Genomic DNA, 121,896 nt, shown 5'->3' with positions numbered 1-121,896 from the left:
TGTCTTTACATTTAAAGAACTCTAAGAGGATATCAAGGCTATTTTTTTTGTGTAGGAAATAATATTGACCTAAGTGAAGCTCTTAAGTAAAGTTTCTTGTAACTGTTGTAACAAACACCATAATTAACAGTTATATTAACGTTCAGAGATTTTTATGCTTATACAGAATAAGAACTGTACAACATCTGCAGGGTAAATTAATTAGCTACTGGAGAAAACGGACAGCTATCACAGTACACGTCATTGCTAAAGAAGTGCTGAAGCAACTTACTGAACAATGATTTGTATAAAATGTAATTATTGTAAGGCTTTGCAGGCTGCTTCACACATTTGTCTCGATGCAGATTCCCTTTCATCCTCCTTTCTTCCCTCTGCTCACACAACATCAGTTTTCACCTTAAACACTATAGCACTAGGATGGCTGACAGCCACCACAGCCTAACCTAAGAGCTAAAAACGCCCACAAACAAGCAACAAAATAAAACAGAGCAGGGACTAGCTTGTTTTTATCAGCTGAACAAATTGAAAAAAAACAGAACAGGCAGAGCACTGACACGGCAGCATGCTGGAGTGTGAGCATCACTGCGGCTGTCATGCATCTTCCTAAATCTGGGAATTTATTTTTTTTCACCCCGATCCCTTGCACCGGTTTGTAAAAGCGCCGGGCTGCCGTAGGCTTTTCCTGACAGCTCCTTCCCCGCCCTCTCCGGGCAGCACCATTGGACTGATAAGATGCAGCAAGGCATACGCAAAAAATAAAGCGGAAAAAAAGGAAAGAAACCCGTGTATTTTCTACCGGGAGCGGGGGAGCAGCCGTAGCCCTTTAAGCCACGCACCCCGCCGGCAGGCCCCAGCCGCAGCTGCCCGCTATTTATACGCGGGCGGCGGCGGGCACTGGGCGTCTTACGCGGGGCGGTCCCAGCGGCGGGGCCCGGGCCCGGAGCCGAGGCTGCCATGGCCATGTTTCTCTCCTCCACGCCGGCGAGCGGGAGCCGCTCCCACAGCAATGTCGCTGCCGCCTCGCCGCTGACCCCGACGCGGCTGAGCCGGTTGCAGGAGAAGGAGGAGCTGCAGCATCTCAACGACCGCCTGGCCGCCTACATTGTGCGGGTGCAGGAACTGGAGGATGAGAAGTCGGCGCTGCAGCAGCTGCTGGCCGAGCAGGAGAGGAGCAGCGAGCAGGAGGTGGGCAGCCTGCGGCTCCGCTACGAGGAGGAGCTGGCTGATGCCCGCCGGGTGCTGGACGACATTGCTATGGAGCGGGCCACGCTGCAGGTGGAGCTGGGCAGGATGAGAGAGGAGTACCGGCAGCTGCACAGCAGGTCGGTGCCCCGGCCCTCCCGCCGCACCTGCCTGGCCCCGGGCAGGCCGCCCTGCTGGGAACCGCCCTGCGGCCGCCTCCTCTGTGGGGCTCCGACAGGGGAAGGGGATGTTGCTTGCCAGCGGCTGTGTGTTGGGGAGGGAGTACTCAGTGCTGTAGGGTGTCTGGGTCACGGCAGTGGTGACACCCCAAAGGCATGGCCCTGTGAGGTTGGGGTGTCTTGGGTTAGGAGAAATCCTAAGGTGTGCTGTAGGACGCTACTGAGGGCCTCCTGCTGTAGTGCTGCTGGGCTGCTCCAGTGCCTCTCTGTGATGGGCACGGGGCTCCCCCAGAACTTGGGGTGTTGGGTGGCCTTATGGGCATAGCATTGCATGAATGCATAGCTGACTGGGTTTGGCAGCATACCTGTGTTTAGAAACACTCAAGAAGCTGCTGTGCTGGAAAGCATCTAGAAAGTTGTGGGGGTAGGGGAACGAATCTCTGTATGAAGTCAGCTCACATCTTTTCTGGGCTTTTTAGCTCAGATGCTGCTGAGAGGTGAATGCACAGAAAAAGTAGTCCTGTAAGCAGTATAGCTTACCTGGTCTAGGCTGCTATGCACAGAAATTATCCTAGTGGTTTTTAGGTCTTTATTTATATTGCTACTGGGATGAACTGCCTGCTGTTTCAGGCTTGACTTTCTTGCAAGCCATGTACCCTGAGCCTGGAATCATCATCTTGTCTAGTCTCACCAAGCCTGGGACAAAGGAGTGGCCCAATGTAAGTGCAATCAAATCCTCTTGAAGGAGGGAAGAAGGTGGGTAGTAAATGGGAGTGAACAAGTGTTCAATCCCAACAAGCTGCCTTTATGGATATATACAGAGCACTAGTATTGCTGGTTACTCTAATGCCCCATTGTACTGCTAAATCAATTACAAACTTGCAATAATTTGGGTGTCCATGGGCCTTCTAACTCTTGTTATAAACTTGTATTATAGCAACTTTCGGCACCAGATTTTTCTTTTAACACTTGTATGGAGCAAATACTGGCCCCTCATAGGCTCAGTAGGGCTTAAGTAGCTGTTCTGCTTGGGAATAAAATGTGTTTTTACTCTAAGCTTCTGTTTTCAGCTGCTTAGAAGTTCTTGGGCTTGTCTCATTCATGCTGGGTTTTGGCTCATAGATCTGTTTCATAAATCTAACCAACCCCTTGAGTGGACAGTGAGGAGAGGGGTAATGCCAGTTCTAAAACTTTGCTGCTGCTCTCTGTGTTTGTATAACTCTGTGGCTTTGTTTATAAAGCTTTAGGCTTGGCAGGTATGCAGTCCTCTGGACTGATTTTTTTTTTTTTTTTTTTTCTTTAAAGTAACTAAGTCTTAGAAGTGGTTAACATTACAGCCCATGGGAAACAATACATAGTACATACTCCTTTATGAAAGGACTAGACTGAAATCCTAATATTAATGAGTGGTTTGTATCTGGGCTGCCTAACTGCAAATGTCTCGGATGACTTGGAACAAACTGCTTTGAGGGTATCGTGCCCTTTATATATACACCCTTTAAATAACCTGGAACTCGTATACGATGGAATGTCACCAGATAATTTCCCAACAGCATTAACCATTGGCTCTTATTAATCACTGGTAAAGAGACTTAAAGCTTCAGCAACAATGAAGTGTCCTTACATTTCAGCTTTTTTGTTACTACTTAAACAGTGGTAGTTGGAAGTAGGCCAAAGACGTTTGGGGAGGAGGAGTTGTGGATAAGCATATCAGTTGGTTCAATTCAGAGCCTGTGGAAGGTCAAAACAACTACAGTAGCACAGCAGGGAAAGATAAGACCAGTTTCTTTCTGCACCTGTGAGTATAGATGTGCATTTTGCTACTGAACCTGACACATGCAGTGTAGCAAGGTGAGGCTGTAAGAATGAATTCTGCAAGTGCTGTTAATGTTCTCTAGTCTTGACAAACTGGAGTATGTTTTAAACACACCTGAACTCTTTTGGTGAAATTATTTAAATTCTCCAGGTCAAGCATATGTGACACCCTAATATACAAGGAATGTGACTCGCAGTGCCTCAAAGTTATTGCTTGCAGTTGATAGTCAATAAGCTATGCTTAGTTCTGGAATGGTTGGCTATAGAGTACTGTAACTGTCACTGCTTGCTGCATAATAATGTAAAGTGGTGTTCTGAACTCCAAACTGGGTTTAAAAAGATAGTAAATGCTCTTGTCAAAGCCAGACTTGTTAAATTACTGTTCTTAAAGATGAAATGACTCACTTCAGGATTCTCTGAGAATAATACTTGTCAGGAAAGAATACAGGAAACCTGAACCTGCCTGTCAGAGGTCTGCATCAGGGAAGTGGACCATTAAAACACAGATACTAATGGAATTTCAGTGTGGCACACACTTTGATTGCAGAATGAAATTTATATTCTTGTAGGATGAAACAGTCAATATTATCATTAAGTAGTGTTATTGATGTACTTGCTAATATAATAACTAGTACTCACAGTAAGTGGTAGCAGAGATCCCAAAAGGAAGGTGGCTAATTAATACCTAGAAAAGAGAGAAACCTGTAAATACTAAAAAAAAACCACAACACTAGCTTGTTTTTCATTGTTGCCCCAGTAGAGTTATTTTTTTTTTTCCCAGAGTTTGAGTAAAGAATAAATAACTTCTGCTAGCAAAATATTTGGTTTTGCTTCATGGCCATGAAGTAGGAGGACACAACAAATGTCTCTGAATAGCAGGGCTAGAAAAGGCCTTGAGCAAGACCTTGATGTAGCCACATGCCCCAGGCCTGTGTTGGAACCAATAGTACCTGCATACCTTCCAGCAGATGTTTGCCTAACTGTTTTTTAAATTCCAGATTATGGAGATTCCAGAATACTCCCCCCCAGGCAATATGCTTCAGTGTTGAACTACTGTGAGTTTCCTTTCCCTCACATCTAACCCAAATATTCCTCCCTGCAATATAAACCTGCTACTTCCTGCCTTTTCCACAACAGGCATGGGAAACAGATTCCCTTCCTTCATGCAGCAGTCTTTCGTGTATGTAAAGACTGTTATGTCTCCTGTCACTTTTCTCTTCTCTAGACTAAACAACTCTTACTTTTTTCCAATCTTTCCTTGCAGTAGAAGCTTTCTAGAGCCGATCACTCCTGCAGGATGGCTTTGGACTCTCTCCAATTTGTCTGCTCAGTTATCAACTGAAAAACTCATTATATATGAATTATCACAACTTGGCAAAACCCGTTCTGCCAAGTGGCTAAAATAAATTGAACTATTTCCTCTTTGCAATCTCAAATCTGAGTTTTGAGCAGGAAGTCAGACTCCAGATAGTGGTCAGGATTTTAGAAGTTAGAGCAGTCTGGAAAATTATCACTCCTTTCTCTGACAGCAATTTGCTGTGGGCCCAGCACTTCTCTACTGTGGTGCCAAGTAAAACCTGCAACTTAAAAAAACTGGCAACTTAAACAGCCATGTTGGCCAGTCAGTTGGTACCTGAGGGCTCTGTAGCTGGGTATCTGCGTGAGGATGTAGCCCTCTTCTGAGGTGAAGAAAGCTTTGCCTTCAGAACTCCACCATGGTGTGAAGGAGGGAAGAGCGTGTGACCCTTCCTGAGGGAGAAAAGTCCCTTGCGAGGGTGCTGTGAGGGAAGGGTGGTTGCTGTGGGAGCTCAGTGCCCTGTGGCAGGGGCTGTAGGAGGCAAAGCCCCAGCTGGGGATGTGGGGCTGGCAAGGCCTGCCCGCCAGGGCTAGGCTGGTGGCCTCCTGGGGACAGAACTCCTCCTGTGCTGTGGGCAGGAGTGTCCCGGGAGGGGACGAGGAGGAGGAGGAGGCACGACACCCCTGGCAGCCGGAGCTGCGTTCTGCCTGTCCGCAGAGGAGCGGGCGCTTTGCCCCGGTGTGTGACCGGCCCCGGCCCCCCCGCCTCAGGAAAACGCGCCTCGAGCCGCTCGCAGCCAGCCTGGCCGCCTGGGGGCGCTGCGGGGCCGCCCCGGGGCTTCCGTGGCTGCTCCCGCGCGGCGCGGTGAGGGGTGCGCGCGCCCCGGGCCCACGGCAGCGCGCGCTCCGTGGCCAGCAGCCGCCTTGCCGGGAGGCTGGTGGCGGCCTTTGCTGCTGAAAGGAGGCGTCCGTGTGAGCAGCTGGTTCGGTGGTGGCAGGTCACTGCGGTCTGGTGAAGTGGCTTTGGGTGTGACTAGTCTCTCTCCCGGTGGAGATAGTGGCCTGTGCCATCCCTGCCCTCTCCGGTGGGTGATGCCGTGGACGATAGCTGGCTTCTGCGTAGGGTTCACACAAAACCAGCTGGAAACTGGGTCAGAAATCTTTCTGGTTAAACAAATGGCACTTGTCTGGGGGGCCTGTCTGGTGAGTTTTACAGCCTACCCTGTGCTCCAGCCGCAGGTGTTAACTAACCTCTCTTCTGTTTCAGTTGTGTCACAGACCCCTGTGAAGGTAAACACATTAAAAACAAACTTTCTCCCTCACCAGCTGCAACTTACGTGTATAAAACTTTCACTTGTAGGAATTCGAAAAAAGAAGCTGAGTTAAACCTGGTACAGGCCCGTGTGAGAGAACTTGATGCTCAGCTGAACGTGAAGGAAGCTGACTTAGCAACAGCTTTGACTGAGAGGCAAAGTTTGGAGAAAGACCTACACGAATCAAGGGATGAAGTAACGACTGTAAGACTTGTTCCTGGAATTTCAACTTTGCTTTTGTTCCTGAAGCTCTTGCTTGTTTTTCTCCAACTAGTTATTGAGACTTAAAAGCAAGGAAAGACTGTTATCTATGGCAATGACCAGTGGACAAAAAGATTTTTGCAGTCTTGCTGGAAGCAAATGCTACTGATAGTTGGTCTGTTAAAGCTTTCACCTGTTGTAGGTACCTTTAATTCTATTCTATGACCACAGTATGTAATGCTTCTTGTTCTAAGGACAAAGTAAGTTGAAATGTTTTGTACTGCTGTAGCCACTGTAGCATTCTCTAACTTGTCAGCAAAGGGAGCATTTGATGGACCCTGCTTCACTATGCTTAAATCTAGGCAGAATAAGTCAGTTCTGACTACTTCTTAGTAGCACAAGAGCCTACAAAAAATAAACTCTGCTTGAGTTGCTACTCTATCAATGCATTTCAAAGACCACAGCTTTTGTATCTTCATGCTTTAATGTGATCATTGAATAAGCTAATTTCAAATCTTTAGGATGAAAACTTTAAAAAAGAAAACAACCAAACAAAACAAAACAAACAAAAAAACAAACCAAAACAAAACAAACTCGTATCATTAAAGCAGCACACACCAACACTGGAAGTGTATAATAGTTTGTCAATATAGTTAAGCTATATTTGGAAGATTTCACTTGTTAAGCATCAAACAAATGATATTGGAAGTTAAAAGTTTGGAATACTTAGTGTTGTAAAGGGGAGGAATGTATATAGATGGTACAATTGATTTATCAAAAGTCTACTTTGAGGAGTCAGACTTAGCTGGTGGGATTAAGGGCTGCTCTGTATTTGCCTTGTGGGAAATGTGGCCTACATAACAATTAAATAGGGTTCTTTCTGTTGCTAATATGCTGGATCCCACTGAAATAACTTAAACAGAGTAACCAACTTCACTTAAGCAGTGTGTTTTGCCGTGGGAATGAAGTTGAATGAATTGTAATAAGTTGACTGTCTTAGTTTGGAAAAGTGACCTCTTAATTTTGATTACTCTGTCTATTCTAGATGGAGCTGTCACTGGGAGATACCAAAAAGCACCTCCAGAGTGAAATGTTGAGGAGAGTGGACCTGGAAAATAATGTGAAAACTTTGCAGGAAGAAATGACATTCCAGAAGCGTCTTCATGAAGAGGTATGTTTTAGCTTATTAACAAGTATTTTTTTAGGTGTCCATGATCCATGGATGCACTTAAAAGCAATGTTAAGATATGCTTATCCTTAAAAAGGTAACTATCTGAGTCAACCTATGACAGTCCACCAGCCAATAAAATCCACCTAACTAGGAAGACTTCAAGAAAGTAACCAACCTTGTGTTAACTGGCATAGTACCAATAGGTATCTGGAATATGAGAGACCTTTCTCAGGCTGCACTTCTGAAGGTAACTACAATCCCAACATACTACTTTGTGTAACTGGAAGTGCATATATTACAGTTAAAGTTAAATGATTCCAGATGTTTCCTAGAAGCCTAAAATAATGAAAGAAGTTAAGTCTCCTTTAATATGCAACTTATGATCCCTACTTCCTTAACACTTATCAAAGGTGTCTGGCAACCTTTGTGTGAGAAGTTGGTACCTAGAACTAAAAACATGCAAATGTAAACCAGCTTCCTTCTGACTGGAAGGAATCTCAAAGTGTGTGGTTTAAGTACAGAGAATTCCAATTTGTCTAACCAACTACTATTACTTTTTAAATTAAACAAGTAAAGTAACAGTGCTTAAAGAAACTGAAGTGTGTATGCATGTGTTTAAGTAAAAAAAAGCAGAGAAATCAACCTAGTTCAATGAATTAGTCTTAAAATGAAATACAAACTACCGTATTTATTAGTTTAAGCAATGTGGGCAGTGAGAAAGCAAAACAACCCAGCACAGCTAGGAAGGTGGAAGTACCTTACCTAATGGATGAATATCTATGATCTGAATAAAGATGAATTACCATGCACTCAGTGATAAATCTGCTTCAATATTGAATGACTTGCTAAGCTGGTACAGTAAGTCCAATCTCAAACTGTATTGGCTTGCTTATTGTCTGAGAAATTTTTTCTCCTAGGAGCTCAAGGAGGCAAAACGAGTCCATGAGAGCAGGATAACAGAAATGGAGTCTGGCCATCAGAGAGAATTTGAGAGTAAGCTCACAGATGTTCTGCGGGGGCTCAGAGCACAACATGAAGAACAAATTCAAGGATACAAAGAGGAGCTGGAGCGAACGTTCAGTGCAAAAGTGAGTCTGTAAAAAGATGCCCATAAAACAAAGCTTAAGTTCTTTGCACCTTGATATGATTAAAGTCACACTTGCATAAATGGCTGACCAATGGAGCCCTTGCATTCAGTGCAGAGCTTCTTGGCATAAGTTGTTACGGAATTTCAAAGCGGTGTAAAATTTTACAATGGAACTTCTACAAGCACTTGGTCCCAAACAAAACTGGTTCAAGCATAAATGCTGTCCCTTTGGGGAGCAATTAGGAATGGCTAATGTAATAAAGCTGATCATAAGTCAGACTTCTGACAAATCTGAGAGCTTGTCTGACAAATTCAGGTCTAAGGTGTGCTATGTTTGTATTAAGCAATTTCGGTATTATTGAATAAAACTTGATCTACTGATTGTAGTTTTACTAAAATGCATGAAATAAGGTATTCTTAAAATTCTAGAAGTGCACTTTTAAATGTATGAGTGCAAATGTCCCTTTCCAGTTGCTAGTACTGGATAAGGGGGAGAAGGGTGGCTATGGAAGTAGCTTGACAGTTTGTCTTCCAGTAACTGGCCTGTTGCCTCTTTCCCAGCATTAGTCAGATATGCAGGCAAAAGTAATACTTTAGGTTATACTCTTGGTAGGTAAGATTCCAGGGGTTTTTGGGTTGGTTGCAGTGTACTGTATTGGTATCTTAAGCCTTCTTTAATATTCAGTGCAAAATCACTTGATCTGCTACTTTTCTCAATTAGTATGTGTGTTCATTTCTTCCTGGTTCTTCTGGCTTTCTCTATGCTCCAACTTAGTGCCAACTTGGTGAATTCCTTTGGATGCTTCTGTCCAGGTTTCCACTGGAAATTCTGTGAGTGCCTCTTGCAGTAGCACAGCTCTACTTTATCCTTTCTTGGAACATCTCAAGATTGAATTGCTCTAGAAATAGCTCAGTGCTGCTTACAGTGATGCAGGAACTGCTTAGTAATAAACCTCTGTGGAAGAGGAATAGTTTGATAAGCACACCTAATATCCTATAGCCACATGCTTTGACAAGCAGCTTCTAAACGTATTCACTCTTGTTCTTCTGGATAATCTATTTACTTCATATCTATACAAAATCTTTGTGCATCTGTAACTGAAATATCCTAGTCCAGCAACTTTCACTACCTGATTACTGCTGACTTTTTTTGACATGGATGTCAAACATGTGTAAACCTCTGCGAAAAGCAATGAAAAACTTTCTGACCTGGACTTTATTGGTATCTGCACACTAAAGTAAAACATAACTATTTCCAGATGTAACAGCTGGAAATCACTTGGGTTTCCTTCCTTATTTAAAATACGTGGTCATAAGCAACTTATTACTAACAGTGACTTATCCGTAGATGGAGAATGCCAAGCTATCCGCAGTAAAAAGTAGCGAATGCGCCAAAGTTGCTCGGGAAGAGCTGATGGAAGCAACGCTGAGAGTCGATACTCTGACATCTCAAGTTAATCATTATCAAAGCCAGGTACTGTCTTTATTTGTGCATCCTTAGAATTATTTTAATTTAGATACACAATTCAAAATATTGGCCTCTCCTCTCTAATCTTCAGTTATGGTTGAATTGATTTTTCCCTCCCCTTAATTTTAGAATGCTGCTTTGGAGAACAGAGTGAGGGAGCTACAGGAGATGCTGGATTATGATCGTGATGTCCATCGAAGGCGTATGGCTGAAAAAGAGAGCGAAATTGTACAAGCCCAGCAGCGGGCACGAGAACAGTTGGAAGAATATGAGCATCTCTTAGATGTGAAACTGGCTCTAGATCTGGAAATAAGTGCCTACAGAAAGATGCTGGAGGGAGAGGAACAGAGGTAGGCTATGACAAGATCCTCATATGAGGACTTGCTTCATCCAAGATCTCTATACTAATTAACTGTATATTCTTCAGAATGTGGAGGCAAAAAAATAAACATTAAGTATATGATTAGTGCCATAATCTAGTTCTTGAAGCATAATCTTCTGTAGATGGTACTTGTATCCCACATCTACCACATGGTGTAGTAAGATGAAGTAACTTGATAAACCTGACTGATCAAGTTCAAAGGTCCATTAGACATCCCTCTCTAGAATCAAACTTTCTCAAAGCTTTGTGCTACATCCTATAGAGATATATCAAAGACAGTGCTCAAGTTTCATGAATGAAACTGGGAAACTGTACCAACTTCCAACTATCCAGACACTGGTGAGAACAACATGAACTCAATACATGCTAAGAAGGGTCAAAAATTTAAACTACTTCCACCAAAGACTGTGTCTGTAGAGACTTTAAAGGAATACTTATGGCAGTTGAATCTTTTCTTATCGACAGAAGCTTGCTCTGAACTCTCGGGCTGGGGCTGTATTCCAAACTTAACAAGCTTCTTAGCTACCCTTGCCAGTAAAAATAAAATCTTATATTCAAGACTTCATGGAAAGTTTGGATATAAGAAGCTGTTAGGCTTGGCTATAGTGGGAGGATAGGAGTGAGAAGTAAGCACATCAGATAGTCAAGTGAATTTATCCGACTCCCTTCTAGGCTGAAGCTGATACCCAGTCCAGCTTCACACAGCACTGCAACTCAATCAACAAGTCAAGGCCGACGGTTCCTGCAGGGGAAGAGAAGGAAAATGAAAGAAGCCAAAAAGAGAGGTCATGGTGCTGGATTTAAGATTGTTCAGCATGCTTCATGTTCTGGAAATGTATCTATTGAAGAAATTGATGCAGATGGGAAATTTGTCAGGCTTAAAAACAACTCTGATGAGGTACTTCTACTCATTCAAGTCTGCATGGCCTGCATTGCAAAGTATGACTGCTTGTGAACAGAGTTGTAGCTTAGTGAGAGATGACAATAGGGAAGGATGAAGAGATGAGGGAAGAGTACTGCCAAAGTAAATACAAAGTGGGGACTTCTAAGCTAACTAGGCTGCTGTCAAGAGAAGACTAGAGACTGAGTTGTGTGGGTTTTTTGTTTTGGTTTGGTTTTTTTTGTACTGCAGGTGTTTTGTTCACAGGGCTGTCTGGGAGGTGCTTTTTCGGGGAGGTACACTGGGTTCTATGATGCAGAAATCTAACACCTTCAGTTGTTTCTCATCAGATTCAGCCTAGCACTATCAGAAGTACTACTTATCCTCAAACTAAATAAGGTGCTTAGTAAATTGGATAATGACAGCTTCTTATTACTTATAAATGCTTAAAACAGCTAAAAGGGTGAATAGAGCTGACAGTATATAATCTGTGGAGTGTTTATCTGACCAATTAGATAATTCTTTGACTAGTTTAGTCTGCAAACCCAGAATTATTAGAATTATTCCTCAGACCTTCAAAACTTGTGGCTGGTAGCTCAGCCACTTCAGCCTGAGATGCCTTAAACCTTCACAGGCCACTGTGTATGTGTTTATATATACAGTGGAGTTGGCAGACGGGCATGACCAACTTCATTTATCAGAATCTACCTGGTGAAAGAGCATCATGAACCGCCTTCAACAGAAGGCAAGAACATGTGTATCTAAACTTGTGGGACTAAGATTAATCCTAAGAAAGTACTGGGAGAAATCATAGGGAGGCTTTAATAGAAACCTGAAGGCTTCCTCAAAATTGATCAGATTCTTGTACACTACAGGAGTGGGACTAAAACTGCCCCTTGAGTCTGGAAAGAACCTTGCACTTGTATGATATGGTGTTGGTCTGTAATGCTGAGAGAAATTTCTTGTCCCACAGGATCAAACACTACATGGATGTGTGTTAAGAAGGCATATTGGAAGTGTGTCAGATGTAACATACAAATTTCCTTCACAGTTCACTCTTCAGGCGGGCCAAGTAGTTACAGTAGGTAGCGGTTTTGTTAAACTTACTCGGAGCTCTGTTCTTGTTATGCTTGATGGCAATAGAGATTCATGGAATAAGGAAAACTAAATTGATACTGCAAGTGCCTAAAGAACAAAAATACTTATTTTATGTGGAGAGGGAGATGGGAAAAATCCTTGCAACAACTCTATCTGAAATGCCAATTAAATTTTCTTAAAGATAGATCTTGGACTGAACTTGGATCATCTCAGATTGGGATGTGCTGTTATGAACAGAATCAATATATTCAAGTTCATTCTTAGGGTTCCCCATACTCCTGTAATGTGGTACAAGTTGTGCAAAGACTTTCACCATTGCTGAAACCTTTAGTCCACTACAGCTCAGCAATACTGAGTTCATGGTTTATGGTACTAAGCTAAATATTAGTTCTAAACGATACTCTAAGTACACTAAGATAGTGATCAAAGAGCCTAATTCTACACTCTGCACTCCAAACGCTGTATGAGCTTGCTCAAGAGAACTGTGAGTGACCCCAGGCTAGAGGCTATCTTGTATACACAAATTGCTGCTGTATGTCTGTAACTATGGCTTGGCTCTGTGACTCAAATGGTATGCATGTCCAAACAAGGCTACCTCTACATCAGGTAGAGAAGCTGTTAACAGCCTTTTTTGCACTAACTGTTTTACAGTCTTCAGTTAAAAAAATATTACCACCATTCTTGGTAGTCCTGAAAAGAACTAACCTGTCAGGGATCACAGTAGTTTAGTTTCTGTTACTGGACATCTTTGGTATTGGGAGTACTTCAGAGTTGTATATGTTAGACTGAATCCTAATCTAACTACAAACAAGATTCTTCAGAAGCTCACTCTAAATCTTTTGCAGATCTGGGGTGCAGCTGCTGGTGTAAGCCCAGGTCCTAGTGATCTGGTCTGGAAGTCTCTGAAGTCTTGGGGAGCTGGGGATAATATTGATGTTACACTCTTCACAGAAGATGGTGAAGTAAGTGAGACAGTAAATATTTTCTACTGTCCTGATACAGAACTTGTTTGATGTGCTTAGTTCTTGAGGGTTCTTGGTGGCAATTCAACTGTATTCTAGGAACTTGCAGAGAGGAAAATAATGCTTATACCCAGAGGAGAAGAAAGCGATGATTATGAAGAAGTAACTGGAAGTGAAATGGAATCTTCATCTCAGGTAAGCTGCCTGAAGTTTAAATACATGCTATTGACAGAATCATGCAGTGGCCATTTATTTTCATTATTGTATGAAAATACTTGCCCAAGTACTATCCATATCCTACAACTCTTGTCATTTTTCTTGATGTCAGACCAAAAGAAGAAGAAAAAAGAAATGTTGTTTGGTTTCATGATAGTGGTTCCTGTCAGCATCCTTAAGCAGGTGAGATGGTGAGAATCATGCTTGTCATCTCATAGAAAACTTGCTTCATTAATAGTCCTGCAGTCTCTTATGTAGGATGTAGCTTGCATGGCTTTGCATCAGAAGTGGAATAGATGTTTTGCTTACTCTGGTTGAATATGATCAAATAGTAGCATTAATTGTTTGGTCTCTTATTACTGACACACTGAAAAATACTAGCTTTAATGTCTGTCCCATCTGAACATCTGACTATGAATAAACTATAAACTTAAAAGCTGTTATTCCAAGAACAGAATGCAAACAGTAACTAGAAATATCTTATTTCTGTGGGATAAAGTGACTTATCAGACACTCCAAACAGTGTCCCTGACTTGCTTTTAAGATAACTTAAATTCACACTGAAGAAACATAACATTTCCATTCAGAAGTATTAAAAGGCTGAAATCAGAGTTCTTAGTGTTATTGATTGCCTAAGTCCCTCTTAAATTCCAGCATGTTTGAGGCATTTCTGTTCCAGCTCGTTTCCAGGAACTGCTTTTTCTTATGCGAGGCTGAGATACTTATTTTACTGCGCAGAATAAGTATCTCAGCCTTGCTTCAGTCATAAATACTCCCTTCAGTACTTTACAAGTAGAACTTCAGCACAGATGCAGGTCATGCTAATGGAATTAACGTAGTCAAATAGAATAAGAATGTTTTGCCTTCAATATACTTATAACCCTTTGGCTACAACTTGCATGTGGTAATGCCCTGTGAAACCCTCCCTAGCCTCTCCAAATGGCTTCTGACTGACCATAGTACATGTCTGAACTTCTGCATATTGGATGCTCCTAGTGTACTTTGATATGCTAGTAGTCTGGTATCTTTAATTGCCAAAGTAGCCTAAAACAGAACAAATATGAGGTCTTTATATTGGTCATAACTGAACAATTGTGGACTCTACTTGACTCTCGAGTTGGTGCTATTTCAAGGCAAGAAACAAACCAAGTCCCCTTTGCTAGTACAGACATCGAGGCCTGAAGTGCAAGGGGATGCCTAGCTAAAAATTCATTCTCTGCCTCCTGCTGACACGGCATGTTGAGCTACCACAGCTATTGCTAAAACTGATCCTACACAGTTACAAGGAGGACTTGCATCTTACTGCACCAGGTCTTAAACCCACCACCATTTCCTAGGTATTTTCATAATATGCGTGTCTGAAAACTTGAATTAAAAGTACCTTAATACTGTCTTTCTGAAGAAAATGTACCGAAGAACAGGCAGCTGCTGCTTGGTTCTTTCCTTGTCCTTCTTTCAAACAGAAAAGCTGGGTAAATATCTATTGCTATAATGCCATCTGGCTTAAAGGATGTTTATCAGAGTCTCCTGACTTACATGCACATTCTTGTAATATTTTCAGTCTCTCACTGAAGGAGAGTGAGACCCTGTTAAATAGGCTATTGAGAAAGGTTCTATAGTGCTGTTCTGGCCTTTGGGCTATTAATGCACAGCATACACCAAAATGGTTCAAGTAACACTAGTGGAAGCTTTAGGTTTATAAAGACTTAATGATACAAGCTTCTCTTCATGTTTGGATTAGGGCCTCTCCTCAAGGTTTTTTTTTAAAGGCTCTTTATTTGAATTTACTAATAATATGGCTTGTTTGGCAATCAATGATGGAAAGCAGAAGTAATTTTTTTCCTTACACCTCTAATCTGTTTTACCAGCACCTTTCCAATACAGTTGTGTGCCACTGATGATAAGAATCAATTCTAATACTCCCACTCCAATGTTAATGATATTCCTGTCTGCTGGATTCCTATCAGACTTTTGTCATTAGTATTTTATGCTTCTGCTACATTGGTAGTACTGAAATAATGACAGCTTAGTAAAAAACAGTTAGCTTTTTGCATGCAGTAAAATGATGCAAGGAAAGCATGCTGTGCTTTAAAGGCAGGCAGGTTTCCATGTTTTTTTGCTTCTGCTTTTACCATCTGAACTAGGGTAGCGTAAATCTGCATGCCAGTTGTGATGCTTCAGAACTGAGGTACTGATACTTGCTTGATAGCCTCTCATGAAGGAACGCATAGGCTCATGTATTGCATGGACTCAAATTCCTAAAAGCTTGTTTTCTTTTTCCACCACCCCCAAACCATCTAGGTATAGTTAAGGTACTGCCTCTCTTGAAAACCTGCTTTGCTTTATTGATAAGTAACTAAAACTACAAAACACTAAAAATCCCACACACCTAGATGAGGATTAAGTAGATAACCAGCAACTAATACTGTTTGTACATATGCTTATTAGCCTAATGTCTTGATGTTTTATTTCTGCAGCAAACGGAGAATTCTAGCTGTTCTGTCATGTAATGTGGACAAAGAGATGATCATCTGAAAACACTTCTTTGTCCCAGGTGACAGACTACATGTGTTTGGGTATCTTCTGCAATATCTGAAACTTGGACTTCACATCTCCCATCTGACCTTTTTGTAAGAAACATTGTCTGTAACATGATAAATTTCCTACCTTCTGATACTGGACCCTGTTCTTGGATTCACTGATATAAAGAGCAGTAGAGTACAAGCTCCATGTGAAGTTAGTTTTACTTTTAACACAAGGATCTCGTTTCCATGACCTGCTGAAACAGAGGAGGGTACACAGTTTACAAAGCTTTTAAATGTATGTCCTAGAAGGATGCTAAATACTTGACAATGAGCATGAGGCTGCCTCAGCTTCCTTAATATTCTGATATGGTGTTTCTCCAAAGGTAATTTGTTTCAAGCCTGAGTGGGAAACTACATGGATCACATCCCACCCTAGCTTGTACCTTGAGCAAGCCTGAACTTGCTGAAGTAAAATACTATCCTTAAGAGTGCTGAGTGTCTGAAATGTATGAAACGAGTCTAGATTGTTTGTTAGAAAACTTCCTAGAGTGAAACACTTTAAAATTAAAATCAAGCTGTAAAAATATTCTTCTGTTATTAAATGTACTGTTTCTGTATTCTAGCACCTCAAAATCCACCAGTTTCAGTATTGTATATTCCTAGATACACTGTATCACAGCTGTGTCAAATTTAACTGGACAAATGTACCCTGTAAATGTGAAAAAGCATCTCATTCCCACAGACAAGGTACTGTAACTAGCAATAATTAGCACTCTGTTTGAATGGTCCTAACAAGCCAGCTTTCTAAGGGGCTAGAAAAAAAATATGCCAGAACAAAAATCAAAACTGTAGTAAAAGGTGCATCAAAAATATCTGATCTTAGAATCCTTATGTATTGAATCTCGGTGCAGTCTGTAGTACTGCTTTGTGTATGTCTAATAGGGCAGTTGGGGGAATACTATCTATTGGCCAGTATGTAATTTACTATAACTTTACTAGCTCTGAAGTCCAGGTAAAGCCTGACCTATAACCCTCAGAAACCAGGCAGTCAGCCTCTTGGGCCACTGCATTCCCATTATTCTTAGCCTCTTTTTACTAAAATGTTTACCTGCTGGCTCTGTGGTAAAGAAAAGGGCCTTGATGAACCACATAAAGTACACTTCTTTTTGAGAGCCTGAGGTGAGGGCAGCAGCTGAGATTGCAGATTTCTCCAAATGCTGGAGTAGTTTTTTTGACTGCCTCTTGTCTCAGTTCTGAATTTAAGACCTGTTCTCTGTTAGGATGCAGTTGTTAAGGTGAGGCTTTCCTTACTAGCTTAAACTCTCAAGTTCTTTAAAACTTCTAGTTTTGAGACATCAAGACTAGATCCTTCTAGGAGATCTGAATTCTTGTTGTACCTTATGGCCCACATAGAAACATCTGTTTCTGTAACTTTGCTATATTTATCTTGATTTCTTAAATTTTTCTAACTAATAAAGATATTTTTCATCTATATAAAAGCAGTCTTGGAGTTAATATTTGCAGGTTAAATAATAAAGTTTTGCTTGTTCATTGATCTTGAGTGGCTCAAAAGACTTCAATAAAACGGGTGAGTTTAGGGAAGAGTTGCTGCAGACTGAAGAAACCTTCAGAAATACACTGTGCTGCCCTGTTTATCACTCAGTTCTTCAGATAAAGCTGAACTGCTCTGACCTTGATTTAAAGAGGAATCTTCAGTATTTCACATGAAACCTTTTCCTAGCACAAGAGAAGGACAGTACTGTCCAACCATGCAAGTTTTGAAGTAGGCTATAAGTCTTGATAGGAAATAGTGGTGGTACAGGATGGTGTTTCACAACACCATCAATGGTTGAAGAAACAAGACCTACTTTTATTTACTTAACTACACAACTGACTAGATGGTTTATGAAACTTTTTCTTAGCATACAGTCTTAAAAAGGCACATATTAAAGAACCGATGCTCTGATGTGCAATGGATGCTATTGTGCACATTGTCTTCCTGAAAAAAGTTGGTTTGCTATGACCTTTCTCTATACTTTATCCTAATCAATAACAGTATAGTGCTCTCTTGACTTGCTTCCAGCTTACTATTTTTGCATAGCTGCTTCTGTTAGAGGAGACATCTGTTGGAGCTGACAAGGAGTTCTATAGTAAATGGCAAGCTGCCTACTGCAAACTGTATTGAGAATTCAAACCTTTATATATATATATATAATGTGTGTGTGTATATGTGGGTGCAGATATAATTCTTTCCTCTAGGGAATTCTGGTGAAGTAGAAGAGAGATTTCAATGCCTCTTTTCTTGCCTGCTACAGAAAGGTATGACTGGTGAGACCTCTCTGAGAAAGTGGGGAAAAAGCAAAACCAGTTGTGAATCCTAAATACTCAAACCTTTGAAAGTTGTCCCATACACTTTTGCATTCAGAACATTATAGCTACTTCATTCAAAAACTTTCCCTATTGCTGCTCTAATAACTACATTAATTAGGAAAGGGGCTGATGAATTTTCTTCTTTACCTGAGCAAGCCCAAATTCTGAGATGATGTACCCTAAGCAGCAGGCTCTAGCCAAAGCTGCAATGAGTAATCCTCTCCTTCTCTTGTGACCATTGTGGAAGTGAAGGCCAGAGATGAGAGCAACCAGAAAGCTGTGGTTTTGATAGTCAGTTAGGGGCTACTTATGCTTCTTAGATGGAAAAGTTACTACACCTGTGATACACATGAAATCTGTTCCTCTCTAGGGACTGCTGTTTCTACTACACTACTGAACCACATAGAGCTTGAAACTGAAGCTGGATTCAAGCCAATTTGCCCATAGAGTTCAGCTTCCTTCTCATTGCTCTCTGTGTTGTGCAGAGAGCAACTGGCAAAAGACTGCATGTTCCACTGGGGCTGCTGAATTTTTTGGTCATTACTACATCTGCATTTACTAAGCAAAGCAGAAGGATAACAGAAAACCAAATTAATTCTATATCTTCATTTTGATAGTACTTAAGATGCCTGAGTCTCAGTAGTCACCAGTGATACTCACCTATTTATCTCAATGGAGTTCTATACGAGCCCTGTAGAACTAAGATCAGTTTGTACTTGGTACAAAGGAATTTTTCTCGTATCCTCCTGCTAGAAGAAAATTTTAACAGACATTATAAATGCTACATAATGAGTAGGGAGAAAGATTATTAAAATTCCAGTTGCTGAGGTGTCATAAAACTAATACTTTGGCTTTATTAATGCATTTTTAATGCAGCATTGTTTTCTTCACTGAAAGCTGATATATTTAGCAAAACTGACCTCCAGCTCAAAAACAAATGCCAGAACTATAGGAATAGAAGCAGCAACCACTGTTCTTATCCCACAGAAATATTTATTGTTTGGTCAGTAAATCGTAGGAATTTTCAATGCTGAGAACTTGTACTTAGTACAACAACATAATATTGACAACAACCACTTTGCCTTTTGTCAACATACAGTGTGAAACATGGATTAACTTGCTCACAATAAATTACAGTGTGATAGATGAAAAGAGCTGAATGACATCAGTAACTTAGGAACTGGTTACGTTTAGCTTCACCTATAGTATTTTTAAAAATGGTTTTCAATAGTAAAATCATTGCAGCCAAAGATAAAAAAAAACATGTACAATAATAGCAAGGAAATGCATTTTTGGAGCAACAGTGAGCTACCAGTAAACACTTCATACAGTGATCTTCAAGGCACAAAGCAAAAAAACTGGGTATGGGTTTTTTTTGCAGGTTGATGGAGTCAGGGAAGGTAAAATTTTCTGAATATAAAATAAATACATTTTAAAAAGACGCATACAAAAGTCAGTTAGTCAGTCAAATAGCAAGGCTTTCACAGAATGCCACACTGACAACATTTGTGAATCCATTTCAGTCATGAAATCATGTTCACAGCTTGAATGACACAATCACTGCGGCAAGGGAACCATCACTTCAACATAATTAATGGGGAAGAAGCCAGACTCTCCATTTAACATCCCCTCATACCAATTCTCATCAATCTGATTGGTCAAAGTTATGATGTCCCCTTCCTTAAACCCAAGCTCGCCTTCATTTTCTGGCTCAAAGTCATAGAGCGCTTGGCAGCAAGGCTGATCCATGTGCATTGAAGAACCTGCCCCCAGTGACAGAAAAAAAGAACACATATTAATAGAGCTTCACAGCATCCCACCAGCCACTAAGCATGAAACAACGGGTCAAAAACGTAGCCCTGCTGTCATAAATTCGCCCCCAACAGTTTTTCCATTGCTTTCACCTATTAACATCCGGTCCTTCTATATATAAAAAAGAACACTAGTGATAATTGGTTTAAAGCATAATTCTGTTTCTCCCTTAAATTCAGATGCTACTCTATTTTCATTCCTAGTTGCCTTCCCTTCCAGAAGCATGTTTATCTCAAACTGATAGTTTGAGTCATCACAGTTGTCAAAATCAGTGTGGTCTCTTGGGAGTGGTGGCTGGAGGTACTGTAAGAGTAGGAGTTGAGGAAGTGGAAGAGTTAACAGGAGAAGTGACAAGTAATCATTTAAACAAACCGCACTGCGGCACACCGCTACCATGTGAGTACCTACCAGAGGACAGGGGCTCAGAGGCAGTCCTACAAACACACTGTTACAGCCTGCAGGCAGCCACCTGGGTTTTCATGCTATGTGTGCATTAGCAGGAGCAAGGCTTCCACCCTCACCTCCCTTGAGCAGTGACAAGTCACTTCTGGGTTACTGCTCCCCAAGTTCGTGTGTTCAAATCCTTTGTTGTACACATCCCTCATCTGAACTAAAGTGAAGGTTATGCTAGAAACAATGGTGCCTGGCAAACTATTTTATAGATGAAAACAGTTTTCCGATACAGTATCTGTCTGTTCATGTGACTTATGCTGTTTGCCCTGCTATAAAGATCTTCATTCCAAATTATTCTTTTAAAATATTAATGGTATCATGTGCAAATATAGTAGTAAGTACATATATTTACAGGAAAACAAGTAAATATAAATTAAAGTATAAAACAGAATCACCATTAGCAAAAGAGGTTACCCTTGTAAATGCAGTAACCTTTTTTAAAGATATTCTCATGAAGGGGTGTTAACTGGCTTGGATTTGTGGTATGGAAATGTATGTAATATATTCATGCGTTCATATTTATGAATAATTCTAATAAAATGTAATCTAATGTTCAAATTGTAAAGCTTAGCTCTGTGGCCAAGGACTAGTCACAGGTTCAACTGAAGTTCAGCCATAACAGATTTTTAAAAACTTATACAGCATATCCAAGTAAAAGTCTGGTAATTTGAAATATATTTATAAAGGAAGAACAAGAGAAAAAATTTCATGCTGCTGCTGCCATGTAAACAGTAGTAAAGCACATTATAGCATGACAAAGAACTCTAGAACACTCTAGTACTTACATTAAAGCAGTTAAATACTAAGTTATTCAGGTTGCCTTATTTGCAACATTGCAACAATTCTCAAGTATTCTAGTCTTGACTCTCTCTCCCAGCTGTCACACATGCTCATCATGCCATCACCTTGAAGAATAATTTTTGTCTGGGTAAATCTGCACACAATCGGTAATGCAATACAGATATAATAGCTAAGATGTTAAAAATGCATGCAAAAATGCACTTTAATCTGCTAATCATGATAATGTGTAGGAAACTATTGAAAAGTAACTGTTCAGGCATTTACTAGTAATAGGAACCAGGAGAAGTCTTCTGGTGATCAGTAAATCAGAACAGGTGAAAGCATCTTTTTAACTGACAATACAATCAGGTGTAATATATGGTGTTGAAACTGGGAAGTAGGAATTACTTCTGTATTTTGTGGGTATGTTTTATTGCTTTATAACACTAGAAGAGAACTTTTATTTATAACAACGGAAGAGAGCTGTCACCACATAGATCCCCCTCAGCAAATTGCTGTAACAATGCTGTGACAACGCCGGACTAGTCCCTCTGCCTGTGGAAGGCATGGGGTAGGGACAAAGTTTTACAAAAACAAACTACATTACGGCTAGTCTAATACAACACCACAGGTGAAAGCCGGGTTCTGGACATATTTTTGCTGAAACAGTCCAAGAAGAAAAAAGAAGACGAGCCACAGTTTCCCAACAAAAACAGACTGACTGTGTTCAAAAATAGCTGAGTTATTTTCAGTCTTTGCCAAGGTAGAACTGGTACCAGCTCAGTGGAACTGTCAACAGCAGAAGGCAGTGCTCTGACTAATTGACAAAGTTCCTTGCTTTCACCAGCTGCTCCAATGGGGCTAATTTATTATTGCAAGCCCGTTAATTTCTGACAGTAAGGTACCTGATATCAGATGGATCACATTTGGTTCATTTTAAGCTCCAAAGAACTGAAAAGAAATGTCTGGCAGCCTGGAAAGATTTTAAAATAATGGTCACAGCCAGTACAACCAGTTTCACTCCAGGCTGTAGGATCAGTCAAAGTCTTCATTAGAGTCAGGCAGCTGCTGCTACTGTGTAATCCAATGAGACAAAGCTTCCCTGACAGAGGTAATGGGGGCAGCACTGCCTGACAGTCTGCAACACACACTGTTTAACATCACAGAATTGGTGACATGATTCCAGCCTTGTCCTGTCTGTTAAATGCTTGCACATCCTTTCCTGCTGCAGAGATTTAAGCTAATGAAACTGCACTCTTTTTTTCTGCAAACAGGGTTTATGTTATTTTACACCACCATGCATGCCTCCTTAATTTCTCCAGTTGTGGAGCTAAACTGCCACACTTCACTGTCACATTCAAAGATGACTTGTCATTAATCTCCAGACCACTCAAACCTGGACAGCACAAATGGAAAACACCACCACAAAAACAAGTTAAGCAAGAAGCTGGCTATGATTTCTGGAGTGTTACAGGATGAAACCAGAATGCCATTCAATGCTGGTGTGGTTTTTTGGTTGGTTGTTTTTTTCCCCAAAGGGAGTTACTGCCTGTACCTGCATCTACTCTGTCTTCTGTCCACATTGTATGCATATGGTAGCAAAATTATACTTCAATAATCACAAACTGGAAACTTGCTAAGATAATTAATCCAAGTCTCCCTCACAGCTGAAGTGAGTAAACATTTAGACGCTTATGTTAAATTCCAACACATGGCAACCAGACCCATTTATTTCATATCATAGTCAAATCCAACAAACAAAAAGAATGAAAGGTGTGACATAACACAGCATGTAAAGAGAGTTCTAAAATGAGCCAGATGATGCTCATAGCCTCAGCTGATTAATGAGGTTAATAATGAATTAGAAAAAACCCACAGATTTGTTATCGGTGTTTAATCAAAGCAGCTAAATAATTCACAACATTAAAATGATGTTTCTGTGAATCTAGCCCTGCAAATGTGTGCCAGTCATCAGTAGTAAATAATCCCCGTGTGTTAGGGACCATACAAAGGAAAATCCTATTTCTGCTCCAAGAAGCTGATACTTAACTAGAAAAGTTATGGTGAAACACAGGAAAAGCCATTTCAATACTCAGAACTGGGTTGTGGTAGTTGTGCTGAATGTATCACAGCTTACTTTGAACAGCCCTGTTGATTTCCATGAGTTTGCTGAATACTAAGATACTACTTACCTTGAGTGACAGTATCAGAGAAATTAAAGGTCTATATTTTGTTAGGGTCAATGTGTAAACAGGGGAAACTAAACATGAAAGTGCTTGCTTGTGTAGGATGAAGAGGTCAGTTTTCTAAATGAAAAAATAGAATGATCATGATGCTACCCCTCCTATCACATGGAGACCTTAAAACATTTAGCAGTTTTGCTTAGACCAGCTGGTTCACGTTTCTAAATGACAGACCATAAATCTAATCTGTTTCATGATTTTGATTTTAAACAGGAACAGAAAGGTTTCCCCATTTACAAGCAGGGTATATTGACCACACTGCAGCTCCACAGAAATCCATATGGATAACTTTCAAATAGGGAACAGGAAGAGAAAGAAGAGAATCTACTGATTTCACTGCTGATTGTACCTGCTGGGGAGGGCAAGCACAGCATCCACAGCTTCTTCAGAAGGAAAAAACCATGATAGATGGTCTTTCTGATATTATTAGCAACACTAAGCATAGCAACAATTATTAAACATATCTCATTTCTCCTTTTCATCTCTTTCATGGTTGTTTTATTTCTTTTCCATTCTGACAGCACTGAGTGAGCCAAGCAGTAAGTAAAAACCCATCATGTAGTGATATGCAAGCAGTCGATGCAATAGTCCATGAATGCAATCAATGAATGGAAACGGCTCACTCCTTCCTTATCTTAGTGATCAGTGGTCATTTATTTTTCAGTTCATTCACTGAATTTTAGCTCATTAAACCTGGCATTCTTCATTAACTAAGTGCCTGGAAGGAACCTGGAGAAGTCATCTAGTCTGTCTTTCTCCCAAAGGCAGGACTGATTACCCTTAAAGGACATTTTGGATCAATTGCTTCATGGCAATGATAAACTAGTGTAACACGTGTGCCGTTTTATCTTTGGTTTGACACACTAGTTTATATACAAATGCTGACTCTGAATCTCCTTTCTCCACTGCACATGCAAAGCAGAAAAAATAAAACCGACATAACTTGACAAGTAATTGATAGGGGCCTAGAAGTTTTATGCTGAATTTTTAATAAAGGTTGCTATGTTTTTGCTACTTTCACCCAGATGTGCTGTGAAAATAACTAGAAAGTTATGGATTGCTGCAAACATCCCCAGTGCTTTGAATGAAATGTGTCCTTGCATCACACGTCTTAGGAACCAGCAGTCTGAATCGAGAGGAGTGTGCAAAGAGGGGGCTGTCTCCCTCAATCCCGCATTTGACAGCAACACAAAACTGCTCTTAGCATGCGGGCAGCATGGGGAGCTTCACTAAGACACCCTCAAGTAGCTTGAAGCACAAAAGAAGCAAATTGAGGAATAAGATCTTGCTGGGTGGATTTATGCTGCCAAGCTGCTGCAAATCCCCTTCAGTATGGACTGTATAATAGCTTCATGTTGTAGCAGAGTGCAAGAAAATTAAAGAGACATTAGAAGGAGCATGAAGTTACAGCTCCAAGCCTTATTCTTTCACATTTAGTTTTCTCATTTCTCTCCCAACAACCTTTAAAAAGGAACAAGACTGGAGGGAAGAGGAAATTGTGCAGTGAGGAAAAAAAATAAAAAGAAACAAGCTTCAGAAAAAGATCCTAGATACCATGCCAAGTAGAGAAGGGAACCTTCGGCTCACTGCTTCCCCTCTATTTTCCTTACAAATAATATTTATGGAAAAAATTGGGGGTTTTTCATTCTATTTTCTTTGCATATTTTTGTCTTTTGTGTGGTTTTTTTTTTTTTTTAATTGGTCTTCTCTCAACACGCACTGTAGCCAGGGCAAAATAATTTTATTCATGAGATGAGGAAAAGCTATTTCAATGAGTAGTGTAACCTTACTAATTATTGTCCTTCACACAACTTTCAAGGGCTTTCAACAGTTGATTTTTTTTTTGAGGAATCAAGGCCTAATCAAAGGAAGGGATCCTACTCCCACACCAATAGGTACATAAGTACTTCAGTTCATAAACGCACACACTTTGGTGCATACTTTAGGGGACAGTAAAGTACAACATGTTAATAAAATCAGTAAGGGTGGAAGTCATCTCTCTGAATTTTACATGGCTAATAGTTAAGGTCCTGCACTGATCATTTAGGGTCTCAGACTGTGGAGAGAAATTAGCATCTGGAGATACTCCAGACAGTGATCTAACACACCCACCTTAGGCATCTGTCTTTGCAAGAAATGAACTGTTTTCTGCAAGTGCCTCTCCCGCTCTCTCCTCCCACCCTCAGTGGCAATACAGAGAACCTAAAAGACCAAGCAGAACGCCACACCTAAATTTCAGATGGGTGAGAGACTGTTGAGAGCAATCCTGCTTCACAATTTTGTTTCCAAATCCAGGAAACAAAATGGAGTCAGATGCATGGATACTGATGCCTCATGGATCCATTGTTCTTGTGGTACAAGCAACAATCTGGCAAAACATCTATCGAGGTGTTAACTCTGTGGCCACAGACTTACCTGATGATTTTATGGAAGAGCTATAGGCAATCCCATTGTGCTGCTGATTATCACCAGTTTCCAAAGTTGTAGTTATCACAGGCTTTGGCTTAAATTCACGTTTAGGCCGACTAGATGCTACATTTATTCTGGAACACAGAGAAGAATGGAAAGAGATTTACTTGAAGGAACAAATTACTTATGGATCTTCCACTCAGGTTTAGTGCTTTGGTGTTTGAAAGGTGGGGAAAAAAAAAAACCTTCTGCTGGTTTTACTTTTGTTTTGGGGGGCGGGTTTATTCACAAAAACCTGCTCAACTCTCATGCAGTATTTGATTTTCAGCAAGTCCCTATTTTATTTAATGCTTTAGTCCTGCTGACAGAGGCATAAAGCTTAACAGCCTGAGTTTCAGAAGTGCTGAGCATCCACAGCTGCCACCGAGTTCAGCAGAAGGTCCAGGAATGAGCTCTCTGGAAAGCTCAACTGCAAATGACATATGCAGAAACCCAGCCAGGACAGAGGCCCAGGGACTGTATCTCACACATTGCCTTTTTATTAGAGAAAATGGGAAACAACCATTTGGTCAGCACAACTGTCTCAATACCTCTTCTTGTATGTGCATCTGGCCCAGCTGAGACCTCCTTGTCTCACTGTCCCTTCCAGCTGGGATGGTGCAGGGTGTCTACAGACACAGCTACCCCTATGCTAATACAGCCACCACGTCTACCCTGATCTCAGGAAAGCCCCAAACAGTTATCTCAACTCCGTGACTGTAATGTCAGTCTGTGCTACGGTGACACTCAAGTCACTTAGGTCTCCTCTTCTCTGCTGGTTCTCTGAGTGACATAGAACAAATTAATTCTATTAGGATGACACAAAGTATCTGGGCCTTTCCTAAGCGCTTACACCACAGCTGTGCTCCTAGCCAGCTGGCTATTTCTTTAAATTGCTGCAGAATTTTGTTATACCCCTTAATCTGAAGGAAAATAGGCCAACTTCTCAGCAAAGCCTCTAAAACACAACTCAAAGTATGCAAGTTTAAATAAACCTCCAAAGAAATAGATGCTGTCCTGATTAACCTCCACAGATGTGAGTGGGAGATTCTGCACACATGCAAAGTTTTCTGGGCAGATCCTGCATTACATTAAAGGCTCACAGCACAGCAAGAAGTTGCCAGGTGGCAATGGTTTAAAGTACTGAAGTCCAGTAAGGCACAGTGCACATCAAATGTGCATCTGTGAGATGGTGCTACAAGATCTGTTGCTTCAGTAACTTTTCACATTCGTGAATGTCAGCTGCAAGAGGTTCAAAATTTTGATGGGTTCAGCCTTACCGGTTTTGCAGCTTGCTCTGCAGATCCTCCAAAATTTCTGTGGATTGTTTATGGTAATCTAGTGCTGCTTCTACAAACACAGCCAACTGGCTAACTTGTTCTACCTGAAATATAGAAATGAAAATAATTGTGAGAAGCCTGCAGTACATTCAGCTGAAGGATAAACAAACAGATCATTCAAAACAAACCTGGTATCTCAAAAGACCATGACACCTTGTGGAGGCAATTGAAAAGGAGCATATGTGATTCTATCAAAGAAATTGCCAGTTGGAAACTGAACAAAACTGAGGTGTAATTTCTAGTTCACTAACTCAGGGCTGGGTCCTTGAGTCATTTCCTTTCACAATGTGCAAATCCCTTCTGCTTTCAACTTCCAAGCCAGCTGTCTGTCAACACCCAAGCCTGAAACAGTTAAAAGGACATGACCCCTTAGCAGGTGAAAGTGGGGCTCTTCTGATCAGCAATGTTGGAAGAAATTACACTGTGACAGCTCTTATGACTCAGACCCATTAGTGTTTATTATCAATGTTTACAAACTGCAGTTCTGAAATGATCTGGACTTACCTCACTAGATGGCAGCATTTATAAACCAATAAATGAAACATGATTTATCTACTTCAATTTAAAAAGTACCAGCCAATCACTCAAAAATATGAATGCTGAGGAAAGGGAGAATGTGAAGGAGAAAGAAAAATCAAAATATATTTATTCCTGAGGTAACAAATAATCTCATTCCCCTAACACAAACTGAAAAATTCAAGCTGTACTGGGGATGGAGCAGTAACAGACATTTATGTGTTCTCTTCCTTTAAGACAGCATTAAGAGGATAGACCCCAAGAAGTCTGAGATGTTCCCATTCCATCATGATGTTTTCAGGCACTGGATCACAAGAAGGTATCCGAGTAAACTTTCTGCTAACGTTTTATGGACCCATGGCAATTTTGTGTTAAACTTTGTCTGCTTTTACTCAGTTGAAAAGATTATCAGAAATTCTGCCGGGACTCCAAGAAAGCCAAACATTGTCACAGAGCATACAGAAATGAAATGTACAGAACCAAATCAACAGCTGGTACAAATTCCATCACAGTCAAAAGAGAGTAATGTAAACCAGCTGAGGACAACACACAAACTGCCTGGGGTTTGGATGGGGTGGTCAGAGAAAAATCGACACATGAGGATTGTCCAAACAAGATGACTAAGAACCAGGAGGTATATAGAATTGTGGATCAGGAGAAGAGAAAGAGACTGGGAAAGAGCCAAAGAAACTTGAGGGACTAAAAGCCACTTAGCAAGAGGATCCTGGGACTGGCTGAGTGGGAAAGGCAGGAAGATGGATCTGATAAGAAGTGCATGCAACAGTGTCTATGTGGGAGGTCTGGAACTAGCTGTGCAAAAACCTGAGATGTGGATCAGGACTGAGTCTGGGAAAGGCACCTGGCAAGATGGTTGGGAACCAGAGCTGAGCGAACAGAGATTGCAGGGCAAGGAGATCAAGAAAGAGAGACATCTGGGGAACTGGAACAGATGGGAAGGAAGCGATTGCAGTTAAGATCTCTGCAAACCCAGCAAGACAGTCTGGGGTTAGACAAAAAGGCTGTAATGAGAAGTTTGAGGAGGACAGACAGACTGGGTCAGCATGGAAAATGGAAGAGAAGGAGCACAGAGTTTTCTTTAAATAGAAAGAATGGAAAGTGCATATGGAAAAAACTTCAAAAGGACATCCAGTTCACCCCCTCCCAAAGGCAGAATTAGTTAAACTAGAAAGTATAACTCATCAGTTCTCTAGTAGCTAAACTACACCATTTTTATCCATGCACTGTTTTATCCTCAGTTTGGCGCTTTGACTAATGATAAACACCGTCTGAAACATTTCTCAGCAGCTTATGGAAGGCAGAATTATAAACACATACACCACAACCAGGCAATTGGTAGAGCCTCCCGTGGAACAGTGTGCTGAAATTGTTGATAGAGGATGTTACATTTTTTGCTGCCCTCATTTAACTTGCACTGGTAAAACAGCAAGAGGCTTACTGGCTTATACACTGCTCTAACAAATGTGTCCCACTTATAAACAGTTTAGGAGCTACAGGCTAGTTTATAACTGGCCACTACATGGGTGTGCATAGAGGGAGAAGTTGCTGCAGTTAAATATTCCCGCTTAACAGCTCCTCCTTGTTGCAGTTTCCTCACAGAAGACAGCACACTTCCTACCTTCTAAGTTTGTTTTCTGTGATGCTGCATCTACAGGATATGAGAAAGCTTTGGAATAGGCCCAAATAGGTCCAGTTCTCTTTCCCTACAATTTCATGATTACATGGGAGAAAGCACATCCCGCTATTCCTCTGTGTGTGGACAGAATAGAGGATTATCCTGAATGGCCACAGCTGCTCCTTATTTAGACATAATTTCATGATAGACTTGGGACTCTGAGCCAAAGTCCAGGTACCTGAGCCCAAGCCACAAACTTACTCTACAGAGTCATTTTCAGAGCCAAATAGTTATAATAATGATTTTCAGAGGTAAAATCATTCAGAGACTTCAAATCAGCAGCAAAGTTTTGACTATAAGTGGGCTACAATTCAGAAAGCACAGAGTACATACCCTTGCTCACAGTTTCAGCAGCAGGTCTGTGACTATGCTCATCTCCCAACCTTCTCCCTCCCACTGATCAAACTGCATTCTACTCTCAGATAGTTCATTTCTCATAGATTATAAAACTACTTAAGACTTCTGTGACAATCTTGTCTGAGCCACTGTATCTCCAGAAGAAATTCCTGAATTATTGAGTTCTCCCCTTTACTGCTGTGCATTATGTTCCTCTCTGATGGGAGATGAAAAGAGGAAAGAGGCACACTTTCTGCTTTCAGACCTTACCTCCTATGAAGGATGGGACAGGCTTTATCCAATCCCACACACATTGCCCTCCTGGATGTACTGCAGCAAACAAAAATGCAGGACAGACTTACATCATTTTCTAAGAAATTGAACATGCTTCTTTCAGCCAGTTCCTTTGACTCTTCAAATTTTTCTACTGCTTGTTTAACTTCTTCATCTGGTATCTTTCCAAGACGCTTCTTTTTATAATCATAATCCAAACGGCGTCCTTCTAGTTTCTTCAAATGATGCTAAATAAGACAGAACATGTATGAGAAGGTCCAAACGGGACATGCCCAAACAAAGACATTGTGATTTAAGGAAATTTCAGTTATGGATGCAAATATATGCAGAATCGAAGAAATACAAGGCTCAGAGAATATCCAGTCCATCCCTTTGATCTAAGGCAGCATCAGGTAATTCTAGTCCTGTATATATGAATGAAATTTTAAACTGTACGGACTTTAAATAAACAGCCATTTGTCAACGCTTGGGGAACTGGCTGCCTTGATTGCTAAACTTAGGCATCCAACTAACAGACCTCACTCAATGTGCAACACCTCAAATTGTCTAAACGAGAAGCAGGATCCAATCTAAATATGTGTGTGTCCCCATATTCTACATTTAATTCAATTTTACCTCTTGAATTATTTCCAATATGACAGCTAAAAGTTACAGGGTTATTTTCCCCTCTCATTCTATGAGCAGTGCTCCAACAAATCTTGTATTGTTGCTTTCTTTGTTAGGTGTCAACTTGACACTTCTGTCTGATGTAACTACACAAGCTTTTCTGTTGCCAAAAATCATGGGACTGACAGACTCACAGAATGGACTCAAAGTGACAGTACAAAATGCTCATTAAAGCTAACGTCAAACAATTTCTTTTCATCAGTTCAGAAGAACTACAACTGAAAACAGTTATGTACCATAGGAGACAGCTACAGACATCAAGCCATTATTACTATCTTTTTGCTATGCTTTCCACATCCATTTATGTGTAAACAAATAAAATAACTTTAATTTCTGCATTTCATCAGGGTTTTAACTTGCTTATTACCCAAGCCTATTGGAATCAACAGACTCAGACAAAGACTGCCTGGCTTTCTTTGAATTGTCACATTGTAAACAAAAGCACTGAAAAACTCAACTCTAAAGGTTAAAAATGTGTTCCTCAGCTTCATATATTTTTCCTGTAGTGGCATATGGCACTTCAACATTTTATGGCACTTTTCAGATCATTCTGTGATTGCCCTGAACAGACTTTTTCAACAGTCATATTCATCCTCCATTATAAACAGCTTTAGGCTGACAGAGACAGCAAGACAGGATAATCAGTCACAGTAAATCACAGCCCACTCACATGTTCATAAGAATTAATAAAAATGTCGGTTAAAATAAAATAGCAAAAAAATAAAGAATATAATTTTCTTCACTATCCTTCTTGTACTGAATGTCCAAGCAATATAGCAAATTGAGTAAGTTAGACAAGTGAGAAATAGCCAGGCATTGATTTTAAGCAGATTTCATCACTGTTTTTCTAGAGACACAAACTTAAATGCAGTGAAATTTATTTACCTTATTGCTTTCAAGAAAAATGTCTCAGGGAACTAGAGTTTGATTGACTCTGATTATTGATAAGTGAAGCTTTACCCTGGAAAACTTACCCCAATCTCTTTTAAATCTTTGTCCTGCAGTAATTGTAGAGGATCAATAAAATTTTGTTTGACATTAATATCAAGCGAGTCCTTCACCTCTGCCATTTGCTTCATGCTCTCACCAGCATCCAGTAGTGCAAGGCCTATGGTAAAGAATAGGCTACTTATATCTCGATATATGTAAAACCAGAAAAACTGTTTTATGTAACAGCTATTTCAAATAGGTATCTTTCTATCCGCTGCAGGCCCTTGAAGAATAAAAAAAACAAACGCAAGCTATGCACTTGTTTGTCCCCTACAGAAAACTATAACTAGAAAATTTTTGTTCCGAAGTCCACTTTTTTTTTCCCCGAAGGGCATCAGGGAAAAAAATACTATTTTCCCTACTGTATTTGCATAGGTTACAAACCTCCTCCACTTTGAGAACTGCAAACCAAGCTGATTAATTTGTACAACTTTAGTGATATTATTAAATACACAAAAAAAGTGTGTAACTTTTGAATCACAAAATCACGTTTTACAGCTTCCTCACATACAGCGTGCTTTTTTCCTAAACTTCCTTTTCGTCAAAATTGTTGCTGCATCTTTAAAACCACCTATTTAACATAGCTGTATACTTTATTAAGCATGTAAGTATCAGTAGGCATAACAGTGTTTGAAATATTCTTTCCCCTTTTGTAATTTTATTTAGTATCCCCTTTGCTTTTGCAAAAACATAAATACATCCAGCTCACAGATGAGTTGTGACACTTCGCTCTTCGTCAGGAGAATAAATGAGTTCTTGGCTATCGATCAGCAGCGTCTTTCCCTACGCAGCACCTACTTGGACTCGAGTGCAAGGTCCCTACACCTCCATAGCTGTTACTATTTCAAGCCAACCACTGTGTGTAAAATTGAAGAAATTAACAACAGTACATAACAAAGCCAGACAGTTCTGTATTGGCTTCTGCATGCAGTCCCAGCCCATACCACTGTCTCCTAGCCCTACTCACCTCTCTTTCCCCAAACCAGGATTCTCCTTTTCTCATGTATTTCTCCCTGGTTCTCTCAATCTCAGCCCTATCAAAAAGCACCCACTGAGTAGCTCTGTGACAGTGCTTCAAATTCATTCCAGCCAAGCCCACACACTATGCGTGCTCAGCAAGCAAGGCCTCTATCAAGATTTTGACTGTGAAGTACCAGCGTACCTTGACAGAAAATAGGTAAGATTTGATTTACCAAAGAATTGTAGCATGGCCAAGCTAGAGTTCATTTTCATGAAAACAAGAAAATGCATATTTAAGATGCACTGCTCCAAAGCACAGAAATACCAGATCATTATTACAAAAAAAAAAAAAAAAAATCACTCAAAGTTACTCTTTATTATTTTCTATGAGAAATTTTTCCCTTAGTTTACTTCTCAAGTATAGGGTAACCATTTTTATTTAAAGGTTAAAAGAAATATAGTGCATCTAAGAATTATTACATAAATTATTTGTTTGGCAACTTAGAAACTAAAATTGTTATGGTAATAATATGAATCATTAGACAGCATCAGTAATAGTGTTATCAAATCCACTTGCATCAGAGGTCAACAAATATGCAGAAGCACTGTATTTTGTTAATCATATCAATCACTCCCTGATCACTGTACTTAACTTTCCCTCTTACCTGCAGTAGCTATTACATAGGTTATGTCACTGAGTAATATTCTGCAAAGAACTTTGTGTTGAAATATTCACAGAGGAGATACACAAACTCACCAAACATAGAATCATCGCCAAGCTCTCTGCCATACCGTATCATGCAGTCTCCTAGGAGTCCCTCTGTCTGGGGATAGCCTGTGGTTTTAACTTGTCCTCTGATCTTTGACATAGTGTTCAGCATTCCCAGCTTGGCTCTGTATGCTAAGAAGGACATAAAAAAGAACACAAGTTATTACAACACTTTTAAAACTAATATATTTAAAGCAATAAATCATTTAACAAGCAATGTCACGAAGCAAGTCACTAAGCTGGTCTGTAGATTCATAAGGTTTTTGTTGTCAGTACCTCATAGTCAAAAGCTGAAATAAGATTCCATTCAACAATATGGGCCATATGAAACTCGCTTTTATTCCCAACTGAATGAGCATCATTACTGCAGGCAGATATACAGCGGGAGTGCTTGTCATCTTCTGTGGATATTCACATTCCTTTGAATAATCCTGCTTGTGAACTCCGTGATTAGAAGTATTGCAGAAAGCAAATGCAGAACAGATACAAGCACAGCCAAAGCCAGCTTCATGCTCTCTCTCTCTCTCCCCCGCTCTTGCTTGTGAGAACTCTGCAGAAATTCTCCCTCTGCTTTTTTTTTCGTTCCAGTAATCAAGACAGTAGAAATTTATTCTGCAGAATGTCCTGGTACATACAAATGAATTCATTGTTACCATGCACATATCATGACAAAAACATGGTTTTATTCTTGGAGAGCTTTTCCAATCTACTCCTTACTATATTCACTCAACAGCTTCTTCAACACAGTAGCAGCCACGGGCAGGGCATTCCTGAGGAATGTGGACCATGGTAACTAGCTTCATCTTAAACGTGCCCGCTGGGCCTTGGGTAATGGACTGAATCCTACCATCCTTATGTAGTCGTAACCCATTGAACTTCTTCAGGGAGGTGTATCTCCTAAGGCACCCACAAGACACAGCTATCTCTGAAGTCACTGGTGTAGCTGACTAAATAGGAGTTCAGTCAGACAGTTCTCAGAAAATGAAGGTTCTTCCAACAGCTGATTTGGAGAGTGAATCAAGGTCATAACAGATAAACTGTGTGACTGACTACAAATGTGAACATGTCTCCTTTCTAGTTTCTTAAAAGAACATTTGAAAAACCTCTATTAACTGATGATCCAGAATCCACTGAGACCTAGCAGTGTGCAGAAAATGCAAAACATCATTCAAATACCAGGTAAGCAAGTAACAGCCCTCTCTTCCCCATGGCTACATAACCACCAGCACCTCTGATGGCAGCAGCCTATGAGTTAAATTCAATGCCTTTTTATATCTCTCCCCAAAAAAAACCGTTGGCATTCTCTTCACTTTAGGCTTCCATATCCCACTCCAGGAAATCCAGCACAAATATGGACACACGTGCTGTACCACGGGCCAAGCTGTCGAAGACATGTCATGCATGCACAACCTACACATGCCCAGTAAACCAGATGCACTGTGTGCTGCACATTGAATGCATCCCAGATCACACTTACCGCATATAAACTTTACAGTTGTTCATTGCACACACAGGTAAAGTTCTCTAGGACACGCAGAAGCCTCACAATGATGACCTAATTAGCTTTTATTTACCTAGGATGAATTTCCAACTAAGAAGACAATGTTCAGCAAAATCCAACACCTATTCTTCGTTTCCTACCTGGATTTGGCTGAAGATACTCTGTGGATTTGGACAGAAGCTCCGCTACAGCTTTATTAGTAACATCAATTTTCTGAAAAAGAAAAGTAACACAGTTGGCAAAAAGCAAATCAATTACTAGAAAGTTTATAATTTTATTAGACATAATATACTATTCTAGCTGATTATGAAATTTTATTTAAAATAAAGCAAATATTGTAGCTTGAAATAAATAGCCATGTCATAGTTATGATAGGATTTTACCAAAAACATATTAATTGGCAGGTAGTACTGGGAAGGAGAGAAGGTTTATATCAAAACGTGGGCTTATCTTTCCAGCCCATCAGTCTTCACTACTGCTTACACATTTGAGACTACAATTTTCCTGCCAGCCCAACAGTTGTTACTAAGACTGCTTTTCTCCACAGGTGAAAAAGACTGAACATATCCCTCACAATCCTGGGGTCAAGGCCATTTAAAGCAGTAGTTTGCACTGTCTTCCCATTTAATAGTTTCTAGAATGCTATAAAAATCACATTTCTGTTTTGTTTCCCTTTCCTCCCTTCAGGCCTGCACATTATTTTTCTCCTTATAATGCAGGGAAAGGAAATAATTATTCTGTAGCCAAAGAAACTGAAACCTAGAAACCTGTTTAGATCATAAATTCAAAAGTGCATGTTGGAAAAAAGACAATTCACGCAATTCTCTTTTCCTCAATCTCCAACAATAAAAGCTGTGACCTAGGTCTACTATGAACATTAATAAAATACACAGAAAGACAAGGGCAATAAAAAAAGCACATAAAAGCTGAAAAAGCAGAAATTAGCAGTAACATTGTTTAATTTGCAACACAACTAATAAGTGGACAGCAAACATCTCAATCTCCACAACAATTCATGTAAATGTCTGAACATGGATTTAAACTAAGAAATATAATTCCGTATCAAGAGAAAATTTGACCCTAGTAGTTAGACTTTTATTGTGAGTAACATCAGATGGGAAGGCTTTGTGATATTTACAAAGACTCACTAAACACTGAAGACTCCTCTCTCTAATCTCGCACACAGACAGGAGAAAGGCCCCTCCTGATGCTCTGCACCATTCTTGGAGGAGTTTCTCTTCACTGTCGAGAGGTGTCGGTGGAACTTGCTTCCTCTGGTCAGACAGCCTTTGTGGATGTCCCTTCTCTCTTGGCTGAGCTGAAAAGGCTCAAGGATAAATTTGCACTTACACTTATATATTTCTGTTTGGAAGCACGTGGTTGGGTTTCCCCCTCAACTAAATCTACAATACCATTCTATCGCTTGAAATGTGAAACATTTTTGATTCTGCAATAGCTTAATATTGAGAAACATGTTACTTTCCTTACCCTTTCCATCTCTTGAAATTCTTCATCTAACTTTGTTCCTTCTGCTCCACTTATTTTTTCACTGAACAACTGTAAAAAGATAAATTTAACAAAAAAAAAGCGTGATTATTTAATTACAGAATAAATATCTCCGAGAGTCACAGGAATTCACTCCAGATTAGAAAATACGCAGCAGTCATTCGAGGCAACTGTGCAAGAGAAGAGTAACCTTAGTCTTGGAAGTGAAGCACTCATTTCAAGAGAGACAAAGATACCTGATACGAATTTACAACAGGCAAAGAAAAAATGATTTCTCATGTTTAAACAGTTTGTACCCTAAAGGCACGACCTACAGTGCAGACTTCAGGCATAGGGACCAGAGTCTGACTGCAGGTAAATCCAGAGGAACCCTTTCAGGGATGTCTCTCCAGCTCTGTACTTCTCAGCACCTTCTGGTCCTGTATGCCATTAGGTTCAGGGATACAACTCCCACTCCTGCTGCTGGGAGTTGTGTGCAGTTCTGCGGAAGGAACAGACTCGTGAAAAGTGCTGCACTGTGATCCACCTTTGTGACTGAGCATCTTTATGATACTGAAAACAAAAATGCCACGCACTCTTCAAAAACACAAAGCACCAGTTTTAAAAGAGGATTTCAGTAAACCTTCTGAAGATGGCTGAGACGTTATCCAACTTTTGCGTTAAAACTCCAGGCTGTCACACCTGAGTTTGGTCCTCACTAAGTCATGGCTGGAATAAGCACTTGAGCAGAACACAGCTATCTGCTTCTTGTAGTGCGTGGTACCTACACTGCAACAGCATGAAAAGAAACCCAGATCCTTACCCAGTGTGAAATAGCCTTTGAAAGCAGCATTCCACTACGAGAGAAGTGGTTTAATGCATATTCAACAAGTATTAAACACAAATTCCTAGGATAATTCATGCAGAAACACTACGTATTTCTCTGTTTCAATTGACTTTTATCACTGAATCTGTAACAGGGTAATGTAAAAATCCAGGCCTAGCTCACTGACTGCTGGTGTGCCCCCAACCTGCCCCCAATAAAGCATTTTGTTCGTCCTCAGCACCTTCTAAAAGGGAATTCATCTCACTGAATTAAAAGGGCCTTGGAGACTTGCATAATCTGAAAATGGGTCACGGCTCTTTGCAGTGCAATGGTTCCCTCTGCTTGGTCAGAGCCTGGACTGCACAGGTGTGGAGGGAGCGCGCTGCCTTGCCAAAAACCAGCGATGAGCTGATGAAGCAGAGCTGGGAGCTCAGTGGCAGCTGACCTTGCATCAATATCACTGCTACCACACAGCCAAAAGAACGGACCTGCTTAAGGGAAAATGTGAGTTCAAAGAGAGCTGTACTGCTAATTATTTCTATTGGCTTTACAGTACGACTCGCAATCTTTATGCTTAATATGCCAAGCAGCCCACAAACTTGTCAAGATTATTTCTCTTCCAGAGCAGTGACAGAACAAGCACAAAAGCAGATAAAACAGAGATGGAGAAGCCCAAGTACTAGTGAGTTCCTGTGGGTCATCATCTTGCTGCTGTACGACATCACAGCAGAGAAGCAACCTGAGGCCATGCATGGAGGGGGACACTGCCCAGGTCTCTGCAGGTACGTCTGAGGAGTCCTTGAGCACAGATGGAGAAAGGTGCTTTTAAAGGACATGAAAAGCAGCCCATTAGAAATCGTGCAGCTTCTTTACACTGGCAGTTTCTGTCTCCTTTCTGTGCAATGTGAATTCCTAAAATAATCAATGCCATTTTCCACAGCCTCACACATGTTTTGTTTCTCCAGCAGGCATTGAACAGATCTGTGGTTTCCTGAAACCTCTCATGATGATCCCTTTTCAAACACTGAGTGCAGTGGGGGAATTATCCTTCTCAGGCTGAAGTTGCAAAATCCACATTCAGTGGCAACCCATAGCCGTCTCATTACAAATAATCCATTTACATGTGGCAAAGGATAAATGTAACATGACTGCTCAACTGTGAAAGCATAATTAATAATAAAATACTGCACCAAATGACTAAAATAACGAAATGTCCCACACTTGGAGAGAACAGATCTGAATGCTGTAACAAGAAGCACAACTGTATGAGTAGAGAGTTCACACACTAACACTAATACTAGAGAGAAAAAAAACTCCAGTGGCTCATTGGAAGGCTCAGAAAGATAGTCTGAAAAATGCAATTTCTCATCAGATGCACTGGAAGTTGATATGTTTTCAGTAAATGCCTTAGGGCATATACTATTTATCCACTGGCACCCCTTAGCTCTCCCTTACTGATGGCTGTACATGGCCACACACAACTCCCTCAAATAATAGTCTGGAACAGTCTTACTGTGGTGGTGTTGTTTTTGCCAGGATTGCAGCTGCTGTCCAGGCGTTTGCACTTGGCTGGTGAGGCTGCACTCCCAGTGCCGACAGACATACAGCCCGCTTGCCCTCTCTGCACATCTGCTCAAATGCTGCCACCCATAGTTAGTTCTGGTTTCTCTTCTGAAATGTTGCAAAATTCTTCACTCTGTTCTGAATGGGTAAAATTTGATGCCACTCACAGAGGGAGAAACTATTTGCAGTAACACTGGGTCACTCCTTGCAATTGGATCACTGGACTTGCTAAGGCAGCAGGGAGGAAAAGGAAAGCATCTAAGTTAGATCCAGAAGGTCACAGAACAAGCGAGACTTCTATGCACCAGCTTTCAGACAGCAAGATAGAGAGTTTCTGCATCTACAATTTGCAGAGAATAATGCAGTAATTTAATTAACAACCTGGATGATGGGATAGAGTACACTCCCAGAGAGTTTGGAAGAGACCAGCTTGGGAGGACCAGTTGATAGACCAGATGGTGGGGCTGCTCCTCATGAGGGCCTTGACAGGCTGGAAAAAACAGGCTGACAGGAATTTCATGAAGCTCAAACACAAATGCAAAGTCCTGCACCTGCAATGGAATATCCCCATGCAACAGTACAGGCTGGAGGCCAGCTGGCCATGAAACAGCTCTGCAGAATAACACCTGTGGTACTGCTGGAAAACAAGTTGAATGTAAGTCAGAAGTGTGTCCTTGAAGTGAAGAAAGCCAACCTCACACTGGGCTTTATCAGCAACATCATAGAGAGCAGGTCCAGGGAAGTGATAATTTCCCTCTATTTAGCACTTGTGAGACCACATCTGCAGTATTGTGTCCAGTTCTGGCTCCCCAGTACAAGCCACTGACATCCTGGGTGAGTCTGGTGGAGGGCCACTGATATGAGCAGGTGACTGGAGCACAGAGAGCTGAGTTTGTTCAGCCTTTAGAAGAGGTTAAGTGGGTATCTACCTAGTGGGAGCACAAGAAAAGACGGAGCCTGAATCTTGTGAAAGGACAAGACACAATGGTCACAAGTCGTAAAACAAGAAATTTAGACCTGTTCAAAAGGAAAGAAAAAAGAAGAAAAAGAACACCAAGAGGGTGGTCAAACACTGGGACAGGTTGTCCAGAGAAGTTGTGGAGCTCCCATACCTGAACACAATCAAGCCTTGCCTGGACAAGGCCCTGAGCAACCTGCTCTAACAGGACTTATTCAAGTGGGAGGCTGGAGCAGATGGTCTCTGGAGGGCCCTTCTGACCTACCTGACTCCCAGTTCTAACTCTGTATTTGCAGTGACATGTGAATGCAACTGCAAAGAGCCAGCCACCAGATCTGCAGACACAGTTTCACACAGACACTGCAAACAGCCTAACATACACCTAAATCTAGGAGCAAAAGCACCTGACCAGAAGAAAAAGTTTGTTCACACACCTTCCTGTTTCTGTGCAAACATTAATGACACCGAAATTCCTAGCCCAAGGAGACACTTTTTCAATGGTATTTACTCTGAGCTCTAATTTCCTTTGAAAAGGAGACTACCTCGGTGCTCAGAGAGATACAGTAACGAATGATTCCTTAAAGTCTATAAGCTGTCTGCGCTCCTGACAGTAAAAACTGGCATAAAGTCCTAATAGTTATCATTAAATTTTACACCACTACAGCTTATTTCATATTGGTATAACTGGGACAGGCTTTACTATTCCCACATTAGGAACACAAAAGCTTTTGTTCTGATCATACTGAATTTTGGAGTTGTAAAACTAGCATCACCACTCTCCCAGTTAAAAGTCACAGGATACCCAATTAATTATTGAAAATGGATGCACAAAGGAGACAGCTGCTGAGTTTTAGTTCTCTGACTATTTGCTGAGCATCATTTACATGCATTATATCAAGCTGCAAAATGGTTTGATCTTAAATAGAAGCATACCCAACTGTGGGGCTGTGTAATTATGTGGCAATATCTATCAGTTTTTATGAGTCAGCTAATCAAAGGCGAAACTGCTACCATCACATAAGGCATGTACTCCAAGGGAGCCTGGAATTACTTGTACAGGAAGAATCCTTCATCTCCAAATTTGGAATCTGGGTGCCATGGATTCAGCACCTTTTCACTAGACAGGGACAGAGCCAGAATTTGAGGCTCTGGAAAAAAAAACAGTTCCCACCATGGGGGCCACCACTACCTTACTATTACACTGCCAGGGCGGAAGATAAAGCCATTCATTACTCATACTTCTGGTGGAGCTAATTAGGTTTCCTCTAGATCAAAACTGACATGCAGAGAATAGCTGTGAAATGAGAAAGATTTCTTTCTCTCAGGTGTCTGTGCAACTCCCTCCATCACACTTGAAATACTAGAGTTAGCAGGGGAAAAAAAAATAACCCCTGAATATGAACATGAAAACACTTTCAAATCAGCCATTGTATTATCACCTCTCATTTGTAGTTATATACGATAGCAAACTACCTTTTATTGTAAAACTTGCATGCTCTATATAATAGAAGACAAGAAGACCTTTTTGCCTGAAGAAATACTGCAGTTTGTGCACAAATGTTCCTTGCTTGTGAATTCTTCCTAGATCCTACTGTTCTTTTTAATATTGAAAAATTAAATATGATGTTGTATTATAGACAATCTAAAAATCTCTGGTGGGCTTAAGTGGAGTCTTCTGGGAAGACAAGTCTAGAAAAAAACAAAGAGGTTTTGAAAGAAACCCCACCAGACATTGTGATTTCTATTTAATTTGTGTATATCCAGCTACTGTTCAAAATGCAAATTGCAATTTTGTTATACAGTCTTAACAGACTAAATATTTATCTGCTAAGGAATTTATATTCCAAGATATTCTCTGTGAAAACATTTCTTCCATAAACCTAATATTGAGATCTTTGTTCTCATGCTAGTTCTTTGTTACTCTAATTTCTTTGAGATAATGTAATTTTCTTTTGATTTGTTCTGTTGTAATGAAGCATGAACACAGCACACGAACTGCTTACAGTTTAAACTAAAATCTATGGCTCACCAAAACTCTAAACTAAAAAACCCTCAAGCTTTCATGTAATTTTTCAGTACTTTTAAGTATGTTAAGATTTATCCTTCTTATTGCACAAGAATAGTACATTTCTCCATTCTCATAGGGTTATAAAAACGAGCTTCATAAAAATGCTGTCTTTTACTAATGTTTTGTACATCATATCCACTAAATTACAATACTTTTTCATATTTCACTAAGGAGGGTTACTGAACATGAGAAACTGCCAAAAATATCCCAGATCAACAGAGAGCTGATAAAACTCTCAAAACAATTACCCTATTTTTTTATATATCCACTGGGCATTTTATAATACAAGTCAATAGGATACTTGCCAGCCAATACTTGCACACATGCTCTGACCTTCTGTTTCACTTATTTTGCCTTTCTTTTGCAACAGTCATTAACTGGGATTGAACCATCACAGTTTTCTGTTGTTATTCAGCTACTTTTCAAACAAGTGGAGCTGAAGTAGTCTTTAACTGGCCAGCAAAACTCTCATGTACAAAACTGCCTGAGAAATCATCAAATACTATTTAATGATTGAATGAAAAGTATCATATTCTATTAAAGACATAAGAGCTTTTAATGACTCTTCACCAAGTAACAGCATTTATTTTGTTCTGAAGGAATATCTACTGAAATTATCTGTTGAAACTTTAATGGGATCGAAAATTCCTACATTTGTCATAAATATGCACACTGTCAAACCCATGAGGCAAACCCTAGATTTTAAGAAAAATCTTTTAACAAAAAAGCCAAAGCTATGAAAATACTTTATATTTATTTCCCCTTCTCTGAAAAGAAAGTAAGCTATCCACTGGGAAAACTAACAGATTCATCCCAAAGTTAACACATAGAAGGCCAGGAAATAATATAACTATATGACTACATTTCCCACAGAAACATATAACTGGGCCAAACTGCACAAATATATTAAGATATATCTTTAAATACAGTACTTAGTACAAAATACTATATTCCAGTAGGGTTAACGCATCATAGTTATGCTTTTCTTACTAAATCCTTAAAACTTCCAGTCATTGCCCTGCAGCCATGTAACTGTTTCATTTGGTGTTACATTATTATGCGCAGAGGATTTAATGCAATGTGACAACACAAATAGCTTTCTGAAAAATCTTATTAAAGCCTATCATATACAATGGGAAGAATAAGGTGGCCGGCAAGATGTTTTCTGGCTAAAGTAGAATTTCCTTGCAGTGTTCAACCTCCTGAGGGGGGACACAGATTTCCAAAATGCTCCAGCAGATTAGAGAACCAAGATGCCAGCCTGTCTTCTAGATAAAAAGTAGTTTAACTTCAAATATCTGTAATTCCCTGTTTTGTGCTTTTAAGTTCTACCACAATGCTATGTATATTATCTGTTTTTCCTCTTTCCCAATTGCTATATTTCATACAGATTGTTAATTCCCACACTCAAAAAGAAGGTCACTACTAGTTCATATAGCGTAGACTACCAAGGACTTGAACCTACAACACAGCTTACTTGATGTCTTGCATCTTAGCACATCTTTAATAACACAAAGGAGTACACACTGGCAGAGTCATCTGCAAAACGTTTGCCACTGTGATAGAAAACTATTCTTTAAAAAAATAAAATATTCTGCTTTATTGACTAGGTGAGCATCCAAAATGAACGGGCAACTTATAGACACCCCCGTGACTGACTTCTAGAGATCTACTGAAGGTCTGAGTACTCAGAAGAAAAAGAAGTGCCCCACACTGAGAAACTAAACTAAGATACACATTTTCAAACACAGATCTAAACGAAAGACAAAAGAAACATAGCACTTGGCCCCTGGAACAGCTGCAAGGGATGCAAAAACCAGCCAGGTATGAGAATGGCAGCCTCTTCAGGTCTCTCCTCCTGCACCAGGAATGTCCCAAGACATGGCTGTGCAGAGACAAGGATGTCAGAGCCAGTGAAAGTGGAAAATCATCTGCAAATGAAAATAGATAATATGTACCTAAAAAGAGATTTTTCTCAGGCTCCTTAAAAAAATACAATGAGGGGAAAAGTCAAATTATAAAAGCGTACCAGTACTTCAGGCTGTGCTTTTAATTATATTGACACAGCTCATAGTATCCTAATGCTTTGGAGAAAATCCAAACCTCTTATTTTAGAGGTTAAGCACTAAACGATGGCAAGAACTCTTAGGTTGCCTCAGTATGTTGTGTTTTCAAAGAAAACAAAAATATTCTTGTTCTGATGTACTTGAAAGAAAAAAAAGATTTATTCTGCCCCCCAAAATAAATAAGGGACCTACTACAAAGTGCATGTGTTTCAGCCTTGCAAATACGGAACATTCTGGCTTCCCTCCAGCAAATCATTTAAGTTTATACTTCAGAAGGTGCTTAAGTGCTTTGCTGGATCAAGACTGGAATGCCCAGCACATTGCAGCATCAAGCTCAAAGGGTCATCACCTTTACATGGAATATTTTATAACTTTTTCTTCTACTAAACTTTCAGCTAGCAGTAGCACAGATTTCTCCAAAGCACTTGGGGAAAACAGTAAAAAAGATTTCTGACAGCAACAGAGAGAACTGGGGTTTTCTGAAAAAATTAATCAAGCAGCTGAATTGGGTCCTACTGCTATTTAATCAAAATTTCGGAGTGCAAGAAGCTGCGCCCTAAAAATCAAATTCCTGTTAGTGCTCTCATGGCTACATGAGTTGTATAAAATATCTCTGAATTCAACAACACTTGTACATGGGTATTTAAGAAAGCAAAGCTTTCTCTTTTGCTAACAGTTTATGCATAATTATAAAATGTAATATAATATTTTGGAATTTATGTGAGACTAACACTGATTAAAAATTATAATCATATTGCGGATACAAAAATTAAACCAGCATTCTGACGGTACCTATGGCAGAGTACATTTTTATATAAATACAGGGAGACAAAGAAGTGTTTCGTACAATTGGATGATTCTCTTGTAATTCATTACCCATCACAAACAGCTGAACCAGAACTCCAGACCACCACATCCACAGCCACAGGAATTCACATCCTAGTGTTTCACCAAAGATCTCTATTCCCAGGCAGAATTAAAGTAGAAATATAAAGTATGACCTGTAGGATGTGCCTGTACTTCAAAGACAGCTCATGACTATGCTCACACTATCTTGAGTAAAGAAAGGGCACACCCTACATCTAAACTTCCTTTAGGGATTTCTGATGGACCCAATAGCAAATCTTATCCCAGCAGCCAACAAAATCAAAATAGAGTTGTATTTTTAAAAAATATGAAGGATTTTAAATATATGTAGAAATGTGTTGCATTTGAGGACATGCTAAGATAAATATAATTAAAATATTTCTTAAATATTTTCTAATTTTAAAAATTTCATACAACCTGTAAACATGAAAAAGAAAAAATGAGCCCCATTTCATTTTCAGAGCACAATTTGGGTAGGAAATTCCATTTGCATAACAAAAAAAAACCAAAAACAAACAACCACCCAGGCCATCTAAGGGACACCGGGAAGCTCAAGGGCCTGTTTTCCAAGAAGTAAAACATACTTTTTCTACCAAAACATCTCTGAATCACACGAAGTTAAAGAAATGCATGAAGGTACTGCCAGAGTGTTTATATTCATGAAGAACATTTCTATCTCACTAATATTTATGAACCCTTTATTTCATTACTTGTAACTTCTCAGACAAACAAGAGCAACAACATAACAGTAGATTATTTTTAGGAAGACAGATGAACTGCATTATAAATACTGTGCCAGATAAAGAGGAATAGAAGAGAAATGCGTTTGCAATGTGACTTGCCTGGGAAGTAGGGATCTGAGGGTGTCCCCATATGTGTACTTGACGTTCTGTGAGCTGCTGGTGTAACATTAACTCAGCTTCAAGCATGCATGTCACTGTTAATGGGTCACATGCAAATCTACATAAAGCATTATTATTAAGCCTACCTTCTAACATGGAGCAAATATTTCACAGCTGAGCATGACCCAAAGTGTAGAGAAGTCCAACCAGGCAATCAGCTGAGACCAATACAGTCAACTCTACAGCTGCCAGTATCAACAACAATGGACCCAGTCCATCAAAACTCCCCATATGCTCAAGAAGAAAAAAAAAATACCCACTCACATCATGGAACGTAAGGTCTGCAGCTACCACGCTGAATCAATGAAGAGCCACAGCTTTTGAGCTGCAACAGCACAGTTCTGGCAAAGGTTCAGAAGTGGCAGCTTAGTTTTATTTAGAAAGGAAGCTCAAATAGTGCAAGCCATGTATTCTGGGATCAAGTAAGCCCTTACAAGCACTGGTACATACAGGAACACTTGAGCAATGACAGAACTCCCTGCTGATGTAGGGCTTTCAGCAGGCAATCTAGACACACCTCACAGAGACAATCCAACATGTCTGTCTTTCAGCAAAAAGTCTTACTGACTGATCAACCGGAGGTTCTGCTTTCAAAGTAATGGTATTAGAGACTCCTAACTATGCAGACAAGAATTTCCACTGATTTCATTCTTTTATGTACAGTTCTTCTGTACCACTTAGTGTGATCTCTCCTAGCTTAAATCAATTTGTATGGATAAGGACTGCTGAAGACATCTGGGTACATGTCAAAACGTATTTAATCAATCTACCAGCCTTTGCTTGGGAAACCACATCGAAGAAAAAGGAAAAGGTACAGAACTCAAGAACATGATATAAACAAGATTACTGGTTGATGAGTGCTGCCTTTTCTTCAGGAAGGACTTACACAATCAAAAAAACATGGAAGGGAAAAAAATGTTAAGAGTGTGATTAGTTGAACAACCTATATGATTTTGTGTAGTCTGAACAAAAGAGTCTGCCACTTGGGAGTATAATCACAACAGAAATTTTTCAAGAGAGAAGGGCACACCATTTTGACAAAGCTAATGAGTGCTTTACATAAAGATCTGCCATACAATGTGCATGATGTGGGTGTTTGACCATTTCTGTAAGTTCCTAGCATCCCTGCAATTCTTTCTGCTGACGTAACTGTGGGATGCATGAAATATTTTTTAATTCCTGTTATTTCAAGAAAAAAAAAGAAAAAAGAAAGACACAAGTAAACCAAAGGTCTTGACAGACCTGTAAGATTCTGTGTATGTGCTTTAGAAACTCACCATCTTGATGAGTAACACCTTGTGCTCTAAGAAAAGATCTACAACTGACAAGGTAGATGATGTGTCTGGCATTAAACAATTAAGTCATCTGTAAAAACAGGACAACGTGCCAGTCATGGTCCTGCAGTTTATGGAAGTCAACAATAACATCTAGTGAAATATTATTTATGACTCAAATTGTTATTTGCTACATCTGTGAAAAAATAATTTTAAAATCTCCTTTCTTTAACAGCAATACTCTGAACTTACCCCATATGATTCCTATGCTCTAATATATTTCTCATATGTAATTTTTTGCCACAATTTAGGGTTTGGTTATGGTTTTTATTAATTTAGTAATGGAAACATCAGACATTACATTACAGCTCTGATATGCCTTAAAGTTGTTCTGCAGAAAAATGGGCTCAAGAAGTCTGTGCCACAAAGCGAGTTCTAAGCAGGGTCAGGAATGCTGGGCACTTGCTGTTACTTGGTCAACACTCATAATCCTGTACCCAGCTGATCCAGTCAGTACACAAAATCCAGCCAAAGTATGCGTAAATACAGACTGCGTAATCTAGACTTATAAAGAAGTCTGCACATTGAGAAGAGTGCTGTCTGTTCCTCTACGAAAGCAGCTCTTTCAAAGTTCTTAACATATTTCAGAATATTTTATCTTCACTATGTCATGGACAGTTTGACTTTGTAACACTCCAAAGGCCTTGAGTCTCTCATTAAAAGAAAGCCGATGCTACTCGTGCTGCTGACACTGCTTGTTCACAGGTCTGGATTCCAGACTTTCTGCTCTCAGCGAGAGCTACTTACTAGCCACTGCTGTAGCTTTTGATGCTACAGGAAAAATGAGGAACAAATTCGTACGGATGATTGAACCACGCATTCAAGCTCCTAATATGCTAGTAATTTAGGGGGGCGAACTGGAAGCCTGAGTACTTGACTGAATTTGGATTAAACTGACTTGTCCTTGGCCACACAGTAAACAAGTGGTAACTCTGAAATTAGAATGCCAGAGTCCCAGATCTCTACTTTTTGCCCTGAAGAATGCTGTCTTACATAAAATATTCTAGATGTATTTCTGAACAGGCAAAGCAAGTGAAAGTTATGTTTACAGGATACAAATTGTGAATTGTCAATTACTGCACGATCATTAAACTTTTTGCCAGAGTGCAAAATTAAAAAATGAGAGTACAATCTGTACAAGAAAGATATTTTTATTGCAGACAGTCTGTTAGAAAAGTGAAAAGTGTTTACACCTGTTTTCCACGTTCAAACTGGTATGACTAGATGCTTCGAATTTTCAAATTTTGAGTGATAACACTTTTAAAATCTGCAAAATGTTGGTTTCCTGCTGATCTATGCAATCATGGATTATTCTAGTTCCTAAATAACTGCAACCTTACAAAAGAGAAGAAAATACATACAAAAATCTGCATTTGGTCCAAATATGCAACCATCTGGTCAGCAGAAAGTTAAACAGTTTGCTCAAGAGATACTTCTGACCCCAATTAGGAATTGAATAAACTCCGTGCTCTCCAGTTGAACACCTTTGTCTCAAAACCAACCTTCAGAAGACATTATATCAAAGCTACCTGAAATTGTACACAAAGCAAGGAACATGTGATCACTCATTTTACACTAACCTAAGTTTAACTGACTCTGCAATTCACAGGATTCACTTCTTTTTTTTTGTAAATAATAGATTCTGGACTAACTGAATAAATTCTGCTAAAACTAAATCTAAAGAAAAAAAAAAAAAGAGAGTACTACAACATCCAGTTGCAGTCCTGATTCAGCAGAAGTAGCTTTCCACAGGATTATTATTAGTGAAGTTAAGAGCCTCCATAAGGATCATAAATCACATCACATACAGTTAATACTGAGGCAACATCAAAGTACCTCAGTAACCAAAATGTTAAATACTGATTATGCAAGTAAATAGAAAGACTTGCTTTCTTGTATTGATTGGGAGATTAATGGACAATTAGCATAAACATAAGGGCAATATTTTACAAAATGTTCCCTATTTGACTCACTTTTACTCCTTTTTTTCAGTCACTTTTAGCTTTTTTTCTTCTTTAAATATAAATCTGTCAGAGCTCAGCAGCAAAACCATGCTAAGCTCAATTTGCAAAATTGATGTCTTTGCAATAAATATGACACATAACAACATCATGCCATTAAACCTGCTGATATGTGTCAAAGGATACCCTTTTCCACGTAAGTCAGAAGGTACAAGGATTAACAAGTTTCTCCTTTGCCTCAACAAATACAAGCAAGTGAAGGAAAACAAGAATAAAACAAAAAATAAGAAAGGAAGATACAAGAAAAAAAGTATTTGTGAAATCACTCAATGGTTCTGCAGACCGGGATGGAATGCTATTTCCTATTAAATTGAATATACTTTTGCTTCAAAAGAATAGTTAATCAATAGCTTTTATATGCATACACATGCACATACACACACACACACACATATCCCCTCAAGAAAACTTGGATGCTTTTGAAAACCCCACCAAGTGCTTATCTAAATCTCTAGGCATGTAAATACTTCTTAAGAGTCTAGCCCAAGAGACTCATCAGAGACACACAGGACTCAACACTGCCAAAACATGAGCTCTGTTTAATTTCAGATTCTAGTCATAAACAGCTGACAGCAGCTAAACTAGCTACTACTACATTATTATTACTTAATGTCTTCTTCTCAAGAAATATTTTGTCCTTGTGTTTCTTCTAGCAGAGCATAGCAAAGGCTGCTCATGCGTATTCATAAATAATGGCTGGATAGGTAGTGGCTATTTTCTTAAACAATCTATGCATCTGCAATGTATCAGTATGCCTTAGAGTATACATACTGTTTAGGATGTCTACAATCTACATCTACAATTACCACATAGGAAACACTTCAGAAATTACCAATATTTAAACTATTGCTTGACTACAGTTACCTGTGCATGTCTGGACCCAACACGTATTTGCAAACTACCATGTGGCCTAAACCATTTCAAATCAGCAAATACTTTTCCACAAAAATAAGCAGTGTGTTTAAAAATTACACAAAAAGTTGAATACTCTAGAAAGAAGGCAGACTTGCACAACAAAGCTCAGGTCAATGGCTCCTGGCTTGGAAGCACTCTGCCAGTGCAAATGAACAGACACACTTTTGCAAAGAAACACTGTATTATTATCTGTAAAGCAATGGCAATTCTACCTACCCAAAAGGCACATGTAACAATGTTAAATTATAAACATAAGTCCCATTTCCCAAAGCATTCTTTTTCTGCAATGGATTCAGTAACATCTTCCAGTATCCCCTACCCCCTCCTTTTGTTACCTCTCAAATCCCAGTCCTTTGCGCTAGTAAAACTAGCTTAAGTCGACACTTCTCTCACCTGTATCACTAGTGCCAGAGTCTGCAAAAATAAAGTTTTAAAGGAAACCACGGTAGAAATTATTACTTTTGCAAGGGTAGCACATTTAATGCTTCATAATCATTTGAAATACTATTTAAAACATTAGCACTTTAAATTTATGTATTTCATTTGTGAATCTGTGAGAATTTAGCTCTACTTTCAGTAGAGGTTTGCTGCAAATTCTCCTCTCAGCCTGAAGATCCCAGTTTCAGAGCCTTTGGCGAGAGGTGACCCGTAGCTGTACCAATCATCCTCTGACAGCCAACACAGTTCTGATACTGGAAAAGAGGCACAGGAATGAAACACGTCCCTGGCAAGAAGGGACGTAGCAATTCAGGGTATTCCCTAGGCAGCCACTACCAGCTGGGTTCCCAGAACCCTAGTGACAATTAAAAGCTTGCTGAAGCTCTCAGTGCAAGGCTGAAGTATAAACACTGCTTGCCTTCCTGGGAAACAGCAGCAAAACTGATGCTCCTCCATACCCATCAAGGTTAAATCAATGCCACAAGTTCAAATATCAGGGACAAAGTCTGGTCTTTGTTAGAGTATCATCGTCTTCATGAAATCGAGAAAAATAAGAATTTGGCTCAGTGCTCAAAAACTGAAACAAGAAGCAGGGAAGGGGAGAGCAAGAAAATCACTTTACCACTGACAACTATTGTATTACACAGAGCTCTGTGCCAGGGGCGGTCAGCTCTATTAAGGCACTAAACTCCTGCGTCAGGTTTTCCTGGCAGTCCTGTTTGCATGCTTACCTCCCACTACAGTACAGAAGTGCAGAGCTGTCACTTTCTCCCATCTCTTGAGTATTTCTACTAAGCTTTGTAGATTTCTCTCTCACAGAAACATTAAGCGAGCCATACATCTCGAGAGTCAATTCAGTTTAGTCTCTTTTCACTACCACTGCTTCCATTTAGTTTGTTTTTCTCTCCTTATGACTCTCTTTGCCTTATGTTTATTTCCATTTCCCTTATTTCCTTCCAACACACACTTCTCTCCATCTATGCTGTATGCAAGACCCTGCTCAAAGCCTGTGCAAATCACAGACACACAAAAAGGAAAAAAAAAAAAAAAAAAAAAGAAAAAAAGAGCAGCAGCATTTGAGCTGGCAGACTCCAGCAGCTGCCAGCAAGTAGTTCAGAGCTCCGCAGAGGGAGTGAAAAGAGGGGCAATTTCTTCCATTTTCTTCCAAACTTCCCTGTTAATTTTCTTCCAAACTCCCTGTTAATTTTCTTCCGTGAACAGCTCTTCAAATAGGTAGTTTCATGAAACAGATTCCAGGATATTGCGGCTTTAGATTTAAATCCAGCTAGAGTCCAATTTCCATTGATGCTAAAGCACCCCTCACATGCAAAATATTGACACTGCTGAACCACGGAAACTTCAAAAGAAAAAAGGTTTTTCTACTAAAGTGAGTGGGACAGGGATGGAATAAAGAGGCAATGGTGTAAAGTATAAATGCTGGCTCTGATCACAGCAAGGCATTTGGTCTTATTACCACACATTTATCACCTCCATCTTATCTTGTGCAAAAATAAAATTATCACCATAGCTTAGGCCAAACTATGCATCATGGCACTCAAGCAATACACCCTGCTACAACACTTGAGGCTTCAGATGTCACACAAAAGCAATTCTCCAGTGTGCAAGTCTGGATGTGAGGTAAAGTACTTCATTGCAACTTCAGACCAAGACTCAAAACCAAGCCTAGAGAAACAAAGCTGGTTTTCCCCCTGGTAGACAAATGAGGAAAGCCTACTCACTGCCTCTGCATGGGGCTTACGTTTTTGCATGGTTTATATTTTCCTTTAACCTTCCAAAACCAACTAGAGATTAAAGCCAGTGCAGCCAAGTATGTTTTTATTTTTTTCTAACTGGTTCCATTTTGGTTTGGGATGCACATGCATTCACAGTGAACTGAAAATAAACCAGGTATTGCTCAGCTACAGGAGTCTATAAGCAAAACAAGTCAATTACTATTTCTAAACAACTTTTGAAGTTCCTTTTTCTGTATCTTCCTCCTACACAGTGCATTGTCACTGTAAATCCAGCAACACCATTTCCTATGGCTGCACACAGGCCACAGCCAGTAACACTAACAAAGGTGATACAGGAAGTGCAGGAAGGTAAGTGCCTTGCTTGTTGTTAGGATGCTGTTGCTACTAGATTGTTTCTAATATTTCCTAATTGTATCTTGTTTGGGACAGTAGGTTGCCCGTTGTTCATTTCTTCCTTAGAGATATGTTCAAGTTTAGTCAGACAGATGCGTTTGTAACTTCTGAAATGTTACACATTCTACAGCAGCATCTTTCCCATAGAAAATACCGCTCTTAGTATAATTTCCTTGACACACTGTAACTAGAGATGAACCGAACTAACTCTTCAGAACGTACTATTACAGATCACATGGGTATCAGTTTGCATCTGCACACGCATACTCACGGGAATGAAAGAGAATTCCTGGATAGGCTATTCATTTACTAGCTGGTGACAACAGTAATTTAACTACTCCCTCAACTAGCCTGAAGGGGAGTGGTTGATTCCATTTAGAAGAAAAGTAATAACTATGGGAAGTGTAATTATTTAAATGATTCTATATGGGGTTTTTTCCATATGTTTTTTTCCATTCCCTACGGATTAGGGAATGATCTCCTAAAGAGATTTAAAATGCAATAGGGAATAGATAAGAAAAGAAGTCTTTTCTTCTTCAGTGTGTTTATTTTCTGCATTTGATAGTACCTTCAAGTAGTCCAATCGTTTTCCCACTAGTATGATGCAAATGTTCCATTGCTAACCTGAATATAAACAGAGAGGTTTTGGTTTGTTTTCTTTTTTAAATTACAATGAATTTACATAAATCAGCAAAGGAACCCACGGAACCTATAATATAGACTTTTTTTTTAATAGCTTTTTTTATTTCTGTATACTGACAAAAACTAAACTCATTTAGAGCATACTTCATTGCATTTAAGTCTATTTTTTAATGTGAATTCACCCTGTTTGAGTTAGTCAACTCAAGTTCAAACAGCAGAGAAGATAAAGTAACTTTGCTTTTATCTCTAAGCTCTCTCCCACCTTGGAATTTGATATAGATTGATATAGCATTGTCAATCTGAAATAAAGGCACCCATTGATGTAATGCCACGTGCATTAGGTTAGCTCTAGAGATTCATTTGATAGTTTGTAAATTGTATATTTACCAAAGTCACTAGTTTCATAACTTATGATTTACACTCACACAGTGAGAGCCTGTTCTGCTTTGCATTGAGGAATAGAGCTTCTTCATCATTTACAGACAAATCGATTGCTCACTAAAGGAAAGCCTATTGACAGGACTATCGCCAAGTTTCTCATCTAGATACTTCTATGAATGAGGGCCTCATGGAGTTGTTCCAGATGCACTTGTGTCCCCTCTGGCCTTGTCATCAGTATATATTGGTCCTATGAAACAATTCATAATTAAATCACTTAAAGATTAAATTTACCAGAAAAAGGTCTAATCATCATGTTAGTTCCAATGTTAAGCCCAGCTCAGAGGACCAAAGAACTGTCCAGCTATGGTTCCAGTTTGCTGCATAAGTGTCAAGAAAAAAAATTTCCCACAGCTATGAGCAGTGGCTTGATAAATTGTTCAGAGTATTTATACTTAGGCAGGAAATGAAATATTTTAGAGTGACCCGTTGCTTTGTGCATCTACAGATGATGAGAATTCATCCAGCCTTCCATCCTAAATATTGTCTCTCACAAGCCAACCCCCACCCCTTTTTTTTTTTTTCCCCTGCTAGTCTCCGTTTTCCATCCCCAGCAAGAGCTGCGTATATTTTTGTTCTTTTCAGTACTCTGCTCAGGAGTCATCTTTATTGGTACACGCTGATGTTTTTTTATCAAAGTACAAGACTGGTTTATACTGTTAATTTATACAGTCTCTAACTCAAGGTTGAAAGAATGAGGAGTCCTAGGACATAAATACTGTAGTGAACATCCCAGAGAAGATCATACTTCATGTATTTGCTGTTATTTTGAGAAACAGATAATAATGAAAGGAGAGGGTGGAAAACAGCTAGAAAGAGATAGAGCTACCTTTGCTTTCAAGGAGAGTCGCAAAAAAGCTTTGCTTGAAAAGCTACTTCCTATCAGCTTTGCTTTGTATCACAAAGACGTGCACTGTTTATGACTCTGTTTCATTAAATTTGACCTTCTGCCTTTAAATTGCAAAAGCACTTTCCCACAGATGCATGGACACTTGAACTTAAGAACACAACACATAAACGTCACCAGTTATATTAACTGTGAACAGCTACTTGCCAAACGGCTTATAAAGTACTGCAATGCCAGGTTCAGAAAATTCAATACACCATGAGTTTTAAATCATCTGCAAGAGTAAAGGTCTCAGATCAGAAGTCTGTCACTTAGACAAAATGTCATCAGCACGTATTAAATCCTTAAATTTTTAAATGGGACTTAAGTCTCCTCCTGCCTTCAGATCTGTCAGCAGCAAAACACTTTTTGATTTAAGCTGCAGGTCAGACCCTGCAGCTCTATGAGGTACGATTACTAGACAAATACACAGGCTAGAAGCATACAGAATGTTTAATGTTATTCTAGCACGAAATGTTTAAACGAACGTATTCTACCACTTCTAAACCTAAAAGGCTAAGTCCTTTCTCTTATAATGCATACAGTACTCATTTAAGATAATTTTCTCTACTAAGCTTCTTTGACAGAAAATACTAAGCAATCAGTAACCACATGCAGATAATTTTGGCAAGACCCTCAACTGTAGTTGTAAAAGCGCCGTCTTTTATTTCTTTCCCATAACATAGCAGCTTTCTCAGCTTCCTAATTACATGCATTCTTTATTCTTTTTAAGCACTAGCACAGAGCTTAAACACTGGCTGCTGAATAACGTGAAAATAAATGTGTGTTGCACATTTAAAAGAAAAAAGAGCAGCTGTCACAAAGCAGAAGCTTCATTCCAACAACAGAGAGCTAAGCACAACATCTCAATTGCAGAGAGGCCTGGCGTTTGCTATTCCAAGCCATTCTGACCAAAGGAGTTGAACTCCAATAAAGAACAATTCAAACACAATTCTTCCCCCCTGCCTCCCCACAGTCTCTCACAAATGAGCTGGACCACCCAATGATTAATGGAGCTTGTTATTAACTTACCCAGATAATACACTGTAGTAATACCATTATCCTGAAGATGGACTTTTACCTTTTGATCCTATAGGCTCTTAAACCAGCTGAACTTGGGCATAACCACGGCTTCTACTGCTACAATTCTGAGACCCATTCGTCATCTGAAGTCTTTCCTTTGGACATGGGGATCCACCATCTCAAATGCTTTAAACTTGAAATCCGTATCAGACTTGACATCCTTCCCAGGTACCTAGATAGGCTTTCTCAGTGCACCTCACCAACACTGCAGTTTTCACTTTAACTGTTTGACCACGCCAGTGGGATGAAAAAGCAAGCAACACAGGCTTCACATAGGAATTTCTAAACCACAGTGCTTTTATTCTTGATGCCCTTGGCAGCTACTGAACTTTGGAGGCAGCAAAAACACTGAGAAGTACATTCCAGAAACTGAGTCCATCCCATTGCAAACTCATAGTTTTTCAAGATTTCTACATGCCTCCTACTCCTCCTTGCCAATAAATCCAACTTACTTGTGGCAAAATCCAGGTCCCTTCCAGAAAGCAAAATCCTATTCCTAAATAGCGCCTTCATCTCCATGCCATTGTATAAATCACAGAGCTCCAGTAACCATCATTCATGCTTTCTCCAAACTTGTTCCAGATCTCTGCACAGAAAGGTTTCAGACTACCCTTTGATGACTTCTAGCTATGGTCCTTCCAAGTAGCACTAAATGACCTTTCCTACTCATTGCGTCTGTTCTGACAGAACATGAGCAATCGTTCTGGCCAAGCCCAAATAAATACAGCTCTGAGGCCAGTATTTCTACATATTACAAAATAGCCATTCCAGTTTGACAACCATACCTCATCTTCAATCACATCTAAAAGTGAAGTGAAAGAGGACAGTAAGATATTGAACCCACAGAAAACAGAGGCAAATGATACAAATCAAACAGATTATTAGCACGAGATGGCGTACACACCAATACTCAGCATGCTGTCTATGAGCTTAAATTAAATGCATACAGATATTGAAGAACAACAGTATCACGGACAAAGGACATTCTTGTCCATAAATGAATAAAGTACAAGACTCTGGACTCTATAATGCGATTTTGCATTTCTATAGAGAGTGACTCATTTCGCACCAGGCAGTGCCACGTCACGGTATTACTGAGCATTTTAGTCAAACTTGTCTGCTAAAGCTATTCTTTAGAACATGCATTGTACAACAAAAACTACTTTGTATTGCAAAACCTTGAACACTTTCCTGACAAACCTCCACTGTTTCCCAAAGAACTCAACACTGATGCCTACACATGCATTTAAAAAATACTAAATTGAAAGTAATCATTATTGTACACATCTCAAAAGGAAAAGATCTTCATAAGAATTAAAATGTAATAAAATAAACTAACCTGAGATTTTAGATCCAGACACGTTATTTGATCTGCAAGCCTACTTAAAAGACTATGTAATAAATTGTGAAACTCAAGACTGCCCACTTTTCAGAAGAGAAGATACAAGTGCTTTTAATGAGAAAATCTGATTACACTGAAGTCTGACAGAAATTCAATCACATTCATTGATCTGAGATTTCATGTATCCAAGAAGAACGACGACATACATGAAACCATAAAGCTCCACACAGACAGAATCACTCTTACTTCAGTACTTCATTCTGCAAATCTAAAATACAGTTCCCTAATCTGTTTAAAATCTTGCTGCTTGTGGAAGTGAGCATATCCTAAAAACAGAAGTATAAAGCCGTCAAAGGGCCATTAAAAAAAAAAGTCTTTAGTTAATATCCTTCCTCACTTTTCCAATTTCACTGACTCCTCACTCAGTTCCAAACTCTTGTTAAAGAAAACAACCTGCATTTCTTTGAAAAGTAAAATTTGTGGATTTTTATTTCAAACTACAATCTGTTTGGAACTTGCTTATCCAGACAGAATACACTGAGACAGCACGTGCATGAGCACTGCAGACAAGTTGTGGTAGTGGGTGCACCACACAGAGGCAGTCCTGCAGGGTGACAAAGGACGAGCAGCAAGACACAGTGCTGGGTATGTACCCTGCCAGCAGCTTTTCCTGCCTCTCTTTAGGTATCTTTTTTCAGGTATAACAACCAGGAAATATTTCGTCCCCTTTTCTCTGCATGGAGAGGAGCTAGAGCTGTGAATGACAAGTTACAGGCAGAGTGAGTTCCACTGGCTGTTATCACATTAACACTTCCTCCCTCCACAAGCTCCCAGTGCAAAAATTCACTTGGCAGCAATACAATCCTGATTTGGCCCTAAAACAATCCCTCTTTCTAAAGTTGGTCTCTGTGCTTGTAAGGAAGGTGTGGATCCCTTTTGACAAACTCATATATACCCACTGCGAAGATCATAAAGGGTGATTATGCTATAAAACAATACCCTTAAAATTAGAGATTTAAATAACCCCCTTTACATGCTTCCTTTCCAAGTAATATGAGGACCTTTCATATTATCTTCTTACTTACTCCAACTCCTGTGTGATTTAAGATGTTTCTACATCAGATGTCTCTCATGACTGAATTTAAGATGGCTTTTACAGATGCTAACAAGTAATTGTCAAAGTGGTCCCTTACGACATACTGTTTTGGCCAAAGAGTATTGAGAGAACATGAAAAGTTATACCACATTTATTTTTTAATGGTTAACTTGCCTCTCACTACCTCTAACATCCTTTTACAACTTTACCCTAACTTGTATCTCTGTTCTACATCATTTGTCACACTAGTGCTTATTCTAATTGAGCAGAACTTCCTTCCCCTGATACTCCTCACACCAGAAATATGAGCTCTCTTTCCTCCACTCAGAAAACGTACATTTCCCCCCCTTCCTTCAACAGCATTCTCAGTTTCCCACTGAAGTCAGACTGCAGACTCTCAGCTCTCATTGTGTAAGCCCTATCACTCAAAGGATTTGTAGGTTATATGGCTTGAGGACTGTTTGGACTACAGGCTTGCAGGAATATGGACAGATCTTTTTGTCTCCTTTGTTTGCCCTCACATTATTATTACCATAATCATGACAGTCACCACAAAATCCAGGGGGAACTGGTAGCAGAGCTCTCTTTTTGGCTAATCATTCAGAACATCAATGAGATACAAATCTCTTACAAAACAGTTTATTCTACTCTGAGAATAAAATATTCATTAAGGTATTTTCCACAGCTGCTTAACCTTCTCTAAATGCTTTTCATCCCTGTCAAGAGATTCCCACCACTTCCCTTGCACTGGTACTAGCTCTTACTCAACTATGCTACGAGCTGCTTCAGTTTGTTAATCCACCTGCAAGCTAATCACACAGTTGAGCTGGGTTAGTTTTCAGATGGATAAACTGCCTCTGTCAGCTCAGTGTGTGATCACACAAGCCCTGAGAGCTGACTCAAAGAAGTGGGCAGGACCTTACTCTGGGAGTAGAGTGAGGCTATGATGGCCTAGATTTAGGGTGATGCAAGTTGCCATGCAACTGCATCCTCAGTCTGATGGCATCCAGTTGTTAAAGCCGATTCCATAAACATGGTACTTGCATACGCAGTAGAAAGGTATGCATGCAAAAAACAATCTAACCATCCACTGAGGTAGTCTGACTTCTTTAATGACCTCTCTGTCCTAAACTAAGTTTTACATTACCTTGTCCATTCAGTACCTCTTCATTTCTGTCCTCTTCACATGATATCTAGCAATTGTCACACAGTCTAGTGAAAATCCATGCTTCGCCTTATTCTAGAAAAAGTCGATATATTGTCAGTCATAGTTCTGGAAGAGTGCACTACGCTGATTCATAGCTTCTAAGAGGAATCTATCACACTTCACTTTCCCAGAACATTATCTGGCCAGTTCCAGCACAATGCCCTGGAATTAACCCCAGAAAATTGATCCTTCACTTGTTTCTCAGGTTAAACCACCCTAGCTTATTCAGGCAAGACGGCTCCCACTGGCTCTCACGAAAGCTGACATTAAACATGTCACCGATTATAGCACAGGCCTGTACTCAGAAGGGTCTAGCTAGCTTTCAGCACATGAACGGTCCCAGAGCTATCCATGGATGTAAAGCTGAGCAAATACTTCAAGGCTTCATGGAACCAAAGCCCAGTGCACTACCCTGTAGCTGGGTCCGGTATGAAGTCTGACTTGGCAAGAGTCGTTACAGAATCGCCAATCGCAACATTTTTCTGTCAGAGTAACATGTGCTAGTGATGTTACTTCTTTTACACCATTTGAAACAAAAAATTAAATCCTAGTTCTTCAAATAAGCAAGATCAGTCAACACATAAATCATAGCCTGCATTTGCAGAATAGGCAATAAAATCCTTAAAACATTTACACATTTTTTTCTTCTTGAAAACACTTAACTGCACTGCATAATTCATGAGTATCCAGTCGCCCTCCTGCATTTTCCATGACCAGAGATTTCTGCTTATTAGATGGCTTTATTGAAAACCCGTTTAGCTAAAAATCAGTGGTGGTCTAAATCTGTAGGTCAGGGGTTTTTTTATTTGTTTGTGGGGTTTTTTTTTGGTTGGTTGTTTTTTTTATTTGTTTGTTTGTTTTTAAGGCTGAGTACCTTGGGCCTCCTTATCAGGACATCAAGCACCTCCCACCTCTTCCTGACTTTATGTCTTAAGCACATCCTCAATGCCCACATGCAAGACTAAAATGATCACTTGTTCACAACAGATGTCAGAGAGCCCTGTCAAAGTAAAGCCTAGGAAAAAGTCAGGGGTTTTTACTCAGCTTTTGGGCTGGCCTAATTCTGATTTCTATAGTCAGAATACACTTACATCACCTTCACTGAATTCAGACCTATCTCATTATACATTCAACCCCACAAGCAGTAAATTTGAGTCTTAGAAATTACCTGGCAAAAACCTGTAAGTGCCAATACAGACCAACCACAGGAGAAAAAACGTAGACAAGAAGTGGGCACCTTTAACAGTGATTTACAACTTTAAGCTCAAAGCTTATGTATTTGGGTTAAATATTTTTAAATTTGTCTGAGCTCAAGAGCTGCTAACACTAAAAGATAGCTAGGAGCACCGTTTTTATTTTTTAAAAGTTACTATACAACTATGTATTTATCTAAAGTAAAAAATTCCTTGGCAGTGCCATAGTTTAAAGTGACAGTTTTAGTGAATCCGTTATCAGTAAAAAATGTGGTCAAGATCATCCACTACAGAGCCCCAAGTGAGCTGTACAGAGGAGGCAGAACAACAAGACTGTCAACAGAAGTTGCATATAGCCAGAAGTACTGACAGTCAAAATCATAATTTTTGCTTGATTTGGTTTACAATTAACTTCCCCCCACATCAGCATACTATCACTCATCACTGCTTCAGCATAATGTTTATCAGCAAGTCTACCTTGTATGCATGAAAAGTGACGATCTCTATTTATTGCTCTTTCAGAAACTACTTTCCATCAGGCAGTAATTCTTACAGAATTCCATTCCCACATAATCAAGTTAGAGGTTTGTCCTTCAATGTTATTAAACTACTTCTTACATTTTTTAGCACTTACACTAGCCTTGTGGATTTTATTAAGTCACTATAAAATGGATTGACAACTCCTTCTCCTGCCCTTACTTTTTACTGCACATTATTTTGATTTAAGTGGCATCGTTCCTACCTTTTTGAGCAGTCAGTTCTGTAGTTTCCACTGCTTTTAGTACATTGTGAAACACCCACCTCCTTCTGCCACACAGTCCCTGTTACTTGCTACTCCAGGCAATCCACCTGTTCCTGCTGCAAGATTTTTTGGTCTCCTCTTCTTGAGAGGTTTTTTGTTTATTTGTTTCTATTTTTTAAAGCCATTTTAGTTGACAGCTTTCACAAGCCTTTAAGTTTACGTTCAGCATTAGAGCACTGTGAAGTAATGTGCTTCCTGTTCCTGGGTCTACTACAAATGCAACTCAGTTTTTAATGGTGTTACAATCTCGTTACTCAAATATTTTGAAAAATTCAACAATATGCTCCCAGCAGCTCTGCAGCACTGATGACTTCGCTGGGATTCATGTGAGGCCCTTTGCAACAATACTTATGGGAAAAACAAAAGGACTTAAGATATCCTACCCTCTTTGCTAATGCAACCTGTGCTCATCATGAGTTGCAAAACCTAAATGGAACAAATAAGTCTCAAACACTATTGTGTACCTGGAGGTTTTCAATAATCCATGCTCCTTTCATTCACTTAACAGAAAATGAAAAACTTCAAGTATCACAGTGAAAAGTGAAGAAAAGAAAAAAAAAAGGATTCTTTTCCCCACTGTGTTCACTGTGACTAGTCTGGAGAGGAAGTCACTGTACATTTCTGCCTTATTTTCATAACTCAGTTTCAAAACATACTAGTTGTTTTAGGCAGCAACACATTGTTACGTACAATACCACAAACTAAAATGGAGTTGGGGATAACAGGACTTCCCAGTCACACTTCTAAGAAAGACATGCACTGTCCTGAATCTCCACGAGGCACAACTCTTTCTAGTGGTAACAGCAGCACTGCAGAAATGCACCACTGACTTAATCCATGGGGACAGAAAAGAACTTCCCTCAGCATGTACACAGAATTGTCTGTATTTCATCATTATCAGACTTTATCAAATTCCACTTTTAAACAAATGACAAAGAAAACTGGAAAAATTTTCCAAGCATAAGTTACACACAGAACAACACAGACCTCTGCAGAAATCCCCAATGAGCTCTGAAGCGCTAGTGCAATTGAGGTCAAAAGGCACAGTCCTCCTCTGTACTGGCACATGGCTTTGTAGCAAGAAATTCCTACAAAAAAGGCCGTACATCCAGCAGTAGCAAAACATGGCAAGCCCCATGAAACAGGAACCTTTAACCACAGCTGAAGAGATCACTGAAGGGCAAATCTCAATCGCTAACAAACTCACTTGCAATGAAAATGTCACAAATTCTTCATACCGAACAAAGCAGTACATGTAACCCTCTAACTATCATATACATTTGATCAAGATTTAAGAATATACATATAGAAATAGGTTCTTCATTATTAATAACACAACTCTAAACTGCATAACATATAGAACCACAGTTTTCCAAAATTTGAAATCACTGCTTGGAAAACTAAGTACAAAGAAAAGCAAGTTTTGCTATTTTTCAACCCCTTTAAGATGGGCCATGTAGAATTGTGTGTTTAAATTAAAGCCCTGGCTGGCAGGAGTTCTAACAATGTCTGCCGTATCTAATTCATTTTAGAGTTATATATTTCCATAATCCAAAAAGTAAAAAAAATATTCAGTTGCTGTAACATTTGAACACTATTTTGAGCAATCCTTGTTAATGCACTGAACGCATCTTCATAACTGCATTAAACACACAGAAACATGTAAGCTTCCAGGAATACTAGCAGAGGAAAAGAATTACAGACAGTCTTTTGCACATCAGTATCTTCTGAGTAGTAATTACAACCAGCATACCAACACTTGCAATTTCTGTATATGTAAGTCACTTAAATTTAGAAAATAACTGGCAAGTTGACAAAACAGGAGTTTTCTTTTAGGCCAATCTAGAACAGTAATTTTGCCCAGATCATGTACTTATTTCAGTCACCTGCTAGAATAATAATATGCATTACTAGAATTAGCGTTAATGCTTCACATATGCCAAAGTGCTGATGCAAATATAGTCCATTTGGTGTATTTTACGTGTTCCAATTGATAAACAAAACATAAAATTTACTCAGTCTCACAGACATTGGCAACAACTGAACATCTGCTGAATGAGTAACTTAGATGACACACTATGAAAAGAGGTTAACAAGGCAAGCAGTTACTATTTTGGATCATAAAATAACTAATGTTCCAAAAGAATACATACAATATTCAAAAACAAACTTCTTCCACCTGAAACTAGGCTTTTAAAAATTATAATTTTACACTCATCTGACTAGAACTCAGAAGTATGACAATAACTAATGAAGAAGCTCTAAAAAGTGTTTCCACAAAGGCAATGTCAAAAAAAGCAACATAAGAAGCAACAAATATATGTGACAAAGAAACCTTGTAATTCAACCTAGATAATTTACTAATGTGTTTAAAAAAAAAAAAAAAAAAAGGGGAAAATACTTCATGGAAACCACGCAAGATCTATTCTGCTCATATAAAAGGCTACACTCCCCTCTAACTATATGATGGAATCGCATAAAAATACACTCAGTAGAAAATATAGTCTGAGTTCTTGTGTAAATAAAGTAGTTTTACATAATGGAAGGGCAACAAAGGAATCTCTCCAAGAGAGCATATTAAATGGCAGCATGAAGTTGGGACAACTAACTTCTAAAAAGAAATCATGTGTGTAATGGCAAAGGGAACAGAGAAAACAAAGGGTCAGAGACTGGAGCAAAACAAAAAAAAGCTCACACAAATCAGTTAAAAGTCAGAGCCAACTTCACAGCATATTTGTTCAGGTAGCCAAAGCCAATTTATCATCATTTTCTGACAGTCCTCCCCACACAATTGAACATTCTCCCTAATCTGTGTCACAGAACAGGTTTGCAAATCACACAACTGATTTCTTAAAGAATCAGTCACAGAAGCTCCTGACACAAACACTAGTGGCCAAACTGAGTTTCCTCTTGTTTCTTACAGGTGTACAAAGGATGAGTACCTCCTCCATCTTATCTGTAGGTACTACACATACCCACAGGGACAACCATCCACCATGCTCCTCTGGCATCAACCACTTACAAATCTGGCAGTTGAGCAACTTCTGGGCTTATCAGTGCCCTCAGCCCCTTTGCGAGCAGTGCTCCTGTACCTGGCCCACTCAGAATAAATGAAAGCGGTAACCAAGCGTACAGTTTGAGAAAAACCTATAGAGCATAACTACTGGTGAGACAAAGTATCCACTAAAGACATATTTAATTTGGAGTTTCTTCTGCAACATATTTTCTCAAATATGAAGGTACTTCTGCAGCTCCCTTCCTCCTAAGCTCACCATTCACCTGTGTTTTTGTGCCTCTTTCCTGCTGTTCATCACAGAAGTTTCCTTCCCATGAAATTACAACACTGTGACAGACGCTAGCACAAGCTTACATTGAACAGTGCAAGGAAGGGAAAGCTCCACTGAGTAACGACGTCAGTGGTCTTTCAGCATGTGGGAACTGTAGGACAGACCAGGGAAGTGAACAAGTTTTGCTTGCTCTCCCCATCCCCCAGCAAAAGCAAACAAAAAACAAACAAAAAAAGCCCCACCTCCAACACCAACAGAGTCATTTTAGGCAGTTACTACAATTTACAAGGTAAAAACCAGGGAGGGAGCATTCAGATGCTAAAGCTGTAAAACAATAAACAGGTAAAGGTAGGTAACAGTTGCCATGTTCCAGTGCCTCCAGGCAGACATCCAAGCAGCTTACGCAAAAACCAGAATTCATCCTGACATCTTTAAAAATCTTATTATTTTCTTTGGAAGGAATTTCTAGACTGCAGACTGGAACTGCTGGTTCTCAGTGGATGAAAAGTCACAGGTTTTGATTAATAATTTACTTTAACAGGGTTTCTTCCCCTTCCACCATGCACACACCTACTGTGACCCAGAAGCCAAGCTGACAGGTGCGACATTCTCTGCGAGAAAGAGAAAGCAGTCCCATGTTTGTGGCATTCTCTGACCGTGCAGATAGCACAGGCACCAAACTTCACTTTCTAGCTCTCCCAACAGGACTGCGAAAGGGAAATCCACAATTTTGAATCAAAGCAATGACTTTCTGACCTCCAATCCCACATCTTATTTATGGCACTATGTAAATTTTTTCCCCCTACTTATTCTCTGCTGGGGAGATACCACTACCTGAAAATCCTGGTTTCTAAAACATTGCTTGCCAGTTCCACAGAGGTACTAAAATCACTAAAGTTAGGTGAAAATACCATGTTCAGCCCTGCTGAACTTTAAGTCAGTAGAATTACACCATGTTTATACAGAAGCTTTAATCCAAACTCATATCTACATTTCTTATTTATCCATCCATCTTATGCAAAATGAAAGAGATTTTAAAAAACCCCACAGGGAATGTGACATGGCTCTTCTACACACCTTTTCAAACCCCAACAAAGTCTGAGTTTGAAAGCAGACTAACGGCTGGACATTGCATCTATAGTCTGGAGAGACATATTTTCGGTTCTGCCACTGACCAGCTTCTTAACCCTGAAGCCACGTCACCTTCAAGTACCTTATTTATTTGCATCTGTAACAAAAAGAATAGGAACAGCGAGACCTACCTGCATTTGCAAAGCCCTCACAAGGGAATAAAGGGGCCCTTACTACCTAGGACCATTTATACTTGGTTTTAATATTTTATTTCTTTTTTGCTTGGTAAACAAAAAAAAATCTAAAAATATTTTCCCGTTTTTCACTTTAGATCTGTAACCTGCCTGCGCAAGAACAAAAACACCGCCAATCATACAAAATGGAATTTGAGAACCACTTGATTTCCTTTGAGTCCTGGATTCTTATAATCACGTTCAGTTCCTAACCAGGCTAATTTCACTGCAGTCATTGAAGTTCATTAAACACAGGTACAGCATCAAAAATGTAAATTAATTAGGGTAGTACAGAAACAGAATTAATTCTCATCAGAGGCTTGGCATTGTCCTTGGAATAGAAAGCATGTAAGGCCAAGTTATTTTTGTGTTTCACATACACAGCTGCTGCTATTTGAGATGTTGCAGGAAATTAACTGGTATATTCTCCCATCAATGCATATAACTCTTAATAACTTTAATAATAGAAACAGGTACACAGTGATAGGACACTAGGGCTCTACAAAATAGAATTCAAGGTGTAATCTAACATTTGATTAGCCCTTTTCTAATTGGACTTTTAAAAGCATTGTTAAAACCTGCATCTTCAACTCTCAACTAGTCATCAAACTCCAGCAGTGGCTTCCTTTCCATGAACAGGAAAGAGAAGAACAATGAGACATGGCACAGGACAGAATTTGACTATCGCAATATGCTGGGGTGAAAGTGCCATTAACACAAATAGAAGCAGTGTGTTCTTAATAGCATTACAAGACAAAAGGTTCGGTTTTACAGGGTTCTTACAGAAGGTATGAAGAATGGGAAGTATTTTGTAACTTGAATTACATGAGTGCTTACAGAAAGTGTTGGTGTTTGGATGGCACAACAGACAAAACATTATCTAAAAAACACTTCTATTCTTCAGCAATAGTTTGTTCCGGAACTGCAGCTATGTTGTGCCACTGAATATATACAACTTTCTTATCTTAATAGAAAGCAAGCACTTGGACTGAGGTTTTACAGGCCAGATTCTGCTCTCAGTTATACTGCACGTTCCTATACAAGAGACCCTTCGTTGAGTCATCCCAGATTTCTACTGAGCAGAATTTGTCCTCTTGTATGTATATTACAAAGCCTGTCCCAAATTCTGTATAGGAACACCACTTCTTGGTAGAAATGTATCTGGTCAAGATATTTAAGCAACTTCAAGTAACACTTAGCAAATGATGCTGAAGAAATCTTAATGCAATGCTGTTGCTGTGCTTCGCTTCCCTATTTGTTTTTCAGCATTGCAGGATTCTCAAGAGACTGCACTGCAATATATGACCCGGCATGTGCCGCAATGACTCAGGCAACAGCATGAGTTCAGGACAGAGTGCCAGCTTTCAGGATGCCTGTGCACAACTCTTCAGCAAAGCCAAGAATCTATAAAAGGAGATGCATTCAAGGAGAAAGTTCAGCTTCCATTCCATTATGCTATACTATCTTCTCTTGCAACGCCTTTCAGATTTTTATAAATTAATATTTTATGTGTAAAATATAACTAATCCCCTCCCAAATTGTAGCTGCATCTCTGTTAGTTTCCCAGTTTACAGCATTATGTCCATCTATTGCAAGCTTTGAGAGCTGTACTGTTAAAGGTTGCAGAGGCATATGATTGCTATCTTCTGCTAAGTTCTGTGCTGACTGAAGCACTCAATTTCTTTTTCCTACAGTTACGCCTTACTGGCAGGCTCCTTAGCAGATGACAAATACAATTGTAAATATAACTGCAAACCTAAATCTTGAGAGCTAGTTTCCCCCTCCTCCCAAGTCCATCAGATGTATTTTTTAATATTGAAAATCACCTTCATGCCACAAGGAACTGTCTTCCTATTTCCCATCTATTAGCCCCGTACTTTGGTCCCAGGAAGCAAGCTGCAGTCTAAGCAGGGTGGGCTGCACAACCAAAAGTCAGCCACGTAACTCAAAAGTGAGTTAGCCTTACTAATGCCAAATGAAGAGGGGTGAAGTGTAGGTTACTGTCCCCTTACTGCACCCACACACACATACACCAAATCCATGCTGATCTTTGCCACAGGACCACATTTCCCTCCCTTTTATTAACATTTTTTCTTTGAAAGAAAGTGCAAAACAAGGACTTCTTTTACAAGCACTAAGTTTTCCGCAAAAAAAAAGAAACAAAGAAGAAAAAAAAACACCACAAAAAAACCCAACAAATACTCCATGACCTAACAAGTCTTCAAAGATTTATACAAACCCTCAACCTCTCCTCATGTCATCTTAGGAATTTAAGATGAACAGTGTATCATCTACATTATAGTTTTATAATGGATTGTGTAACAACAGTCTCCAGCCATGACACAGGTAAAGATAAACAATACTCTCTAATTAGATATCTACATATACATAGACAATAGAGGAATGTTATTTTTTGTCCTTGCCAGTGGCTAAGGATTTACTCTCCTTTCTGAAACACGTATAAGGAGTATAAATATCCATTTCAAAACATCTCAAACAATAAACTAAATCTGAATGTCCTTTTCGCCACTGTCCTGTCCCCACAATTCTATAAGATTTGCAAAAAAGTACATCCAATCATCTAATAAAAACTAGGAACAGGACAGAAGCTCGCTCTCTACTAAGGTCTTGGAATCATCAGGCCCAGTTCAGGTTGGATGTGAAAGGGCAGTATCTCTAACAGACTGTATAATAACAGCTTATAGTCCTAGGAAAGAAATATATCTGCATGTAGGCAATAAAGAGTTCCTTTTCATGTCTCACTGGCAAGTTCAGCTTCTCTTTGCATAAAGTTTGTCTCTTCCTCAGTTTACTAAATTACTTCCTTTGCTAGCAAGCACTTGTGGAAATAAAGTGTTTGCTTATTAACTCAATGTCAACATGGACTTTAAAAAAGGCTTAAATATTATGTCTAGGCTAGCATCATTCATCTACAACACAACAGAAAATAAAAATAGTCAGAAGAACAAAAAAAAAAGCCACAACAAAACTCAATCACGAGACTTATTCTGTCTGGGGAACAACATGGTCTTGATTCTGATCTGGTCTTCCTTCCAACAGATTGGATCAAAATGCCACATAAATCAATCGAGTAAAAGCAGAAATCTCGGAGAGAAGCAGCAGCATCCCTGCAACTGTTGGTGATAGCCAAAATTAAAAAAAAAATAAAAAATAGAAAAAGGCCTTTAAAAACATTGCTAGAAAAGATGCAGTACTTGAAAAGACAAATGCCATTCAGGATACATAAGAGATGAGAGCACAGAGCATATACTTTATTACACTAAGTTAAATCACTTTCAGAAGGCAAAAAAGTTGTAACAGATTTTGGTTGTTTTGGTTAGAAAATCTGCTCACCCTTCGGCTCTATCTACAGACAATAAAGCCAGCTCTGGATTCACACTGTCTTAGAGTCCCTCTTTCTTCACTGACAATAGGAGAAGGTTTAAGAAACCAGTCTGCACAGGCTAACAATAACTGTTGATGCCTACATCACAAACAAGATATTCACGATAATTGGCAGTCATGTGTTTCTTAAAAAAGGATTAATTTATACTATCGCTGAGAAGCTAAGCCTAAGAAATACACTATGAATAAGCTGTTAATAATGAGACTGCTGCTATACACAGACTTCAGCTACAATTAATTTTAAAAAAAAAACAAACACAAAACATGTGAATTCAAGGTCAACAGCAGATTTCCTATGCCAGCATCATGGCTGAGCTTTCAAAACACCCTAAAGGAGGGCGGTTCTCAGCTCGCTAGCCTCCAACTACTTCGAAAAATCCCATATCTTTACACCGAGATACTAGCCTGGCTGCAGTTTTAGAGCACAGCAGAAATTATAATAGCATCTGCTGCCTGTTAAGGCTTTCTTATTCACTCTCTACGCTTACTGCTCTTCTAAACAGAAACATCACTCTAAAAATACTCCCAGTATGCATCAGAAGATGCAGTCCTCCCACCATCTGGGTTATCCCACATGCACAAACACCACGAGAACAAGGCCTACCAAAACAGTAGGCAGAGATCCACCCACCTACATCAAAAGGTTTCAAACTGAAAACAGGAAAATGGGTAAGATATGTCAGAGCCCGAAAGTAACAGGAGACAAAATTTTCATCATGAACAGAACTCCCTGAAGGTTAATTTTAAAAATTCTATTTGAAAATACCTTAAAAAACAGGGAAAAAAGCTGAATTCCATGAGACTTGTATATGAGTTAATCAGTGCTGAGAAACAGCCTGCCTTCACTTATCAGACAGTGAGAGGTGGTAAGACACCACACGTGTTCTGCTTTGGTATTTCCTTAGTCAAATGAGTTATACTCAAGGGATCATCATGGATATTAAACGGACAGAATGGGAGCAATCCTCATTTCAGTCCACTTGAGTGTTTCAATTTAAACTTATAACCTAAATAAGAAGCATAGTAAAGAAAATTCTAGTGTACCTGAAGCTATTATCTATTACATAACAGATATACAACCTTTGGGTTATATATAAGCTTTGGGTCTATCATCAGCTCTGTGACACCAGAGGAAGCAATTATTAGGGTACAGCTAAAGGAGTAGAATTGCAGCTTTATATATTGGAATATATAGAAAAATAGTTAAAACACCACTCAGGGGTGCAGAATTTACTGCAGTAATTCCAACAGATGCTTATAATTCAAGAGTTGTCTTCTGAATCTCACTACCAGACACTTAGGTGAAAACCTATACACATGCGCTATTTTCAGTGGAAAAAAAAATACAATTGGGTAAAAAATTCCAAGAGAAATCCATCAGGAACACTTATTGTGAAGGAATGGATTACAAACAGAGACATGGTGACTTTTTACTACACCGACCAAGTCTGCAATAGTGTGTTATGCCTGATTTTGGTGAGGGCTTTAGAAACCATAAAAAGTTAGTTGCTGACCTTTTATAAAGCAAACACTTATTTACTTAACTGTAACTTCAGATAAGCCGAGCTGACATGCACCAGACAAACATCCCACAAACCTCAACTGCATGTATAAAATCATAAGTATTGTTTGCTTTTTTCCTGGACCCTCTAAACTTCGATTTTAAGCCTACACACAAGGGTAATCACCACTAGTTAACACAAAAGCTGTACATAAAGACACACAGAAGAGGCATGCTTTTTACAAAAACAAAACCTAAATCCATTTCTTTTGCAAAAAACAGCTCTGCAACAGTTAAGTGGTTCAGTTAGAGTACACAGAGTTACAGAATAACTCCATTTATTTTATTTTACTTAATCTTTCTATAACTATACTACTATCCATTTCAGTTAGAACTGTGGTTTATTTTCGTTGAACAGAAGTCTATTTTAGCATGGAAATAGTATCCTTTGAAAATATATGGATCTTGTCACTTCTTTGATATTTATTCACGTTTCTGAACGAATTGTTAAATACAGACTGTCTTAACCCACTTGCTTCATCCTTCAGAGTTTTTGTCTCTAGGTTCTGTCAGTCTTGTCAAATATTCTTATTCCTTAATCACATGTCCTGGCACAAGTCTCCTTCCCTTCAGTATTCCTCAGTGTCCTCTGGGAAATTTGCCAGTTTTTGTCATCTGCCCCCATTCTCCTTTGGGAACACTAAAGGAATTAATTTCATTCTTTCCCCAAGAAATGCCTGTCTGCTGTTAACAGTTACCCTTGGCATCTCTCATCCATTCAATACACAAAGTTACAAGCCTCCTTAAGTGATCCTACAGTACCTGGAGATTTACCAAATGTTCTGTTGAGAAACACCTCTGTCATGCTCTGCATTTGATCCTTTTAGCATTTTGTAAAAGAATTTAGCTAAAAGATGGAGTGCCAATATTTCAATTTTGCATGTTCCACTTTAGTTAGCTTCAACAATTGTTTAGTTTGTACCTTTATACGTACGGGCATGACCGTGTCTTTATGTGCCAGAGATAAACAGCTCCATTTTTTAGACCTGGATGTTTTGATCAACTATACATACGCTATCTCTTCTGTTATTTTTTCCAATACTACTTTGCCCAACACCTTATCTGAATTCTTCCAGAATGAGCTCTTAAGACGTGTCTTGTGTTTCCTCAAGCACCGAAAAAAAATCCAATTCCAATATCTTTTTCCTGCATGCTAATTTCCTACCAAACAGTATTTCTTTCCCTTAAGAGACATTTTCAGTCAACTTACTTTAAATTCCTTGCTCAGTCCTGCATTTGAAAATAAGTAGAAACTTTACCTTTGACCCACCCTGAGAAGAATAATATTATCTGAGTTATGCATCGCAGTTCCTTACTGTAATGAATACTGGAAGCCATACCACAACTTTCAATACATGAACAGCTTCAATATATTCTATTGTTCCTTTTTGCCATTACTACTACTTTTATCAGATCCCCTGCCTCCTTTTTTTTTTATTTTTTTATGTTTGCCTGACATCTGGGCAGGATTAAGCAACTTGCACTGTTACCAGTTGCTAGATGAGACAGCACTTGTTGTGGTTACCTCTCTAACTTCCTCAGTTAAATACCTTCTGCTTCTTGAGTTACAAACTCACCATATCAAAGGCTGCATCACTTACCAGCAAAAGTCAGCTGCAAAACAAGCCAAAACCTTTTATAAATTGTCCCTGGATTTGTTTACCCTGGAAGTGCCACATTTTCCCAAAAAAACAGTGAAAGTTAACTAAAAGATACAGATTCATGACATTTTTTGAGATCAGTACATAACATGAAAGAAAGAACTCTACTGAAAATAAACATTAGATATAAATATTTAGCATCTCTATATCCAAAGTGCACATTCTGCATTTGGGCTGCTGACAACCCAAATATCTGAAGGAGGACCCAGAAGGATGACAGCTAAGCACTCAATGAACCTTCATTTTCTCCGCTCTCACCAAGACAGGAGCAGTTGCCCAATTTGCCTGAATAGGTTACAGACACTAATTTCAGTATTACCATTATCATTAATGAGAACCAACAGAAATACAGATCTCTCAGGCTTGGAACAAACAAGCAAAGCAGCTGAGGCTTCCAAACACCTTCACTGAGAAGAGTCCTACTGCTGCCACTTCCTGAAGCTACCGTACCAATGCAGGGCTTCGGGTTGGCACTATCATGCTGTGTAGCACAACCTGTCCACCTGCTTGACAGAACTGACAGAAAGGGATTTCTCTCTTAAGAGAAATCAGCCAAAGTATTAGAGAAGCACATTATAAAAGAGAAAAGAGAACAGGAGAGAAAGGAGTTGGGACAAGATGAAGGTTCACCCAGGAAAAAGATGAGAGTACAGCATCTAGAAAAGGAGGGAAAACTCTAGAAACACAGGATACCTTCTATAGGAGAAATACATGGTATGCCAGGTAGGATCATAAACCAGTAGTTTGTGGAAGAACACCACAATGAACTCTTCGGGGGAAAGCTAGTACCCTACAGCCTGTATCTTTAACTGAGGCCTCAGAGTACAAACACAAACCCAGCATTAAATAACAAATATTAATAACTAAAAGACAGAACTGAAGCCCCAAGCAAAAGAAGGGAACAGCAACCCCCTCTTGTAAGGATCAACACAAGAGGCTAGGAGGCGATGATAAAAGGGAGGACCCAGAGCTAAAGCTGACGGAAACACTCCCCGAGGTGCAGTGATGCCGCCAGCCAGAAGGTCCAGGACCCCGCTGCGCCTTGCGGCGGGCGGCCGGGAGCGGGCGCAGGGCGAACCACCCCTCAACAGTAAAGCCCCGCCTGGGGCTCCACCGCCGCTCCGGCCCCGGGAGCTGCTCCCCTTACCTGGCTGGCCTTGTGAAACTGCTTCTTGAGCCCCGCCACCGACATCTTTCCCCCGCGGCTCCCCGAGGCGGCGGCGCTGCCCAGGCCGAGCGGGCAGCAGGTCCCCGCGGCCGGCCCGGCCTCTCGCTGTGTCACCCGCACCTACAGCCCCGGCGCCCCGCGCAGATGGAAACATCGCCTTCCAAGCGGGCTCGGCAGCTGCCACCCCATTGGCCGCCGCCGCGGCCCATGCAAATGACAGAGCCAGAGTCGCCTGCCCATTGGCTACTTGCGAGGGCTATGCAAACGAGAGCGCTCGAAGACGCCCACGCTGCGATGTCGCAGGGAGACAGCGGAGAAGGGAAGGCGGGCGGCGGGGGGGCGCCGCGCCCAGCGGGAGGGTCCCTGCGTGCAGGGGGCACTGCTGCTGCAGCCAGGGCACCCTCCCGATTAGCAGAGGCTTGCTTCAGCACCAAAGGCCTATCTGTTAGCTCCCTGATGTCATCTAGTCTTATTTCTAATAAGGCTCCCATTTCCTCCTTATAGGTCTCATTTCTTATGTTTCCATGTAACATCTCTAGCTGGGCTCATTCACCTCAGATCTATTATTACACATCATATTTTAATTGTAGCTTTTAACACATGAAAGCTCTTGCAGTGGTCCAGAACATGACTGGTTGGTGCTGTACATCAGAACAAAATCTGCTTGGTAGTGTGACTCCAGAGCTGCATAAATGCTGCTCAAGGTTCAGACAGGCAGAGCCTCCACAAACTGCCTCCCTCTTGGAGGAGCAGACGTACTAGAAAGAGCTAGGCTAAAAGAATGGTTTAGTTGTTTGCTTGGTTGTAGATGATGGATTCATTGTATGCTTAAATATGGCTGCATATCAGCAATGTGCAGATATAAATATGAGATGTGGTTATGCCTACACTGGTAAAGCACTTCCAGGCTACACTTAGATTCTGGGCCAGATGTGCTCTGCGATAATGCTGCTTGATCCTGGCCATAAGATCACTTGGGAGCTATGATTCAGCTGAAACTTACGCATGGACCTGGGAAGCAGTTTAGAGAGAACCGTTGCCGGCTGCAGCAGGGCTCTCAGCATCACTCGCTGTCATGCTTACTGCATTTTTATTGGGTTTGGGAGACAAAGGCATTTCCAGAGCATGTTGTAGTTATTTCTTTATAATAGCAAAGAGGACAATGGCAAAAAATACAAGAACTTTCAGAGTAATTGGCATGTTATAAATTGGGAGAAAAAAATCACTGTCCCACCTGTTAGAAACAATTATATACCACTATGAAACAAAGTGTAAAGACAGACATAGTAATGGGTTAAGGAACCTCTACTGTCTATTCCTTGACAAAGGACTCTCTATACAGGAGAGACAGAAGAGACAAAAGAGAAAGCAAAGAGGATAGCACCAGTCAACATCTCCTCTAGAAGATAAACTGTGAGGTGAGGTCCTTTTAGGTTTTTGGACTGAGTCATGTTTGTAGGAGGTCTGCAATCACCATGCTACCTGGTGCCACCTGTGTCTAGGAAAAGAACATTTTCAGCCTCTTTACAAGTAAACATGGTACCACATGTACTTGATTTGTACACACCACAGGTACTTGATTTCAGCACCAGTTTCTCCTCCTAATTGAAACTGGCAGCAAGATGTTAACTGTCCAGGCCAAATTTGGTATAGCTTAAATTAGTGATATGTTTGTAGAGACCTCAGGTGAGAAACTAAGGCCTAAAAGAAGAAATTGGAGTTCTGTAAAAGGTATTAAAGCAATCTTTTAGTGTACCATGGAATTAGGGACACAAGAAGGCTTTGGCTAATCTTTAGCATTAAGAAAGGGTGGACTAGAAGCAAAGAAGGAAGGAGTCTGAAATAAGTCACTGTGGAGGGGAATCAATGGATTATGAAGCCACTGTGGCTGCTAGCTGTAAAATTGGATTAGATAAAGAACATGAGTAAGGCTATATGTCTACAACTTCTTTTTTTTTCCTTTTTTTTATCCTGCTTGTAACTTGAGGGTACCAGCCATGTTGTCTCTGCTGAAGTGATAGAAGAATTTGCAAGTGGGAAATGCCCTGTGGAAATTCAACTTCATGACCTAATTGCTCAATGATACAGACAAGGTGAAAACCTAATTAGTGAGCCAACTTGAATGGTTCAGGTGTTAATGATTTGGTAGACACACCCTGAAAAAGAGACTGGTATTCAGTTCAGATATAAGCAAAAGTTATAGCTTGTAGCCAGTAATATATGCTGGCTAAGCAATATCTAAGAGCTTTGTAATCACAGACATAGCCATATCTCATGAAAAAAAGGGATTGTGGTTTGCTGGATGATATTCTTTAAGTTTTATGAAAAGTTATTATTCAGTCTGTAAAATGAGGGAAATCAGAAATAGTACAAAAACTATGGGAAGTGGTTCAGATAAATGCTGACATGATGGAAAAATGCTTCTATTAAAAAGAACTGTTACAAGCAGAAGACAGAAGACAGGCCAGGGCACAGCGAAAAACGCTTCACAGTCTGGGAAAGAGGGAGCCTTCAGGGCAAAAGTTCTAGATGTCTGGACATTTAAAGTACAATTTCAGTCCCACTACTCAGGAAATCTCAAAGTGCATGAGAACAACAGATGATGGCTCCAACATGTTATTGTTATAGAATTGGATGTGCTAAAAAGGACAGTGAAATTTGTACAAACTGGGAACTTCTAACTGGGCTCAAATCAAGGCAGCGACTAGAAAATATGCCCTGGCTACTTATATGGGAGAACTGGGCTTGAAAATTGGTCCTGTGAAATTCAGAGAAGATAGATACTTGGATAAATGGATAAATTAATAATTCACTTGGATTTCAGTGTGGCTAATACTATGTAAAAAATACAGTCAGCAGAAACTCAATCTGAAGATGTGGCAAACAACCTTATAGGCATTTGGTTCTACATGAAGAAATTACCTTACCTGTAAGAGCTGAAATTGCAATGGCAGCCATATGAAGTATTAGGTTTTCAGCAGAATGAAAACTAGAAATATTTTTTAAATTATCCAGAGGCATCTTAGCATTTGAAATTACTTGGACTTTGAAGACAACTACATCCATGTTTGCTTGAATGTCTCTTAAAAATAATGAGAATACTGTCTGTGAAATGTGATCTGGGTCTTTGGTAGTTACTGCCATAAAAGAAAACATCAAAAAGGGGAGGAAAGATGAGTTTGTGATGAAATTCTATGAATTTGATTCTGGGTCACACTGGCTACCTAAATAAAGCACTTATTTATTCCTTGAGGCTTAAATATTCAAAACAAGTTACTGTGCATCAGCTTACCTTGTAATAAATTTCTACAGATGGCATTAGAAGGAGACTTTGGATGTACTCACCTGATCTGGGACAAGAATAACTGCAGGGGAAACCAGCCTATTGAGTAATCAAGTTATTGCTTACCAAGACCGAGGTCACTGAGAGAAACCTATGAGACCCCCATAAAGGAGGTTTTCCTCTGTAGTTGAATTAGAGATTAGCAACCCCAAATTCTGGATTAATAATAGAAAAATAAATGGAAACTACACATAAATTCTCTACATGTTGAAGAAGTCTGATTTCTCAAATTTCGTCTTCAAAATACTGGCAATGGGGAAGGAGAACAAAAGAAGAAAAAACCAAACCAACCAACCAAACCAACCCCAAACCCTTACATTTCTACAGGCTTTTGTGGCTTTCAGCTTGAGAAAAAAAAATTGCTACATCAGAAATGGTCCATCCACAGGACTATGTTGAGTAGGAGGGAAGGGGTAAAGACAAACAAAAGCGAGCGAGACTCTCAGGCATAGATGTGATAGCCACTAATGGTCCATAAAGACTATATGTATTTAACAACAGTGCAGACTACCTGGTTAGTTTTTCATGTTAGTTGTCAAAACCATGGTCATAGGCTGTGGGTTTTTGGTCACAGGAAAATAATATATTTGAAAACTAGCGCTTAGAAAAGAAGCATTCTGAAAAGGTGATCCTCTAGGAAAACCATGCCATTTGAAAGAAGAGTTTGCCAATATCCCTCTCTGCAAGAGCAAACTTGTAGGAAGCTTTAAAAATAAAGCAGGCTCAGATATAAGGTTGTACGTTCTTTTAGAAAGGTGGGAGTTCATCCGGTTCCACAATTCTAGAAAAAAGAGGGGAATACTAAACTGAATTGACACTAATACTTGAGTATTGACCCAAGGAAATGAAATAATGTGTAACAAAACATTCCAGAGTGGAATCCAAAGGACTACAACACTGGATGAAATTGTTCCAAAATTTCATCCATTTCATTATTTTCTCGGTGTCAGCTCCCAGGTCTGACATTGCAGGACAAACCTGGGAGCTGACACTGGGAAAACAATGCCAACAGCAAACTACCCCAATAACAAAGTCAGAAGAGAATCCTTCTGCAAAAAATGCCCAAGAGAGTAAGGACATCTCACGAGCCTGTTTTAGCACCCTTTCTATATACTTAAATGAAACAATTATTTAAAATAAAACAAAAAAAAAGTTGATGATATGAAAATATGTTCATGTACAGGAGCAGGCCAACCCTATGGTTTTGCTTCTAGAACATAAACAAGCAATTCTGCATATTATAGCACCTTCTGTGCAGATAAACTAGCTCAGGTATTTCTGACATGGCTTTGCATTGCAGTATACATTTCATAAGAAAGGGGGAAGAACAGTCTTCTCTACGCAGCCAGCACTGGCCAGAGCTTGGAAAGCTCCCCGTTCCACACGGATGCTGCTGGCAGTTAGAGCAGGAATATGTGACCCTGGGGCCAGCAGACACTCTGGCTAACCTACTTCATTTGTTTAGGATGCTTATGTTTGCTCCCCAGATCTTCTAACTAAATGTAGCCAGTGAATTATTTTTGGCACATGTGATTGTTCTTCTCAAGCTGACTTTCCACATGTGTTACTTTACCGTTATCCAGATCTTTGCTTCTCTTCTTGTCTCCCTCCTGTGTTTGCATTCCACACGCTTCTCCATGATCCTGCAGATACCTTCTATCCTCACTTTCCTAAATCTCTGGCTGTTGCTCTGCAAGCGTCAATAACAAACAGAAGCTTGTTAGATCTTATGCTATTAATTGATAAATATGGTTCTAATTGCTTGTTTCTTTTAAAAAGACAGACAAACATTTTAGATGAACTCAAAATCTAGATATAGTTTTTTTAAAGTTATATACATGTATACTATAAGTAGGTACTCTAATTTTGAAAACTCAACAATCTACTTTTTTGTGTATGCAGCTCTGTCACACTGCAGCTTGTAAAAATTTTGCAATCCTAATCTTGCAAATTATACTATGTGGATGGACTCCTCAACAGCTCCTGCTTGGAGATCTTGTAACTTTTAGGTGCCTATGTTGTTTCTGGTAGCAGTAAAAAAATTTAATTTTTACTGTTAACATATACCTAGGCACTCAGTGCTCACAGACAACTCTAGACTGTTCAACAACGAGATACATGTGTAAATTAGAATAAAGATGTGAATGTCCAAAATTACTCTGCAGAAGAGACACATCTGGAGATAAAATAGTTAGTGCTAATCCTGGATATCTGGAGCATTTTTATTTCCTCTATGCTTAAGATTTCTAACTTGATAAACCATAGAAAAAAACTGTAAGATGTTTTCCTTTGGGTAGGTCTACTTGTCATACATGGAAATATTTCTGTTTCCTGAATAAATCAGAAAAAAATTAATTTCAACTTCAAATCTCATAGTTTTCAGTACAGCAGCATTACTTCACACAAGCACCTGGTTTGCCTGCTTGAGCCTCCCTTTCGGGCCGTATCCCCTCAAGGGACTACATCTCCCCTAATGCATCTGTGGCCATGTGAGTGCCAAGACAGGCCCCTCCGCGTGTGTTTGGCCAGGGGCGTAGCGTATTGCGCTGTGGGAGATGTAGTCTAACCAGGAGCCTGGCCAGCGACGGGGAACTGGAGCAGGTTGCCCTCAAACTGGGCTTCTTCATGGAGGTACAGCAAGGTAACAAACCCATGAGAAAAGGCTGGGTTGTGAAATGGACCCACGAATTTTTTCACTAAGGATAAGCAGAAAAAAAGCTTTTTTATTGGAAAATACCAAAAAGGAATATGTAGCCATTTCTGAACTGGAATTTTTTACTCTCTTCTGGGAAGAAAAATCAACCTATTTTAAAAACTTATTTAGTTTAATACAAAACCAAATTTTGAGGTATAAGAAATAACCACATAAGGAACATCCTTCTTTTTGCTGGCCTTTCTAAAGTAGCTATGTTCCTTCTTACTAAAGGGTAAGGCAAAATAAACTGTAACTCACAATGAGTCAATGTTGTAATGCGCAGAAATGTTGCTCTGACTTCAAAAAATTGCACCTGAGTTCTGTGCTGCTATTTCACAGGTGACAAAATAGAGCTACTAATTTTCTGCACACAGCTGCCTGTGTTCATTAGAAAATGATGACGTTCTCATTGTTGACAATGCCACAGCCAGCACAGAATTTGAAACTGAAATGTTGCTAGAAGAGTAATGCTAGCTGCAGGAAGGTGTAAAGGATATTCATCTTCATGTTAAAACTACTGTATCATAAATGGTGAGGACTTTTGAAGCAGAATGTTGTAGCACTCTGGCATAAACTGGATCACATTTACTGTTTGAAATCCAATCTAGAATTTCATGTAACTGCTCTCAGTTATAGAACAGAGCTTTAAGTATCATCTTAGTAAGTCTTGATATTTGTAGTAATCCTTTTCAGTGGAAAAAGGACACACTGAAGAACAATATGTGCTGCCTTGCCTCGCTTACAGAATGCAATGCACAAGCTTCATTATAACAACTTACTCAGCTTTATCAGGTAAGAAATATATAATCAGCAAGAAATCTGAGTAAAAATCAGAAAGAACACAGACTATGTAATAAAAGGAGACAAATAGTAAAAAATAAAACAAAGTGAAAAATCCAGTGGTTTACCTTCTCCATTTATAAATATATGACTAATTCTATTTTAACTTGCTTCATATTACAGGACAGAGTGTCATATCAACTCTGTGACACAGTGTCCTTATATAACACACAAGGTGGACATTTCAAAGAATTTGACTGATATTTAAAAGCAATTTGAATATCAGTAAGTATCTTGTAGCAAGTTTGTGAATATTCAGACATACCTGATTTTAACAAAACTTTTACAGCATGGGTGTTGTTTTGCTTTCAGTGTAATTTAATAGGTCTTTTGGGATCTGCCATGTTTGAACATCTGGGAATCATCAGATGTTGTCTGTGGATCAGTGAGGCAACAGGAAAGGCATGATGTGACACAGATGTTAAATATGGCAATACCCCATTGACCGACTGGATCACAAATGGGAATGATCAGACTTTGAAAAATCTGATTACAATTCATTGACTGGATAAAATTCTTTTTTTTTTTCTTGAATTTCCTACCTGTTCTGATAACAGTGGGTATTATAGTGGTCAAAGAATTATTGGAAACTGGCTTATTTGGAGGAATAAAATGACGTAACTGAAGACAAGGACTTTTACTATCAAATACTTTGCAGGAAGATGAATGCAATTTGCCAGGTCCCTGCTGTCTCGTCATGCTGATGAATGTCTACCACTGGATAACTCTGCCACCCCTTGTAAAACAAAGAATACGTAAATCAAATTTATTGCATTCGTTTAAGCATCATGGTTAATTGAGTAACTACTACTGTACTAAGAAACCTTTTCCTCCCTTCCCTCATATGCAAAGAAGAAATAGCATATATTAAATCCTGTAACTGCTAACCATGAATGCCACCTTCTGGCTATATACAGAAACGCCCTTTGAGAGCAATAGGGAAAAAAGCCCAGCTTTCATTCCGTAGTTACCAGATAACCATTTCAATTAAATATACGTTAAAAATGTGTGAAATACAGACACGCCTCCTGACAGACTTCCTAGCTTGCTCACTGAAATGCAAAGGTACTTAGATATTTATTTTTCTAAATAAATTGTATAGTTTAAAATAATAAACATACCTGACATTGACTTTCTGTAGAAACAACCTGAAAACTGTTGTATTTAAAGGCAGCAGCCGAATCAATATCATGAATGAAATTCTGAACTTACTGAAGCTGACAGGATTTTTGCCACTGACTTCAGTGGGGCCCAAACTTTCAATCTGTATTTTCTGAAAGCTGCTCTTGTGAACTGGGGTTTGAATTTTCTAAAGATTTTAAGGGAGCCAGGCGTATATTCTTCTGCAATTCAGTGGGCACAGGATTTTAAAGAGGAAACTGGTCCTGCAAAACAATGATGGTAAAGGTTTTTGGAGTCAGAGATCTCTCCTTCCCTATGATCAGACCAGATTAGCTGTTGCTTTTATTGCTTGAACTTCTCCAGCAATAGACTTACAGTTGTTTGGTGTTGCTAGTACAGGTAAAAGCATGTCATACGTACCAGAACATGTTCCTTGAAGCAATCATATTATCATGGTGTAATGGACTCCCAAATCAAAGCAAAATTCTGCTCTGGCTGCTAGGATGATATACAGACAGCAAGGGAAACAAGCCAGGGAATTTCTCTCACCTGGGGAAGCAAATAAGAAGCATTTCTCCAGTGCATGAAAAAGAATATTGGGGCAGACAGTAGCTGAAATCCCCTGCAGTTATAGATTGCTTTAACTCTACCACATTTAACTTAGCCCTTATTTTTTTTACCTAGCTATTCCAGCTGTGTGATCTCCTGCAGATTTAAATTCTCAAGTCATAGATAAAAATAATTTCAGTGAGCCTAGTCCTACACTTAGATATCTAAGTGGGAAATCAGTCATCTCTTCTTAGGTTCTTTATGGTTCTGCCTATCAATTTCTTTACTGTGTCAAGTATAAGATGGTAGAAATTGTATGCAAGCTGACAAATCACTTAACCTTAATGTAGACATTGGACAACTTTTAATTTGTCTAATCTGTGATTCTAATATTTTTTAATGTTGTCAGACATGCACTAATTTCAAGGATTCAGTCAAACAGCATACATTGGAGGAGATTAAAAAATAGTGACAACTATTGTATGTTATTAACTGATGTCTGACTTGTTTGAGAAAAGCTTTACAATTAAAACCTTTCTATCTGAATATCGAAGATACAGGAGAGAAATGATGAATTTTATTATTTTTCCTTTTAAAAATTATGTTAAGTGTAATGGGTTTCTATATGCTGCAAATGTGTGGTTCTTCTGCAATAAATAAAAATAGCACAAAGCTTTATCAGGTGTTTTTTTTTTTACTCCCTTCTTTGGAGGAAGAAAACAAAAGATGGGGATTAAACTGAGCTTAAACTATAGCTCTGCTCTTCCTACAGTCCCATACTTGCTTGTTTTTCCTGACAGGTCATCTTGCAGATACAACCCAGGCACTGATACATGGAAAGCAGGTACCCACTTACTCAATCCATCTATACAAATGTCCACAAAGTTTGTTGTTTTTCTCAGCTGCTGAGATATCTGTAAGAAGCCGTTTATAATCTTGACATGTATATTAAATTCTGACATATATACTAGGTAATGGAAAGCATATTTGTGAATCCTGCCTTTTTTTTTTTTCTTTTCAACTTTGACTTAAAACATTACAGGGCTTCTAAGATTCTTAAAGTACTGTGCTTTTCCTTTAATGAGAATGTTATGATCAGGGTGCCACAGAGACAATAGTGTGTATTGGGTGACTTTGTGGGGTTTTTTAAGGGTGAGGAGGGGTTGAAGAGACAAGTGCTCAAGAAAAAGACAGAAAAATGTTCCAACACGAGATAAACTGTTCCATTAATTTACTCTACTATTAGTGATACTATCTCCAATCTGTAGATGGCAGCGATCTTCCACTGCCTGCTTCAGTAGGAAAGGGGGGTGGGGGGGGGGAAATCCTAAAATTAAATCCACTATCAAAACAGATGTGGGGAAAATAAGTCATGAGGTTAACTTAATTCTATATACGTCTTCTTTTTAACCTACAGCCTACTTAAAGAATATAGGAAAGTATACCCCTTATTTTATTTCCTTCATGTAATGAGAAAATATGTGATGCCATTTAGAACTTACAAATTTCTGTATCGAAGGATTTGGATGACAAATTCCAGAATACTGTGTTATGGAATTTATCTATGATCAAAACCCTACACTGGCATTCTGGACATCTTGTACGTACCTTTGATACATTTCATTATTTTAAACATGTTTATTCAAATAATATCTGCATTTTTCTTCCCAAACCTTTTCGGGTACTTATCTACCTCTTTCATCAGTTGTTAAGCATGTCTCTATCACGTCTTTAATTTTCAGGTGTTTTTCTCTGGACACTTGCATTAGTTTTCACTTTCATTCAAATAAAACGCAGTGAACGGAGTGTGTAAGGCTTTCAGAGTGCATTTTAGTGAAGGGTGTGATATGAAGCCCACTGAAATCAAAGAGAGTACTTCTGTTAATTTCAGTGGACTTAGAATCTTGCCTTCCAAAATCTACCTTGATTGGTGACCGGTAGAGAGAATTTTCAAAGTATAACACAAAGTCTAACCTTCCCTTTTTGTCACTATTTTCAGTTGTGGTTTGTTTTTTTCTTAATGATTCCGCCTATAGGATTTTAAAGTGTGATACTTTTCATGAAGATCAGACTATAAAAACCACACCATTTTTGAAGTTCTAATTTAAGTGTCACATAGGCTTCTAGCATTAGATTTTAAATGGTACCTAGACACAAATGCAGATGATGGGCCCAGTAGGATTTCAAACAGCATCTAAATAGCATTTTAGAATTTGCTTCTGAAGATTATAAGTATCAATGAGATTTTGGGTTTTGTGGGGAAGAAGACGCCTACAATGCATGTATATGCAAAGTGAGACACAGAGAAGTACCTAAGCCAGTTAATTTCTTAATATCCATTGTTTTCAATAGAAAGTATATCACTGCAAAGGGCAAAAAATACAAAACCACTCATCTGCTGCTAAGGCAGCACAGTTTACTTTAAATGGCATGAGCAGTGAGACATTCCACAGCAAGTCATGAGAAATTATTTGTGCCAGGTTCTTCCATTTAACATTAAGCCATTTGGTTCCTTGCTGCTGAAAGATGTTTTGCAACATCAGTACACCTAATTTGCAGTCACTACTGTTTCACTGCAGTCGCGTGGAGTCTTGTCATTGGTATGACCAGTGGCAATTTTGACAACTTCTAGTGCAGAAAGCCAGTATAAATTACTGTGCATTGTTTAAATCCTTTTTTGGAAAGCTTAGCCGGGAGTTATCTCCTTTTGCACAGGAATGTATCACATCCAATAGGTTCTGGAACAAAAAGGACATATACTCTTCATCTCAATAGCAGACTTTCCACCCATTCCAGTAGGAAGATAAAACCACCTACCTGGCATCACTGTCTTAAGAGCTTTCTCTACGTGCATCCTATATCTTCTCCTCTGAACTTTGTCACCTCTCTTTTATGATGACAAATAGCTTTTCTTCTTCCTTACTGACCACACTCTTCAGATCTTTGAAAAACTGCAGCATTTTCTCTGTCTAATCTGTCCACGTTGCTTAACTTGCAGTTCTAAAACAGGATTTGTTTCTTAATGAGTGAATGTTTAATCTTTTATATTCCATTGTCAGAAAAATAATCCACTAATCTGGTCCCAATATGCAGTACGCAGTTTCATAATATGTACTCTCACCCAAAAAAAGGATGGGAAAGGGCAGCTAAGGAAGAGTGTATGGCCTTATTCCCTGTTTATTTACACATGTGCATGCATATATATCCAGACTTGCTCTTTTCCCTCACACTACTGGCAGAGAAAATAGAGCACAGTACAGAAAATTTATTTTTTTAACCTGCTCATATTGCCCCCATCCCCCACCAAAAAAACCCTATTGTGAGATATGAAATAAAACTTAGGTTTAATACATCCACTCATGCTCTAAGTGCACTTAGTAAGGTCCCTTCTTTGGGAGTTACTCTTGGCCACTTCACAAAAATGTCAACATTAGAATTTTGCAAAAAACTCAGTTTAGTAAGCCATTGGCTTAGTTTGCTTTACATACGCTTACAAGATTGTTTGCAACATGAACTCAAAGAGTGCTAGGACGGTGCATAACTCTCCCATAGCTTCCAGTCATGCTGCCTGACTTGCACTGTTACTGTCTATCCTTTCTCCCTTCTGCGTCTTCCCATTCTCATTCTTCTGCTCCCTCTCTTCATCTTTCTAATTCATTCCACATGCCCTTGAATATGTACCATGTAAGCTGCTGGTTTGCATTCAACATTTGTTTATCCTGGGACTTATCACAGTATCTGAGAATCTCATAACTTTCACAGATTTTTATCCCCTTGAAGCCTTTGTGAAACAAGGAAGTATATGTCAATTTACAGATGGGGAGTGGTCACACTGTAGATTAAGTGAGGTGCTCAGAGCCCTACTTAGCCGTGGGAGCTGTATTCAAGTATTTCTTGGCTCCTGATCTCCTGTATAGATTGAACATTCCTGTCGAACTACATCTCCTGCAATGCACCACAGTCTCCTTCAGCAGTGAGGACAGGCCATCACTCTAGCTTTTTTGGCTTCAGAGACTTCTGCGAGATATGGCCTGGCTGAGGAGACTCTTTCTACATTAGAACAGGGACATGAGACACAAATTCAGCAATTTCAGAAAACCCCACTGTGACTTTTCAAAATCCAAATTTATGGATGGGTAGAAAAGGGAATGTGTGTGGGAATCGGTTCAAGTGCCTGACCTACATTTCCATTCCCCCACAAGAAATCAAAGCGTGCTAAAAAAAAAAAAAAAAGAATCAAATTCATGCAAAGCAGATTCTTTACTCAAAAACAGTTAATGAACTAAAAATGTTGGCTTCTGAGGAAAATTCTGTAATGGCCCTAGTTGTACATTGACTGGAAGAAAGAGCACATAACTAAAAAAGATTTCACTACGGTTAATCCTTCCTTCTCATTTCAGAGCATCTGCTGTGAGGACAGCATACTTTTTTGCAATACAATTCACCTATCTGTACATCAACACAGTTAGAACAGTCTCTTAATGTTCATTTTAAATTAGTTTTTTTGGAATTGTCAAAACATAGGAATGTGTATCCATGCTTTACGACACAAAGGGGTAGCTTCCAAAGCAGTGAAAGGAAAGCTCACATAAGGACTGAGGCTGGCAACATGAGAAATTTGTGTGCCAGATTATTAAGCATTCTGATTTAGCCGTGATGTGAAACTCCACAGCGAGCCCTACAAACAGCTCTGCTGATACTGAGGTAGTGACCTCTGAGGCTCCCATGTGACTGGGCTGCCAACGGGCTGTCTGGTCCACCAGGGTGCCACTTGCCTTGGATTTATCTTTGAGTCTGAGGAATTTTTTTTCAGTGTAGTAAGAAAATCCTATTTCAAATTTATTATTAGAGCTATCTCTGCTCTCTGGCCCCAGTGGATAAATCCTAGTAACTAGATATGTATTTTCCATGGACCTATGCACTGACTTTAAAACAAACCTCATGCAGATAGATGTCTGGTTTTCCTTATTAATTAAGGGAGATGGGGAAGGGAAGAGAAAGGGGAATACACAATAGTTCACTTACCTGAGAAAAGCTGTGCAGCTGGCTGTGATCTGTTGTATAAGGCAGGAAATATGCATCTAATCAATTGTACTCTCTTGGAACTTTAAAAAATAGTGGTTTATAGCAAATGTTATCATATGAACTTGGTGAAAAAATAAACATTCCAACTACTTCTGCACTTTTATGCAGATGAAATACAGTCATCGCAAACAGAGTTAAAAAAAAAAAAAGGAAAGTAACTGAATGAAGCCTTCCTATTTGTGTAAAACTACTCCGGTAGTGAGCCCGTATCTCCTATTCTCAGGACTCAATCTGCTTAGCCTAGTGAAAATGTTTCAAAACTGACACACAGAAAGAGTCTGCATTCTGCTGCAAGCACAACTTCCACTGAACTGTGTAAAAATAAGGCAAGATACAATGTCAACACTAAGAAGAAAAGCTTAAATTACAGTCTTTGTATACTTGATAGGTATTGCATACGAAAGCCTTTTTCAGTAAATCAGTTTAGTGCTATTGTCTCTTCAGTATTAAAAACATCGCAGTATAATCAAAAGTTTCTAGATCTATCACAAAACAGTGAAGGTAGCACCACTACTGGCTACAATAAATATCTTAAATCTCACCAGAAATCTGATCAGAGGACTTAATCTGTCTGCTGACACTTTGTAGAAATTGGCTCTTTTACCTCTATGCTCAACTACCTAAAATTGCCCACATACCTAGAAACATAACTTAGTCTCCACTCAATGTTTTTTGCCAGAGAGACAGTTAGGAGAATACTGTCATCTTCTCCACCCTTACACCAATTACATCTGCTTACTGGACAGTTACATACTCCAGCTAGTTTCAAGAAGTGTGTGTAATGCTAAGAGCTAACAAAAATAAACAGCATCAGCTGATCAGACTCTGAATATAACACAAAGGGCATTGCACCTTGCTGGATTTTCCTCAAAAACTTCCCAGAAAGTTACCTTTGGCACAGAGGAAGACTGCAGTGCTGTCAATGTTTTACTTAAGGCTGTGAGTCCACCACACAGGGACAGACTTGAGACAATGCCTGTTGCTTTCATTAATGAGTTTTTCCTTATATTTTTACTCTCTGAGGGATCCTCTTTCTCAACATCATTGTTATTCTATTTTTTGCTTCATATTTTAAGATACATAAATACATGGAAGCATTTTACAGGAGTTCCAAAGCTTCCTGAGAAATGACTGACCTTTATAACTCTTGGAGTATGTGTAGTTAATTGAAAAGTTCTCCTCTATATATTTTCTCTAAACAATGGAGAAAATATATATGCTAAACAGAACCCCATCCAGGTATGTGTGTAAACTGGAGAGAAGAATGCAAGAGAGTTATTTATAAGAGGATGAAAAATTAAGTATTATTTATATAGTGCCAAATATATTCTTGGTTCTTATCTGTTCTTACAAGCAGCACTTTGTTCATGTATGGAAGAAGCAATTTGAAGCCATGGCAGCTGAGCTACAGTAATTTTGATATAATGGCAAGGAAAACATGCCAACAACGTACCTTTTATGTGCTTGTTAAACTTAGCTTTGGTTGACAGGGTGCCCACTGCAAAACATACACAATACCTATAGGAATTATAAACAGTCTTCCCCAAAGAAGATTTTATTCACTTCTGTCATATCTTAGTTATTTACTTAGTGCATAATTTAATCTATCAATTCCTTATCTATAAAAGGGATGCGTCAGGACTTCTGTGAGTCTTGTCCAGACACATTTCAATGTCTTCTGAGCAGAAGCTATCCTGCTAAATGCATTGCACCACACCCACTATCCCAAAGCCCCAGTCAAGACTGAGGCTTCAAAGTACAACTGTAATAACCAATGCAATATGAAACATTAATTTTCTTATGGTAGCTGCAGCCCTTAAGACTTTAAACAAGGAATAAAAAAATACTATTGCTTGACATATAAAGAATATGAAGGAAAGAGTTCTGGATATGTTTTAAAATATCTTGGTAATATTTTCCGAACCTCTAGACACATTTACTATGATCACATCTCTTTTTAAGTCTTGTAAGCTAACACTGTCTTATTAACTTTTAATATATGAAAAATATGCACTATAGGAAATGTAATGTTACTAATGAGGTAAAGATCTTCCCCCCTCACTGTTGTTTCCTGTCCATCTCCGTGGTAAGTAACCATGTATCTTTGTATATGGACGTGTACAAGATAAGTGGAATAGCTACTTACCCATCTTCAGTCCCTGTGGACCTTGATGAGCTAGTAAAAAAGGCAGAGCCTGCATCAAACCAATGCTCTACAGAAGAAACCCGAAGACATGCATTAAGATTCTGCCCTTGTGCCAGCTAGTGAGATTTTCACACATGAGGAATACAGACTAGGATCTTCTAAAGCTAAAAGATCTTGCAAATCACAGTTTTGTCTATCACCTAGTAGTTTTCAATAAGATAAATACAAAGAAGTCTGCAATAAAAGCAAGAGAAATACTCCCTATTCCAGAAAGTATCTCAGACACTTAAATCAACAGCAATATTCCCCTTGTTAGAAAAGTGGAGAAAATGTATTTGCTTGTTAAACATAGCATACAAAAAAGAGACCTTTTCTTTACTGAGGATTGCACACAGCTTTCAGATACTTTTCTGCAAGCCACATACAGACATAAATTTTTCTAATATAAAATGCAACCCTTCTGCAGTCTAATCAAAGGACTGCCAGGCCCCAAGTGATACTAAAAAAAGTCACATTAAGTTTCTAAGGGTCATTATTAAAAACATGTGAAATGTTGCCTCCAGTAACTTTGGAAGTTAATTACACTGTCTGGACACTCAGAGTATTCCTCATAGGCAAGGAACAAAACATTTTGATGTTAGAAGCCATACAGAAAGCACTCTCTTGCTTCCCTCTCTGCCCATCCTCTTATCTCTGGCCCTCCCTACCACTGTGGCGAAAGCCTAAAGTCAATAAGCACAAGAAATAGCGTGATCGTCCAAGGAATGCTAGAAAGTACTGTTATAAACAGTCAAGCAATATCAAACATGTCATAGCTTGCAACAAGCAGAACAGTGCACTGCAGGCTGGGCCCTGGGGATATGGACATCTAGTAAAGATTGGGAGGGAGGTCTGGCAGGTGGGAGGCAGGGAAGAGAAAAGAAAGAATGCCCTGCCTTAGCTCCTGCATACACCAGCTTGGTCTATGCAGGAGCTAAGATACTCCGAGAGCAAGGCTACAGGTGCCGCATCACTCATTCAAATGGTCTCAATTCAATTTCAAGGGTCATCCCACTGCAGTGAGCTCCCATCTCTGCTGTCGTTCTCACTTGGCCGGAGAGGGCTTTTTGTAAGGTTAACAATGCAGAAGCATATTTGTCAGTCATTACCTGTTATTTGATTGTAAACACAGGCTCTAGAACTGGTGCATAATTCAATTTTCTTTTGAGATGGAAAAATGGTTTAGTAAGTAGACATGGCTTAGAGAGGCCTGAGATAAAGATGACAAGTCATGGTCTGCAACAAGTTATGTCTCAGCTAAATAGTTAAATTTTTGTAAAGACACTTAGTAATAACGACTAAAGGGTCTGTAGATCACTGGTGATCAATCCTGCAGATAGAATAGCAAATCATAACATTCCCTTACTACAAAGGCTTGGAAAATTTGGGTATAGCTACACTGGAGGAGATGAACCTGTGCATGTGGCTCCACTGACCCACAAGGTGCAATAAGACACCTGTGGGCCAGAAAAAGGATTGCTATCCAGATATCCCTGCAATAGGGACAGGCTGACTACAGGGGTTCAAGGGTTAGGAAAAAAAGAGGATTTCAAAAGATGTAAGATATGCCTGTAATAAAGCTAAGAAGGCCTCACAAGAATTGAACTCTATATATGTTAAGAAAATAATTCCTTTCATTTTAATCTCATATTTGTTTCAAAATCATTGTTACTTTTGGATTATGTTGGATTCCCATTTAGCAAACTTTTAGCTAGGATGATCGCTTAAGGAGAAATGATGTATGTCCTGACAGAGGAGAAAACCCAAAGGTGAGATACACTCAATATAGCCCAGGGATGTAGAAAGGTGTTTTTCTAAAGGGCTGTGTTGGCTTCTTCTCCTAGAGTCCAATGACAAAAGAGCATAAATGAGAAAGCTAGCACTGGTGTTGGATATCGTGGTCTCCATCCGTGTGATACATGAGTAGCTCCTGTTATTTTTATTCAAATATATGATCATTCTTGTTTGCCAGTTGCTTTTTTCTCAGTTCCTCATCTCGACAACTTATTATTTTCAAAACAGAAATCCTACAGAAAAAAGGAAGGTTAGTTCTAGTAAGACCATGTAAGTCTGAAGGCAAAAGTGTCCATTCTATTTACTTCAGAAAAGCTTCTTTCAATACTAATTCTTCAAGCTCTCAGTCATCATAAAGTAATTTGTTTTCCTTTTCAAAAAAGATATTCTCAAGAATAAAAAGAAAAACTCAAGAAAAACTGGCTTAAGCCACTGGTTAAAATTTAAACAAAAAGCACCCTAAACTAGCAAACCATGCAGAGCAGACCAAGCTCTGAATTAAAGCCAACTCATGTGAATTTCAGGTCAACCAATGGCTAATAGCAGCTCCACAGGGATTAGAAGCACAGCCTGCTACTAAACTGAGCAACCAGAAATGTAAACTCACTCATCCATTGAAGTCATGTTGAACATTTACTGAAGCATGACTTAAATCAATACATAGAATTCCAGATAAACTGGTGAAAATTTGTTCAGCAAACAAATACAGTAGAAACTGATTTAAAGGGGGCTATTCAAATCCCCCTGATACCACCTACTGTTTCAACTTTTCTTGAAAGGTTGCTTCAATACAAAACTGCTTTGTAGTACTTCCATGAGTTTTAGATTTCCTGACCTCCAGCGAGATGGAGGTTAATTGCAGTTTCCCTGGAGGCCTAAAAATGCATCTTTTTTGGAATGGCACATCGGGCATTTTGTCACAATGTGAAGTGCAGTCCTGTCTGTGCTGATATTTAGTTTCCAAAAATTAAATAACATTTGGTAAGCGGCAAGAATATCAGGTGATCTCTATCCATGTAATGTTACAGCATCCTTGCTCCTGTTGACTGACACATAGATTCCTAATATTAGCCTGTTGGAATTATCTAGAGGGATATGGGTTTATTTGTAAGCTCCAGTATACCTGCTAATAATTTATTTATAATCATTATAATAATTTACTTTATAAATCAATTGGCTTCCACTGATTTCCTTCCAATTTACAGACTGAAATATCTTCTGCCTGTTGTTACACTGCCTGTTTAAGTTGGGTAAATGTCCTTTAAATCTACTTCTTATGCTGTAGGATGATGCCCTAAAATTTCATTTTTTAATAATATTTTTATTTTAAAATTCATTTGAAAAGTTTAGTAGAAAGAAGATGACAAACCAACTAAGATATGTTGATAAACCAGGAATTACTATTATCTTCGCTTTGCTTTGAAACAGAAGCAAACGAACAGAAAGAATATACAAACAACTAGATGAAAATACCTCCCATAAGGAAAACAATAAATAAAAGGTAGAACTAGCACAAACGTACAGACTGTTGTGTGAAACAGTACTTCTGAGCTTAAGGAAAGTCACTGGGATCTGGGTCACTGGGTTAGAAAGAACTGAATTAGTGAAAGAAAGATTACTGTCTTTCTAATTTAGTATACTAGACAAATAGGGAAACTTGATTTCAACAAGATGTTGCTGGCATTATATAACACGGAGTTATGCACACTGCAGCTAAAAAGAAGTTGATAAAATTCTTAACAAAATAAACTGGGGGAAATGTAAATCCGCCCTCTATGCCCCACTTCTTCTCCCTATGTAGCCATATAGTGGTAATTCTGGAAGAATATAATACTCAAAACATATATACCTGAGCTTTCAGCACCATACAGAAACAATAAACCAAAAATCAGTTGTACAAATGAAATTTGCTTTTAATCTCCCTTTATGCTCCATATTAAAAAAAAATTAAAAGGAAAAGTTGAAGACTTAAAAAATCAATGATCAGCTTACTATAAAAGATTCTCAGTAAAACTTTAAAATATATAGCTAGAAGTCCTGAAATATTTTACGTATTTTACCACCTAATGTAAGACAACAACATACAAAGACAACAGCAAACAAACACTTCTTCCTTAACAAGCCTATCTGTTCATGTAAAATCAATCCTTGCCATGAAAGCTACACCAGATTAATATACATGAAAATCAACAGGTTCTCTCTTCAGACAAGAAAACCTTGCAGCACTATGCTACAATCCATTGCAAGTAGATTAATATCATAAGAAACTTGAGATGGCAGAACAGTAGCATTGCATGTATGTTTGAAATAGGCCGGAATGAAAATTTTAGTCCAAATGAGTCATATTGGGTATTCCTAGCACTGCATGAAAGGCTTTGACCTTTATTATCCTGTATTTAGATTATGCTTTACCTTGCAATTCTATATGACCTCACAGCGAATGATTACAAAGCATTTGTAAATGTTAAGGATGATGTGATATTTAAGTCAACATGCAATAGGGGAATATGATCCATATTTTACCAGTGAAAGGACTGAGATACAGACTGGTTAAGGGTTTGACCTAGAAAGTAGTATAAAAAATGGGCATTGAACATCTCTCTCAGGTTCCGTAGTTGTGCCTTAGCCAGACAAATGCCTTACCCCTTACCTGGTGTTCAGACCAGACACCTCACTGGAAGTCTGTGTCACAGTACTCTTTTGTCCAGAGCTTTGCTCTAACTATATGTGAAATAGAGGTTAAATTCTCACCTTTTGAGTCTGCAGAGACAATTTTGGAAGGCATTTTGCCTCAACATTTCTTTTCACTGACATTTAAACTTTTTTTTTGTTCTTTCCCTAGAACGGAAGACAATCCCACTTTAGTAGTAAATTGCTACACAGGAGAAAAGCAATGAGTATTTCTCTTTCTGCATGAAATCACCTCTACTCAGTTATTCAGATACAATTGCTATATATTTAAAGGCCTAAATAAAACTACTGATACAATTCAAACAAACTGGTAAAATTATTTTAATATTAATTGTGTAGAAGTGAAAATCAGATGCACAGGTGAAAGGCTACAGATCCCGAATGGGGTAATGTTTTAAAGCTCACTGAGATTATTGAAAAAAACTTACAAAGATTTCAGCAGTCACTAGATCAAGCCTGTGGCCAGCTGGGTGAAATTGAAGCTTATTTGACTTCTGCAAAGCTGCAGGAGCACTTAATCACTAATGATCTGGTCCATCTTGGACAGCTGGGAATTTTGCAATAGCCCTCACTGGGGCCAGCATTTTATATCTGGTCTCTCTTTCCTTTGGTAAGGTCCTCAAAACCTCACATATTTTGATATCAACCCAATCCCCTTTCTACCAAACTGACTTCTGATTCAGCCCCTAAAAGAACACTGTATTGGCAGTATGTACTGTAGGCAGAATAATCGCAGTTCTCTGCCATATGCCCTATGTGGTATTTTAAAAAACGACTGACTGCTGCATGATTGTTCTGCTTTACCCTGTAGCTCTGGGGCTGACTATATATCTTCAGGAGTGTTAAGGTATGATGCCAGACTAAAATCTGCCTTATTAAACAAACTCCCAATAGCTCTGATATGACTTTTAATTTATATTATAATTTCTAAATTCTAGTTGCTCCTTGGTGATTTTTTTTTTCCCACAAGCGCATCTGGAGCTGCTGGAGTTTTGTGCAGGAAGCAACCATGTGGATAAAATGACACCCTTCTATGCCTCTTGCTTCTCAGTGCAATCTGACCTCTTTCACCAGAGTGGCCAGTTGAGTCCCACAGCTTCTGGGCAGTTCTTACTGTTTTACCTAAAGCAAAAAATTCCTAGGAGTGTCCACAAATCTGAACCGGCATCTGTTCTTTTCCTGTTGTTTCTTCTTTGAAAATATAAACAGAATGTTAATTACCTTGCCCTGATTTTATCCTGCTGCTCAGTTTGTTTCCTTTTAACTTCTGAATCTATTACCACCTGCCAATTTGTCTAATCCTGTATTCTGGCAGATATAAGGTTTTAGCTGAGATTCCTGCAATGATCCTGACGGAAAATGAGCCATATTCTACTAGGTCAACAAGACTCAGAAATCCAAATCTGTTACAAATGTTACTTCATTATTTGCACAAATTGGAAGCTACATACGGAAACTTACTTCATAAATTTGTTCATGGATGTATTCTGAGGAGTCTGACAATCTCTCACATGCAATAAAATGAGTCACAGGCTTTGAAGATTTGTGCCTCCAACACTTTCGGACCCCGCTGTCCTTTTTATTTTTGTCATGTTTTGTTCTTAAATGAATAATAAAACAGAACTCCAAGTAATCTGGAGATTCCACCCTATTTCTCAGCACACACAGAAGAAAAAACCTGATTCAGCGTTTTCACACGTGCTTAACTCTGTAATTGTGTGCTGTGCTAAATTAGGTTTCGTATTACAAGGACTACTTTAATTTTATACAGGAAAAAAGGAATATTTTACACTATATTTTAATAAATAATTAATATTAAACTGCATCTATTAAATAAAGGTTCAAACTTGCACAGTGCCTTAAGCTCCCACTGGATGGTGTTTATCGACTTGCAAAATCAGGATCTGGTACAATGATATTTGGAGCGCTCTTCTGTTTCATACTGTGCCAGTTCAATATTGCTAACTACAGGTGTTTAAAAAGCATAAAGTGGTCCATCAAATATCAAAAGATTAGCTTGGTGCTTGCCAGATCTTTTAGAAAAAAATAAATAAATATGGGGCTCTGCTCATTTGCCTTCTTTTTTATATACTCTAGGGTTCACTTGGCTCATGTGTTGATGTTTTATCTCTAACCATAAAGGCTAGAACTTTTTTTTTGATGGAAGGTGAAGTTTGCATCTACTCACTAGCCTGCAGGAGCAGACTTTAAGAAAACATCAAATATCATTAACGCTCATGGGAAAATTGTAAAAATGGGCCACGCTGCTTGATAACTTACTAATTTACAAATTTTAGTAATAGACATTGGTGGTTTGAACCACTGATGTGAACTAGCCAGGTTCTACTACTTACTTAATAGTCCATGTTCCTTATGGCATTGAAATTACCATGGCTCAGAAACCTACCCTACAACTGAACACAATGTTGCTTGCCATGTGAATCTGGAACAGATTTGCTCCTAGAACAGTGGGGTTTTTACATTTTAAGTTGGAATAGAAACAGTATCTTATGACTAGATTAAGTATCTTAAGACGACTAGTTACTCCAATTGTTTTAATAATGAAACTGTTGTTTTCCTCTCCTATTTCAGTTCTTTGCTTCCACTAAGAAGCTCCACAAAGTTCAATTTCATGCCATGGATTTTCATTGTTCATTATTTGATGGATGAGATACCGTCATAGGTATTTTGTGAGCCAGTTTTAAGAAGCAACTGGAAACTCCTGACCATCTACATGTTTTGGTTTGTCTTAAATACAGGAGCTAATGAAGCAAGAGACATGAGGTGGATTTGTTGGAGGAATGAATAACTGAGTAGACAAGAACTAATATACACTACAGCCCTATCACTGCATGTAGCAGCGCTATTCCAGCGATGAACTTCTCTGAAGAATTAAGAGTTCAATTTGAAGGCTCGTTCCCCTGCCATTTTTTCATCTGGCTAGATTATTTGGCCTCAAGATTTGGAAAAAAAACCCTCTAAAACTTTTGGACCCATTTTTTCCCCTGCATACTGTGAGAAGAGTAACAGAATTCTTTTCTTTCACAAGCTGATTTAGTGCTTTAATTGGCTGTTGGGTGATGTAGAAAATAGAAAATTTCATTCTATATCTCACACTTTACAACCTATATATCCTTCAGTTCAAACAAGACTGCAGTGGTGAGCACAAAACAAAATTAGCTGAGAACAAAGAGGAAGACTTCTTTCTCATTATCTTTTAAAAATGTCTTGTGTTAATAAGTAGGTATAGTAAGCATAGGTGAACTACACATAAACCCACCTAATTTAAACATGTGTTTTTATAAATCGAACAAATAATAACAAAAAGCTTTTCAAATTATGAGATAATTAAATGACTGGATTTTCTCCTTCCTGTTCCATTCAGTTTTACTTTATTTTAGGATTAACAAACTGCCATGCCTAAAATTACTCTTGAATCAGTATTTGTGTTCTTCCTACTGTGACAGTGCTCTGTGAGGCTGTCTTGACATATATATTCCTGTACTGTTATGTTCGGGATGTTTGTTTCTAAGGATCAGTAATCGCTATTAACAGCAGAACAAGCAGAAAACTATTCATCCACTTAATAACATGCAAATATTTCATATTCTAAATATTAAGAATTAAGTGTTTTAAGTACCAGTGGCTGAAAACATTGGTATATTCAGTTCATGCAGAATTGTTTTACTTCGGAGTCAACTGAGGAATGAATAACGTTGCATTTAGATCATCTAATACCCTCTGCTGGACTCACTGGGTTTGCAGCCCGCCTTCTTTAGCAAATTGTGCCAAAGTCCATCACTGAAATCACGTTTTAATTTCTGTTAACATCCATGACCTTTTGTTACGTATTTCATACTACCCATGCTTACATGATTGTTAGTAATTTTGTATAGGTGCTGTATTAGTAAGGTTCATGCTCCCTTGCAGTATTATAAACTCCACATTTATTTTTTATAAGGGAGTAGGACATTTTTAGAGCACTTATGTTTGCATGAAGTCAGCAGAAGTTTGGAATGGGCAAAGAATGCAGGTTTGGGCTTTTGCTTTAGTAAACGTTAATTACACAGGTATTTCCTGCATAAGGAATTACTCTCTTAGAAATGCAGAGCTGTGTTGTGGTAGTCAGTCTTTTTAAGATTTTTTTTTTTGTTACTGTGTTTTTTTGCTTTCTAAATCAAAAAGGATTTTTTTTTCTCACAGTTCATTTATTGCTTTGGTTTTCTACCCCCTGAAGTACATCCCCGAGATTTTGATTTTGAATTTTCAATCCTACTAGGTTTAGAATTTCACTGAACTTCTGAGAAGGGTCCTGGCCAAGGAAGGCTTGCAGAACTGGGAATTTCTAAGTGCTGAAGTATTTTTAGTTGTGAATATTAAATAAATGCACTCTCAGCTGTTCACACAGCAGTGTTTGGAGTGTTTGGAGCACTGGAGAATGCTGATACCTCGATATGTTTTATGAGTGTACTGTAGCTGTGCTTCAGGCAGAAATTCTGCACAAGAATGAGCAAAAAGAACACCAAGTGGAACAGTTTAAAACAAAAAAAAAAGGGGGGGTTACATTTTTTTTCAAAAGGGACAGGAATAATACTAGAATTCATATGGACAAAATATAATACAATGAAGGTAAATTTTAATTCGGGTACGGTGTCCAATTTTGCTTTTATTACACAATGACTATAGCTGTATTTCTAAAACAGGCAATTATCTCAAGTAAATACCATACCATGAGAATTATACAGCATACTCTTTTTGAACTGATTTTATTTCATTTTTTCATAATGCTCATTAATATCAAGCTGTCAATTGCTAACATCATTGAAAAAATGAGTGTAGGAACACAGGCAAAACCAGATTTTCCAGGGGGCTTAGAAAATATAATCTGCATATCTACTTCCCCAACGTCCTCCTCCACTTTTCATTTGCCCCATCTGAAAGGAGAGCACCTGCATTTCTGCATAACTATGTCCTATCAAAAAACACCCAACTCCAATAGTAACCTAATTCTGCATCTGACCAGTGGTCCATCAAGCCCAGCAGCCTTTCTCCTAGTAAAAGCCAGTATTGACCAAAGGGTTTTGAAACCAAGCAATTGATTTCAGTCTATGAAGACCTCATGAACTGAAGCCGGCAGTTTGCACGCAGACTTTGAAAAGTCAGTTTCAGACTTTGAAGATTTAAGACTCAGTGGCTGGTTCAGAGAAATTTGTCAACATTTGGGTGCTTTACGCAACAAACTAAACCTTTCAAGTCTAATTTATTTTTATTTGTTTTGTTTGATGTCTGCAACACCTATTTGGAAGAAACCAGGACTGCCAGGACTGACCACTGATACTAATTAATAAACTCCAATGCAGTATGCATCAAACATTGCAGTTAAAGAAAATCTTCTGATTTATTTGCTTTTGTTTAAGGAAGAAAAAACATTAAAAAAACTGGATCCTGTAAATAAAATAAAATTATAAATTAAGATAAAATATCACCCTTTTTCTTTTCCTCTATAGCCTGATGCATTCCTTTCAAACATGAAATAACTTTTGAAGGAAGGATGGCTGTGGTGAAAATCAATATTTTTCCTCTAGCTGAGCCTACTTCAGAGAAAAGTCAGATCCTGCCTATGCCCTCTGCTTGCATCTAAAAATTTTAGGTTTCATTCCCTGTGGTAACTATCATAACTATACAGCTACTTCATACAGTATATATTGACTTTGTAAACTGTGGTTGTTCTCCGGTGCGGGGATCAGTATTCTGGACTGAGCATTCAAGTGTGGAAACAGGAAAAGTCTGACATGTTATTAGATGCATCCTTACTCATGCTCTTTGTAAGATTTCCTACATATCCCTGGATAGAAAATCAATGGTTACGTATGAAGTATCTGTGGTTACCTTTTGGAAAGCAGCAAGGTGCTTCCTCTACTTGTGAAAGAAGCTTGGCTTTCTTATTTAGCAATGGAGGACTGTAAAAGACAAAAATATACTTGATATATAATAAGCCTTAGCTTTGCCAAGTTTATTGTGAGAAGTACCAAAAGACACAATGAGCAGGAAGTGAAGATCTACACACAGTCCCCTGCTAGCTACAGCCTAAAGATTTGCCTTTGAGCAGAGCAGAATCTACTGCTTCTGCAGAACAAGACAAAGTCAATGAGGTAATATAACTGAAGCTTAAAGAAAAGTGACTACTAACCCAACATGGGAAAGCAGAAAAGAATTAAAGAGGAGAAAGGTACTTTTATACAAGAAGTATTAATAAGTCTCAGAACTTATGGTGTTTGCATTATTCTAGGTTTAAAAATCATTAAACAACATAATAATATTTTTTCAGGAGAACTTCAGTTAGGTACAGGGCCTTGTATAATTATCAAATAAAAGATGATTTCCTGCTCCAAAGCGCTTTCCGTCTAAGTGCCAGTCAAAAGCATCAGACAAGAATATATTGCTATGCTGTCAGTTGGTTATTTTGTTTAAAGTTCTTAAACCAAAATGTGGTTTTAGCATCATGTATCAGCACTGAGTTCACGTATGTTTGTAGCAGAGTTGGCAATCACAGATCTGCAAGACAAGATCTACTCTCTCACATTTCAGATGTGAAAACAAAGCAGAAAATGTGCCCTTACGAGGTTGTAGTGTCTCTAGTTGAGGAATCATATCCTACAAAACACGATAGGCCAGATTCTGCCCCCAGTTATGTGTCTTTGTCAACCCACTGACAATATGAACTACAAAATAATATAAAGTGACACAGGGATTAAGCATTTTTACAGCTTAGAAAGTAGAGAGCTCACCTAAGAACATCCAGGCATTCTAGGCTTAAACTAGTTATATCTTGCAGCTGCTAAATGTTCTTACTGCAGAGTATACATATTACATAGCATGCAGGTGGCAGTCATATCCTATCACTATTGTAAAAACAGTTTATTAAGCATACACAGTGTGACAGGGAAATGGAAGACAGCCAGGAATTTGATCTTACCTGGTGCTCTGTGCTGCTGCTTCACGGTCTCTTACCATGCTCAGAAGTCCTACGCTTTGTATTTGCTTCAGGCCTAGAGCGTCAAAGTGTATCAGTTCTTTTACAAAGCCACACAGCATCAGTATGACATGTGAAACTAGCCAGTTCTACAGCTCTTTACACTTTGAATGTTTTCATGATATTGAGCCTTACAAGAAAAATGTCAGCCCAGCCTGATCTTTAAGCCTTTCACCACTGAATCAACTCATGTATGTCACAGATATTTAACAGTAACTGTAGAGATGGGTGAACCAGTTTGTGGAAAATCCTGACCCAGAATGAGTTTGCTCCAAAAGCCCTCCCAACACTCTCTAAAGTTCATACCACATCAGTGGGGATCTTCTTATTTCTTTGTGACTCCTTGCTAATTTCCTGGTCGCCATGCTGCTTGCTGATGATGCAGTAAGGCCACCATCCACCATCATAACCAAGCCCTTTAGCTTAGTTAACACAGCATAATCATGAAACTTTACTTTGGTAAGGTAAATAAGCAAATACCTAATGTATGGGATGACAGTCACTCTGTTGAAACAAGCAGGATGTTTCACGTGCTGAAAGTGAAAAGTCTGCTTAAATACTTTGCTGAATTTTCCTTCTTATATAACAATCCATCTTTTTCACAGGAAGTGGATTAATCCTGACAAGGAGGTGGGGGAGAGGTCACGTGTTTCGGGAAGCATGGGCCAGCAGTGTATTTGCTGTTTTATATTTCTCTATATTGTCTATTTTACCATTCCATATCTTCCCTTTTCCACTACTTTTTTTTCCCAGGTTTTCTTCCCCTTTATTTTCTGCTTCCCTCCTTTTTGCTCACAGACTGCACACCTGTAAGGACTTTACTTTGTAATTTTGTCTTGTATAGAATGAATTTAGTACTTATCCATTATTTTGTATTATTCTGCCTTAAATGTGTACATACCACTGTCCAAGCAGAAGCAAATGACCTGTGTGAATGCTCACGAGTACCTCGTTCTCTGTGGCTGACAGGATATAAAGCCTGTCACTCTTAATTGCCACCACAGATGACCTTTCAGACTGAGTTTTGAAGTTCAATCATGAGATATATGGTATTTTCCAAGCTATTTGCACATGTTTTAACTGAAGACTGTGTGTATGTGTATGCAGCCATGGGTCATTACACAAAGTGAAACCACCAGCTTCTATGTCGTAGGCCACCAAGCAGTCACCAGCTGATAATGACTCTCCATTATTACTAACCAGGGTCAAATTCATGCCAGTGACCTAGAAGGAAAGGGCTCCATATCTCATTACTAACATTCTGAGCTCTCTAGTCCTACCTCTCTAGACTGCATTTAGGTCTTTCAGTAAAAGAACAAGTTATAAAAAAAAATTCAGGAAACTAAACCAGGTATTTCAGTAAAAGACAAGCACGGTATATTACCACATTAAAGGACATGCAGAGCTCATGGAATTCTTCCACTCATAATCAGATAATACATTCTTAGCATACAGATATCTTCTTATACAAAACAGCTGAATAACTATCGACAGAGGTCTCAAGGTATTAGTATGACAGAGAAGCAGTTCCAGTCTCTCGTGTGAATAACAGACATTTAAAGAAATCCCCAAATTCTTTTTTACTTGATAGTCCTTAACTTTTCTGAGTGTGTTCAGTAAATATTAAGATTCATAGAAGCCCCCAGAGTGCATTTTAACAGAAGAATAGGTATTCCAAAATGTTCCTTAATTCATACTAAGATAAACTGTAAAGTTTTAAGGAAATTTATTTTTTAAAATCCTAAGTCATTAATAAAGTGCATTTGCAAATATAAAAATAGAATCCCACTATTCAAAAAGTGAGGATTTTAAAATCTTTTCCTCCATTTCAAGTTCTTATGCAATATTTTTGTTTTCTATTTTGGGATTATAAGTAACTTGTAAAGTTTCAGGATATTTAGACATAAAGGACTCAAATCTGCAGGGTACCTTTAATGTGATACTGATCCAGCAAAAAACTGCAAATGTATGCTTTATTTCAGTTAAACTGCTCGTTGCCAGAATGCATTTTAGGATTTAGTTCTAAAGGATCTGGGAATCCAGGGTCTTTAAAGCCTAATTAATTTAAATAAATGCATATACTCAGCTTTTTACTCTCCTTAAGCTGATCAACAGTACAAAATCATGAACTGTAAGTTCTTTCCTACATTGTCTGTACTACCATATAAAACATTTCTAATGTAAATATCCTAATGTTGACAAGGCACTCACTGAAGTTTGAGAACTGATATCCCCTAGAATAGCAGTTATGCCATCCTCGTATCTCTTGAAACTCTAAATCCTAAACTTGGGTTTAGGCAGATAAATAGAGGAATTAACTTTCGATATATTGTTTTACTATATATTTGGATCATTTAGTTTGTGAAAAGCACATTATTCAAGTTATTTACTTGGGCTTTTAGAGATATTCTTTCTGCTTATAGCAGGCTATTAGCCACCTTCAGTGCAAAAAATGTGTTGAAATATTGTGTCCAAATTAGTTCATTTGCCTGAAAGGGAGTGGGAGGGGAATAGTGATAGTAAGAAAACTCTTTGGGTGTGTTGTTCCAGGCATGACAGTAACCTTGCCAAATCTAGGTGTTCAAAAACCAGAAGACGGTTCCCCAAAACACAAAATTGGATCAAACATCACAAGATTAATATCTGTCTGTTTTTCTTTTGATTTACTTTATGGCTTCTGAGAATCTTTAAATGAAAGCTGAGATTCTTACCTAACCACAGAATTTTGGAAGCTGTGGATTTAAGAAAAAAAATACACTGAAAACTTCATCTGCCCTTGCATTTGCCCACCCTCTATTGCTCAACATCTACACTGAAACTGTGAGGAAGGGACTATACAAGCCAATTCACCAGAGCTGCACCACCTGGATTCTCCAACACACTGTGAACCACTGGGCTGCCAGTTAATGTAGCATTAAGTCTGCTTTGTGTTGAGCAAGTGATGCAAAGCAAAATTAATGGCCCAGTGAATTTGGTCCTGCACTGGAATCCAGTAGCAGTAGCACCACCACTTCTCAGTTGCACTAAACAGAGGCACATCTTCCTGCGTCTTAAAAATATGGTGGTGATTAACTAGCATTGCTCAATGCACCCCGGAAACTGCTGCAAAAGAAGTGTCACTGGTGTTTGTAAAATGTTTTTAAATTACAGTGAAGGTTTTTTTCTTAGTTGTTCAAGAGGACTGGTACACTAAAGGTCCAGTTCTGTAACACAGAATTGCAGTAGATATATTTGTGGAGCTGATCTCAGAAATCAATTACTATAAAGGCCCACAGCATAACGCAGGTTACTCAGATAAATCCTGCTGTTGATACAGGAAGACATTTCTAGGATGGCGGCCTTCTATCTGCATTAATATAAACCAGATCCCAACACAAACTGCTAACTTTTTCAGCTAAATTCAGGACATCCATCACTAAATAAGTTTGATTATTTGGGTTATCCAGAGAGCTTTCCTTTGATTTCCTCTGTGAAGGACAATCTGTGAACTCTGAATCTAAATTTCACATATTTGACTTATTTTGCCTCTACATAAACTAAGATGAAGAAATAGATGCATTTTGCCTCAGAGGCTTTATGTGAGCCCAATGTATGCACCTTCAAGCTTGTGATCTGCCTACGATTATCTCTTAAAAAAGAAAAATTGGGAATTGATCATTGAAATATTTTAGTACAAAAGAAGAAGGTCACAAATTCTTTTTTTTTTTTTTTTAAGAAAAACAGGGAAACAGGCACATCTGGTGATCAGGGAACTACAAGAGACAGATGGATTTCTGTTTGACATTTTTATACTATACAACGCTGCCTTTGCAAACTGCTTTATGATAGCAGAAGACTTAAAAAATGTTTCCTATTTATAATCAGGCTAATTAACTACTGTGTAAAGTAAGCAGAAGTCTACCACTTCTGTAAATTAATTACCCCTTATAAATCCTAAATTTTAAAAAGTTTTCACTCTAAAGCCAAACATAGTCAATTGAATCTACCTGCAAGTCCTACTTGAGTTTTATGTAAGAGTATAAGCTAATCTAGTTAAAACAATGCATTAAAGACAGTGATTCCAACTAAACTAATGATAGTTGCCTGCTGCTACAGGAACAGTCCTGTAAATGTGTCTATATATTCATGCTGTTTCAAATCACATAACACGAATCATGTAAGACTGCAGAGAAGCAGCTCAATAACACTGAATCCAAAGGAACTGAATTAGCTGTTCATTAAGGCAAGCAGGCATTCATTTTGGTTTGATTAATTTGCATCTTCACAAATTTTTCAGCATAAGAGCACTTTTGTAAGAGCTCTTCTCTTGAAGTAAAGACTATGATTTTTTAATGAAAAACCATATATATACAGCCATTGCAAAGACATTAGAAATTTTGTATCGAAGTACTTCAGACCATGGCCTCTTCACATCCAGGACCTATGATATGATATCCTCAAAACTGAATAAAGATTTGATCCTACTGTTAACTGAGGTGTACTGGTATGCCAGTCAAACATACATACAAATTTATACATACATAAGTATGTATATACATATATCTATCTCTCTCCATGTCTAGCACAACACCATAATTTAGTGAGAAATCATATTATTATTAAGCCTGACAATCAGAAATGGTAAAATAAAAAAAACGCTCTGAACAGCACTGAGACATCAACTGGTGACCCCTACATTGGTGAATCAAGGCATCAAATACTTGTTATATAAAGAAATTCATAGACAGAATCTTTATACGAATTGATTTACGTAGAGTAAGTTCAAGCATGGGACGTTATGTTACTATGTTGATATTGAGGAGAAGTTTAATGAGTATTTTCAAAATATTGTTTACAGAATGCATATGGCAAAAAAAAAAATTTGTGGGTCAAATTTGTAACCACTGCTAACTCCACTGGTTGGAGAATTCATATGACACACTTTGTTCAAACGGATTGGCCTCTTCCTTTTGGCATAACAGAAGTCATTCCAAGATGGTGATTTTTTATGGAGTAAGTAGGTAGAAGCATTCAAACCTCAAATAAATCTCAGTTACATATTCTGCCTACTTGAAGGATAAACATGTACCAGTTGAACAACCAGCACTCCATAGATAGTTCTCATTCAACAAAGAACTAAATGAAACAACTGAATTTATTACAGCTTCTTCAAAAGTCCTTTCCCAAATGCAGAGTACGAGGATTCCGCTGCACATTTCCACAATGCCAAAACTTCCCCCTAGATGCTAGTATAACCAGCCTTAGAGACTATCCTAGCTTCAAAGTTATTTCCGTGATACAAAATGTGGAAGGAGAGGCAATGTGAGTATGCTGACATAAGCAGGTCTTCTTGGACCCATTCCTGGGACAGCATTATTTACAGTGTTTAGGAAACTATCTGATCTCTGAATCTGTTTGTCTAGTTTAGTCTAGAGAGTACACACCTCAGTAGTACACTAGCCTAGTCTAGTATTCAGAAAGCATTACTGTGTTCCTAACCTGATCATCTCAAGCTTATGCAACTGTGTTTTCTGTCTTTCCCACTAACTGTTGAATCTATTGGCCAATCTCAAACAAATTTGATAGAAGAGTAGCGATCTCAAAGATATTAAGTTCTACTCAGCTACATGAAAACTGATGACTAGATAGATGACTGGCCTCATTAAGGGAAAAAATGCAACGTGAACTCAAAAGTTCTGTTTTGTCTGGCTTACCAGCTGGACAATCCACACACATACAGCTCATAACCAGCCACAGGACATGCTGCTTCTTGCCCAGATAGCAAATAGGTATAGCAATGAGACCTCAGGTTACTGCGTATGGACAGCGAGAAAGGACAAGAAAGCACAGGTGGAAAATTTGAGGTCCTGGATAGAAGAATCATAGGTTGCACGAGAGGAGGTAGCCGATACTACTATTGTGGAGCTGTACAGAGACGTAAGATTAAAAGGCAGAAGTGTAGGTGTTGACTTATGACAACATCCTTCATCACAGGGAAGGTGTGTAGTTGGTGGTTATCAATAATGTGCAACTCTTCCTTTTTGATTTTTAAGAGAAGAATGTATATCTGAGAATCTGATATCTAGGTTAGATGCTTAGTCAGAAGTCAGTGGGTCTATACTCAATTATAGAAACCAAAGATGTCAAGAGTGAGAGCTAAGACAATATTTTCTGCAGAACATTTATAGCCTAAACCAGAAATTTTCCACAGTGAACTCTAAAGGCAAATTCTGCACTGACCATGCTATGTCAACCCTGCTACAAACTGTACCATTCTATAGATGTCACCAAGAACAAGGATTTGGGTTCAGAATATTTTGCAATAGTAAAATAGGGAGTTTCCACTGGCATTCACTGCAGCTGGACATCATATACACAGGTAGCGTAAGTTACCTTCTAGGTTGTACACATGCTTGAAGTTACAGTATATCACATATTAGAGTATGTTACTAGAACAAAATAGGGACTACGTGGTGACATGCCATGATGCTCCATGATAATATATATAAATGCTATGGGAACATAATACCTCTTCAGCAAAATGTGAAGATATTGACTTACTAACGTATATGTTGTATAAGCCAACTACAGTAGTCACAAAGACAGAAATAAATTTCCCATCCCCAACTAGTACAGCACTGTGCATTTGTATGTTATGCTTTACTCTCTGATAACAGTGCATATTGTCATCATGATCTCCTGTTGTTAGTTTTCAGTGTGCTGAACAAAACTGAAGAACATGTGCTAAGATCACAAAGGTAAAGTTACATGTTCAGTAGTTACCCTTTCTCATACAAAACTTCAATAAAATTCTTCCCAACACAATAAGGAAAAATGCAGAACTGGATTCTTTTCTTTGCCCAAAGACTGCTGGTGGCAGATGAACTGCAATGCATGCAGCATCGCCATCGCAAAAGAAATGGTACTGATCACACATGGGCTTTCTTCTGAAAATAATTTTACTGATTTTGAGTGGGACACCCAAATACAAAACTGGGCCCTATAGTCTCTGAGTGCTCTTGAAAGACATTTTTGATACAAATTTCATGCTTTGGCAGACCCATTATACTATATGACTAAACAATAGGGATACATTTCTTATGATGCCTTAAAAAAAGCTATCATTATGTTATTCTCTTCAAGTAAAAGGAAAGCAATGACTGTACAAATACTTCAGTATATGGTAAGAGAATAAAGGCAAGAGTTTTGAACTGCATCTCTGACTCATGTTCATGAATTCATTAACCTCAGTGGACTCATTCACCTCTGTCCAAGAGTAAAAACTATTCTCAGAGAAAGATTAAGCAGCAAATGGTAACATTTCCCCAAACTCGTGGCTGACAAAAGCCATTTCATTGTCTGGTATATGTTAGAGTGCCGTTAGGGTTGCTGTGAATTAAATTCCTTTACCTATAATCATCAAAGGACCGATGCTTCAGCTGGGGATCAACAGACATACACACTAGTGACACTGTTGGAAATGCTGTATAAGAAAAGTTCTTATTCAAGAGGAATCGACATCTGGAGATACCTACTAGCCTTCTGGTTCCTTTGTAACCCTGGAACAATACATTCTGCTCAGAGCTCTTGAGCAGGACTCAGGAATTAGCCCCTGATTAATTCATCCATCTCAGTATTTCTACTCAGCTCATCAACATGAAAACTTGTTAAGATGTGCTTAACTGCTTATTCAGTCGAGTGTTATTATTGCCATCAGCATTTCTGGTGGATCTTTCAGTGAATTTACAATTAACCAGTACACAGCTTGAATCCACAAATTCTTGGCATCTGCCAATAGCAAGGGGACAGGACTCTTCAGTTCATAATAAACAGCATTAAATAAATATCCCTACAATGGATAAAAATCTCTCATTTCCCAAAGCAGAACAAAAAGAGTAACCTGTCTCTTTCTTTTTGTAGTCCATTAAATTATATCTACTGTACCTCCCTATAATGAATTAAAAATACTATCTGGTAACACTTTCCCTAACAAATAGCAGTGCCCTGAACAGTCTTTACTACTATACTTGTCTGTAACAAATTTGTGCTGTAGCTTAAACAGTAGTGGTATCAGTCACCTTGGAACTGGTTGCAAAAAAGCATCTCTCAGAAAGTATGGAGCACCGCAACCCCCATTGAGCTCAGTGAGACTGACACTGTTTTAAGATGAAAACTTTTGCATATGTGTAGGAGGAAAATATGCCAGTCTATCCCACAGTTTATAAACTGTTTTCTTGAGAAAAGTTCAGCTTACACAATCAAATGTTTAAATTTGCAAGCTCTTTTCTAAACTATACTAAAGCAGATCATATTCTGACATATTTGCTCTTGGTGCTTCCTGATCCCTAACTGACTAACCAGGGAGTGTTATTTTCAGTTCACAGCTGCAGATTTCATTTACGTAATCTCAGTGTTTTGTGCTTGCGTTAATGAAATCTGTTAGAAGCAATCACCTGTGGCTGTGTCTTTTGCTTTTCCACATCTTGTAGATTAGCAGCATGAAAATATTTACACAGAACTACTAATGCAGTTAATTTTTGTCATAAAGCAAAAAACACAGTCACAGAGCCATTTGTCACTTTCCCTGCAACAAATTCCTGGTGCTTTCTAGATTGTGACTTTCAAGGCTTATCAGGTCTATCCCACATATAAAATATTTGTGCCGGTCTTTTGCCAGCTGACAGTTAAAACCAACACAGCTCATTGTGAAAGTGTTCTGCCTGGGTTTTAAAATCAGATCTAGGGTTAAATTAAAGATTGTACCAACTGTATGTCTTAAATCCATTCATTCCATCTGACCTGCAAGTACACATCTGCTGCATGTTAGCCTTACCCTGCTGTCTGACAGTGGCACACATTTGAATCCTCATCATTTTGATTAAAGACTTGGTTTTGTTAGGATGTCATGTACAGTATATCAAAGGAGATCAGTAACCAGTCTGAAAGTCAGATGACAAAGAAAACAATCAGCACATGCACAGTTAAGCAGAGTTTCATGAAAAGAAGGCTTAATGTAATGAGTCATAACTTGGAAAAGTGTCTGTAAGTGGTCTCAGTACTCAAAACTCATGGTGGGCAGTTTAGGATTTTAGAAACGGTTACTAAGTATGGATAGTCACAAGAGATGTGTTCTCATAGGCTCTGCACTACTCTGAGTACAAATTGGTTATCATCTCAGATAATCAAATTGCATAGCATTCAGACTTAGGACAGGCAAAGCATAGTATATTTCAAAACATTTGGTAATAATTTTTTTAAAGTTTTGGGGATTTTTCCAGCTGTTCAGTAAATTAATGTAGATTAGGAAATTGTCTTTCCTTTAATCAATGGATAATGAAGAGCATTTGTTGCTGACTTGTAAGACTATCTAAAATACTAACTCTACCTTAATTTAGTACAAATACGATTTTCTGCCTTACCACATTAAAAAAACCTTCTGGTTTATGCCTTCATGACTGATTTCTGGTTTAACATCTTAACCTATTATGTTTTCTATTTGTGTTTATTAGTGTATATATAAGCGTATCTGTGTCTGTGTGTCAAGATCATTTTTAATCATAGTAACGGCAGGAAAAAGAAAGAAAACTTCTAAGCCCATTGGAAGAGCAATAGTGTTCCAGTAAGTTCAAGGTCTGCTAGGATTAAGGTTTGGCTGATCTGAGCCACCTGTTCTTCAAGTGAATGCAAAAAGATGTGAATACAATTCCTGAAGAAGAGAGCAAGGATTAGCTAGTTTTAGGAAAAGGCAAATCCAGACCTTTGCTGAGAAGAAATGGTCAGTATTAGCTGTCAATCCTACCAAAACAAAGTTTAAGGCCTGCTGTTTGTAACAGTTTCTTTGATGGTTACCTCTCTACATGTCTTTATGTGATATTTAAAAAGTAACAATTGTTTATGTAAGACCTTTATATATGTATCTATTTCTCAAGGTATACAGGAAAACTTGTTGCAAATCTTTCAGTTAACTTTAAAACTGTGTGATTAAAATGACTACATTGTTTTTAAAGCAGAAATCAGTGTTTTTATGATCCACCAGTCCTTTTGGTTATACCACTTCAGGATTTCACAAATGAGTAATTCATAATCACTTGAACTGCCCACGGAAGGATCAGGCTTCCATCCAGTATACATATGGCACTTGTGCCTTAAGGCTTTGGGTTTTAAAGGCTGTAAAGAAATGCAGTCAGGCATAAAGCAGACTACCTGTGACCAAGAAACGTGTTCATTAAAGAATACCTCTGCAGGAAGGAAACAGTACAGCAGCTGGCAAAGCTGCATCAGGGTGGATTTACTATGTTAAATGCATTAGGAAAGAAAGAGAGCAGCTTCTTGCACAATAAGAAAGATATTACATGAACGCTTCTACTAACTGGACAATGCTGATCTTGAACATACGATTAATGTATTTCCCAGGTTTCCTTTTAAAATCATCTGTGTTGTTTTAGTGCAGTTAAGGGCATCCTGTGTTGTATCTTCTGCACTGACATCAGCAGAAAATTTTCCATGGTATGCTAGTATTTGTGCATGATCGCCAGCAGGAAGCTATCCTTTGGTCCTCTAAGTCATGTGCTATTTATTACAGAACTAGGATAGGAGCTGATATTTTCACAAGCAATTATGTGAATAGGGACCACAACCCCTTTTGACTTTCAGTAAAACTCACCTGAAACGTTAAGGTATTTTGAAAATTTCAGCAACCGAGTTTTGAAAGAGCTTTTGAAAGAGCATGAATACAATCCTGTATTTCATCTTTGTGAAAGAAATCTTTTCTTTCTTTTTGGTACTCATTCTCTCTGTATCTTTATACCAGTGTATAAGCGAAGATAACATTTATTTACCAATCTGAGTTCACAAGACTTTGTAAATGTGAATTTACTAATAAAGTAATAGTTTTACTGGGATTTCCTTGATTGACTCAACATCACAATCATAAGAAAATGTGGATTGCTATATTGGTGACCCCATCGTATCATAAGTCTATTTTGATTTGTCTTGCTTTTGTAGACTTCACTGCCCTAAAAAACACCCAAGTATCTTATCCACAGACTAATAGTATCCTCTCTGTCTTGAGTCACTGGAATAAACTTTGGAAAAAGGTAGATTGCTCTTTATTCAGAAAAGTTCTCTTTGCTGCACGTTGCCAAAGAATTAGGGTGATCTTTATTGCAATGGACAGCATCAGAAATGATAATGCAGTTTAGGCTCTCTTATTGACTGGAGCAAAGGTACATTCATTAATCCTTTTCCTCTCCCCCTCAAGTTTTTGTTTCTTCAGAGTGACCACGATCAGACGTCTGCATCCTTGGACACACCTCCGACAAACATCCTCTCCCAACACTGTATTTTCAGGATTTTCCTTTTCCTTTCCCAGGCCATTTGACAGTCTTTGTAAAGAAAATATTTTTTTATATACGACATTTTTCAATTCTTTAACATATTAAAGTCTATTCATGTGGTTTTGTTGTATTAATACATAGATAAATCACAGGTTTATAGTAAGAATACTTATTCAGGACAATCTGCAGATGCAATACCAAATTTTTGTTCAGTTTCAATGATGCACAAGAAACATATGCTCATAATCCTTAGCTATCCTATAAGCTACTCCTTTACATTCATGTAGAATGAGTGATACCACGGATGTGCAGGTAACATCAGAAGCTTTCCCTCAAAAAGCAGTGCAATGTAGTTATATTTAAAGAATGGGAGGATTAATCAAGCCCCCCTCATTATTTCTGGGAGATTTGTAGCATCTATTTCCATTAAAAGGACATTAGAACATGAAAATGAGCCTACAGAGTCACAGCAAGAGTCTCTCCTGCCCTGTATCCTATCTTCAACACAAATGGATGCCTAGGGAAGAGTAGCAATAAGACAAATTCTGCAGAACACGGTCTCAGTGCTAGATGCACCGAATCTGAAAGCAAACCTTTGCTTAGTTCCTTTTGCAGTGAGCATTGCCATCTACATTTAATCTGATGTTTTCTTCCAATTTCTACATTTTCATGCCTTTTCACTTTAGCAAACTGTAAAATGTTTTAGGAAATTAAGATCCTATAACAACAAACATGCAAATTTATCATTAACAAAGCAGACTGACACTGGAAGAAACAAAGAACTCTGTAAACACAAACTCCACAGAATTGTGAGATAGTATGCATCTATAAAATGCAGTTTTCTGGTTTTCTGTCTTTTGTCTCACTTACAAAAACCCAGTATTTCAGTAGCAAGTTCATGGAAGCCCTGTAACAACAGACCTTCAGAGGTATGTGCTTTCTCTTACCTGGTGCTCAGCCAGCAGATGGGGCTATTAAAGTCACATGAATGAAACAGAGAAACAGTGTAATTTGCAAAATTAATGAAACTCTCTAAGTAACAAAGGACAGAATAAAGTATACTTTACAGCTTAGAAGATAATTGGATGCATTCAATAATACAACAATTTACTGTATTTTTATAAAACAATGTGCATGTTCTGGAGAGTGAACTAAAGGTACAGCACATATTAATTTCTTTTGTAAGGGGCTGATTGTTCCAATTTTATTGCCTGGGATAAATCTCTTCCAGAAACGAGACCCACTTATGTCAATGCGATACTTTTCAAGTAAGATCTACCAAAAAAAAAGAAAAAAAAAGTAAAGGTGTCATGATTGGACACCAAGTACTAAATCAGTATAATTTCAGTGTTTTGAATTGCCATGGGAATAGCTGAGTTCCCATCAAGTTAAGTCTTGCATAGGTAGCAGTCATGCTCCTCTTTTCCTAATGGTGCTACCATCACTCCCTTCCCTGTTCACCATTGTTAACGTATAATTATAATGTACCTGCAGAAATCACATTAAATGTCTAGCTTTTGTTTGTAAATTATATGTATCATAAGGTTTATGAACTGATTTGTGTGTTAAAAATTCACAGAAGAATTCCAAGTAAAGAGCTAAGGTCTTAAAATATTACTTTTCAGTAAATAAAAACAGCAAAAGTAGAAGCCATGTCAGTATTTTAAAATGGAGATTTGGGGCCTTTTCTCCAGCTCAACTGAACCTGCCTTTCAAATATTACAAAGAACAACTGGGCATTGCCTAAAGGCTGTCAGTTTGCAAGCAACACAGCCAGTGAGCAATTCATTTATTAAGGGCACAGCAGACGTCATTTGGCTGCACATTTTGCCCAGACCTAAACCCAAAAATGCTGTTAAGGACCTTAAGTTCTTGAATTGCTCCTGATCCTACCCAAAATATATTACTGGAGTACAGTTTTGTTACCAAAGTTGTTCCGAAAAGCAGTACAAGCAGAAAGGGGTTTCTTGATTAAAAATAGAAGTTCATCTGCTCAGAGATCTGAAATCATATAGAACACTGAAGAAAATATGTGAAAAAGAAAATGGCGAAGGAGAAAAGAAGGGACATATTTGATGAAGTACGAGGTCATCCTGCTGCCTCAGCAATCTTGTCTGTCTCTTTTTATCACTGAACTTGTGTATTAGGTTTCCACATATCTTATGTCTGGAAGGTTAGCATTAATACTCGCTGAAGGGTATTTGGTACACCAAACATTCAGACTGCCCAGCTGTGCAGTAGCCTGCAGCTGAGATTTGTACTTTCATAAAATTTAAGCTATCAAAACTGTTACCTGATTTCTTAAAGGGCAAGGATTACACATGAGAATTTTAAAACCTGCATCTAATGTTTCTCCCTAACATGAGTGTCAAAAGAGTTGGCTTTTATACTTCAATTAGTTTTTGTATATTTAGATGGACTGAGATGGAGAATTAGGTCCAATAAATCTGGAACTAGCACACTATTAGACATAAGACCAAACTCTAGCTTTTCTGTAGTGTACTAATTTTTACCTCATTCTAGAGCTGAGAAACATGGAAATGCTAGTAGTGGTACATCAAAGCATTGGAAAAATTTAATCAACAGCACCTTCAAGCTATTATGCATATCAAGTGGCAAGATAAAATCATGAATAACAAAGTTCTGCAAAGTGGTTGCACAAACAGTGTTGAAGCAATCTTATAAAAGCGTAGTTTTGCTGGACTGGACATGTCCTCTGCATAGAGGACACCAAGCTCCCAAAGGAAAAAACGTGTAGTAAACTTTTAATGTGTGAAAGATCAAGAGACTGACTGAGGCAGAAGTAAAAAGATGCCCTGGAAAAAAAAAGAAAAAAGAACCTCACCCATTGTGACACAGGTAGCAGCACATGTGGCAAACAAAACATGTTGGCGAGGCCCATTAACATCTGCTGCAGAAAGCTTGGAAGACAGACATGCAAGCCAAGAGGAGAATAGGGTAACTGGCAAGCAGAGAGAATGTGAGAGTGGGAGCACGTGCAGAGAAGCTGCAGAAACAGCCAGCAAAAATGATCCCAACATACGGAAGTTGATGTCACACAAACTCGTACTTCTTCTTTCGTCTTCGGAACAACAGGCACCAACCGACGATGACAAATTCACATTTGGACCTTCATGCCAACCCTTAATCTGTGGTGCAGCAGCTAATGTTATTCTTGGAGCTAGACAGAGTCTTGCCTAAGCAGAAGTATCCTAAAAGAGTTGTGTTCATTTCAGCTCCATTAAAAAATGTGGGTGGGGTGAAGTACATGGGAAAGAAGCAATCACGAAAACGATCCATAAGGAAGTTCATTTCATGGTTCTAAAAAGGATTTGGCAATAAGCAATTGGGGATTTTTTGATTAGGGAAAGATCCTTGTACTAACCATTTATACAGCAGACTTGAGAGAGAAGAGGTTCAAAGGCATCCATTTTTATAAAAGAAATCGTCTATTTTTTGCATTTTCTCCTTTTCCCCTGGCAATGCCTGCTCTGTTTCTTTGTTACTGAGCTTAGGAGACTTTTACTTTCACAGGAGACATGAAAGAAGGACATTAAGTTCACGTCACATCTGTGAACATGTTGCCATGTCAACAGGCAGTACTTTGTGGCTTAATTATTGATTGACTCATGTTCCTTTAGGACATAACACAAGCAATAACAGCACACCGAGCAGCTTTTCTAACTTAGACACTTATTTATGCCGTGTTAAGAGGTGCAGCACTTCCAACCTCGGTATGGCTAAGGTCTATACCAGAGTCATCTTATAAAAGACCCTACTGCAGTCATCTTGCATAAAGAACATGACGGTCTCAAACATACATAACTATATTCATCACATAAGGAACTAGGATCAGACCCTTTGTCTTGAAGATCAAATCCTTATCCTGCACAACTCCAGCTAAGAAGAGCTCTTTTAGGTAATGAATGGATTCATTCCTACAATCACTCAGTAATTCAACAAGTTAGACATAGCAACCAGAACAAGTTATTTCCAGGCACTAACTGTGAAGTAAGAAAAGGTAAGAATTTACAGTGCGTTAGCTAATCCATGGTACCTATTCATGCATGCAGTGTTTTCCTGTGGTGGGTACAAGGTTGCTTAGCCCACTTTCATTGAGCAGCAAGCTACCTAAAATTACCTTATGTTTACCAAGACGTAAGAGCATATACCTTAACCATTAACCAGGCAGTACCAAACACTACAAACTACCACCCTAACTTGCCTCACAAGAATTTGTTCCCACAGTTACGTGCCAGTGATGTGTCTTACATACACAAAACAAGAGGACTACAGACAAGCAGAGAGGAGCATTGAGGAGTTCCAAGAACTCTCAGTAAAGTGTGGGGAAGAAAATGGGAAGAGAGGAGCAATATTTTGTAAGATGAAAGATCTGAATCTCATCCATTTCATAGCACGGTAAATCAGGATTATCTACGCTGAAGTCTTATGAAGTCTCCTTCGCAAGAGTAAATTTGGATCCTGTATCAGAAGTGTAGTCAGGTAGGATTCTTAGGCACTCAAAAACAAAGCAGAAGGGTAGGGTCTCATTTTTCAAAAGAGAGTATTTAAACTGGGTATTTGGTAAAAAGCATGTAGGAATGCAAGATGGACCTCTAGTCTAAAGAGAGAAATTTTTTTATTTGTATTTTTTTTACAGTATAGGCAATTCCTTTGAAAATTTCATCTACCGCTTATGATTTTAAGCTTAGTGTGCTGGGAAGTGGATGCACAGAAAGAGGCGGCCAGCATCTTGGAACATCCTGTTGACGTGTGTGGTCATGTTCACATCTTGCAAAGTTTAATATTTCAAACCCAAATTGTAGACATAGTGGTTCTCACACTCACTCAATTTGTCACTGCTGTACCATTATCTATATGCTGTGGCCAAAATAAGTGCTCTTTGCAGCTTAGTTCTTTTATTATAACATACAGAAATAATTAAGATATGGCTTTAACTTAGAAAGTTATATTTGAACCAAGCAAGTTCTAATTAGGAATGTTGCACCATTTTTTCAAGATTTTTTACATCATGGAGAGATAACTCTTCTAGAAGTGTTTTTCTAAGTCATTTATATAAATTACACTTCTTACAGATGCATAATTTATGCTGAAAGATATACTTTTACAATAAACTTTAAATCTCTTTTCTGGTTAGAATGTGTATTTATTTGGAAATGCATTTCACATTTGTTGAGCTGGCAATATTTGCTATTCATTGCTTCACGGTTCTTTGGTATTTACTGTTGTTTCCTGTGAAGTATCACCTCCAAATCAGAAATCTGGTCTCATGACTAAGAAAGTGTGTTCACTCATCACATCTCCTGATTTTACTCTGTGGCTGGGATCAAGTCTGCCCAGGCCTCAGAACCTCCTCTACGTAATCAGGAAAATAACACTTCCCTTCTTCTACTTTTATTCTACAGTGTCTACTTGGCTGCAAGGACAGTCTCTTAACATATACAGTGCTTAGCACACTGGGATTACAAATCCTGTTAGGGCTTCTTAGCACTACAAATGAATGATAATGAGCTTATTTTAGTTTCAAAAGAGTACATCCATCCAAGCCACTTATGTAAACCAGTTAACGTGATACACAGAAGTGCTACGGCCTTACAAATTTTATTTCCCCTAGTCTGCAAAAATGACATTTTTAGCTATTCATTGCTCTTGCTTAGACCTACTTTTCAATTTAATGAGTGAACTTTTCTCTTGCCCCTTCACTCCCCTCTCTTTAAGCGTTAATCTCTTGGGTAAAACATTGTGAAATGACTCCTGAAAATCTAAAAATGTAATGTCCACAGTATACCCTATCTTGGCAGTGTTATCTTCAAAGAGTTCCAGAAGGCTAATGAAGCATGACTTTTTTTTTCCTAAAGCATGTGTATACAACTAATCAGGCTGAAGGATGCTTTTACTAGATACTCCTTCTCCTAATCTGTTAAAAATCTTTCAAATATCTTTCCTACAGACAAAATTAGCCTAACAGGTCTGTAACTCCACATGGTAAGATCTTTATTAAAGAAAGCTCAAAGTGAAAGAAAATAATGATACAGAAGAGCATATAATTTGTGAGGGCTTGACATACGCTGCTCGTGCAGCTGTGACAGAGTCAGAAAAGTCCTGGTTTGCCTCAGAAACTGTTACATGAGTTATTATGTCACGATGACTCAAACTTTCTTTCTTCTTTTTAAACATTGGAATAACATTGACCGTGGGCCAGCTCTGAAAGAACCGTCTCACTGCCTCGGCAAAGAGGAGCCCACAAGGAGTCTCATTCTTGTTTTGCATAACCTAAAGAAAGCAAAATTCCACAGTACTGTCTTCATGCTATGTTTGTTACAGAGATAGCCAGTAGAAAGGAAAAGAGACATGGACCTGGTTCCCATAAAACTGATCAGGACAGTCACGTGTACAGAGCAGCGGACATGCAAAATGCCTCCTGCTTCTTCCTCTGGATTGATACACCTTGACATTACCCAAAACAAACTAATATCCTTGAAAAGCAAATATTCATATACCTTAATGAAAAGCAGCATTCATTAATACTTTTTTTGTTATGCCATATTTTTTCTGCATTTTATACAGTCCATTGTATGATGCAGCAATCCAACTGCTAACCACAGAATGACAAACCAAGAATTTCTTGTTTCATGCAATTCCTGATTTCACCATTGCCACTCACATTTACGGCCCCAGAGAGAGAAAAATCTCTCAACTGGTTTAAGATGGAGACTCTGTAGCTGGCATAGCATTACTAACCAGTTGTTCAGCTGAATGATAGCACAACCTTGCACGTTCACCCAACAGTAAAGATACAAGAGGAAACAAGATGAACCAGAAGTGAAACAGCACCATATCATTTTCAGCAGTATGATTAGACTTTATTTCTTGACAGCTGGACACGTATGCTTCTTATCTACTAGCGGCGGTGAGCCAAAATGCCAAGAGCGCAAAACATAGCTGTATGAGGTCACCGTGGCATTAGTCAAAATTTTTACTCAAAAAAAAAAAAAAAAAGGAGATGCTGTTCATTCTATTGAATTTATATACTGATAGATGATAAAAATCCTATCTCTACCAAAGATCCATGCAGGGACACTCTTCAGTGGTTCAACAAATATAAAAATTAAGCATGAAGTCTGCATATTTATTTGAAATTTAGTGTTACGTTAAGCACTCCATTAGGCCCAGTCATTCTCTCAAATACTTTTAAGTGGGCTTTCCCTGGCTTATCAATTTCCTGGTTTAGCAGTCAATTCATTTACTTGTGCAAGCCTCTAGGTATAGGACCCTGTTATATCAACCAGCTGTAACTGTTGCCTGTGGACGTTTTCTTGGACAAAATGGATGACTCAATGATTCTTCTTGTCACAAAAATTTGAGGTGTGATCACCTACCTCAGCATGTTTCTGTCTGGAATAGCAACCTCGCATGACATGCAGCATAAAGGAACAACTCTTGTAATGCTTTTGCTCCTTCTGATCATTCTTTAATATTCCAAATATTCATGATGTCCTATGCCATTTACTTCTGACCAAGAACATCAGTTAGTAACTGATAATTTTTCAGGAATACAATTTACTTACAGTTTTGCTTAGGAAAAAATCCCTCCTTCAGCATTGTTCTTCCCGCTCAGTAACCTAGACTGAACTCTTCCAAGTATGAAATGCTTGCCTTCTTTTCCAGCTGCCCTGGAAAAGGTATGGAGGAGATGTCATCCTCCCATTCCTTGTACATTTTTTCACACTGAACAACAAAATTTTAACAATCCCAATAGGATGACCCAATATATATTGCACCAAATACCTTAACATGATTAATAACCAGAAAGGCCTGGGTTTTTTTCAGAAATCCATTTCCGAACAGTCAACAGTGAGCAACAGGAAAACAAAAGACAATTTAATACAACTTTTCTGAAAACCTTTAAAGGCACAGTTTTCAAAACTGGTCTGGAACTCTGAATCTCCTCTGCTAGTAACTGCTGGCTAACCTAGTTTGTGGAAGTAGATCCATCACCTTGCCTTCACTCTGTCTCTTTTTATTGATCAGCCATCCTTTGAAAAGTAGAAAGAACACACCTGGAGATTACAACTCCAGCTACACCTCAGGCATAGCTCTTTAGTGAGGAGACCATGCTTGCTAGCACACACCTCTCCATTTTAATATATGCATGTTTCAAAGTAAACAGAAGTACTCATAACATATTTGCATTCCCAAATATTCACATTGATTTCAGAGTACCAGTACCAGTATTTGACAATACACTGGGCAAAAAAAAATGCAAGTAAGCATCTCAAACTTCCCATTTTGATTTACTTTTGTGGACTAACATCCGTAGCTGCCCACAGTCCTGAATTCGGACTCTCTCTGTTCTAGAGGCTGACTCTTTACTCCAGGGTTTAACACAACACTGCACCATGAAGGAAACACTAGTTCACATTCCAGTGCTTTCACAAAATGGAATCGAAACTGTATACACTCATTCCAGATACAAAATTAATCTCTTCCTAGTGCTCACTGGACTATTAGCTTGGCAGCCTTTCAGCACTATGCTTTTAGAGCATTGACTCATTTCAAAGAAGAAAATAATGACTCTTTAAACTCCTGTTTATAGAATTGAAGATTCTTTGATTCTGTTTCAGAATCATGATGATCATGACAGAGAACAGGAGAGTTGTGTGTAGAATGAGTTGTCTATAAGATCTCTATTATTCACATGCATTTTAAACCTTCTGAATTTGAAAAGACCCATTTACTTGAAGAAGATACATTATGGCTTAGAGAACTTCACTATGTTGGTGATCGGATGCTAAACATTTACAAAAGATTCATTTAAGAGACTTTTTTCTGTTGTGTATTTCCCACATTTTTATTGCAAGACTAAATAAAGATTAGTAGTAACTTCACTTACAGCACTAAATCAACACTTCTTCTCCCAAAGCTGCTTGCTTTCTGAATAGTTACAACACATGGCATTAAAGAATTTCAGTGCAGATATTATACGTGTCAAAAACCTCATATTACGTCCTCAGTTTGCCTGCTTTAATATCCTTAATTTTTTTCACTATTTGAACATTTTTCTCTGATTAGTAAGTAGATTCTATGAACACTTTCTCATGTGGATAGTTGGTTGACTTTAGTTACTGTTTTCACTAAGACTCAATGAGATGGCAGAGGGCATAAAGTGATTAAAGGGTTCAAATTTTGTACATCATATGACCATCTAAATACATTTGCCTGTTGCTACATGAAATCATGTACAGTGATCCTTGTCAAGTACATATTATTTAACAAATAATAAAACTGTAAAGATGTAACTACATCCATGCAAACTGATCTTCCAGAACTGTACAATAACCTTTTAGCCTAGTTAAAAAGACACTAGGTATTTCAGCAAGAAGGTTCTGTATACATGGTATGTATGTTCTGTATACATGGTATGCACAAATACAATTTGTATATGGCACACAATGAATATGCAATAGTCTCTTTTTTATACGTATAGTGATCCACATGATCCATACCTTGGAGTCCGCATCTCTAAATGAGTGTATCTTCTTGGGAAGATAAATGGAATTCAGACAACTATTCACTTTTCCGTTCCTGACCACATTGGTGGCCCCTATTAGC

General features: G+C 38.7%; 2 protein-coding genes across 3 annotated transcripts; one reads left to right on the top strand and one right to left on the bottom strand.

Annotated features, from left to right (window-relative positions):
• The first annotated feature begins 953 nt into the window (after positions 1-953).
• Positions 954-17,179, top strand: LOC137668566 (lamin-B3-like). 2 transcript variants are annotated; one of them, XM_068410187.1, is made up of 12 exons: positions 954-1,322; positions 5,833-5,989; positions 7,032-7,157; positions 8,075-8,245; positions 9,593-9,718; positions 9,842-10,062; positions 10,767-10,992; positions 11,948-12,055; positions 12,918-13,034; positions 13,134-13,229; positions 13,363-13,433; positions 15,728-17,179. In XM_068410187.1, the coding sequence occupies exons 1-11, from the start codon at positions 955-957 to the stop codon at positions 13,402-13,404; spliced, it is 1,758 nt and encodes a 585-aa protein (XP_068266288.1). In that variant the 5' UTR covers position 954; the 3' UTR covers positions 13,405-13,433; positions 15,728-17,179. The 2 variants fall into 2 exon arrangements, with proteins under 2 accessions (XP_068266288.1, XP_068266289.1); XM_068410188.1 differs by having other exon boundaries at positions 1,032-1,185.
• Positions 17,180-19,702: 2,523 nt separating this feature from the next.
• SH3GL3 (SH3 domain containing GRB2 like 3, endophilin A3) lies at positions 19,703-73,649 on the bottom strand. Its single transcript, XM_068410516.1, has 9 exons — positions 73,591-73,649; positions 36,435-36,503; positions 35,087-35,159; positions 33,434-33,577; positions 31,701-31,834; positions 30,129-30,287; positions 27,162-27,265; positions 25,849-25,976; positions 19,703-19,908 (listed from the first exon to the last, which is right to left on the bottom strand). The coding sequence occupies exons 1-9, from the start codon at positions 73,633-73,635 to the stop codon at positions 19,703-19,705; spliced, it is 1,062 nt and encodes a 353-aa protein (XP_068266617.1). The 5' UTR covers positions 73,636-73,649.
• Positions 73,650-121,896: the final 48,247 nt, after the last annotated feature.

The sequence above is a fragment of the Nyctibius grandis genome, chromosome 11, assembly GCF_013368605.1.
Source record: "Nyctibius grandis isolate bNycGra1 chromosome 11, bNycGra1.pri, whole genome shotgun sequence".
NCBI classification, from domain to species: domain Eukaryota; kingdom Metazoa; phylum Chordata; class Aves; order Nyctibiiformes; family Nyctibiidae; genus Nyctibius; species Nyctibius grandis.
This window is presented reverse-complemented; position numbering and strand designations above follow the sequence as displayed.

What these genes read in the sequence shown, in the direction of transcription:
- SH3GL3 (XM_068410516.1), bottom strand. Translation starts at nt 73,635, where the DNA reads ATGTCGGTGGCGGGGCTCAAGAAGCAGTTTCACAAGGCCAGCCAG. An exon ending in AATTTCAAGAGATGGAAAGG is followed by an intron (nt 35,160 to 36,434) that starts GTAAGGAAAGTA and finishes TTTCTTTTTCAG; the next exon opens with AAAATTGATGTTACTAATAA. An exon ending in TCAATTTCTTAGAAAATGAT is followed by an intron (nt 27,266 to 30,128) that starts GTAAGTCTGTCC and finishes TCTATATTTCAG; the next exon opens with GTAGAACAAGTTAGCCAGTT.
- LOC137668566 (XM_068410187.1), top strand. Translation starts at nt 955, where the DNA reads ATGGCCATGTTTCTCTCCTCCACGCCGGCGAGCGGGAGCCGCTCCCAC. An exon ending in TACCGGCAGCTGCACAGCAG is followed by an intron (nt 1,323 to 5,832) that starts GTCGGTGCCCCG and finishes TTTCACTTGTAG; the next exon opens with GAATTCGAAAAAAGAAGCTG. An exon ending in AGAAGCGTCTTCATGAAGAG is followed by an intron (nt 7,158 to 8,074) that starts GTATGTTTTAGC and finishes TTTTTCTCCTAG; the next exon opens with GAGCTCAAGGAGGCAAAACG.